Source organism: Pongo pygmaeus, chromosome Y (genome assembly GCF_028885625.2).
Source record: "Pongo pygmaeus isolate AG05252 chromosome Y, NHGRI_mPonPyg2-v2.0_pri, whole genome shotgun sequence".
Taxonomy (NCBI): Eukaryota; Metazoa; Chordata; class Mammalia; order Primates; family Hominidae; genus Pongo; species Pongo pygmaeus.
The window spans coordinates 33,564,015-33,708,193 of record NC_072397.2 but is presented as its reverse complement, the minus strand read 5'-3'; the positions used below and the strand labels follow the sequence as shown (position 1 = coordinate 33,708,193).

At 40.6% G+C, this 144,179-nt stretch overlaps 1 pseudogene; it reads right to left on the bottom strand.

Annotated features, from left to right (window-relative positions):
- Nucleotides 1-32,457: 32,457 nt before the first annotated feature.
- On the bottom strand, nucleotides 32,458-115,494 carry LOC129025749 (testis-specific basic protein Y 2-like; annotated as a pseudogene).
- Nucleotides 115,495-144,179: the final 28,685 nt, after the last annotated feature.

Below are 144,179 nucleotides of genomic sequence, written 5' to 3'. Positions count from 1 at the left end.
TAAAATATACGAAATAAATAACATTCAATAATGCACATACTGTGAAATTACTCACATGTGAAAATTATTTTGTGAACACCATTATATTTCACCAAAGCCACTTTCATAATCTGTGAGGAAATTATACAAATAATGTTTTACAAAACTGGACAAAAACAAAATTGTGTATTATGTTTACAGTTAGCCACAAATGAACAGATATAAAAAGGAATTTGCATAAGATACTTCAAAGCCAGGAGCAATGACATATTAGATAAATACATTTAATACAAAGCAGAGATAATAAATTTGCTTTCAAATTCTTCAAAGATTCTGATTTGCTGGTGAATTATCAATGTTTGTATAATTACCTGTTTCATTCTAATATTTTTCTTTTCTTCTCAAAGTAGGCACATGACTGTAAACAAATATGATTATTCTCTATAAATCTGTTACACCTTAATTTTATTTTACAGAGATATGTCTGTACATTTAAAACCACGTAAACCAAAACTGAAAGTCTGTGTATGTTTAGCAGACCAGAGAAGTCATGTTTTCAAAAAAAGTAGGATAAAATTTTATAAATAGCTGTTCAGAATTCTGAAACATATAGTTCCATTATACTCAAAATCTTCATTGCAACCATCATAATAATCTGTAGTTACAAGAAAAACAAAAATGTAAGTGGTAGAAACCATATTCCCAAAATTGTTTTCAGTTAAAGACCACTAACAAAGTAACCACTAGAGATGTTATATCACTGTCACCTGATAGTATATTGTTACCATCTGTTACCTACAACCTTGAGTAAGATGGGAAAAGTTAACGTCAGTGGCAAAATACACATGGAATGTAAAATAGCCATAACACAAAAACAAAAATTTTGGTTTATTAAAACAAATTGTGTTCACACATTGTCATTAAAAAGGCATTTGTAAATTTACTGTATATTGATTATGTTAATTTACAAATGGTAAAGGAATTTTCTTTTAAAATTCATATGGTTTCTCTTGCTGTGCAGAATACTATCCTGATCACTTAAAACACTCCTATCATCCTGTCACATATAATGCGCCGTTAACATGGCCAGATGCAGTGGCTCATGCCTGTAATCCCAGCACTTTGGGAGGCTGAGGCAGGCAGATCACCTGAGGTTGGGTGTTCCAGATCAGCCTGACCAATGTGGAGAAACCCCATGTCTACCAAAAATACAAAATTAGCCAGGTGTGGTGGTGCATGCCTGTAATCCCAGATACTCAAGAGGCTGAGGCAGGAGAAGTGCTTGAATCTGGCAGTTGGAGGTTGCAATGAGTGGAGATTGGGCCATTGCACTCCAGCCTGGGCAACAAAAGTGAAACTCCAACTCCAAAAAAACAAAAACAAAAACAAAACAAAACAAAACAAAAATACTGCTGCAAACCAACCACTAAATGGCCTTTCTACTTAGATTTTCTTCATTTACATTAGATTTCAGTTTTCTTAACCTTCCATGAAAAAGAATGTAAATCTGTCTATCTAATATAGAAGAACCTCTCATAACTCTGGTACAGCAACAATTGACCATGTTCTTTCACATAAACACTAGAAATGAAGAAAGCATCAAATATAGGAGTTAAATTACATCAATACTTGCTTTTGAAAGTGATATTACATTTTATTTTTTGTTTTTGTTTGAGATGGAGTCTCACTCTCACCAGGCTAGAGTGCAGTGGTGCGATCTCGGCTAACTGCAACCTTCACCTCCCAGGTTCAAGTGATCTTCCTGCCTCACCCTCACATGTAGCTGGGACCACAGGTGCTCACCACTACAGCCAGCTAATTTTTTGTGTTTTTAGTAGAGATGGGGTTTTGCCGTGTTGGAGAAGATGGTCTTGATCTCTTGACCTCTTGATATGATCCCCTCAGTGTCCCAAAGCACTGGAATCATAGGTGTGAGCCACTGGTCTGGCTTAATTTCTTTCAAAATAAAAAAGTAGGTTTCTTTTAGAGGAAAGTAATCAAGATTGCCAGCTAGAATCTGCTGGACTGTGTAGTTCTCACAGAAAGAAATGCAAAATATGCATAAATACAGCAGCTTCAACTGAAACATCCAGGTACTAACATTGGGAACAATCAAAGAAATGACTTATCTATTAGAGAATGGAGTAAAGCAAGGTAGAATAATGGGCCATCTGGGAAAAATATGAAGCTAAGGGAAACTTTCCACCCAGTAAATCAGTAATTGAATGTGTGACCGTGACAACCCATGATTCTATCACTGATCTTTGCAACCCTCAGGTAAGGAGATACCCTCGTGAACCCACTTCATTATGGCCTTCTGTTTAACAAACAGTGCTACATGGAGTCCCAGCAGAGCAGCCACCCAGGCCAGTGCAGGGATTCAAGAGCCTTAGATAATCTGGCTTTCCAGTCTTCCAAGAAAAATTAGCTGTACCTCCAGCAAAGCAGGAGGTTACATCCTTGTACACTCCCATAGGAAACAGGCAGAATCCAGGGGGCTGAGCAGTGATGGTCTGTAGGACTCATTTCCACAATTCCTCACAGGGTAAGATCTCCTGGCTTATAATTCCAGCCAACCATTGAAAACAGTATTTCACCTCCACATGATGGAGCTACCAGAAAGAGGAGTGGGCCACCATCTTTGCTGCTTTGGCAAGTTAGCCATTCCAGCCTTCAGGCTTTGAAGAGCTCAAGCCGACGGGACAGAAAGAATCTCCTAGCACAGTACAGGTGCTGTAAAAAGACATGTCCAGATTGCCTATTAAAGCAGGTCTGCAATCTCATTCCTCCTCACTGTGAAGTGCTTTCCAACCACGGTGTCCATGTACCACCACTGGTGCTCATTGATCAATGGAATTTTGGAATGTCTTTGGGATATAGTTCCTGGAGGGAGGAGTGAGCTGCCCTTTTTGCTGTTTGTGTGACTTAGCTGTTCCAGCCTTCTGGCTTTTGAGGATCCAAATAAACTGAGGATGGAAGTGGTACCTCTGCCCAGCAGAGCTGTCCTACAGAAATGTGGCTAGATTGTTTTTCAAGTGGGTCCCCAATTATGTTATACTCACTGGGTAAGATCTTTCAACTGAGATTTTTGCTACCTCCTATACGTGCTTTTGTGCTGGAAAAAGGTCTAACCTCTCTGGGATAGGGCTCCCAGAGAAAAGGGCATGCTGCCATTGTTGCTGTTTTGCAGCATTTACTGGTGATAACTTCAGATACTGGAAAGTTGGAGATGACTAGAAACTGCAATGGACACTCAGAATAATGCAACAGCCCTTCAGAAAGTGGCCACATTGTTATGTAAGGGCCTGTTCTCCTATATTCTCACTAGGAAGGTTCTCCAGGACTGGCCCACTAGCCAATCATTCCCAGAGTTATTGAGCCAGTAGCAAGTTAGCAATTCCCTGGACAGAGACTCCAGCACCAACTGAATATATTTCTGCCACTGCTTCTGCAGTAGAACTGTCCTTGCTTGCCTCAGGCTAATGAAAAGTCCAAAAACTTAAGTGCATTATTCACACCTTAAACAAGCTGCAGTTTACCCAAGGAGAAGAGGCCAGTCCAACTTCCATGGGTTTCACACACTTCTCACTGCTCCTCCCCAGACAGTGAACCTCTACTTGGCCAGAAGCACAGCTCCTCCATCCTGGGCTGACTGCACTGAGGGATTACTGACCTACATCTCTCTGAGATGCAGGCCCCCAGAAGAAAAGCAAAGAGGTGGAGCAGCAAGCCAGCCTATGTGGTGCCCAGTGGGTTTGGCACAAGAGCATCTGTAGCAAAGTGTGGCCAGTGATGGCCATTTCTCTAGGCTAAACCTTCTCTCGTAAGATACTTTAGCCCTAGAGAACTTGTTGGACATAATTTCTGCAGGATAGTCTTGCAAATGAGAAGAAGCTGCTCCAACTGAGCACTCCTTGGTCTGCTGGTCTCTCCCAGGATCCCAGTCTGGCTGCAGCCACTTTCAGGGCAGTCTCAGCTCCTCTGGAAGAGTAGTTTACCATACCATAACATCTGCATTGGTGGATGATGCCTCAGCCCTAATTGCTCCAGCAAAGCAGCCCCTGTGGCTGCACCAGCCCATGTGTATGTTCCCCATACTGCAGCTTCTCCGGAGACCATAGCAACTCCTGATAATACTTTGGTGGCACATGTCTGCAAAGGTGGGTTGGACTTTGCTTGACCCACCAGCAAATAAGAATGCAGTATTCCCCTGCCACCCACAGCAGCTTCCGCTGTAGATGAAGCTTTGGCGGGCAGACAGCCAGAAAGCCACAACTCTGCCTTTGTGTTAACACTGTACAGAGAACTGTGTATTCTCCCATACTCTGAACAATCACTTCTTTATTGGTGGGGGCACAAAGAAGGCATCACAACATTCACTGCACCAAGCTAACACAACCAACCATTAGTGAAACAGCACACACAGTGTCCAGCAGGTACTTCCTCACCCACTTCCCAAATTCTTTGCTCCTGCCACTAAGGTAAATGCCCAAAAGCAGGCAGAAACCCATATTCACTATCACTTTGCTGCAGCTGTGGCATGCTAGTCCTACAGAGTGATGGACTTGAAATTTCAAGGAGCCAGAGAAGACGGTTGGAAATAAATACAACTGCCCCAGAGTGTGCAGCCTCTGAGTTGGGAGCTGAGCATTGTCTCCCTGCCACCAAAAACAAAACAAACAAACAAACAAACAAAAATTCCCAGGAGCAAAGCCTGTAGGCTGAACCCACCTTATACCACAATTAGATATTACAGACCATTGAATAGGATTAAAAAAAAAAAAACTCCATTCAAAGTTCAGCAACCTCAAAGACATGCCCAGAAAGGTTCAACAAAATCCGTGCAAAAATGTTGAAAACACAAAAAGCCACAGTGACTCCTTTCATCCAAATGACCAAATTCTGTAATTTGGTCATTACTGGGGTTATCCACATTTCCTTCATTTGAATGTTGACCTCTCTATCTAGGCTGGAAAAATTCTCATGGATGACATCTGGAAATATGTATTTCAAGTTGTTTTGATTCTTCCCATCGATTTCAGGCATTCTTTTTAATCATAGATTTGGCTTCATTACATAATCCTGTATTTCTTAGAGACTTTGATTCATTTCTCTTTATTCCTTTTTCACTATTCTTGTCTGTCTTATTTCAGAAAGCCAGTCTCAAAGCTCTGAGATTCCTTCCTGTGCTTGGCCTATTCTGTAATAGAATAATTTGGCCTATTCTTGGCCAAATTATGTAATTTGGTCATTTCAGCAAGGCCTAATATGACAGAAGTAGAGTTCGGAATATGGATAGAAATAAACTTCATTGAACTACAAATATAAGTTGCAACCCAATGCAATAAAGGGAAAAAATTGCAGGAATTAATGGAAAAAATAGCTAATCCGGAGGAAAATGTGGTCAACTTGATAGAGCTGAAAAACACAATACAAAATTTTATAATGTAATCAAAAGTATTAACAGCAGAATAGGCCAAGCAGAGGAAGGAATCTCAGAGCTTTGAGACTGGCTTTCTGAAATAAGACAGACAAGAATAGTGAAAAAAGAATAAAGAGAAATGAATCAAAGTCTCTAAGAAATACAGGATTATGTAATGAAACCAAATCTATGATTAAAAAGAATGCCTGAAATCGATGGGAAGAATGAAAGCAACTTGAAATACATATTTCCAGATATCATCCATGAGAATTTTTCCAGCCTAGATAGAGAGGTCAACATTCAAATGAAGGAAATGTGGATAACCCCAGTAAGATACCCTACAAGAAGGTCATTGTCAAGACACAAAATCATGAGATTCTCCAAGGTCAAAATGAAAAGGCATTTGGAGTGAAAGGCCAGGCCACCACTAAAAGATGACCATCAGACAAACAACAAACCTTTCAGCTGAAATCCTACAACTCAAAAGAGACTAGGGGCCAATATTCAACTTTCTTTAAAAAAAGAATTCCAAACAAGAATTATCAGGGGAAGCAGCCCCCAATATTTCAATATAGGTTCTTTTCTATTTTCCATAAGTGTCAGCTGGTCTGAGAAATAGAGGAAGAGTAAAAAAATAAAGGGATGTTTTACAGCTGGGCCTCTCAGAGTGACATCTCATGTCAGCAGGTTCTGTGATGACCACCTGAGCCACAAAACCAGCAAGATTTTATTAGGGATCTCAAAAAGGGAGGGGTGTATGAATAGGGAGTGGGTCACAGAGTTCACATGCTTCATAGGGCAATAAAAGATCACAAGGCAAGAGGGCAGAGCAAGATCACAAGGTGAAGGTGAAATTAGAATTACTGATGAAGGTCCATGTCCCACTGGGCATGCACTGTCATTGATAAACATCTTAACAGGAAACAGGGCTTGAGAACAGACAATGGATCTGACTAGAATTTGCCAGGCTGGAATTTCTGAATCCCAGCAAGCCTGAGGGCGCTGCAGGAGACCAGGCTGTATTTCATCCCTTATCTTCAACCGCATAAGACAGACACTCCTAGAGAGGCCACGTTAGAGACCTCTCCCTGGGAATGCCTTTTTTCCCAGGGCTATTCCTTGCTGAGAAAAGAATTCAGAGATATTTCTCCTATTGACTTCCTGCGAGAAGAGAAATATGACTCTGTTCTCCCTGGCCCCATAGGCAGTCAGACCTTATGGTTATCTCCCTTGTTCCCTGAACATCGCTGTTATCCTGTTCTTTTTCTGGGTGCCCAGATGTCATATTGTTGAAACATACATGCTTTACAAAAAATTTGTGCAGATAACGCAATCATCACAGGGTCCTGAGGTGACATACATCCTCAGCTTATGAAGATGAAAGGATTAAGAGGTTAAAGTAGAGACAGCCATAGGAAACAGAGTATTGATTGAGGAAGTGATAAATGTCCATGAAATCTTCCCAATTTATGTGCAGAAATTGCAATAAAGACAGGCATAGGAAATTATAAAAGTATTCATTTGGAGAACTGACAAATGTCCATGAAATCTTCACAATTTATGTTCTTCTGCCATGGCTTCAGCAGGTCCCTTCATTCAGAGTCCCTGACTTCTCACAACAAGAATTCTATATCTTACCAAAGTAAGCTATGGAAGTAAAAATAAGTATGATCCTATTCAGATAAGCCAACACTGAGGAACTTGATTACCACAAGACTGGCCTTACAAGAACTTCTGAAGAAAGCATTAAATAAGAGACTATTACAAGTCACTACAAAAACAACAGCAACAACAGCAACAAAACCACAAAAGTACATAAACAGCTGGCACTATAAAGCAAATACATAAATGTGCAAAAGAGCCAGATAAGATCACAGGGACAGAATCAAATCCACACATAAAAATGCTAACTTTAAATGTAAATGGGCTAAATATCCCAATTAAAAAACAGAGTGGCAAATTGAATGTAGAGTTAATATCTAATGGTATGCTGTAATTGAGACACCCATCTAAAATAAGATAAAAATAAATGGAAAAAGAAAAATCTACCAAGCAAATAGAAAACAGAAAAAAAGCAGCCGTTGCAATTATAGTTTCTATCAAAACAGACTTTAATTCAACATAGATTTTTTAAAAAGACAAAAAAGAACATTATGTAAGAATAAAGTGCTATATATGCACCCAAAACAGAAACATCGAGATTGTAAACCAAGTTCTTAGAGACCTTCCAAGATGTCAAATAAATAGTCTTCATCAGTCATTACCCTTATATTGCATTTGTTCAGCATTAAATGTCTGATGTTGAACACAATATGAGGACTTGTTAAAGGCTTTTCCACATTTTTAACACTTGTGGACTTTCTCTCTAGTATGAATTTTCTTATGTCTAATGAGGTGTGAGAATGAGCTCAATGCTTGGCCACATTTTTCACATTTGTAGGGTTTCTCTCCAGTTTGAATTCTCTTATGATTAGTAAGGTCTGAGAAGCACTTAAAGGCATTGCCACATTCCATGCATTTTTAGGATGTGTCTCCAGCATGATTTCTCTTGTGTTTAATAAAGGTTTAGGAGCAGGTGAAGGTTTGCCACATTCTTTATATTTGTAAGATTTCTCTCCAGTATAAACTTTCTTATGTTCAGTAAGGCTTGATAACTTTTTAAAGGCTTTGCCACATTCTTCACATTTGTGGCATCTCTCTACAATATGAATTCCCTTTTTTATAGTAAAATCTGAGAACAATGTACAGTCTTTGCCACATTCTTCACATTTGTAGCATTTCTCCCAGTAACTTTTTTTTTTATGTTCCCTGAAATTTGAGCACAACTCAAAAGCTTTGTCACATTTGTTTTACTATGTGTAGAGGACAAACATTGAGGAAAGCCATTAAAACTGTTTTTCTGCCCTTGCAATAACCTGCACTTTGGTAGCGTTTCTTTAAACTTTTACACTGTTGGTGGGACTGTAAACCAGTTCAACCCTTGTGTAAGTCAGTGTGGTGATTCCTCAGGGATCTAGAAATAGAAATTCCATTTGACCCAGCCATCCCATTACTGGGTATATACCCAAAGGACTATAAATCATGCTGCTATAAAGACACATGCACACATATGTTTATTGCAGCATTATTCACAATAGCAAAGACTTGGAACCAACCCAAATGTCCAACAATGATAGACTGGATTAAGAAAATGTGGCACATATACACCATGGAATACTATGCAGCCACAAAAAATGATGAGTTCATGTCCTTTGTAGGGACATGGATGAAACTGGAAATTATCATTCTCAGTAAACTATCGCAAGAACAAAAAACCAAACACCGCATATTCTCACTCATAGGTGGGAATTGAACAATGAGAACACATAGACACAGGAAGGGGAACATCACACTTTGGGGACTGTTGTGGGGTGGGGGGAGGTTGGAGGGATAGCATTGGGAGATATACCTAATGCTAGATGACGAGTTGGTGGGTGCAGCGCACCAGCATGGCACATGTATACATATGTAACTTACCTGCACGTTGCGCACATGTACCATAGAGCCCAAAGTATAATTATAATAATAAAAAGAAAAAATACTACTGTTAAGCAAACAAAGAGTATAAATATAAACACAATATGTCATACCTGAATATTAAATAAAGCAAAAACCATAAAAAAAAGTAAGTTATTAAAGTCACAGCTTTCATATTTTATCAGAGTCACTTTTTGGAATGAATCTTTTATGTTGTGCTCCATCAATATCTCTGTAGTAAAATGAAAACAACCAGCTGAAATAAATGAACAAAAAAAGACAAAATTTCTCCCTCATTAGACTCAGGTGAATACACTTTACAAATGTGTTATAGAAGGCACATTAACAAGGTGACAATAAAACACCACAAGGCCTAATTCTTTTATAAACATATAAATTTAACATAATATACTTACCAAAATGTCTTTGTGAGAAGTCCAAGAATCAGTTAAGCATTTGCAGCACCAAGCGAACAAAATGCCAAGAACCACATAGAAGTGTAATAGAATTATTTCATATTTACCCACTACACACATTTTTTATCCTATGAAAAGTGTAGAGACTGACAACTCCTGTCTTACCCCTTCAAAAATAAATAAAAGAGTGACATGTCCATGCTTCTGGCTTTTTGAATTTTTACCAAGGCAAATTCCTATATTTCAAGACAGTGTTGAAAGGAAAGATGGTATACGTTGACTGAGACTAAAGAGAAATAACTGTTACAAAAAAAGAAAGACTTCAGTATCATAGGCAGACTACGGGTATCCAGCTGACTGCAGGATCTCAATGAGAAATATGTGGAATGGCTGGGAGTATTGGATCACACCTGTAATTCTAGCTATTTGGGAGGCCAAGATGGGTGGATCACCGGAGGTAAGAAGTTCAATACCAGCCGGGTCAACCTGGTGAAACCCTGTCTCTACTGAAAATATAAAAGTTAGCCATGCTCTTAGGTAAGCAGAGGCAGGAGGATTGTTTGAACCCAGGAGTTGGAGGTTGCAGTCAGCCAAGATCATGCCATTGCACTCCAGCCTGGGCAATAAGAGTGAAACTCCAACTCAAATAAATAAATAAATACACAAATAAATAATAAAAAAGAAAAAGAAAAAAATGAGGAATCTTTTTTAACTAAAGAACACACAAGATCAGAAAAAACATCCAAAGAACAGGCTTGAGAGACTCCAAGATTCTCTAGCCTAAGAAATTGGTATCATGTTCCCCCAAAGCCACTGAATAGAGATTTTGAAATGTTGCTTTTTATTATGCAAATTGCAACCTAAGATTACAACATATACAAAACATCAAGATGATATGGCTTAATCAAGATAAAAATGAATATCCAGAAATCAGTTATAAAAGAATGGAGATATAAAAATTACCAGAGGCAATTTGGGTTAGTTTAGATGTATTTTAAAAAAATGCTAAAAAATTAAAATCACCACCTCAATGATGCTTAATCAGTAAAATAGAAATAAAGAAAAAAAGTAAATAAGTGAAACCAACAAAAAGATAAAAATCACAAAAGGGAATGAAAATTGTGCAGTAGAAGTCCAAAAAAAGACTAATATGTACTTCAACATTAGTAAAAAATTTTAAGAAAATCAAGACGCTCAGACAGTTTCAACTAAGGTTAACACAAAGAGATTTCTAACAAGACAAAATGTACGCAATGTTTTGAAAGTCACAGAAAAGAAGAAAATCTGGAATTCAGAAAGAAAAAATAGATGTGTTATTCATATGTATGCTTCTGCAAGATTACCAGTAAATTTATGAATGTCAATCTTTTGTGCATGAAGGGAATAAGATGACATAGTTAAAACACTGAAATAAAAAGCCTAAGAAAGAATGCTAGAGCCTGCAAAATTATCCTTCCAAATGAAAAAAAAAATGTGGCTATATTGTTGTCTATATCAGGATGTAACTATGTCATGTCTTTAAGAGACTCATTTCAGATCTAATAAAAATTAGACTGAAAATGGCAGTATAAAAATACATTCCATGCAAGTGTTAATCAAATGAGAGAAGAGGTAACAATGTATTAAGTTGAAAACTGTTATATTTATATAATTTATTTTATGTCAGAATTCACAAAGGACAATGTAGGACGTTAAAATATAGTAAGAGGGTTCATTCACTGAGAACCTACAAATGCAGGAGAGTTATTCCAAACATATAAATTAAACATTGACAGAATTGAATCAAAAATAGGCAGCAATCAGATAATGGAAGTATACATCAATACTCCACTTTCAGTAATAAATAAAACAAGACAGAATATCAATAAGGAAACAAAAACTTGAATGTACTGTACAATAATTACACCTAAGAAATATATAGAGACAACAGAATAGACATCCTTTTCAATAGCACATAAAATATTTTCCTAGATGGACCACATGTGACACCACGAAAAAAGTCTTAATTATTTTTTAGTTGAAATTTTATGGAAAATTGTTTATAGCCCAGGTGGACTGGAACTAGAATTTAGTAACAAAAGAAAAACAGAAAAACTCCAAAAATATAAAAATTAAACAACACAGATTTCTTTTTTTCTTTTGAGATGGACTATCACTCTGGAGCTAGGTTGGAGTCCAGTGATGCAATCTCAGCTCCACTGCAATCTCCACCTCCTTGGTTCAAGTGATTCCACTGACTTGGACTCCACAGTAGCTGTGACTACATTCATGCACCACCAAACCCAGCTATTTTTTTGTATTTTAGTAGAGATGGCCTTTCATTATGTTGGCCAGGAGTGTCTGTATCTCTTGACTTCTCTGTGCACCCTACTCAGCCTCCAAAAGTGCTGGGATTAGAGGTGTGAGTCACCTTGCCCAGACAAGAATGTACTTTTAAGCATGCTGTTTTTCAAGGGTTGGGAGATAAAATATTATGAAGATGTCCATAATGCTTAAAGTGACCCACACCTGCAACACAGTCCTTTTCAATTTTTAATTTTACTTTTCCAAAAACAGAAAAAACTCCACAAAATTACTTAAGATTCCAATAAACCATGAAAAGCCTGACAATCTTAAATATATATATGGTATATGTAATGCTTCCTATACATATAGGATTACACATAACAATTTCCAAACACAAAGCAAACCTACATTAATCAAAGGATTTGCTACCGGTATGATAGTAGAACACCAAAGTCATGAAACAAAATTCAGCATAGGTATAAACTCTTGAATAGACAGGAAAGACATCACCTAGGTTTTGCATTCAGCCATATGTCACAATTCCTTCAATAAGCAAGACCCAGGCAGGAGAGCAGAGTTACATTTCAATAAGCAAGACCCAGGCAGGAGAGCAGAGTGATATTTCAAAATGTCCTCTGGGTGGGGGACACAGGCTGGAGAGACACATCACCTAGCTGAAAAGACCAGAAATATGTAATAATATCCCCTATTGACAGGGCCCATACAGAAGAGTCACGTTTTTATGATTCTGTCCGATTGATATGTAACAATAAACCCATGGAAAGGAATATGAGCCAAAAAGTCTCAACACCTGGATACTATGCCCAGTCATATGACACAATCTCCTCATCTTTGAGAGTGACAGGTTTAACTTTTACCTGAATGTGTATATTAGCGTCACAATCTCACATGTGTGTTGCGCCAATACGTAACACTCTCTACAAGAGCTGAGAGTTTTTTAAACCTGCATAAGAATTGCAAAGCTCTCTGAGGCCTACTTGCTCCTATGGACTCACAAACTTACATACAGCCCTAAACTCAGGTTTGATAGTCATCACCTCCCCTATAGGCAGGGTTGAGGAGGAAGACCCATTATTATGCCCATGGGCTGGGTCCAGAAATGAGTCACCATCCCAACTTTTGTCAGATTAACATATAAAAGTCAAACCTCCATCTTTGAGCTGTATTCTATTGTTAGACTCAGGACCTCAAACTTAGTCATTGTAAATGTTGGATGATGACAACTTTTGATTTCACCTGGGTGTGTAACCATGAGTCTCTATCTGAACTTTTTGCTGGGCCCTGTTATGAAACATTCTACTACCAAAGAGTTTGAAAAAATATAACTCAGTGTTGTAAGTTTCTGTGACCTTGGTAGAAATATGTAACCCAGGAACTTACCTGTTGCCCTAAGCCTAATGATGAGAGGTAAAATGTCTCCTATTGGCTGAATCCCAAAATAAGTTTGATCATCATGCCTGTGAACTAAAGCAAGATATATGTCATAATCCCATATGTGGCCGAATAAGTATGCAGGCAGAAATGTCACCTATATGGTGTGCCAGGCAATATGTCAAAATTCCTTCTCTAGGCAGGGTATAGGATATTAGGTCTCAATAACTGGATGCTGGAGCTGGCAAGATGACAACATCTCACATGTGGAAAATACCCAGCCAAGTTAGGAGAGCCAAAACATCTACATTATGGGCTGAAGATATGTCAAAATACCTTCAGTGGCTCCAACATCATAAGGATATTGGGCTGGAGAGTCACATCATAAGGATGCTGGGCTTATCAATATGCAATATGCCATAATTTCTTCTTTCTGCAAAACCCAGGCAGATGAGTAACATCATTGGGATGCCGGGCCCTGCAATAGGTCCAAATTCTTTTTTTTGTGGGCATGGTTCAGGAAGAAGAGGAGAGTCACATATTCTGAGTGCTGGGATCAGCAATGTGCCAAAATCCTCTTAATGTGAAGCCCCAGGCAGAAAAATAGAGTCACATTTTTAGATCATGGGCTCAGAAATATGTCCAAATGTTTCCAGCAGGCAGGGCTCATTGAGATGAGGAAAGTCATATCACCTTGGGGCTTTCCTTCAAATATGCAGAATGTAACATGTAAGCAGAAACAAGGTAGAGGAGCCACATCTGTTTGGTGCTGGGTCCTGAGATATGTCACAAGGCTGTCTTAGGATATCATCCAGCAAAGGGAGTCACATAAACGAGGTGCAAATTCTCTGTTTGTTCCACAATGCTCCATGTGAGTAGATCCCAGAGAGGGAGTCAATTCAACCAGGTGATAGCTGAAGAGACATGTCACAATGTACTCTATGAAGCATAGCCCTGGCAAAAGAGTGCCCTCACCTGTGTGCCTGGCATAGAAATATGTCACTCTCCAGGTCGGCAGGGCCCAAACCAGAGAGCCACATAACTTAGGTGACAGGCCTAGAGGTATGTGACAATGCCCTACTTTCAGCATGGCTCTGGCAAAAGTATACCCTCACCTGTGTGATTGGCATTGCGATATGTCACTATCCTTCCTTTGGGCAGGTACCATTCCAAAGATGAGAGTTACATCACCTATGAGGTGGACACCGGATTCTTTCACAGTAATTTTTGTGGACATGGCACAAGCAAGAATGTAAGATCACCTGGCTGCTAGATCCAGTGATCTGTCACAACACTTACTGAGAGAAGAGCCTAGGCATGAGAGTTATATCCCCTCGGGGTTGACCCAGGCAGATGTCACAATTTCGTATGTAAACTGGGACCATTCTGGAAAGTCAAACCACACAGGTGCTTGGCAAATACATATATCACAATCACACTTTCAGAAAACGTCAAAGGTGAGATTTATGATACCACACATGTCCTGTTTTTATGTGTGACAGTTGGCCGCAACCATGTGAGATGATGACAGTTATTTCTGTCAGCTGGGTTTGCATACAAGACTCACAATTTCATCTGTGTGCTGAGTGCTACATTGGTTCTACTTGTATAACCCAAAGACATCATAAAGTATGTGTGAATGTTGTAATCTTTTGTGACCTTTGTACAAGAATGTGATCCATAGTATCACATGTGTCCCTACACCTAATTATAAGAGCCTAAATATTGTATATTTGCTGAGTTCACACCTAAGAGTCATCATCTTTCCTGTGCGTCTTGTCTAGGTATATGTTACAATTCCATGAGTGGTTATGAAGCAGGCAGAACAGCCTCATCACCTAAATTCTGGGCCTGAAATATTTCAATATTATCTTTGTAGACAGAGTCCTGTCAGAAATGCCACAGGACTTGTGTGCTGGGTCCAGCTCTGTGGCACAATGTCCCTTGTGGGCAGTGTCCAGGAAGAAGTGGAGAGTAATATCACCTAAATAACAGGTCCCAAAATATGTCAAAATGCCTCCTGTTGACAGGACCCAGGAAAGAGAGTCGTATCATTTAGATGCAGTGTTTAGAAATGCTACAATTACCAAATTAAGCAGGGTACAGGCAGGAGAGGAGAATCATGTAACCTAGATGATGTGTTCAGAAATATGATACAATCCCTCCTGAGGCCACTGTTAAAATAGCACAGTAAAATCATCAAGTTACTTGGCCAGGTATTTGTCAAAATTTCATTTGTGGGCTATACCTAGGGAGAATTATTAAATCTCTCTGGAGCTGGGCAAAGGTATGTTTCACAATTTCACTTGTGGAAAGATTTAAGAATTAGAGTCACCATCCTGCACATGTCCTGGCTCCAAACATACGGGTTGCTGTTAGGCTTTTGTTTTGGTCTCGGGTATATGACACAATATCACCTGTGGCCAGAAAGAAGGCAAGAAACTCACATCACCTACATGGGTGCAGGTCCAGTGAGATGTTGCAATCCACCTGGTGGACAAAACCCTTGCAGAAGTGTCAGATCACTTGGATGCTGGTTTCAGTGATATATTAAAAAAACCCTCTGTGGGAAGGACTTTGGCATGAGAGAAGACTCATTTCATCTAGGAAATTGGCCTGGATTATGTCACAATGACCATTAACTGCAGTAACAAGGCTAAAGAGTGAGCTCACCTTGGTGCTGTGCCCAGGAACATGTCCCAAGCTCCCTGTGGTCAGGACACAATGAAAAGTGAAGAAACATCACCTCAGTGCTGAGCCAAGTGATATGTTACTATGTTGGCAGAAACCCCCCAAAAAATCTCATCTCCTGGGTGCAGTAGCCTGTGATGTGTCACAATGCTCTGTAACTGCAGGGCCAAGACAGTAGAAGGGAGTCACATCACTTACGTGATGGACCTAAATATAAGACACAATTCTCTTTTTAGGCAGTTTTCAGGCAGGTAAATCACATCACCTGGGTGATGGTCCCGGTGATATATAAAAGTGCCCTTTGTGAGCAGAGACAAGGATGGTGTTATATATTGATTAGGGGCTTGTTGCGCATATGGCAAAATTTCATCTGTGGTCTGGGCCTAGAAATGTGCATCAAATTACCCACGTGCTGGGCAGAGTTACATGACCTAATCACACTTTCAAGAAGGTTCAGAAATAATTTTCAGTCCACTCAGGTCCTAGCTTTGGGTATGAGAATCAACACATTCTATGAGTTGGGTCACAGTACAGGAGTCACAATCTCAGCAATGGGAAGATCCATGTGTAAGAGCCCCAATCCCGCTTGAAGACTGTGTTCTAATAAGAGAGACACAGCACCACAGTTCTGCTTAATCTTGGTTCAAACATCATGAAACACCTGTGGATCAGATTCATGTACAAGTGTAATCGTTTCAAGAGTCAATGGGTTATGTGTGTGAGATTTAGCACTGCATTGGTAGGCTCTGTTCATGGGTGAGAATAACAATTGTGTCAGCTTGGTGTGCATCCAAGAGTCACAATACCACCTGCTTTCGGGTGCCTGTTATGACACCCTTTGTACCACTCAGGCTTTATATGATACGCCTGAGTGGGATACTTTTCTGTGTATTCTTACAGGTGAGTGATAGAGAACTTTACCCATGACCATAGAGTTATTATTGTGCATATGAGCTGAATCCAAGTATATGTTCCAATTTCCCCTTTGGACAGAGACAAGACAGAAGAAGAGTCTCATCATCTGGATTCTGATCCAGGGATACATATTAATCTGCACTGTAGGCAGGACCCAGTCAGAAGAGTCATATCACCTGGGTACGGTCTCAAGTAATTTGTCATCATGCCTACTGAATACAGGGTTTAAAAAAAGTGGATAGTCAATGTCTCTTGGGACTGGGCTCAGCACATCTTCTGGGACTCTCTTGGCAGAGTCCAGGACAAAGAGGAGAGTCACATCACCTAGGTTTTTCACTCAGTGGTATGTCACAATTTCTTCAGTGGGCAGGATTCTGCAGGAGAGTAGATTTGTATTACCTAGATGCTTTATCTAGTGATACGTCACAGTGTCCTTTGTGGGCAGGGCACTGGCAGGAGAGACACACCACTTAGCTGATAGGCCTAAAGACATGTGATAATATCCACTGTTGTCAGGGTCCAAGCAGAGGGTTAAAGTATTATGATTCTAACCCAGGGATGTTTTACAATGCAACCATGGAAAAGAATTTAAGCCTAAAATTCTCAACACCTAGAGGTACTAGGCCTAGTGATATGGCACAATCTCTTCATCTATTAGGGTGACAACTTTGACTGTTTGTTTGGTGAGTATATAAGAGTCACAATCTCATGTGTATTCTGGGTGATCCCATGACACACTCTACAACATACAAAGGCTTTAAGCAACATGCATGAGAGTTGCAATCCATTCTGAGGCCTACATGCTCCTATTGACTCACAGTCTTACATACTGCTTTAAACTCAGTTATGATAGGCAACATCCCTCTTTATAGGCTAGGTTCAGACAGAAGACACATTATTATGCCCCTGATGTGGGTCCAGAAGTGAGTTACGATTTCACCTGTAGCAAGATCCATATATGAAAGTCACAATTCCATCTTTGTACTTTATTTACTTGTTAGACTCAGGACTTCAACAGTGGGCTTTGTAAATGTGGGATGTTGACAAATTTTTCTCTTACCTGCATGTGTAATCAAGAGTCAAAACCTTAACTTTTGCTGAGCCATGTTATAAAACTCTGTGTACCAACCAAGGAGCTTATAGATTATGTGTTACTGTTGTAAGCTTCTGTGAACTTTGTACAAATTTGCAACTCATAACCTTACCTATTTTTCTAAGTGTAGCCATGAAAGGCAAAACATCTAATATTGGTGAAATTTCAATTTCAGTTCGATCATAATGCATCTGAAATGAAGCAATGGAAATTTCATACCATTTGTAGAAAAAAAAATTTTTACCGAAAGGTAGCATACTTAGGTGCTGTGCCAAGCAATATGTCACAATGCCCTCTCAATGCAGGGTCTAGAAATTGGGGTTATGATAACTGGGTGCTGGACTCAGCAATAAGACACAAACCCAAATGTAGAAAATATAGGAAAAAGAAATGCATACTAATGATGAGAACAAGATTACCTACAGAATAGGCCCATGGTATGTAAAAAATCCTTTGTTATTCTGGAACAGGCAAAAGAGTTACATCATCAGGGTGGGGGTTCCAGCAGTATGCCACAATTTTCTCTTTATGCTGGACCTAGTAAGAAAAGAAACGTCATCTTCATGCTGGGACCAGCGATACATCAAAGCTCCTTTTCATCGGCATAGTTCAGGAAGAAACGAGTCATCTTACCTAAGTATTGGGCTGAGCAATATGTCACATCACCCCATTCTAAAGGCTCTTGCAGAAAAAAAGATTCACATCACTTAAGACACAGGCTCAGATATATGGCCCAATGTCCCAAGTAGGCAGGACTCATGCAGAAGAGAAGAGTCATATCACCTAGGTGCTTACTAGGTATGTGACACAATCTAACATGTGAGGTGAAGCCAGGGAGAAGAGTCACATCGCCTTGATGCTGGGTCCTAAGATATGTCACAAGACTTCCTTAAGACAGGACACAGGCAACAGAGTTACAAAAAATAAGTACAAAAAATATCACAATGCTCAATGTGGGCAGGGCACAAGCAGGGAGTCACATCACCTAGGGGATTGGCCCAGAGATACGTCACACTGTCCTCCTTGAGTCATGGCCCTGGTGAAAGAGTACCATCACCCATGTGCGCAGCCTAGCAATATGTCCACTATACAGGTAAGCAGGACCCAAGCAGGAGAGCAACATCATCTAGCTGATAGGCCCACAGATTTGTTACAATGCCTTCTTTAGGACATGGCCTTAGCAAGAAAGTACCATCACCTCTGTGCATTATGTTGTTATCCAGGTAAGCAGTACCCAAGCAGGAGCACAACATCACCTAGGTGATAGGCCAAGAGATTTGTCACAATGCCCTCTTTAGGACATGGTACTAGCAAAAAAGTCCTGTCACCTCTGTGCCTGGCTAAGCCCTATGTCACTATCACCCACTCAGACAAAAATGTAACATGATCTGGGTGCGGGATCTAGTGATATGTCATGATTCTTAATGACAGCAGGGTCGAGGCCGGAGCTTCACATCACCTAAAGGTTGGCCCAGGTTGATATCACAATAACATATGTGGACTGGAACAAATCTGGAGAATAAAATCACACAGGTGCTTGGTGAAGATTTATATCACTCACACTGGCAGAAAATTCTGAGAATGAGATTTATAATACCACACATGTCTTGTTTTCATGATTGGCAGTTGGCGTCATATATGTGAGATGGTGACAGTACTTGCTGTCAGCTGAGTGCACACATAAGACTCACAGTTTAACCTTTCTCTTGGGTTCCGTTATAAAACTCTCTGTATGGGCCAAGGCCTTTATGAAACATCTGAGGCTGTTATAATCTTCCTTGTCTTCTTTTTTGGAGAAAGTGATTTAATCACTCCTGTTTCTGAAGCAAGTTATGAGACTCAGAAGTAACCCTATTTATCAGGTCCACATATGAGATTCATTATCATGCCTGTAAGTTGTGCCTACGTATATGTAACAATTTACTTTGTGGATTATGAAATAGGCATGACAGCCAAGTACACTAAATGCTGAGCCAGAAATGTTCCAATATTCTCCTTGTAGGCATATTCCTGGCAGTAGAGTTGCATAAACTGGGGGTTACAACCAGATATATGGCACAATGCCCCTTGTGGGCAGCGTCCAGACAGAAGAAGAGATTCATATCACCTAAATGCTAGGCCCAGAGATATGTCACAATGTCTCATGTTGAAGGGACCAGGAAATAGATTCGTACAATTTGGATGGCATGATTAGAAATGCTATAATCCTCAGTGGAAGGAGGGTTCAGACAGCAGAGGAGAGTAAGAAAACTAGATGATGGGTCCAAAACCATGCGACAATCCTTCCTGAGGATATTCTTTTTTTTTTTTTTTTTTTTTTTTTTTTTTTTCTTTTATTGTAATTATTATTATTATTATTATTATTATTATACTTTAGGTTTTATGGTACATGTGCCCAATGTGCAGTAAGTTACATATGTATACATGTGCCATGCTGGTGCACTGCACCCACCAACTCGTCATCTAGCATTAGGTATATCTCCCAATGTTATCCCTCCCCCCTCCCCCCAACCCACAACAGTCCCTGAAGTGTGATGTTCCCCTTCCTGTGTCCATGTGTTCTCATTGTTCAATTCCCACCTATGAGTGAGAATATGCGGTGTTTGGTTTTTTGTTCTTGCGATAGTTTACTGAGAATGATGATTTCCAATTTCATCCATGTCCCTACAAAGGACATGAACTCATCATTTCTTATGGCTGCATAGTATTCCATGGTGTAGATGTGCCACATTTTCTTAATCCAGTCTATCATTGTTGGACATTTGGGTTGGTTCCAAGTCTTTGCTATTGTGAATAATGCGGCAATAAACATACGTGTGCATGTGTCTTTATAGCAGCATGATTTATAGTCCTTTGGGTATATACCCAGTAATGGGATGGCTGGGTCGAATGGAATTTCTAGTTCTAGATCCCTGAGGAATCACCACACTGACTTCCACAAGGGTTGGCATGGGCAAGGACTTCATGTCTAAAACACCAAAAGCAATGGCAACAAAAGCCAAAATTGACAAATGGGATCTAATTAAACTAAAGAGCTTCTGCACAGCAAAGGAAACTACCATCAGAGTGAACAGGCAACCTACAAAATGGGAGAAAATTTTCGCAACCTACTCATCTGACAAAGGGCTAATATCCAGAATCTACAATGAACTCCAACAAATTTACAAGAAAAAAACAAACAACCCCATCAAAAAGTGGGTGAAGGACATGAACAGACACTTCTCAAAAGAAGACATTTATGCAGCCAAAAGACACATGAAAAAATGCTCACCATCACTGGCCATCAGAGAAATGCAAATCAAAACCACAATGAGATACCATCTCACACCAGTTAGAATGGCAATCATTAAAAAGTCAGGAAACAACAGGTGCTGGAGAGGATGTGGAGAAATAGGAACACTTTTACACTGTTGGTGGGACTGTTAACTAGTTCAACCTGAGGATATTCTTAAGACAGGAGAGTCAAATTGCCAAGGTGCTCAGCTGAGCAATGTGTCCAAATCTCATTTGTGGGCAACATTTAGGCAAGATGATTAAGTCACTCAAGAGATGGGAAATAGAATATGTCACGATAACACTGGTGGAAAGTTTCAGGAATGGGAGTCACCATCTTGGATGTGACCTGGCTTCAGGTTTAAGAGTCATGATTAGTCCTCTCATTTGCTCTCAAGTATATGGCATGATATCATCTATAGACAGAGGGCAAGCCGAAATGTCGCATCGCTTGTGAGGGTGCTGGTCCAGTGAGATGTCACAATCTTTCTTGTGGCCAGGACCCTGGAAGAAGAGGCACATCCCCTGGAATCTGGTTTTAGTGATATATCAAAATTTCTTCTGTCGGGCCGGGCTTAAGAAGGTGAGGAGAATCACTTTACCTGTATCTAGGCAGTTGGCCTAGATATATGTCACAATGGCCACTAGGTGCAAAACCAAAGTATGAAAATGACCTCACCTTGGAGGAGGTGGGTTTATCAATATGTCACAATCTCCCCTGTGGTCAGGGTGAGGTAGGAGAGTAGAAACATCACCTAGGTGCTAAGCCAAGTGATACATTACAAAGCTTTTTGTTTTTAGAACCCAGAATGGAGTGTCATGATTTCTGGGTATAGTATCCAGTTATGTGTCACAATGCACCATAATTACAGGGGAAAGGCAGTAGAAGTGAGTCATATCACTTACGTGATGGACCTAGATAAAAGCCACAATGCTTTATATAGGCCAGAATCAAGCAAATAATACACATCTCCTGGGTGCTCGTCCCAGTGATATATAAAAGTGCCATTTGTAGGCAGGCCCAGTCACCTTTGCTTAGGTTTCTGGTCCACGTATGTCACAATTTCATCTTGGGTTATGGCCTGAAAAGGAGAGTCAAATTACTCAGGAGCTGGGCTAACTTTTAAGTCCTAATCACACACCAGAAGTAAGTTTCACAGTCCCACACAAGTCCTGGCTTTATTTACATAAGTAAACACCTCCTGTGAGTTGGGTCGAAGCAGAGGAGACACAATCTAAACAATGGGCATAATCCATGTAGAAGATGGCCATCCCACTTGATGTCTGTGTTCCAGGAGGAGAGTCCCAGCCTCACAGGTGTGCTGAACCATGCATCCCCAAACCACCTGTGAGTCAGACCCACATATGAGACGAACAATTTCAATCTTTTACTGCTCTTTTGGCGAGATTTAGTACTTTATTTGCAAGTTCTGTTCTTGTGAGAGAATGACAGTTGTGTCAGTTGGGTGTGGATCCAATAATCACAATAGCATTGGGTTGCTGTTCCCTGTTGTAACACTCATCATACTACTCACATTTTATACGATATGCTGGAGTGTCATAATACTGTGTGAACTTTATACCACTATGAGAAAAATTACTTTGCTTATGGCCATAAGAATGGCTCTGAGAATCAAAATATCTCTCCTTTTTGGGTCCGGGTATGATAGTTATATTATTGCATGGAATCTGAAGCTGGGTATATGATAAAATTTTACCTGTGGGCAGAAAGACGGCAGGAGAGTCTCATCACCTGGATGGTGAGCTCAGGATACATTATAATCTTAGAGAAACAGAGAAGACTCACATCATCTAGGTGCTGGGCTCAGCAATATGTAATAATCCCCTGTTTTGGCAGACTCCAGAATAAAGAGGAGAGTTGCATTACCCAGTTTTTGCAGTCAGCGTTATGTCACAATTCTTTTAGTGGGCAGGACCTAGGAAGGAGAGAAGAGTCACATTTCCTAGATGATATCCCCAATGATGTCACAATGTTCTTTGGTGAAAGAGCACAAGCAAAATAGACAAGTCACCCAAGAAATAGGCTCAGATATATGTGATAATATCCCTACTTGGCAGGATCAAATAGTAAAGAGTCACATTATTATGATTCTGACCCAACGATACATCACAACGCACACATGAGAAACAATTAAAGCAGTTTTTACTGCTGGGTACTAGGCCCAGTGATATGACAATATCTCCTCATCTTTTAGGGTGACACCTTTAACTGCTAACTCCTATGTATGTAAGTCACATTGTCACATGTGTGCTGGGCCATTGTGTGACATCCTCTAGAACAGCTGGGAATTTTATACAACATGCATGAGACTCACAAACTACTCTGAGGTGCACATGCTCATTTTGACTCTGAATATTATATGTTGCCTTAAACTCAGATATGACAGTCAACATCTCCCATTTACGTTTAGTTCAGGAATGAGACTTATTTTTATGCCTGTGAGCTGGGTCTAAAAATGAGTGACGGTTGCACCTGTGGCAAAATCCACAAAAGAGAGTCACAATTCCATCTTTGTACTGTTTTACTTGTTAGACTCAGTATCTCAGCAATGGGCTTTCTAAATGAGGGGTGGTGACAAGTTTTACTTTCAATTGTGTGTGTAATTGAGAATCACAATCTTAACTTTTTGCTGGGCCTTTTTAGGAAACTCTCCGTACCACCCAAGGAGTTTATACAATATTAATTATTGTTCTGTGAGCTTTGTACAAATAGGCAACCCAGGATTTTACCTATTGCCCTAAGCCTTGGAATGAGAGGCAAAATACCTTCTATTTGCTGAATCACAATGTAAGTTTCACCATCATACCTGTAAACTGAAACAAGGTATATTTTATAATCCCATTAGTGAGCAAAAAATTACAAAAAAGAGTAACATCACTTAGGTGCTGTAGCACACAGCATGTCACAGTGCCATCTCTAGGCAGAATACAGAAAGTGGGGTCACATTATCTGGATGTTGGACCTAGCAACATGACACAATTTTACTTGTAAAAAAAATAATAAACTCAACCAACGGATGAAAGCCAAAACACTTACACATTTGGCTGAAGATATGTCAAAATACTGTCTGTGGCTCTGGCGCCGGCAGGACTGAAGCGTCATTAGAGTGCTGGACCTACCATTATGCAATCACTCCCTCACTATTCAGGACTGTAGCAGAAGAGTAACATCCTTTCTGAGTGCAGTAGGTGAAACTTTCCCTTGGTGGGCATGATTCAGAAAAAAGGCAATAGTCACATAACCTAAATCCTGGTCTCAGAAATACATCACAATTTCAGCATTTTAAAGGCTGAGGAGGGGAGGAGCCAAGATGGCCGAATAGGAACAGCTCCGGTCTACAGCTCCCAGCGCGAGCGACGCAGAAGACGGGTGATTTCTGCATTTCCATCTGAGGTACCGTGTTCATCTCACTAGGGAGTGCCAGACAGTGGGCGCAGGTCAGTCGGTGAGCGCACCGTGCGCCAGCCGAAGCAGGGGCGAGGCATTGCCTCACTCGGGAAGCGCAAGGGGTCAGGGAGTTCCCCTTCCAGGGGTGACAGACGGCATCTGGAAAATCGGGCCACTCCCACCCGAATACTGTGCTTTTCCGACGGGCTTAGGAAACGGTGCCCCAGGAGAGTATAGCCCACACCTGGCTCAGAGGGTCCTACGCCCACGGAGTCTCGCTGATTGCTAGCACAGCAGTCTGAGATCAAACAGCAAGTCAGCAGCGAGGCTGGGGGAGGGGCGCCCGCCATTGCCCAGGCTCGCTTAGGTAAACAAAGCAGCCTGGAAGCTTGAACTGGGTGGAGCCCACCACAGCTCAAGGAGGCCTGCCTGCCTCTGTAGGCTCCACCTCTGGGGGCAGGACACAGACAAACAAAAAGACAGCAGTAACCTCTGCAGACTTAAATGTCCCTGTCTGACAGCTGTGAGGAGAGCAGTGGTTCTCCCAGCACGCAGCTGGAGATCTGAGAATGGGCTGACTGCCTCCTCAAGTGGGTCCCTGACCCCTGACCCCCGAGCAGCCTAACTGGGAGGCACCCCCCAGCAGGGGCAGACTGACACCTCACACGGCCGGCCAGGTACTCCAACAGACCTGCAGCTGAGGGTTCTGTCTGTTAGAAGGAAAACTAACAGAAAGGACATCCACACCAAAAACCCATCTGTACATCACCATCATCAAAGACCAAAAGTAGATAAAACCACAAAGATGGGGAAAAAACAGAGCAGAAAAACTGGAAACTCTAAAAACCAGAGTACCTCTCCTCCTCCAAAGGAACGCAGTTCCTCACCAGCAACGGAACAAAGCTGGATGGAGAATGACTTTGACGAGCTGAGAGAAGAAGGCTTCAGACGATCAAATTACTCCAAGCTACGGGAGGATATTCAAACCAAAGGCAAAGAAGTTGAAAACTTTGAAAAAAATTTAGAAGAATGTATAACTAGAATAACCAATACAGAGAAGTGCTTAAAGGAGCTGATGGAGCTGAAAACCAAGGCTCGAGAACTACGTGAAGAATGCAGAAGCCTCAGGAGCCGATGCGATCAAATGGAAGAAAGGGTATCAGCCCTGGAAGATGAAATGAATGAAATGAAGCGAGAAGGGAAGTTTAGAGAAAAAAGAATAAAAAGAAACGAGCAAAGCCTCCAAGAAATGTGGGACTATGTGAAAAGACCAAATCTACGTCTGATTGGTGTACCTGAAAGTGACGGGGAGAATGGAAACAAGTTGGAAAACACTCTGCAGGATATTATCCAGGAGAACTTCCCCAATCTAGCAAGGCAGGCCAACATTCAGATTCAGGAAATACAGAGAACGCCACAAAGATACTCCTCGAGAAGAGCAACTCCAAGACACATAATTGTCAGATTCACCAAAGTTGAAATGAAGGAAAAAATGTTAAGGGCAGCCAGAGAGAAAGGTCGGGTTACCATCAAAGGGAAGCCCATCAGACTAACAGCGGATCTCTCGGCAGAAACCCTACAAGCCAGAAGAGAGTGGGGGCCAATATTCAACATTCTTAAAGAAAAGAATTTTCAACCCAGAATTTCATATCCTGCCAAACTAAGCTTCATAAGTGAAGGAGAAATAAAATACTTTACAGACAAGCAAATGCTGAGAGATTTTGTCACCACCAGGCCTGCCCTAAAAGAGCTCCTGAAGGAAGCGCTAAACATGGAAAGGCACAACCGGTACCAGCCACTGCAAAATCATACCGAAATGTAAAGAACATCGAGACTAGGAAGAGACTGCATCAACTAACGAGCAAAATATCCAGCTAACATCATAATGACAAGATCAAATTCACACATAACAATATTAACTTTAAATGTAAATGGACTAAATGCTCCAATTAAAAGACACAGACTGGCAAATTGGATAAAGACTCAAGACCCATCAGTGTGCTGTATTCAGGAAACCCATCTCACGTGCAGAGACACACATAGGCTCAAAATAAAAGGATGGAGGAAGATTTACCAAGCAAATGGAAAACAAAAAAAGGCAGGGGTTGCAATCCTAGTCTCTGATAAAACAGACTTTAAACCAACAAAGATCAAAAGAGACAAAGAAGGCCATTACATAATGGTAAAGGGATTAATTCAACAAGAAGAGCTAACTATCCTAAATATATATGCACCCAATACAGGAGCACCCAGATTCATAAAGCAAGTCCTGAGTGACCTACAAAGAGACTTAGACTCCCACACATTAATAATGGGAGACTTTAACACCCCACTATCAACATTAGACAGATCAACGAGACAGAAAGTCAACAAGGATACCCAGGAATTGAACTCAGCTCTGCACCAAGCGGACCTAATAGACATCTACAGAACTCTCCACCCCAAATCAACAGAATATACATTTTTTTCAGCACCACACCACACCTATTCCAAAATTGACCATATACTTGGAAGTAAAGCTCTCCTCAATAAATGTAAAAGAACAGAAATTGTAACAAACTGTCTCTCAGATCACAGTGCAATCAAGCTAGAACTCAGGATTAAGAATCTCACTCAAAACCGCTCAACTACGTGGAAACTGAACAACCTGCTCCTGAATGACTACTGGGTACATAACGAAATGAAGGCAGAAATAAAGATGTTCTTTGAAACCAATGAGAACCAAGACACAACATACCAGAATCTCTGGGATGCATTCAAAGCAGTGTGTAGAGGGAAATTTATAGCACTAAATGCCCACAAGAGAAAGCAGGAAAGATCCAAAATTGACACCCTAACTTCACAATTAAAAGAATTAGAAAAGCAAGAGCAAACACATTCAAAAGCTAGCAGAAGGCAAGAAATAACTAAAATCAGAGCAGAACTGAAGGAAATAGAGACACAAAAAACCCTTCAAAAAATTAATGAATCCAGGAGATGGTTTTTTGAAAGGATCAACAAAATTGATAGACCGCTAGCAAGATTAATAAAGAAAAAAAGAGAGAAGAATCAAATAGATGCAATAAAAAATGATAAAGGGGATATCACCACCGATCCCACAGAAATACAAACTACCATCAGAGAATATTACAAACACCTCTATGCAAATAAACTAGAAAATCTAGAAGAAATGGATAAATTCCTCAACACATACACCCTCCCAAGACTAAACCAGGAAGAAGTTGAATCTCTGAATAGACCAATAACAGGAGCTGAAATTGTGGCAATAATCAATAGCTTACCAACCAAAAAAAGTCCAGGTCCAGATGGATTCACAGCCGAATTCTACCAGAGGTACAAGGAGGAGCTGGTACCATTCCTTCTGAAACTATTCCAATCAATAGAAAAAGAGGGAATCCTCCCTAACTCATTTTATGAGGCCAGCATCATCCTGATACCAAAGCCTGGCAGAGACACAACAAAAAAAGAGAATTTTAGACCAATATCCTTGATGAACATTGATGCAAAAATCCTCAATAAAATACTGGCAAACAGAATCCAGCAGCACATCAAAAAGCTTATCCACCATGATCAAGTGGGCTTCATCCCTGGGATGCAAGGCTGGTTCAATATACGCAAATCAATAAATGTAATCCAGCATATAAACAGAACCAAAGACAAAAACCACATGATTATCTCAATAGATGCAGAAAAGGCCTTTGACAAAATTCAACAACCCTTCATGCTAAAAACTCTCAATAAATTAGGAATTGATGGGACGTATCTCAAAATAATAAGAGCTATTTATGACAAACCCACAGCCAATATCATACTGAATGGGCAAAAACTGGAAGCATTCCCTTTGAAAACTGGCACAAGACAGGGATGCCCTCTCTCACCACTTCTATTCAACATAGTGTTGGAAGTTCTGGCCAGGGCAATTAGGCAGGAGAAGGAAATCAAGGGTATTCAATTAGGAAAAGAGGAAGTCAAATTGTCCCTGTTTGCAGATGACATGATAGTATATCTAGAAAACCCCATTGTCTCAGCCCAAAATCTCCTTAAGCTGATAAGCAACTTCAGCAAAGTCTCAGGATACAAAATCAATGTGCAAAAATCACAAGCATTCTTATACATCAATAACAGACAAACAGAGAGCCAAATCATGAGTGAACTCCCATTCACAATTGCTTCAAAGAGAATAAAATACCTAGGAATCCAACTTACAAGGGATGTGAAAGACCTCTTCAAGGAGAACTATAAACCACTGCTCAAGGAAATAAAAGAGGATACAAACAAATGGAAGAACATTCCATGCTCATGGGTAGGAAGAATCAATATCATGAAAATGGCCATCCTTCCCAAGGTAATTTACAGATTCAATGCCATCCCCATCAAGCTACCAATGACTTTCTTCACAGAATTGGAAAAAACTACTTTAAAGTTCATATGGAACCAAAAAAGAGCCCGCATCGCCAAGTCAATCCTAAGCCAAAAGAACAAAGCTGGAGGCATCACACTACCTGACTTCAAACTATACTACAAGGCTACAGTAACCAAAACAGCATGGTACTGGTACCAAAACAGAGATATAGATCAATGGAACAGAACAGAGCCGTCAGAACTAATGCCACATTTCTACAAGTATCTGATCTTTGACAAACCTGACAAAAACAAGAAATGGGGAAAGGATTCCCTATTTAATAAATGGTGCTGGGAAAACTGGCTAGCCATATGTAGAAAGCTGAAACTGGATCCCTTCCTTACACCTTATACAAAAATCAATTCAAGATGGATTAAAGACTTAAATGTTAGACCTAAAACCATAAAAACCCTAGAGGAAAACCTAGGCATTACCATTCAGGACATAGGCATGGGCAAGGACTTCATGTCTAAAACACCAAAAGCAATGGCAACAAAAGCCAAAATTGACAAATGGGATCTAATTAAACTCAAGAGCTTCTGCACAGCAAAAGAAACTACCATCAGAGTGAACAGGCAACCTACAAAATGGGAGAAAATTTTCGCAACCTACTCATCTGACAAAGGGCTAATATCCAGAATCTACAATGAACTCCAACAAATTTACAAGAAAAAAACAAACAACCCCATCAAAAAGTGGGCAAAGGACATGAACAGACACTTCTCAAAAGAAGACATTTATGCAGCCAAAAAACACATGAAAAAATGCTCACCATCACTGGCCATCAGAGAAATGCAAATCAAAACCACAATGAGATACCATCTCACACCAGTTAGAATGGCAATCATTAAAAAGTCAGGAAACAACAGGTGCTGGAGAGGATGTGGAGAAATAGGAACACTTTTACACTGTTGGTGGGACTGTAAACTAGTTCAACCCTTGTGGAAGTCAGTGTGGCGATTCCTCAGGGATCTAGAACTAGAAATTCCATTCGACCCAGCCATCCCATTGCTGGGTATATACCCAAAGGACTATAAATCATGCTGCTATAAAGACACATGCACACGTATGTTTATTGCGGCATTATTCACAATAGCAAAGACTTGGAACCAACCCAAATGTCCAACAATGATAGACTGGATTAAGAAAATGTGGCACATATACACCATGGAATACTATGCAGCCATAAAAAATGATGAGTTCACATCCTTTGTGGGGACATGGATGAAATTGGAAATCATCATTCTCAGTAAACTATCGCAAGAACAAAAAACCAAACACCGCATATTCTCACTCATAGGTGGGAATTGAACAATGAGAACACATGGACACAGGAAGGGGAACATCACACTCTGGGGACTGTTGTGGGGTGGGGGGAGAGGGGAGGGATAGCATTGGGAGATATACCTAATGCTAGATGACGAGTTGGTGGGTGCAGCTCACCAGCATGGCACATGTATACATATGTAACTTACCTGCACATTGCGCACATGTACCATAAAACCTAAAGTATAATAATAATAATAATAAAAGAAAGAAAAAAAAAAAAGTTAGAAATTAATAATATAAAGCTCATGAAAAGTTATCCAACATTCAGTTACTTATGTGTATATATCAACGTTGAAATAGCATGTGATGCATCCTGCTATGATCATCACCAGGATTTTAATCAAATATTTTAAAAATATGTCATCTTATTGGTCTAATACAAAATTATAATATAAATTATGATATTAATAAAAATACGTTTAACTCAAAAAAAAAAAAAAAAAAAAAAAAAAAAAAATAAAGGCTGAGGCAGGGGAAGAGAGTCATGTCACTTAGGTCATGGGCTTAGAAACATGTCCCAATGTCCCCAGTAGGCAGAACTCAGGCAGAAGAGGAGAGCAGTGTCTCATTGGTGCTTCTTTAGGTATATGTCTCAATCTAACACATGGGCAGAAACCAGGCAGAAGAGCCATATAACCTGGGTGCTGGGTCCTAAGGTATGCTGCAAGTCCCCATTTGTTCAGAACCAAGGTGAAAGGGTTACATCACCTTGGGGCAGGTTTCACTTTCATGTCACAATGCTCTATGTGTGTGAGGCCAAAGCATTCAGTCCCATCAACTAGTTTATTAGCCCAAGAGATAGGTCACAAAGTCCTCTGTGAAGCATAGTCTTGGCAAAGGAGTATCATCACCTGTGTGTCTGGCCTAGAAATATGTCATTTTCCAGGTTGTCAGGGCCCAAGCAGGAGAGCCGCTTAACCTAGGTGACAGGTGCAGAGATATGTCACAATGCCCTACTTTGGGCATGGCACTGGCAGAAAGTACCCACAGCTGTATGCCTGGCTTCACAATATGTCACCATCCTTCCTTTATGCAGGGCCCATTCCAGAGATTAGAGTTTCATCACCTATGAGGTGCACGCAAAAATATGTTCACAATAATTTCGGTTGGCACGGCAGAGACAAGAAGGTGAACATCAACTGGATGCTAGATCTAGTGATATGTGCAATACTTACTGAGAGAAGGGCCCAGGCAGGAGAGTCACATATCCTCGAGGTTGGCCTAGGTAGATAGCACAATCCCGTATATGGGCTGGAACAGGCCTGGAGGGTCAAATTACACTGGTGCTTGGCAAAGATTTATATCACAATCACACTGTCAGAAAATTCAAAAGATGTGATTTACAAAACCATGCATGTCCTGCTTCCATGTGTGACAGTTGCCTTCATCCATGAGAGATGATGACAGTCCTTACTGACAGGTGGATGTGCATACAAGATGCACAATGTCATATGAGTTGAACCCTGCTTTGACTCTTTCTGTATAAACCAAAGGCTCTGTAAAATATGTGTGAGTGTTGTAATCTTTTGTGATGTTTGTACAAGAAAGTGATTCAGGACATCATGCATGTCCCTAAACTGAATTTTAAGAGTAAAAATATCCTCTATTGGATGAGTTCACATATAAGAGTCATTATTATTCCTGCTAGCCCTCCCTAGGTATTTGTTACAATTTGCTCTGTGGTTATGAATCAGGCCTAACAGCCACATCACCTAAATGCTGGCCCAGAAATATTCCAGTATTCTTTTTGCAGGAAGAGTCCTGTCCAAAATATCACATAACTTGTGTGCTAAATCCAACTCTGTTACACAATGTTCATTTTGGGCTGTGTCTAGGCAGGAGAGGAAAGTCATCTGACCTAAAAGCTGGGCTCAAGCATGTGTCAAAATGCCTCTCAACAGGAGAGTTTCTCCAAAAAAGAGAGTCATGTCATTTGAATGCAGTGTTTAGAAAAGCTACAATTACTATAGGAAGCAGGGTACAGGTCAAAGAGGAGAGTCATATACCCTATATAATGGGTCCAGAAATATGTGGCTATTTTGCCTGAGGACACTTTTTAGATAGCACAGTCAAATCACCAAGGTGCTTGGTGCAGATATTTGTCAAACTTTCTTTTGTAGGCTATATCTAGGCAGAATTATTAAATCACTCAGGAACTGAACTACAATATATGTCACAATTACACTTGTGGAAAGGCTTAGGTATAAGACTCAACTGTGGGCTTTGTAAATGTGGGATGGTGGCAACTTTTAATTCCACCTGGGTGTCTAATCGAGAGTCCCAATTTGAACTTTTTGCTGGCCCCTGCTATGAAAATTTCTACCACAAAAGAGTTTATAAAATGTAAGTTAGTTGTGTAAGTTTCTGTGATCTTGGTACAGATATGCAACACAGGACCCTATCTATTGCCCGAAGCCTAACAATGAAAGGCAAATGTTTTCTATTGGCTGAATCCAAATATAAGTTTGATCATCATTGCTGTGAACTTAAACTGGGTATATGTTATAATCACGTATGTGGGCAAAACACTGTGCAGAAGTGTAACATCACTCAGATGCTGTGCCCGGCAATATGTCACAATGTCTTCTGTATGCAGGGTGTAGGAAATTGGGTCACATTAACTGGGTGCTGGACCCAGAAATATGACACAATTTCATATGTGTAAAAAACCCAGCCCAGTTATGAGAGCCAAAACACCTACATAATGGGCCAAATATATGCCAAAATACATTCGGTATCAGCAGCACAGGCAGGAGTATCACATCTTAAGGGTGCTGGGCCCAGCAATATGCAATATGCCATAATTATCTCTTTATGCAGATCCCATGCAGAAGAGTAACATGATCTGCAGGCTGGGCAGTAATATGTGTCAAATTTCTTTTTTTCTAGGCAGGGTTAAGGAGAAATAGGAGAGTCACATATCCTGAATCCTGGGCTCAGCGACTTGACAAAATCCTCCTATTATGAAGGGCCAGGAAGAAAAAGAGAGTCACATCACTTAGGTCATGGTCTCAGAGATATGTCCTAATATTCCAACCAGGCAGAGCTCAGGCAGATGAGGACAGCCATATCACCTATGTGCTTCCATCAAAATATGTCACAATTTAACATGTGGACAGAAACTATGCAGAAGAGCCACATCACTTGGGTGCTGGGTCCTGTGATATGTCAAAAATTGCTCTTAACACAGCACCTAGCCAAGAGAGATACATCATACTAGGTGAAGGTTCTCTGCTTATGATGCAATGCTTCATCTGGTTAGGACCCAGGGAGAGAGTCACTTCATTTAGGTGACAGGCCCAGAGATATATCATAAGGTGCTGTGTGAAGCATAGCCCTGGAAAAGGGTACCATCGCCTGTGTGCCTGGCCTAGAAGAGTGTCACTTTCAAGGTTGGAAGGACCCTAGCAGGAGAGCCACATAATGTAGGCGATAGACCCAGAGATATGTCACATTGCCCACCTCCAGGCATCCACAGGATAAGGAGGACCCTTGCCTGTGCACCGGTCCTTGCATTATGTCACTATCATTCTGTTGTGCAGTGCCCATTCCAGAGAGGAGACTCACATCAACTATGAGGTAAACACAGAAATATGTCACAAAAATTTTTGTGGGTAGTGTGCAAGTAAGGATGTAACATTACCTGGGAGCTAGATCCAGTGATATGTCACAATCTTTACTGAGAGATAGAACAAGGCAGGAAAGTCATGTCAACTTGAGGTTGGCTTAGGTAGATTTCATGACCCCACCTATGAGCTGGAACAAGTCCAGAGCATCAAATTACACAAGTGCTTGGTGAAAATTTATATCATACTCACACTGTCAGAAAATTCGAAAGATGAGATTTACCATCTTACCATACATGCCAGGTTTCATGTGTGACAGTTACCTTTATGCATGTGAGATAATGAGTTCTTACTTTCAGCTTTAACTGGGTGTGCAAACAAGACTCACGATTTCATCTGTGTGCTGAGCCCTGCTTTGACTTTGTGTGTATAACCCAAAGACTTTGTAAAATATGTATGACTGCTGTAATATTTTGTGACCTTTGTACAAGAAGGAGATCCAGGACATCACGCATGTCCCTAAAGTGAGTTACAAGATGCAAAATATCCTCTATTGTCTGAGTCTACATATGAGAGTCATTATCATGGCTGTGAGCCATGCATAGGTATATGTTACAATTCACTCTGTGGTTAAGAAGGAGGCCTAACAGCCCTATCACATAAATGCTGGGTCAGAAATATTCTAATATTCTTTTTGTAGTCAGGGCCCTCTAAGAAATATCACATAACTTATGTGCTATGTCCAGCTCTGTGGCTCCATATCCCTTGTGGACAGTGTCTAGGCAGGAGAGGAGAGAAATATCACATAAATGATGGGCCCAAAATTTTGTCAAAATGCTTCCTGTTGACAGGTCCCATGCAAGAGTGTCATATCATTTGGATGCAGGGATTATAAATACTACAATCACTAAAAGAAGAAGGGTACAGGCAGGAGAGAAGAGTCATGTAACCTAGATGAAGGATACAGAAGTATGTTACAATATCCCCTGAGGACATTTTAAGATACGTCAGTCAGATCACCAAGGTGCTTGACCGATGTATCTGTCAAAATCTCATTTGCTATACCTAGGCAGAATTATTAAATCACTCAGGAGTTGAGCAAAGGTACTTGTCACAATTACACTTGTGAAAAGGCTTAAGTCTAAGAGTCACCATCCTGCACAACTCGTAGGCTCCAGTCATATGAGTTGTTACTAGGCTTTTGTTCTGGTCTCTGGTATATGGCAGAATATCACCTGTGGCCAGAGAGAACACAAGAAAGCCCCATCACCTATGTGGGTCTGGGCCACTGAGACATCACAATTCACCTTGTGGGCAGGAACATGGTGGAAGAGTCACATCACCTGGATTTCAGTGACATATCAAAACCCCCTCTCTGGGCAGCACTTTGGCAAGACAGGAGGCTCACTTCACCAAGGCAATTGGCCTAGATGTATGTCACAATGTCTATCCTGTGCAGTAACCAAATCGTAGAGTGGCCTCACATAGGTGTTGGTCCCAGGAAATATGTCACAATCTCCCTGAGGTCTGAGCCAAGGCAAAAGTGAAGAAACATCACCTAGGTACTGAGCCAAGTGATGTGGTCAATGCTTCCTGTTGGCAGAACCCAAAAAGAAAAATCACATCACCTGAATGCAGTACCCAGTTCTTAGTCACAATGCCCTGTAAGTGCATGGCCAAGGAAGTAGAAGGGAGTCACATCACTTATATGATGGACCTAGATATATAACAAAATTCCTTTTGTAGAAAGGTTTCAGGCAGATAACTCACATCATCTGGTTGATGGTCCCAGTGACATATGTAAAATTTCCGTTTGAAGGCAGAGCCGCGATGGATGTTATCTATTGCTTAGGTGCTTGCTCCACATATGGCACAATTACTTCCATGATCTGGGCCCAGAAAATGACTCAAATTATTCATTTGCTGGACAAAGTGATTTGTCCCAATGACACTCTCATATATGTTTGGAAATAAGTTTCACATCCCACACAAGTCCTGGTTTTGTGTATGTGAGTCAATTCTTTCTATAAGTTGGGTCAAAATGGAGGAGTCAAAATCTCAACAACGGACAAGATTCATGTATAAGAGCCACAATCCCCCTTGTACATTGTGGTCCAGGAGGGGAGTCATGGCACCACAGGTGTGCTGAATCCTGGTTCAAATGTTAACCACCTGTGGATCAGGTCCCTGTATGTGCGTAATTATTTCAAACATACACTGCTTTTAATGTGTGAGATTTAGTACCTCATTCCTAGACCCTGCTTATATGTGAGAATTACAATCATTTCAGCTAAAAGAGTCACATTCTTACCTGGTTGCTGGTCTCTGTTATGACACTCTTTGCACCATTAATGCTTTATATGATATACCTGATTATTATAATCCTTCATGACTTTTATACAAGTGAAAAACACAGGGCTTTACCCATGGCCATGAGACTGGCTATGAGAGTCAAAATATTCCTACTGGCTCGGTCCAGGTATGAGAGTTATTTTTGTCCATGCGTGCTTAATCCAGGTATAGGTCAAAATTTCACCTGTAAGCAGGGACAAGGAAAGGGAGTCAACTCAGCTCGACACTGAACCATTGATACAGCATAATCTCATTTGTATGCTGGACCTAGTCAGAAGAGTCACTTCACCTGGTTACAGTTTCAAATAATATGCCACGAAGCCCACCATAGAAAGGGAAGAAAAGAGAGGAGAGTCACTCCACCTATGCATGTGCTGGACTCTGCAACATGTAATAACCCTCTCTCTTGGTAGAGTCTAGAATGTGAAGGAGAGTCACATCATGTAGGTTTTTCAATCAGCGGTATGTCACAATTTGTTTGCTGAGCAAGGTTCAGGCAGGAGATGAGAGTCACACTACCTAGATGTGAAGCCAAACAATATTTCACAATGTCTTCTGGGTGCAGGACACTGTCAGAAGAGACCAATCATCTAGCTTATAGACCCATAGATATGTGATAGTATCCCCTTTTGGCAGGGTCCAGACAGAAGAGTCCCATTATTATGATTCTAACACAGTGATATGTCACAATCCACCCAAGGAAAGGAATTTAAGCCAAATAGTCTCAACACCTAAGCACTAGGCCTATTAATAGGCCAAATCTTCTTGTCTTTGAGAGTGACACTATAAACTCTGAGCTGGGTGTGTATATGAGAGTAACAATTTCACTAATATCCTGGGCTGTTGCATGACTCTCATCAATATTCAAAAGCTTTATACATCATGCATGAGAATTTCAAACCACTCTAAGGCCTTCATGTTTATATGGACTCATGACCTTACATATTCCCCTAAACCCTGGTGTAATAGTGGGCATCTCTTCTATAGGCTGGGTTAGAAATGAGACTCATTTTTATGCCTGTGAGCTGGATCTAGAAATAAGTCACAATCCCACCTGTGGCCAGACCTACATACCAAGGTCACAATTCCAACTTTGTACGGCATTCAATTGTAAAACTCATGTTCTTAACAGTGACCTTTGGACATGTAGAATGATGACAACACTTGCTTTTACCTGGGTGTGTAATCAAGAATCTCAAACTGAACTCTTCACTGGTCCCTATCAGCAAACTCTCTATACCACCAAAGAAGTTCATACATGATGAGTTAGCGTTGTAAAGCTCTGTGAGCTTGGTACAAATATGCAACTCAGATTTTACGTATTGTCTGAAGCCTAGCAATGAAAGGTAAAGTATCTCCTATTGGCTGAATCTCAATATAAATTTGACCATCATGCCTGTGAACTGAAGTCATAGTCCCATTTGTGGGCAGAAAAAGAAGGCCAGAGGGTAACATCACTTAAGTGCTGTGCCAAGCAACATGCCACAATGCCCTCTCTAGGTAGTGTATAGGAATTAGAGTCATGTTAACTGAGTTCTGGACTCAGCAATATGAAGCAATCCATTATGTGGAAAAAAACCAAAAAACAAAACAAATAAAAAAAAAGAACCAGCAAAAAGATGAGGGCCAAAACACCTACATAATGGGCCCAGGATCTGTGAAAATACCTTCTCTGGCTCCAGCAAAGTCATGAGTTTTATATTTTCAGGGTACTGGGCCCAGCAGTATGTTATAACATTCTCTACATACAGGACCCATGTAAAAGCGTAACATTATCTGGGTGCTGGGCCCTGCAATAGGCCAAAATTTCTGTTTGTGGGCATGATTTGAGAAAAAAAAAAGAGGTGAATCAAATAACCTGATTGCTAGGCTGAACAATATTTCACAATCTCTCCATTGTAAAGACCCAGCAGAAAAAGAGAGTCACTCCCCTCAGTTCATGGGCTCAGAGATATAGCCCAGTGTCCCCAGTAAACAGGGCCCAGGCAGAAAGGGAGAGTCATATCACCTAAATGCTGCCCTAGTTATATGCCAAAATCTTACGTATGGGCAGAAACCAGACTGAAAATCCACATCACCTGGGTACAACTGCAAGTAATATGTCACCATCCACAGTGTAGACAGGTTTCTTATAAAAACAGATAATGACACCACGTGGGTGCTCTGCTCACCAATATGTAATAATTCCCTCTCCTGACAGAGTCCAGGAAAAAAAGGGGACTTCCATCACCTAGGCTTTGCACTTGATGGTATATAACAGTTTTTCAGTGAGGAGGATCCAGGCAGGAGGGATGAGTCAAATTACCTAGACTCTAAATCTAGCAATGTGTCACAGTGTCTCCCCTGGGCAAGGTACTGGCAGGAGGGACATATTACATAGCCAATAGGCCTGGAGATATGGGAAAATATCCTCTGTTTGCAGGGCCCTGGAAGAAGAGTCACATTATTTTGATTCTGACCCAGTGATATGTAACAACGCCCTAATGGAATGAAATTTAAACTAAAGGTTCTCAACACCAGGTACTAGTGCAAGAAATATGACAAAATCTCCTCATCTTTAAGGGTGACACCATTAAATGTTAGCTATCTGTGTATAAGAGAGTCACAATCTCATGTGTGTGCTTGCCATTGTATGACACTCTCTATAATACCTGAGAACATTATACAATATACATGAGAGTTGCAATCTTCTCTGAGGCCTACAGGCATTTACAGAATTATGATTATACATATTGCCCTAAACCCAGGTATGACAGTCAGCATCTCTCCTATAGGCTGGTGTTAAGGAAGAGATCATTATCATGACTGAGAGCTGGCTCCAAAAATGAGTCGCCATCCCACCTGTGACCATATTCATTTATGAAAGTCACAATTCCATCTTTGTGGTGTATTCACTTGTTAGACTCAGGATCTGAACAATGGGCTTTGTAAATGTAGGATGGTAAAAAACTTACTTTCACCTGAGTGTGTAGTCAAGAATCATAATCTTAACTGTTTGCCGAGCACTGTTAAGAAACACTTTGTATCACCCAGGAAGTTTTTATTACATGAGTTAGTGTTGTAAACTACTGTGAGCTTTGTAGAAACATGCAATGAATAACCTGACTCTTTGACCTAAACCCAGTGGTGAAAGGAAAAATATCTCCTGTTGGCTGAATCCCAACATAAGCTTGATCATCATACCTTTGGACTGAAGCAAGGTATTTGTCATAATCCCATTTGTTAGCAACCTATGCAGAATGTTAACATGACTTAGGTTCTTTGTCAAGCAATATGTCATGATGCCCTCTGTAAGCAGCGCCTAGGAAAGAGGGCCACATTAACTTCAGGCTGGAGTCAGCAATATAATACAACCACACATGGAAGAAACTCAGCAAAGTGGTAAGAGCTAAAACACCTAGAAAATGGGCCAAAGATATGTCAAAATACCTTCTGTGGTCCCGGCACAAGCAGGAGAGTCACATCATTAGGGTTCTAGGCCAAGAAATATGCCACAATTTCCTCTTTATGCACAACCTAGGCAGAAGAGCAACTTCATCCGGGTACTAGGCCCTGAAATACGGCAAAAGATCTGTTCATGGGCATTGTTCAGTTACAAGACGAGAGTCACATTACCTAAGTTCTGAGCTCATCAATATGTCATAATCTTACCATTGTAAAGCCCTAGACAAAAATAGAGTCACATCACTTAGGTCACAGGCTTAGAAATATGGCCCAATATTACCAGTAGGCTGGGTTCAGACAGAAGAAGAGCCATATTACCTAGATGCTTCTTTAGCTATATGTCACAATTTAATATGTGGGCAAAAACCAGGTTGAAGGGCCACATCGCGTGGTCCTCTGTACTGAGATATTCACAAGTCCCCCTAAAAAAGGACCCAGGCAAGAGGGTTACATCAACTAAGTGCAGATTCCATGCTTATATCTCAATACTTCATGTGGGCAGGACCAAGCAGGAAGTCACATCACCTTTGTGATAGGCCCAGAGATAGATGACAAAGCATTTTTGAAAGCATGGCCCTGGCAGAAGAGTTCCATCACCTTTGTGCCTGGCCTAGCAGTATGTCACTATTCAACTGGGCAAGTTTCAAGCAGAAGAGCCATATCACCTACATGATAGGTCCTGTGATATGTCAAATGCCATTTTTTGGGCATAGCCCTGACAAAAGAGCATTATCACTTGTGTGCCTGGCCTAGAAATGTGTCACTAATTTTCCCTGTGTTCAGGGCCCTTTCCAGAGAGGAGAGTGACATCTTCTAACTGATGGACACTGTAATATGTCACAATGATGTCTGCGAGCATGGCACAAGCAAGAATGTAATGTCACCTGTGTGCTGGATCCAATGATGTTATAATTCTGAGTGGAGGGCCCAGGCAAAAGAGTCACATCACTTCAAGGCTGGCTTAGGTAGATATCAAAATCCCATAGGTAGGCTGGAACCAGTCTGAAGGGTGAACTCACACAGGTGCTTGGCAAAGATTTATATCACAGTCATGATGGAATAAAATTCTAGGGCTTAGATTTACAATATCACACATGTTCTACTTTTATGTAGGACAGTTGCCTTCATCATCTGTAATGGTGAAAACCGTTACTGTCAGCTGAATGTGCATATGAGAATCCCAGTTTTCTCCATGTGCTAGGCCCTGTTATGATTCTCTCTATACAACACAAAGATGCTATAAAATACACGTGAATGTTGTAATCTTCTGTGACCTTTTTACCAGAAGGAGATCCTGGATATCACTTATCTCCCTAAGCCTAGTTATAAGAGTCAAAATATTTCCTATTGACTGGGTTCACATATGAGAGTCCTTATCATGCATTTTAGATGTGTCTACATATATGGCACCATCTCATCTGTGGCAGTTAAACAGGCAGAAAACCACATCACCTATATCCTAAGCCAGAAATACTCCAATTTTTTTGTAGAGAGGGCCCTAACAGAAATGTCACAAAACTTGGGTGCTAGGCTCAGCTCTATGGCATAATGCCCTTTGTGGAGTGTGTCCAGGAAGTAGAGGAGAGTCATATCACCTAAATGATGGGCCCAGAGAGATATCACAAAGCCTCCCCTTTAAAAAGCCCAGACAAGAGACTCATGTCATTTGGGTGCAGTGCTTAGAAATGCTACTCTTCACTGGAAGCAGGGTTCATGCAGAAGAGGAGAGTCATGTAACCTAGACAGCGGCTGCAGAGATATGTTATGATCACTTCTGAGAACTTGTTAGGACACGAGAGTAAAATCACAAAGGTTCTTGGCAAGGGTATAGGTCCAAATGTCATCTCTGGGCTATAACAATGCAGGATTATTAAATCACTCAGGAGCTGGGCAAAGGCGTATGTCACAAGAGTACCTGTGAAAAGGGGCAGGGATGAGAGTAATGATCCTGCACATGTCCTGGCCATGGGGAAAAGCATCATCATTAGGCTCTTTATCTGGTCTCAGGTAAATGGAACAATATACCTGTGGGCAGAGAGAAAAAGGAAAGTTCCATCACCTTAGTGGATGCTGGTCCAGTGAAACTTCTCAATTGTCCTTGTGGCTAGGACTCTGATAGAAGAGTCACATCATCTGGATGCTGTTTTCAGTGACATATAAAATGCCCCCTGTGAGCAGAACTTAGGCAGGAGAGAAGACAAACTCCACTTAGGCAATTGGCCTGAATATACATCACAACGGCCCCTATGTGTAGGATCAAGGCAGGGGAGTAACCTTGCTTTGGTGCTAGGTTCAGCAATATGTTACAGTCTCTCTGGCAGTCAGGGCACAGGCAAGAGGAAAGAAACATCACCTAGTTGCTGAGCCAAGTAATATGTTACAAAGCTTCCTATTGGGAGAAATTTCATCCCCCAAAAAAGTCACATCACCTGGGTGCAGTACCTAGTTATGTGTCACAATCCACTAGAAGTGCAGGGCCAAGACAGTAGAAGGAAGTCATATCACTTAAGTAATCAACTTAAATAAAAACCACAGTGCTCTCTGTAGGCAGGCTTCAGGCCAAGATTTCACATCAGCCAAGTGCTGGTCTCAGTGATATGTAAAAGTACCCTATGTTTCATTGCCAAAAAAGATGTTACTTATTGCTTAGGTGCTTGGTGCACGTAAGTCACAATTTCAACTGTGCTCTGGGCCTGGAAAGGAGAGTCAAAACACTCAGATTCTGTGCAAAGTTATACTTCTCAATTACACACTCAAAAATGTTCAGAAATAAGTTTCACAGTCCCACACAAGTCCTGGCTTTGGGTATGAGAGTCAACACCTCCTATAAGTTGGGTTGAAGTACAGGTGTCACAATCTCAAAAATAGGAAAGATCCATATGTAAGAGCCTCAATCCCACTTGAAGATTGTGTTCCAGTAGGAAAGTCAAAGTACCACAGGTTGGCTAAATCATAGTTCAAACATCACCAAACCACCTATGGATCAGATTCATGTATGAGAGTAACAATTTCAAGCTTCAACTGCTTATGTGTGTGAGATTTACTATCTCATTTGTAGGCTCTGTACATGTGTGAAAATGAAAATCGTGTCAGTTGTGTATGCATCCAAGAGTCACAATAGAACCTGGTTGCCGGTACCTGTTATGAAACTCTTGCCTGAATAGTATAATTTCCTGTGAATTATTACAGGTGTGAGATCTAGGACATTACTCATGGCCTTAAGACTGCCTGTGAAAGTCAAATATCTCCCACTGGCTAGGTCTAGGTATGAAAGTTATTATTGTGCATATGAGCTGAATCCAGGTATACATCGCAATTTCACCTTTGGACAGAGACAAGACAGAAGAGTTACATTATTTGGGTGCTGAGCAAGGGATATATTATAACTTCCTTTTCAGTCAGGACCCAGTCAGAACAGTCATATCACCTGGGTACAGTCTCAGATAATATTATCATGACAACTAAACACTGGGTTGAAAAATAGAGGATTGCCACACCCCTAGGTGCTGGGCTCAGCAACATATTATTATTTCCTCATTAGCAGAGTACAAGCCAAACTCATTGGCAGAGTCCAAGACAAAGAAGAGAGTCACATCACCTAGGTTTTGCACTCAGTGGTATGTCACAATTTCTTCAGTGGCCAGAATCCAGGCAGGAGTGGAGAGCCACATTACCTAGATACTATAGAGATATGTCCCAGAGTCCTCTGTGGCAGGGCACTGGCATGAGAGACACATCACCTAGCTGGTAGGTCCAGAGATATGTGATAATATCTCCTGTTGGCTGGGTTCAAGAAGAAGTCTCACGTTATTAGGATTCTGACCCAGGGATAATTCACAATGCACCTATCGGCAAGAATTTAAGCCAAAATTCTCAACACTTGGTTACCAGACCTAGTGATAAGACACACTCTCCTCATCTTTTAGGGTGACACCTTTAACTTTCAGCTAAGCTTGAATATTAGAGTCACAATCTCACATGTATGCTGGGCCGATGTATGACACTCTTTACATCCAAGGGCTTTATAAAACCTGCGTGAGGGTTGCAAACCTCTCAGCGACCTTCATGCTCATATGGATTCAAAATTTTACATATTGCCCTCAATTCAGATTTGATAGTCAGCATCTCTTTTATAGGTAGGGTTAAAGGAGAAGAGCCATTATTATCCCACCTCCAGACAGATCCACATATAAATTCACAGTTCCAAATTTGTGTCATATTCCACAGTCAGCATTGTGTATGTAGGAGGGTGATAACATTTAATTTTACTTGGGTGTGTAACCAATAGTCCAAATCTGAACTTTTCACTGGGCCCTGTTATGAAAGTTTTTACCACCAATGAATTTATACAATGTAAGTCAGTGTTGTAATCTTCTTTGGGCTTCGTAAAGATATGCAACCCAGGACTTACCTGTTGCCCTAAATCCAAGGATGAGAGGCATAATATATTCTATTTTCTGAATTCCAGTATAAACATGATCATCATGTATACGAACTGAATCGAGATACATGTCACAATCTCATTTGTATATTATAATAATAATAATAATAATAATAAACAGAAAGGTAACACCAGTTAGATGCTGTGCCAAGCAATATGACTCCGTGCCTTCTCTAAGCAGGGTATAGAAAATTGGGTCAAATTAACTGGGTGCTAGACCCAGCAATATGACATCATTTAATGTGACAAAAAGCCAGAAAAGTTATGAGAGCCAAAATACATACATAACGGACCCAAGATATGTCAATATACCTTCAGTGTCTCCAGCACAGACAGGAGAGTCACATCATAATGGTGCTGGGCACAGCAATAGGAAATATGCCATAATTTCCTCTTTTTACAGAAACCAGGCAGAAAAGTAACAATATCTGGGTCTTGGGCCCTGTAATAGGTCAAAATTCCTTTTAAGGGGGACATGGTTTGGGAAATAGAAAAGAGTCATATATCCTGAGAGCTCAGCTCAGCAATGTGTCAAAATCATCCTATTGTGAGGCCCAGGCAGAAATAGAGAGTCACATCACTTAGGCCATAAGCTCAGAGATATGTCCCAATGTCCCCAGTAGGCAGAGCTCAGGCAGGTGAGGAGAATTATATCAACTAGGTGCTTTTGTAGGAATATGTCACAGAGTAATGTGTGCACAGAAACCAGACAGAAGAGCCACATCACTGGGGGCTGGGTCCTGACATATGTCACAAGGCTAACTAAGGACAGCACCCAGGTAAAAGTGTTACATCACCTAGGTGCATGTTCTCTGCTCATGCCACAATGCTCCATGTCTGTAGGGCCCAATTTGGGAGTCACCTCACTGAGGTGATAGGCACAGGGATATGTCATAATAACCTCTAGGAAGCATAGCTCTGTCAAAGAGTAACGTCACCTATGAGTCTGTCCTAGAAATATATCATTCTCTAGGTTGGCAGTGCCCAAGCAGAAAAGCCATATAACATAGGTGATAGGCCCAGAGATATGTCACAATGCCTTTTTTGGGGACATATTTCTGGAAAAACAGTACCCTCACCTGTGTGCCTGGCCTTGCAATAAGTAACTATCCTTCCTTTGTCCAGGGCCCATTCCATAGAGGAGATTTACATAACCTATAGTTGGACACAGAAATATGTCATAATAATTATGATGGGCATGGCACACACAAAAATGTAACATCCCCTGCGTGTTAGATCAAGTGATATTTCACAATCCTTACTGAGAGAAGGGCCCAGGCACGAGAGTCACATCACCTCGAGATTGGCCTAGATAGATATCACAATCCCATAGATAGTCTGGAACAAGTCTGTAGAGTCAAATTACACAGGTGCTCAGCAAAGATCTATATCACAATCACATTGTCAGAAAATCCCACAGATGAGATTTATAATATGACACATGTCTTATCTTCATATGTGACAGCTGGTTTCATCCATGTGAGAAGATGACAGCTTTACTGTCAGCTAGGTGTTCCTCCAAGACTCAAAATTTCTCCTGTGTGCTGAGCCCTGCTTTCACTCTGTCTGTATAAACCAGACTTTGTAAAATATGTGTGACTGTTGTAATCATTTGTGACATATGCAGAAGGTGATCCAAGACATCACAAACATCTGTAAACTTATTTATAAGAGTCAAAATATCCTCTGTGGGCTGAGTCCACATATGAGAGTCAGTATTATTTCTGTGAGCTGTGCCTAGGTATACATATATATATATATATATACACATAAATATATCTGTTATATATATATACATATATATCTGTTTTATGTATATATACATATATATCTGTTTTATATATATATACACACATATATCTGTTATATATATATATCTGATATACATATATATCTGATATATATATCTGATATATATACCTGATATATATATATATCTGATATAAATATATATATATATATTCTCTGTTTATACCACAATACTCCATGTCTGTAGGGCCTAATTTAGGAGTCACTTCACTGAGGTGATAGGCACAGGGTTATGTCATAATAACCTCTATGAAGCATAGCTCTGTCAAAGAGTAACATCATCTGTGAGTCTGTCTCAGACTTTATGTATATATATAAAACACTCTCTGTGGGTATAAAGCAGGCAGAACAGCCACATCACCTAAATTCTTGGCCAGAAATATTCCAATATTCTCCTTGTAGGCAGGATCCTGTAGAAATGCCACATAACTTGTGTGCTAGATCCAGCTTGGTGCACAATGTCCTTTATTGGCAGCGTCCAAGCAGGAGAGGAGAGCTGCCATATCAGGTAAATGATGGAACACAAAATATATCATTATGCCTCCTCTTGACAGGGCCCAGGCAAGAGAGTCATATCATTTGGATGCAGTGTTTAGAAGTGATACAGTTACCAAAGAAAATCATGTACAGGCAGGAGAGAACAGTCATGTAACTTACGTGATGGAGCAGAAATATGTTACAATCACTCCTGTGGATAGTATTAAGATAACACAGTCAAATCATGAAGATGTTTATACCAAGGATTTGTCAAAATCTCATTTTGATGCTATCCCTATGCAGAATTATTAAATCATTAAATAGCTGGGCAAAGGTATATGTCACAGTTACACTTGTATATAGCTTTAAGAATAAGAGTCACTGTTCTGCACATGTCCTGGCTCCAGATGCATGTGTTGTTATTAGGCTTTTATTATGGTCTCTTGTATAAGGCACAACATTGGCAGTGGCCAGAGAGAAGACAAGGAAATCTCATCAGCTACATGGGTGTGGATTCAGTGAGAAGTCACAGTCTACTTTATGGACAAGACCCTGGCAGGAGAGTCAGATCACCTGGATGCTGGTATCAGTGAAATATCAAAACCTCTTCTCTGGGCAGGATTTTTGCAAGAGAGGAGACTCACTTCACCTGGGCAATTGGCCTAGCTATTTTTCACAATGCTTCTTATGTGCATTACCAAGGCTGGAGAGTGACCTCACAAGGGTCCTGGGACCCAGAAATATGTCACAATCTCCCTGTGGTCAGGGCCTAGGAAAATGCAAAGAAACATCACCTACATTCTGAGCTAAGTGATATGTTACAATGTTCCTGTTGGCAGAACCCAAAAAGGACAATGATCACCTGGATACAGTTTCTGCTTATGTGTCAAAAGGCACTGTAAGTGCTGGGCCAAGGCAGTAGAAGGAAGTCACATCAATTCATGGTGGATGTAGATATAAAACACGATTCTTCTTGTAGGCAGGTTTTAGGCAGATAATTCACATCACCTGGGTGATGGTCCCAGTGATATATGAAATTGCCCTTTGCAGGCAAGGCCAAAGAAGGTATTATACATTTCTTTGGTGCTTGTTCAACATATGGCACTATTTAATCTGTGTGCTGGGCCTAGAAAAGAGAGTCAGATTATTCATGTGCTGGACATGTTTACCTGTCCCAATCACACTCTCAGATATGTTTGGAAATAAGATTCACATGCCACACAACACCTGGTTTCCTGTACGAGTCAACTCTTTCTATAAGGTAGATGTTAGTAGAGGAGTCACAGTCTCAACAATGGTCAAGACTCATGTGTAGGAGCCCCAATCCCACCTGAAGATTGTGTTCCAGTAGGGAAGACATAACACCACAGGTGTGCTGAATCATGGTTCAAACTTTACCAAACCACCTGTGAATCAGATCTATGTATAAGAGTAATTATTTAAAATTTGACTGTTTTTTATGTGTGAGATTAATATCTCATTCCTAGGCCCTGTTCACTTGTGAGAATGATAATCATGTCAGCTAGGTGTGCATTTAAAAGTCCCATTCTCAGTTCATTTCTGGCCTCTCTTATGACAATCATTGTACAATTAAGGCTGTATATGATATACCTGAGTGTTATAATCCTTTGTGAACTTTATACAATTGAAAAACCCAGGACATAACCCATTGTCATGAGACTGGCTATGAGAGTCAATTATCTCTACTGGCTGGGTCCAGGTATGAGAGTTATTATTCTGCATGTGTGCTTAACCCAGATATATGTCAAAACTTGATCTGAGACCAGGGACAAGAAAGGAAAGTCACATTACCTGGGTGTTGAGCCATTTATACAGTATAGTATTATTTGAAGGCTGGGCATAGTCAGAAGTGTCAGCTTTATGCTGGTCCAGTGATACAATATAATCTTGGTGATGTGACAGCCTCAAAGATTATGTCACCAAGCACACTATTGACAGGAAAAAAAGAAAAACAGGAGTGTCACTCTACTCTACCTAAGTGCTGGGCTTTGCAAACTGTAATAATCTGCTGGCTTGGCAGAGTCTAGAGTATGAAGGAAAGCCACATCACATAGATTTTGCAATCAGCGGTATGTCACAACTTCCTTGGTGAGCTGGACCCAGGTAGGAGAGTAGAGTCACATGAACTAGATGTTCAGTTAATACTTTCCAATGTCCTCTGGGGGCAGGGAACATGCAGGAGAGAAAATTCCCCTACTTATAGCTCCAGAGATATGTGATAATATCCCCGGTTGGCAGGGTCCAGACAGAAGAGTCACATTATAATGATATGAACCCAGTGATACGTCACAATGCACTCATGGGAAAGAATTTATGCCAAAACGTCTCAATGGCTGGGTACATGGCCTAGTGATGTACCAAATTTTGTTGCCTTTGAGGGTGACACCATTAACTGTGAACTGGCTGTGTATACGAACATAACAATTTCATGTGTTTCCTGGGCTTTGATTGACACTCTATGACATTTGAAGGCTTTATACAGCATGCATGGGAGTTGCAAACCACTCTGAGGCCTACATGCTTGTATGGATTCTTGATCTTACATATTACCCTAAACTCAGGTATAATAGTCAACATCTCTTCTGTAGTCTGGGTTCAAGGATGAGACACTTTATTATGCCTGTAAGCTGGATCCAGAAATGAGTCACCATCCCACCTATGGCCAGATCCACATAGGAAGGTCACAATTCAGATTTTGTACTGTATTCACTTGTTAGACTCAAGACCTTAACAGTGAGGTTTGGACTTATGGAATAGTGACAATGTTTGCTTTTACTTGGTTGTGTAATCGAGAGTCCCAATCTGAATTTTTGCTAGTCCATGTCATGAAACTCTCTGTACTGCACACGTTTATACATTATGAGGTAGTGTTGTAAAGGTCTTTGAGTTTGGTACAAATATGCAACCCACAACCTCACCTATTGCCTAGTTCTAGTGATAAAAGGCAAAATATCTCCTTTGGCTGATTCCCAGTGTAATTTAGACCATCATGCCTGTGAACTGAAGTAAGGTATATGTCATAGTCCCATTTGTGGGCCAAAACTAGGCAGGGGTGTAACATCACTGTGCTGTGCCAAGCATCATGTCACAATGCCATCTCTAGGCAGTGTATAGGAATTAAAGTCTTATTAACTGGGTACTGGACCCAGCACCATGACACAATCCCATATGTAGAAAAAGAATGGGCAAAACATCAGAGCCAAGACACCTACAGAATTAGCTCAGTATATGCCAAAATGCCTTCTGCAGCTGCAGGAAAGCATGATAGTCACATTTTTAGTGTGCTATTATTATATATTATTATATGCCATAATTCTCAGTGTATGCAAAATCCGGGCAAAAGAGTAACCTTATATGTGTGCTGAGCCCTGCAATAAGTCAAAATTTCTGTTTGTTTGTATGGTTCAAGAGAAACGGGAGTCAATAAATCTGAGTGCTGGGCTCAGCAATATGTCACAATGCCCTCATTGCAAAGATCAGGCTGAAGAAGAGAGTCGCTTCACTTAGGTCTTGGGCTCACAGATAGATCCCACTCTCCCAGTAGGGCAGGGCATGGGCTGCTTTCCTAGTTGTATGTCACAATCTAACATGTGAGCAGAAATCAGGCTGAAGAGCCACATCACCTGGGTAGAGCATCAAGTAACATGTCACCATGCCCAACATAGACATATTTGATGAAAAATACAAATAAAAAAAGAATCACAACACCTGGGTGCTGGGCTCAGCAATATGTAGTAATTCCCTGTCTTGGAAGAGTCCAGGACAAATAGGAGAGTCATGTCACCTAGATTTTGCACTCAGTTGTATGTCACAATTTATTTGGTGGGTAGGTTCCAGGCAGGAGCATTACCTAGATGCTATATCTAGTGATATATCACAATGTCCCCTGTGGGCAATGCACTGGGAGGAGAGACATATCACCTAGCCAATAGGCTTGGAGGTGTGTGAAAATATCCCCTGTTTTAAAGGCCCTGGCAGAAGAGTCCCATTATCATTATTCTGACCCAGTGATATGTGACAATGCCCTTTTGGAAAGGAATTTAAACAAAAATGCCTCAACACTGGGGTATGATGCCAAGTGATATGACACAATCTCTTCACCTTTAAGGGTGAAACAATTAATGGTTAGCTAATTGTTTATACGACAGTCACAATCTCATGTGTGTGCTGACCCTTGTATGACATTCTCTGCAATATCTGGGAACATTATACAACACGCATGAGAACTGAAAATCTCTCTGAGGCCCACAAGCTTATATGAATTCACGATCTTACATATTGCCCTAAATCAAGGTATGACACTCAGCATCTCTCCTGTAGGCTGGCTTCAGAGATGAGACCATTTTTAAGTCTGTGACCTGGGACCAGATATGAGTCAGCATCCCACCTGTGACAAGATTAGCTTTTGAAAATCACAACTCCAACTTGGTCCTGTATTCACTTGTTAGACTCAGGACCTTAACAACGAGATTTGTAAATGTGAGAAGATAACAACTTTTACTTTCATTTGAATGTGTAGTGGAGACTCACTATCTCAACTTTTTGCTGGGATCTGTTATAAATATCTCTGTACCACACTGGAAGGTTTTATGATATGAATCAGTGTTGTAAATTTCTCTGAGCTTTATATAAATATGCAATGAAGGGACTAACTTATTGATCTAAACCTAGTGATGTGAGGCAAAATATCTCCTGTTGGCTGAATCCCAATATAAGCTTGATCATCATGCTTTTGAATGGAATCAAGGTATCTGTCATAATTCCGTTTGTGGGCAAAATCTAGGCAGAAGGTTAACATCACTTAGGTGCTGTGCCAGGCAATGTGTCACAATACTCTATCTAGGCAGGGCCTAGGAAAGAGGGTCACATTAACTGGGGGCTGGAACCAGCAATATGATACAACAACATGTGGAAGAATACCAGCAAAGTTATGGGAGCCAAAACACATACAGAAAGGGAAAAAGGTATATCAAAATACCTTCTGTGGCTCTGGCACAAGCAGGAGAGTCATGTCATTAGGGGACTGGGCCAAGCAACGTGCCCTAATTCCCTCTTTATGCGTGACCTAGGCAGAAGAGTAACATCATCCAGGTGTTGGGCCCTGAATTACAGCAAAAGTCTTGTTTGTGGGGGTTGTTCAGCAACCAGACAAGAGTTACCTTACCCAAGTGCTGGACTCATCAACATTTCACAATCTTCTTATTGTCAAAGCACAGAGAGAATAAGAGAGTCACATCACACAGGTTGTGTGCTCAGAGATACGGCCAAATGTCACCAGTAGGCAGGGATCAGGCAGAAAAAGAGAATCATATCATCTAGGTGCTTCTTTAGGTATATGTCACACTTTAATATGTGGGAAAAAACAAGGCTGAATACCATATCACGTGGTCCTGGGTCCTGAGATATTCATAAGCCCCCGTTAGAAAAGGACCCAGTCAAGAGAGTTACATCACATAAGTTCAGGTTCCACATACATATCACAATGCTCCATGTGGACAGGGCCAAGCAGGAAGTCACATCACCTAGGTGATAGGCATAGAGATATGTCACAAAGCTTTTCTTTTTTTTCTTTCTTTCTTTCCTTTTTTTTTTTTTCTGAGACAGAGTCTCACTCTGTTGCCCAGAGTGGAGTGCAGTGGCACCATCTGGGCTCACTGCAAGCTCTGGCTCCTGGGTTCACGCCATTCTCCCACCTCAGCCTCCCAAGTAGCTGGGACTTCAGGCACCTGCCGTGGCACCCAGCTAATTTTTTGTACTTTTAGTAGAGACGGGATTTCACTGTATTAGCCAGGATGGTCTTGATCTCCTGACCTCAAGATCCACCTGCCTCAGCCTCCCAAAGTGCTGAGATTATAGGCAAGAGCCAACACACACAGCCACAAAGCTTTTCTTAAAGCATGTCCCTGGCAAAACAGTACCATCACCTTTGTGTCTGGCCTAGCAATATGTCACTCTTCAAGTGGGCAGATCCCAAGCAGAAGAGCCATATTACCTGCATGATAGGCCCTTTGATATGTCAAAATGCCCTCTTTTCATGGCCCTGGCAAAAAAAAAAAAAAGTATCATCACCTGTGTGCCTGGCCTATGAATATGTGACTATCCTATCCTATGTGCAGTGCCCATTCCAGAGAGGACAGTTACATCTTTTAAATGATGGACACAGTAATATGTCACAATGATGTCTGTGTCATGGTGCAGTCCAGAATATAACATTACCTGGTTACTGCATCAAGTGACGTCAAAATTCTTACTGAGAGCAGGGCCCAGGGAGAAGAGTCAAACCACTTCAAGGTTGGCCCTGGGAGATCTCAAAATTTTATATGTAGGCTTGAATCAGAATGAAATCACAATGGTGCATGACAAAGATTTATATCACAGTCATGATGGAATAAAATTCTAGAAATTAGGTTTACAATACCACACATGTCCTATTTTCATGTAGAAGAGTTGCCTTCATCCATCTACGAAAGTGAAAGTTCTTGCTGTCAGCTGGGTTTGCGTATGAGACTGACAATTTTCTCTGTGTGCTAGGCCTTGTTATGGCATTCTTTATACAACAGAAGGGTGTAACAAAACATGTGTGAGTGTTGTAAACTTCTGTGACATTTTTACCAAGAAGAGATCATTGACATCTCTTATGTTCCTAAACCTAGTTATAAAAGTCAAAATGTCTCCTATTGGCTGGGTTCACATATGAGAGTCACTATCATGGCTGTTAGTTGTGCCTAGGTATATGCTACCATGCCCTCTGTGGTTATTAAATGGGCAGTAAAACCACATCACCTAAAACATGAGCCAAAAATGTTCCAATATTTTATTTGCAGGAAGGGCCATAACAGAAAAGCCACAAAATTTGGCCATAGGCACAGGTCGTTGGCATAATGTCCTTGCTGAAAAGTGTCCACACAGGAGAGGAGAGCCATATAACCTAAATGGTGGGCCCAGAGAAAGGTAACAATACCTCCTGCTGAAAGGGCCCAGGCAAGAAGGTCATGTCATTTAAATGCAGTGCTTAGAAATGCCACACTCTTCACTGGAAGCAGGGTTCAGGCAGGAGAGAAAAGTCAAATAACCTAGATGATGGGTCCAGAGATTTGTTAGGATCCCTCTGAGGACACTGTTAAGACAGGCAAGTCAAATCACCAAGGTTTTTGACCAATGTGTATATCAAACTGTTATCTCTAGGCTGTAAATAGGCAGGATTATTAAATCACTCAGCAACATGGCAAAGGTATATGCTACAACACCACCTCTGGAGAGGTTCAGGGATGAGAGTCACCATCCTGCAAATGTTCTGGCTCCAGGTACCAGAGTTGTTATTAGAATTTTTATCTTCTCTCAAGTATATGGCACAATGTCACCTGTGGGCAGGGAGAAGAAAGGAAAGTCACATCATCAGAGTCGGTGCTGGTCCAGTGAAATGTCACAATCCTTCTTGTGGGCAGGACTCTGGAAGAAGTTTCACATCACCTGGATGATGATTTCAGTGGTATATCTAAATTCCCCCTGTGGACAAAGCATAGGAAGGAGAGGAGAAAAACTGCTTCCTAGGCAACTAGCCTGGATATATGTCACAACTGTCCCTATGGGCAGGAAAATGCAAGAGAATGACTTCACCTTTGTGCTGAATTCAGCAATATGTTACAATCTCTCTGGTGGTCAGGGCTCAGGCAAGAGAGAAAAAAAAATCACCTAGGTGCTGAGTTAAGTGATATGTTACAAATCTTTCTATTGTCAGAACTCCACCCAAAAATGAGTCACATCACCTGGGTGCAGTATCCTGTTATGGGTCACTAGGCACCATAAGTGGAGGACCAAGGCAGTAGAAGGAAGTGACATCACTTACATGATAGAACTAGATAAAAGCCATAATGCTCTTTGTAGGTGTGTTTCACGTCAAGATTTTACATCAGCTGGGCGCTGGTCCCAGAGATGTGTAAAAGTGCCCTCCGTCGCATTGCCAGAAAGGTTTTATGCATTGCTTAGGTGTTTGGTGAACATATGTCACAATTTCAACTGTCCTCTGGGCCTAGATAAGAGATGCAAAACCCTCATAGGCTGGGCAAAGCCATATTTCTCAATCATACACTCAAAAATGTTCAAAAGTAAATTTCACAGTCCCACACTAGTTCTGCCTTCAGGTATGAGAGTTAATACCTCCTATCAGTTTGGTCAAAGTACAGGAGTCACCGTCTCAACAATGGGCAAGATCCACATATAACAGCCCCAAATCTGGCCAGGCACTATGGTTCATGCCTGTAATCCCAGCACTTGGGGAGGCTAAGGTGGGTGGATCACCTGAGGTCAGGGGTGGCCAACACGGTGAAACCCCACCCCTACTAAACATACAAAAAATTAGCCGGGCATGTTGGCAGGTGCCTGTAGTCTCAGGCACTCAGGAAGCTGAGGCAGAGGAATCACTTGAACCCAGGAAGCAGAGGTTGCAGTGAGCCGAGATGGCACCACTGCACACCAGTCTGGGCAATAAGAGCAAAACTCTGTCTCAAAACAACAACAACAACAACAACAACAAAATGTCCCAATCCCACTTGAAGATTGTGTTCCAGTAGGAGAGTCAAAGCACCATAGGTCTGCTGAGTCATGCTTCAAATGTCACCAAGCCACCTGTGGATCAGATTCATGTTTGAGAGTAACAAAAATTTCTACTGCTTATGTGTGTGAAATTTAATATCTGATTTGTAGGCTTTGTTCATGTGTGAGAGTGACAACTGCATCAGCTGGGTGTGTGTCCAAGATTCCCAACAGCCCCTGGTCGCTGGTGCCTCTTATGACATCTTTTGTACCACTCAGACTTTACGTGATATGACAGAGTAGCATACTTTTCTATGAATTCTTACAGACGTGAGATTGAGGAATTTAACCATGGCAGAAAGACTAAGGGAATCAAAATAAATTCCCTGGCTGGGTCTAGGCATGAGAGTTATTATTGTGCATATGAGCTGAATCCAGGTCTATGTCACAATTTCACCTTTGGGCAGAGACAAGAAAAGAGTCACATCATCTGCGTCCTGAATCAGGGAAACAGTATAATCTCCTTTTAGGCAGGACCCAATCATAAGAATCATATCACCTGGGTACAGTCTCAAATAATATGTCAATATGCCCACTGTATACAGGATTGAATAAATAGTGATAGTCACATCTCCTAGGTGCTGGGCTCAATAACATGTTATAATTCCCTCTTTTGGCAGAGTCCATAACTAAGGGGAGAGTCATATCACCTAGGTTTTGCACTCAGTGTTCTGCAACAATTTCTTCAATGGGAAGGATCCAGTCAGGAGGATAGAGACACATTACATAGATGCTATATCTAGCAATACGTCCAAATGTTCTCTGTGGGCAAGACATTGGCAGGAGAGACACATTCCTGAGCTGAAAGACACAGAGATGTTCAATAACATCCACTGTTTGCAGGGCTCAAGAGAAGAATTACATTATTATGATTCTGACTAAGTGATATGTAACAATGCATTCAAGAAAAGGAATTTGAGGCAAAAAGTATCAAAACCTGGGCACTAGGTCTAGTGATATGACACAATATCTTCATCTTTGAGGGTAAAAACTTTAAATTTTGGCTGACCATGTACATTAGTGTCACAATCTCATGTGTATGCTGGACCAATATATTACACTCTCTAAAATACCCGTGGGGTTTATGAAACCTGCGTGAGAATTGCAAATGTCTCTGAGGCCTACTTGCTCATAGGGACTCACAGTCATACATATCATCCTAAACCTAGGTTTGGCAGTCAACATCTCCCCTATAGGCAGGGTTAAGGAGGAAGACCAATTATTAAGCCTGTGAGCTGGGTCCAGAAATGAATCATCATTTTCCCTGTGGCCACATCCACATATAAAAGTCACAATTCATACTTTGTGCTGTATTCCCTTGTTAGACTCAAGATCTCAACAGTGGGCACTGTAAATGCGGAATGGTGACAACTTTTATTTTCAACTAGTTGTGTAAGTGAGAGTCATAATCAGAACTTTTTGCTGGGCCCTGTTATGAAACTCTCTACCAACAAAGAGTTTATACAATGTGAGTTACTCTTGAAAGATTCTATGAGCTTGGTACAAATATGCATTCCACGATTAAACCTATTGCACTAAGCCTGGTGATGAAAGGCAGAATATCTTTTATTGGGTGAATCCCAATATAAAGTTCATCATCATGTCTGTGAAGTGGACTTAAGTATATGTCATAATCCCTTTTGTGAGCAAAAGCTAGGCAAGAGGGTAATATTACTTAGGTGCCATGCCAGGCAATATGTGACAATGCCTTCTCTAGGCAGGGTATAGGAAATTTGGTCACATTGACTGAGTGCCGGACCCAGCAATAAGACACCATCCCACATGTGGAAAAAAAACCTAGCCAAGTGATGAGAGCCAAAGCACCTATCTAATGGGCACAAGATATATCAACATATTTGACTCCAGCACAGGCAGGGAGTCAAATTATAAAAATGCTGGGCCCAGCAATGTGCAATGTGCCATAATTTTCTTTTTGTTCAGTACCCAAGTAGAAGGGTAATATCACCTGGGTGCTGGACCCTGTAATAGGTCAAAATTCCTTTTTGTGGGCATCATTCGGGAAAAAGAGGAGAGTCACATATCGTGAGTGCTCTGTTCAACAATGAGTCAGTATCCTTATTTTGAAGGCCCAGGCAGAAAAAAATAGTCCCATCACTTCAGTCTTGGTCTCAGTCATGTGTTTCAATAGCCCCTTTAGGCATGGCACAGGCAGATTAGGAGAGTCATATCACCTAGGTGCTTCCCTAGGAATATGTCACAGGGTAACATGAGGACAGAAACTAGGCAGAAGAACCACATAACTTGGGTGCTGGGTCCTGAGATATGTCATGAGGCTCTCTTAGGACAGCACCTAGGCAAGAGGCTTACATCACCTCGGAGTAGGTTCTCTGCTTATGCCACACTGCTTCATAGGGGTAGGGCCCAAGGAGCAAGTCACTTCACCTAGGTAATGGGCCTAGAGATATGTGACAATGTCCTCTATAAAGTATGGCCCAGGCAAAAGAGTACCATCACCTGTGTGCTTGACCTAGAAATGTATCAGTCTCCAGTTTGGCAGGGCCCAAGCAGGAGAGCAGCATAACCTAGATGATAGGCTTGGAGCTATATCACAATGCCCTTTTTGGGCATGACTCTGGCAAAAAGCACCTATGCCTTTGTGCCTGGCCTTTCAATATGTCACTATTCTTTCTCTGTGCAGAGAACATTCCAGAGAAGAGAGTTCCATCATCTATCAGGTGGACACAGGCATCTGTCACAAGAATTGTCGTGGGCATCGTGCAGGCAACAATGTAACATCACCTGGATGCAAGATCCAGTGATATATTACAATCCTTACTTAGAGAACGGCCCAGGCAGAAGAGTCACATCACCTTGAGCTTGGCTTGGCCTAGGTAAATATCAAAATCCCATATATGTGCTGGAACAAGCCTGGGGAGGCAAACTACACAGGTGCATGGCAAAGATTGATGTCACAATCACACTGTCCAACTATTCCAAATATGAGATTTACAATAACCCACACATCCTTTTTCGAGTGTGACAGTTGGCTTTATCCATGCGAGATGATAACAGTCCTACTGTCAGCTGTATGTGCACACAAGACTCACAATTTTACCTGCATTCTGAGACCTGCTTTGACTCCTTCCGTATAACCCAAGGACTTTGTAAAATATGGGTGAATGTTGTAATCTTTTGTGACCTTTGTGCAAGAAGGTGATTCAGGACATCATGCATTTCCCTCAACCTAGTCATAAGAGTCAAAATATCCTCTATTGGCTGAATCCACATATAAGAGTCATTGTCATTCCTGATAGTCATGCCTAGGCATATCTTAAAATTCCCTCTGTGTTTATGAAGCAGGCAGAAGAGCAATGTCACTAAATGGTGGGCAAAAAATATTCCAGTATTCTCTTTGTAGGCAAGGTCTTTTCAGAAATGTCTCATAACTTGTGTGCTAGGTTTATCCCTGTGGCACAATGTCTTTGTGGGCAGTGACCAGGCAGTAGAAGAGAGACATACTACCTAAAAGCTGTGCCCAGAAATATGTCACAGTGCCTCCTGTTGACAGGATCCAGAAAAGACAGTCATCTCATTTCGATGCAGTGTTTACAAATGCTACAATTACTAAAGGAAGCTGAGTACAGGCCAAAGAAGAGAGTCATGTAACCTAGATGAGGTGTCCAGAAATATGTGACATTCCCCCAAGGAGATTTTTTAAGATAGCACAGTCAAAACACCAAGGTGGTTGACACAGATATTTGTCAAAATCTCATTTTGGGGCTATATCTAGGCAAAATTATTAAATCACTCAGGAGGTGGGCAAAAGCCTATGTCACAATTAAACTTGTGGAAAGGTTTAAGAATAAGACTTATGAAACTGCACATGTCCTGGCTCCAGATATATGAGTTGATGTTAGGCTTTTGTTATGAGCTCAGGTTTAGAGCACAATATCACCTGTAGCCAGAGAGAAGGTAAGAAAGTTACATCACCTTTGTGGGTGAGGGTCCAGTGAGATGTCACAATCCCCCTTGTGGGCAGGATCCTGGCAGAAGTGTTACATCACCTGGATGCTTACATCACAGTGACATTTGAAAATGCCCTATGTGGGCAGGACTTTGGCAAAAGAGGATGCTCATTTCACCTAGGCAATTGTCCTGGATGTATGTCACAATGGCCCTCATGTGCAGTACCCAAGCTGGAGAGTGACCTCACATTGGTGCTGGGCCCAGCAATATGTCACAATCTCCCTTTGGTCAGGGCCCAGGCAAAAGGAAAGTAACATTACCTAGTTGGTAAAACAAGTAATATGTCACATAAATCCTGTTGGCAGAACCATAAGAGAAGAATCACTTCCCCTGCATGTAGTACCCAGTTATGTGTCACAATGCACTGTAAATGCAGGGCAGAGGAGTAGAAGGGAGTCATGTCAATTACATGATGGACCTAGATATAAGACACAATTCTCTTTCCAGGCAGTTTTCAGGCAGATAATCCGCATTACCTAGGTGACGGTCCCAGTGATATATAAGAGTGCCCTTCATAGAAAGAGCCAAGGAATGTGTTATATATTGCTTAGATGCTTGTTCCACATATGGCACAATTTCTTCTGTGGCATGAGTGTATAAAAGAGATCCAAATTATTCATGTGCTGTGCAAAGTTACCTGTCCCAATCACACTCTCAAAAAGGTTGAAAAATAAGTTTCACTTCTCACACAAGTCCTGGTTTCCTGTATGTGAGTAAACACTTTCTATGTGTCAGGTCGAACCAGAGGAGTCACAATCTCAACAATCAGCCAGATTCATGTATGACAGCCCATTCTCACTTGAAGCTTGTGTTTCAGTCGGTGAGTCGCAGCACCACAGTGTGCTGAATCATGGTTCATATGTTACCAAACCACCTGTGAATCAGATTCCTTTATGAGAGTAATTATTTCAACCTTCGACTGCTTTTTTATGTGTGAGATTCAGGGCCTACATTAGTAGGCCCTGTAGATGTGTCAGAATGACAGTTGTGTCATTTGCATCCATGAGTCACATTCTCACCTGGTTGCTGGTCTCTGTTATGACATTCTTTGTACCATTAAGGCTTTACATGCTATGCCTGAGTGTTATAATTCTTCGTGAACTTTATACAAGTGAAAAACCCAGGACTTTACCCATGGCTTCAAACTGGTTGTGTGAGTCAAAATATCTCTTCTGGTGAGGCTGCACTCCTTTTGTGGGGGCACTAGCTGTGGAGAGTCTGTCCCTTGCAGACCCCTGACCTGGTGACAAAAAAATAAAATATGCTGACACACAGATATTTTGCTTTGCCAGTCCAGCTGAGGGTCCCAGGCCACTCAGACTCTGAGGAGAGTCCTGTAAAGAATGAGAAACTTGGCACTAAGCAGCTTGTAATCCAGTCATTTCTTTAATATGGAATTAACAACAGAAGCTTTGAGTAAACACAGCTGCACATAATTAACATGGTTAAGAAAGTAGTTCTACAAATGATTAAGGTCAGCTAACATGGTCTAAAGTAAATACTTTTAGTAGGCAACTTTCCTGGTTGAGCTCCCCACTGAGAGAGCTCTCTGGTTCAAAGACTGGTTAATGGAGGTAAAATAAACAGACTTAGCTGGGGAAGCCTATATTGTCCGTAACTTTACCCTATGACCTAATATTCTCAAGTAAGAACTGGCCACCTGAAGCCTGTTCAATTATTACAAGCTATGTAATCTTTCAGCCTTCCAAAAACTTTGTGACTATTCCTTATAATGTTCCCCAATATTTCCTTTTAATATTTCTGCCACAAACCTGAGTGAATCACAACATACTGGCTGTGTCCAGGTATGAGAGTTATTACTGTGCAGGAGTGCTTAACCCAGGCATTTGTCACAATTCCACCTGTGAGCAGGAAGAAGCCAGGAGAGTCACATCACCTGGATGCTTAGCCAGTTATACAGTATAATCACATTTGTAGGCTGGGCATAGTCTGAAGAGTCACATCAGCTGGATACAGACTGAAATAGTATGACATTAATCCTGTTATTGACAGAAAAAGAGAAGAGTCACTCAACCTAGGTGCTGTGCTCTGCAATATGTATTAATCCCCTCTCTTCACAAAGAATATGAAGGAGAGTCATATTCCCTAGGTTTTGTAATCAGCAGTAAATTACAATTTACTTGGTGAGCAGAACCCAGACAGGAGAGGTGGGTAGCATGACCTAGATGTTAAGCCAAATGATATTTTACAATGTCCTCTGGGGGCAGGGCACAGGCTGAAGAGACAAATCACCAAGCTTATAGGTCCAGAGATACGTGAAACTATCCTTTTTTGGCAGGGTCCAAGCAGAAGAGTCACATTTTTATGATTCTAACCCAGCGATATGTCACAATGCACCCATGGGAAGAAATTTAAACCAAAATGTTTCAACACCTTGGTACTCTGCCTAGTAATATGCCAAATCTCTTTGTCTTTGAGGGTGACATCATTAACTGTGAGCTGGTTGTGTATATGAGGGTCACAATCTCACATGTTTCCTGGGCCCCTGCATGACCCTCTACAACCTTTGAAGGCTTTAAACAGCATGCATGAGCATTGCAAACCACTCTGAGGCCTACATGCTTCTATGGACTCACAATATTACATATTTTCCTAAACCAAGGTATGACAGTCCACATCTCTCCTATATGCTGGCTTCAGGGATGAGACCATTATTATGCCTGTGACCTGGCTCCAGAAATGAGTCACCATCCCACCTATGGCCAGATTCACTTATGAAAGTTACAATTCCAATTTTGTACTGTATTCACTTGTTAGACTGAGGACCACAACAATGAGCTTTGTAAATGTAGTATGGTCACAACTTTTACTTTCACCTCAATGTGTAGTTGAGAGTCACAATCTTAATATTTTGATGAGCCCTGTTATGAAACCTCTGTACCACAGAAGAAGTATTTATGATATGAATTAGTACTGTAAACTGTGAGCTTTGTACAAATATCCAATGAAAGACCTACCTATTGACCTAAACCTAGTGATGAGAGGAAAAATATGTCCTATTGGCTGAATATAACTTGATCATCATGCCTTTGAACTGAAGCAAGGTATATGTCATAATCCAATTTTTTGGGGGGCAAAACCTAGGCAGAAGTTTAACATCACCTAGGTTGTGTGCAATGTAATATATCACAATGCCTTCATTAGGCAGGGTCTAGTAAAGAGAGTCATATTAACTGGGGGATGGAGCTTTGTAATATGATACAACCACACGTGGAAGAAAGCATCCAAAGTGTTGAGGGCCACAACACCTACAGACTGGGCCAAAGATATGTAAACATACTTTCTGTGGCCCTGGCACAGGGAGGAGAGTCACATCATTAGGGTGCTGGGCTAAACAGTATGCCATAATTCCATCTTTATGCATGGCCTAGGCAGAATAGTAACATCATCTGGGTGCTGAGCCCTAAAATATGGCAAAAGGCCTGTTCGCGGGTGTTGTTCGGCAACAAGTCGAGATTCACATTACCTAAGTGGTGGGCTCAATATGTCACAACATGTCAATTGTTTAGATATGTTTCATATACCTAGGCAATTTATTAAGTGGGCAGAATCCAGGCTGAAGTGCCACATCACCTGGTCCTGGGTCCTGAGATATTCACAAGCCCTCCTTAGAAAAGGACCCAGTCAAGAGAGTTACATCACCTAGGTGCAGGTCCCACACTTATGTCACAATGCTCCATATGGGCGGGGCCAAGCAGGAAGTCACATCACCTAGGTGATAGGCATAGAACTGGGTATATACGCAAAGGACTGTAAATCATGCTGCTATAAAGACGCATGCACACGTATGTTTATGGCGGCATTATTCACAATAGCAAAGACTTGGAACCAACCCACATGTCCAACAACGATAGATTGGATTAAGAAAATGTGGCACATATACACCATGGAATACTATGCAGCCATAAAAAATCATGAGTTCATGTCCTTTGTAGGGACATGGATGAAATTGGAAATCATCATTCTCAGTAAACTATCTCAAGAACAGAAAACCAAACACAACATATTCTCACTCATAGGTGGGAATTGAACAATGAGAACACATGGACACAGGAAGGGGAACATCACACTCTGGGGACTGTTGTGGGGTGGGGGGAGGAGGGAGGGATAGCATTGGGAGATATACCTAAAGTATGATAATAGTAAATAAAAGAAAAAAATAAATAAAAAAAAGAAAAAAAAAGATTTTTCAACTTTATAAAAAAAAAATGGGTGTTCAATAAAGGATAAATACATAAGTGAATGCCATTTCATAATTTTGATTTTACTAGTTTAGCACCCTTTAAAAAAAAAGAAATATATCACAAAGCTTTCCCTAAAGCATGTCCCTGGCAAAAGAGTACCATCACCTTTGTGTGTGTCAATCTTCAAGTCTGCAGGTCCGAAGCAGAAGAGACATATCATCTCTATGATAGGCCCTGCAATATTTCAAAATGCCCTCTTTTGGGCATAGCCCTGTCAAAATAGTATCATCACCTCTGTGCCAGTCCTAAGAATATGTCACTATCCTGCCCTGTGTGCAGGGCCCATTCTAGAGAGGAGAATTACTCCTTTTAAGTGATGGACACAGTAGTATGTCACAATAATACGTGTGTCATGGTGCAGGCAAGAATGTAACATTACTTGGGTGCTGGATCCAGTGATGTTACAATTCTTACTGAGAGGAGGGCCCAGACAGAAGAGTAATATCATGTCAAGGTTGGCCCAGGTAAATATCAAAATCCCATATGTAGGCTTGAACCAGTCTGAAGAGTGAAATCACACTGGTAATTGGCAAAGATTTATATCACAGTCTTGAAGGAATAAAATTCTGGGAATTAGATTTAGAATACCACACATGTCCTGTTTTCATGTGGGACAGTTGCCTTCATCCACCTGTGATGGTGATATTCCTTACTATCAGCTGTGTTTGCATACAATACTCACAACTTATTCTGTGTGCTAGGTGCTTTGTGACACTCTCTATTCAACACAAGGGTGTTAAAAAATATGGGTGAGTGTTGCAATCTTCTGTGACCTTTTTACCAGAAGGAGATTCTACATCACTCTTGTCCCTAAACCTAGTTATAAGAGACAAAATTTCTTCTATTGGCTGGGCCTACGTAAGAGAGTCATTATCATGCCTATTAGCTTTGCATAGCTATATGTCACCATCCCATCTTTGGTTATAAAAGAGACAGAAAAAACACATCACCTACGTTCTAAGCCAGAAGTATTACAACATTCTCTTTGTCAGCAGGGCACTAACCGAGAAATAAGAAAACTTTGGTGCTAGTCCCAGCTCTATCGCATAATACCTCTTGTGGACAGTGTCCAGGCAGGTGAGGAGAGTCATATCACCAAAATGATGGGCCCAGAGATATGTCATGAAACCTCCTGTTGAAATGGCTCAGACAAGACAGTCATGTCATTTGGATGCAGTGTTTAGAAATGCTGCACTCTTCACTGAAAGGAGGTTCAGACAAATGAAGAACATCACATTACCTAGAGGATGGGCCCATAGATATGTTATAATTTTTTCTAAGGACCTTCTATGACAGGAGAGTCAAATCACCAAGGTTCTAGGTCCAGGTATATGTCAAAATGTCATATGCAGGCTATAATTAGGCAGGATTATTAAATCACTAAGGAGCTGGACAAAGGTGTATGTCACAGTAACACTGGTGGAAATGTTCAGGAATGAGAATCACCATTCTGCACATCCTGGCTCCAGGTATAATGTTATTATTCCTTTGATCTGTCTCAGGTATATGGCACAATTTCACCTGTGGGCAAGGAGAAGAAAGGAAAGTCACATCACCTGAGCGGGTGCTGGTCCAGTAAAATATCACAATCCTCCTTGTGGACATGACTCCTGGAAAAGAGTCACATCACCTGGATGCTGGTTTAAGTGATTTATCAAAATCCACCCTAAAGTCAGGGCTTAGGCAGGAAAGGAGACAAACTTCACCTAAGCAACTGGCCTGGAGATATGTCACAATAGCCCCTATGTGCAGGGCCAAAGCAGGAGAGTGTCCTCTCTTTGGTGCTGGGTTCAGCAACATTTCACAATCTCTCTAGTGGCCAGAGCTCAGGCAAGAGAGAAGAAACATCACTTAGGTATTGAACCAAGTGTTTTGTTACAAAGCCTCCTATTGGCAGAGCGCCACAAAAAAATGAGTCACATTACCTGAGTGCAGTACCCAGTTATGTGTCACAATGCACCATACATGCAATGCCAAGGCAGTAGAAAGAAGTCATGTCACTTATGTGATGGACCTAGAAAAAAGCCACAGTGCTGTCTGTAGGCAGGGCTGAGGCCAAGATTTTACATCAGCTGCATTCTGGTGTCAATGTCATGTAAAAGTGCCCCTTGTCACATTGCTAAAGGTGTTGTCTATTGCCTGTTGCATGTATGTCACAATTTCAACGCTGCTCTGGGCCTAGAAAACAGAGTCAAAACACTCAGATGCTGGGCAAAGTCACACTTCTCATTCACACACTAAAAAATGTTCAGAAATCAGATTCACAGTCCCACACAAGTCTGAGCTTCATGCTTAGGACTCAACATCTCCTATGATTGGGTCAAAGTACAGGAGTCACAATATCAACAATGGGCAAGATGCATGTATAAGGGCCCCAATCCCACTTGAAGATTGTGTTCCAGGATGAGAGTCACATCACTAAAGGTCTGCTGAATCATGGTTCAAACATCACCAAACCACCTATGGATCTGATTCATATATGAGGTAACAATTTCTAGCTTCAGCTGCTTATGTTAGGGAAATTTAGTACATCATTCGTAGGCCCTGTTTATAACAACCATGCCAGCTGGGTGTGCGTCCAAGAGTCACAATAGCACGTGGTTGCTGATGCCTGTTATGACATTTTTGTACCACTCAGGATTAATATGATATGCCTGACTAGGCTACCTTTCTGTGAATTCTTATAGGTGGCAGATTTGGAATTTACCCATGGCTGTAAGACAGGCTATGAGAGTTAAAATATTCCCCCTGGCTGGGTTGCTGTATGAGAGTTATTATTGTGCAAGTGTGCTGATTTCTGGTATGTATCACAATTTTCTGTTTGGACAGGAACAAGGCAGAAGAGTCACATCATTTGCATACCGAGCCATGGATACACTGTAATCTCCTCTGTGGTAAGGAGCCAGTCACATGGGTCATATCACTGGTTACAATCTCAAATAATATATCATCTTGACAACTGCATACAGGGTTGAAAAAATAGTGGATAGTTACATCCTCTACCTGCTGGGCTCAGCAATATGACATAATTGCTGCTCTTAGCAGAGTCCAGGATGGGGTATGTCACAGTTTCATCAGTGGGCAGGATCCAGGCAGGAGAGGTGAGTCACATTACCTTGATGCTATATCTAGTGGCATGTCATAGTGTTCCCTGTGGGCAGGACATTGGCAGGAGAGACACATCCACTAGCAAATAGGCCTAGAGATATGTGATAATATTTCCTGTTTGCTGGGTCCAAGAACAAGAGTCACATTATTATGATTCTAACCCAGCGATATTTCACAATCCACCTATGGTAAAGAATTTAAGCCATTAATCTCAACACCTAGGGTTACTAGGCATAGTGATATGACACAGTTTCCTTATCTTTTTGGGTGACACCTTACTGGTATGCATGTAAGTGTCACAATGTAACGTGTGTTCTGGGTCATTATATGACATATTCTACAATATTCAATGGCTTTATGCAACATGCAAGAGATTTGCAATCCATTCTGAGGCCTACACGCTCCTGTTGACTCACAAGCTTATGTATTGCTTTAAACTCAGTTATAGTAGACAACATCTCTCTTATAGGCTGGGTTCAGACAGGATACCCATTATTATGACTGTCATCTGAGTCCAGAACTGAATCACCATCTCAACTGTAGGAATGCATACATGTGAAAGTCACAATTCCATCTTTGTACTTAATTTACTTGGTAGACTGAGGACTTCAACAGTGGTCTTTGTAAATGTGGGATGATGAAATCTTCATCTCTCACCTGCATGACATGTGTAATCTACAGTCACGGTCTTCACCTCTTGCTAGGCCCTGTTATAAAACTCTCTGTACCAGCCAAAATATTTACAGAATTTGAGTTATTGTTGTAATATGTGAGCTTTATGAAAATATGCAGCTCATAACCTTACCTATTGCCCTAAGTGTAGCAATGAGAGGCAAAGTATCTACTATTGGTGGAATCCCAATATAAGTTTGATTATGATGCCTTTGAAATGAGGCAAGGTAAATTTCAAAATCCCATTTGTAGAAAAAAAACTTGGCAGGAGGGTAGCACAATTTAGGTGCTGTGTCAAGCAATACATCACAATGTCCTCTCTAGGCATGGTATAGAAGTGAGGATTACATTAAATGGGGGCTGGACCCAGCAATATGACACAATCCCAAGTGTGGGAAAAAAAAACCCAGATAAATGATGAGACCAAAAACACTTACTGAATGGGTCTATAATATGTAAAAATACTTTATGTTGCTCTGGCACAGGTAGGAGAGTTACGTCGTCAGGGTGAGGGGCCCAGCAATATGCCATAATTATCTCTTTATGAAGAACCCAGGTAGAAGTGAAAGATTATCTGGGTGCTGGGACCTGCAATACCTCAAAAATCTTTTTCTTGGGCATGGTTGGGGGAAAAAAGAAGAGTCATAGTGCCTAAGTATTAGGCTTAGCAGTATGTCAAATCACCCCATTACAAAGACTCAGGCAGAAGAAAAGATTCACATCACTTAAGACACATGCTCAGATATATGACCCAATGTCTCAAGTAGGCAGGGCTTAGGCAGAAGGGTAGAGTCATATCACATAGGTGCTTCTCTAGGTATATAACACAATCTAACATGTGAGGTGAAAGCTGGCAAAAGAGCCACATCACCTTGATGCTGGCTCTTGAGATATATCACGCAAGCCACCCTTAAGACAACACCCACACAAGAGCATTATAACAAATAGGTGCAGGTTGTATTGTTATGTCACAATGCTCCACGTGGGCAGGGCTCAAAATGTTAGTCCCATCACCTAGGTAATAGGCCAGAGATATGTTACAATATCCTTCTTAAGGCATGGCCTGGGCAAAAGAGTACCATCACCTGTTTGCCTAGCTTAGTAATATGTCACTATCCAGGTAAGCAGGGCCCAGGCAGGAGAGCAAAATCACCTAAGTGATAGTACCAGAGATTTGTTACAATGCCCTCATTAGGACATGACTCCAATAAAAGATTACTGCCATCTATGGGCCTGAACCAGCCATATGATACTATCCCTCACTGTGTGCAGGGCCCATTGTCATGAGGAGAGTTATATCACCTAAGTGGTTGTATGACATATGACACAGTGACATGTCACAATGATTTCTGTGGGAATGGCACAGGCAAAAATGTAACATGACTTGGGTGGTGGACCTAGTGATATGTCGTGACCCTTACTGAGAGCAGGGCCCAGACAGGAGAGTTGCATCACCTAGATGTTGCCCCAGGTAGAAATCACAATAACATCCTCAGGCTGAAACCAGTCTGGAGAGTCAAGTCACACAGATGGTCAGCAAGGATTTTTTTCAAAATGACATTGGGAGAAAATTCCTGAAATGAGATTTACACTACCACACTTATCTTGTTTTCATGAGTGACAGTTGGCTTCATATATTTCAGACAGTGACAGTCTTTACTGTCAGCTGGCTAGGTATATGAGACTCACAATTTCACCTTTCTGCTGAATTCTGTTTTTACACTCTCTGTACAAGCCAAGGGCATTATAAAATATCTGAGGGTATTATAATCCTCTTTGACCTCCCCCCCTTTTTTTTTTACCAGAAAGAGATTTATGAGATTTATTCACTCTTTTTTTTTTTTTTGGTTGTTGTTGTTGCTGTTGTTTTTTTGGTTTTTGTTGTTGTTGAGACAGAGTCTTGCTCTGTCACCCAGGCTGGAGTGCAGTGGTGCAGTCTCTGCTCATTGCAACCTCTGCCTTCCAGGTTTGAGTGATTCTTCTGCCTCAGCCTCCTGACTAATTTGGACTCCAGTCGCACACCACCACACCCTGCTACTGTTTGTAGTTTTAGCAGAGATGGTGTTTCACCATGTTGGTCAGCATGATCTTGATCTTTTGACCTTGTGATCCACCCGACTCACCCTCCCAAAGTGCTGGGATTAGAGGCCTGAGCCACCATGACCAGATAATTTACTCATGTTTCTAAAGTAAGTTAGAAATTCAGTTACTTATATTTGTAGGGTCTACATACAAGAGTCATTATACCTGTAAGTTGTGCCCATGTATAGGTCCCAATTTACTCTGTGGTAATGAAATAGGCATGAGAGCTAAGTCACCTAAATTCTGAACCAGGAATTTTCCATTATTTTTCCTGTAGACAAGTTCGTGGCTGAAAAGTTTTGTAACTTGGGTGTTACACCCAGATGTATGGCATAATGCCCCTTGTGGGCAGAGTCTAGACAGAAGAGGAGTCTCATATCACCTAAATAATAGGCACAGAGATATGTCACAATGTGTCCCATTGAAAGGGCCAGGCAAGACAGTCACATCATTTAGATGCGGTGCTTAGAAAAGCTATAATCCTCAGTGGAAGCAGGGTCCAGGCAGGATAGGAGAGTCAGGTAATTAGATGGTGGGTCCAGAGACATGTTACAATCTTTCTTTAGGATATTGTTAAGACAGGAGAGTCAAATCACCAAGTTGCTCACCTGAGTAGTATATTTCCAAATCTCATTTGTGGGCTACACCTAGGCAGGATTATTAAATCGCTCAGGAGCTAGGTAAAGGTATATATAACAATAACACTGGTTGACAGTTCCAGGAATGGGAGTCACCATCTTGCATATGACCTGGGTCCAGATTTAAGAGTCCTGATTAGTCCTTTTGTCTGGTCTCAGGTATATGGCACAATATCACCTGTAAACAGAGAGCAAGGAGGAAGGTCACATCACCTGGGTGGGTGGTGGTCCAGTGAGATATAGCCATCTTTCTTGTAAGCGGGGCCTTGGAAAAAGTGTCACGTCACTTGGATGCTGGTTTTAGTGACATATCAAAATCCCCCATGTGGGCAGGGCTTAGGTAATTGAGGAGACCCTCTTCACCTAGGCAATTGGCTTAGACATATGTCACACTGGCCGCTATGTGCAAAACCAAAGTATAAAAGTGATCTCACCTGGTGCTGGGTTTAGCAAAGTCACAATCTCCCCTTTGGTCAGAGCCATGCAAGAAAGGAGAAACATCACCTAGGTGCTGAATTAAATGATATGTTACAAAGCTTTCTGTTGGCAGAACTCAAAATGGAGAGTCACATCACCTGGGTGCAGTACCCAGTTACGTGTCACAATGCACCATAAGTGCAGGGCCAAGGCAGTAGAATGGAGTCACATCACTTACATGATGAACTTAGATATAAGCCATAAAGCATTTTATAGGCAGGGATAAGGCAAGTATTTCACATCACAAGGGTGCTGATCCCAGTAATATGTAAAATTGCCCTTTGTATGCACACCCAGGCATCTATACTTAGGTGTATGGTCGTTAAATTATTCAGGGGCTCAGCTAACTTTTATGTCGTCACCACATGCTAGTAAATATTTAGAAATAAGTTTTACAGTGCTGCACAAGTTCTGGATTTGTGTGTGTAAGTCAACACTTCCTGTCAAAGCAGAGGAGTCACAGTCTGAACAGTGGGCAAGATTCATGTATAAGATGCCCAATTCCACTTGAATAATGTGTTCCAGCAGAGGAGTCACAGCCTCACAGATGTGCTCAATCGTGCATCACCAAACTACCCATATAGAAGAGGAGCAATTTTAACTTTTGACTGCTCTCTTTGTGAGGTTTAATGCCTTATTTCTAGGCCCTGGTCTTGTGAGAATGACTACTGGGTCAGCTGGCTGTGCACTCAAGAGTCACAATGATACCTCGTTCCTGTTCCCTGTTATAACACTGTTTTTACCACTCAGGCTTTATACAATATGCCAGAGTGTCATAATCCTCTGTGAACTTTATACCATTAGGAGACCCAGTACTTTACTTGTGGCCATAAGACTGGCTATAGGAGTCAAAATATCTCTCTTTTCTGGTTCTAGGTATGACAGTTTTATTTGTGCATGTGAGCTGAACCCAGTTATATGTCATAATTTAATCTGCGAGCAGAAGCAAGGTGGGGGAGTCTCATCACCTGGATTCTGAGCTCAGGATACATTATAAACTCCTTCAAAGGCAGGGCCAAGTCAGAAGAGTCATGTCACCTGGGTAATGCACCAAGTAATATGGCATCATGTCCACTGTATACAGGTTTGAAGAAAAAACGGAGAGTCACACCACCTAGGTGTTGAGCTCAGCAGTATGTAATAATTACCTCTTTTGCCTGACTCCAGAATAAGGAAGAGAGTTGCATTACCTAGGTTTTGTACTTAGTTGTATGTCACAATTCATTCAGTGGTCAGGACCTAGGCAGGAAGAAGTGTCACATTTCCAGATGCTACTTCAAGAGATGTCATAATGTTCCTTGAGGGTAAAGCACGTGTAAAATAGACAAATTACCTAGCTGATAGGCTCAGAGATCTGTGATAATATACGTTGTTGGCAGGGCCCAGGTAGAGTAGTCACATTATTATGATTCTGAACCCACGATATATCAAAATGCAAACACGGGAAACAATTTATGCAGAGGTTTTAACACCTGGGTACTAGGACCAGCGATAAGACAAAATCTCCTCATCTTTGAGAGTGATACCTTTAACTGTTAGCTTGGTGTGTATATGAGTCATAATGTCATGTGTGGGCTGGGCCATGATATGACACACTCTGTAATGTATGAGGGCTTAATACGGCATGCATGAAAGTTGCAAACTACACTGAGGCCCGCATGCTTATATGAAATCACAATCTTATATATTGCCTTAAACACAGGTATGATAGCCAACATCTCATATTTAGGCTGATGTCAGGAATGTCTGTGAGCTTGGTCAAAAATGAGTCACAATCACACATGTGGCCAGATCCATATATGAGAGCCACAATTTTATCTTTATATTCTTTTCACTTGTTAGACTCAGTACATCAACAGTGGGCTTTGTAAATGTGGGATAGTGACAACTTTTACTTTCACCTGGGTGTGTAATTGACAGTCACAATCTTAACTCTTTGCTGGGCCTTGTTATGAAACTCTGCATCACCGAAGTAGTTTATACAAGACAAATTTGTGTTGTAAACTTCTGTGAACTTTGTACAAATTTCCAACCCAGAATTTTATCTGTTGCCCTAAGCCTAGTGATGAGAGGCAAAATATCTTCTATTGCCTGAATCCTAATATAAGAGACCATCATACCTCTAAGCTGAAGCAAGGTATATGTCAGAATCCCATTTGTGGGCAAAAAATTAGAAAAATAAGTAACATCACGTAGGTGATATGGCAATCAACATGTCACAATGCCCACTCTAGGAAGAACCTAGGAAGGTTTGTTACATTAACTGGGTGCTGGACCCAGCAATATTACAGAATTCCACATGTGAAAAATACTAGCCAACGGATAAGAGCCAAAACTCCTACATAGTAAGCTGAAGACATGTCAAAAATACTCTCTGTGGGTCTGGCATAGGTAGGACAGTACCATCATCAGGGTGGTCAGCCCACCACCTGCAATAATTTTATCTTTATTCAGGACTCTGGCAGAAAAATAACATCATCTGTGTGCAATAGGTCAAAATTTCTTTGTGGTCATGGTTCAGAAAAAAGAATAGAGTCACCTGTTGTAAATGCTGGGCTCAGAAATATGTCACAATCCCACCATTTTAAAGGCCCTGGTACAAGAGAGTCATATTACTTTGGTCATGGGCTCAGAGATGTATCCCAATGACCCCAGTAGGCAGGGCTCAGGCATTCAAGGACATTCATATCACCTAGGTGCTTCCTGAGGAATATATCACAATGTAACATGTGGGCAGAAAACAGACAGGAGAGCCACATAGCTTGGGTTCTGCATCCTGAGATATTGCATAAGGCTGTCTTAGAACAGCTGCCAGACAATGGAGTTACATCACCTACATGCAGGTTCTCTGCTTATGCCACAATGCTCCATGTGGGTAGTGCCCAAGGAGGAATTGACTACACCTAGGTGATAAGGTGAGAGATATGTCACAAAGTCCTCTATGAAGCATAGCCCTGGCAAAAGAGTACCATCACCTGTGTGCCTGGTGTAGAAACACGTCATGCTCCAGGTTGGCAATACCCAGGAAGGAGAGCCACATAACCAGAGGTACATCAGAATCCTCTCCTTTGGGCATGGCTTTGGCAAAAGAGTAGTCTTACCAGTGTTCTTGGTCTTGAATCATGTCACTACTTTTTCTTTGTGCAGGGCCCATCCAGAGAGGAAAGTTACATCACCCATGAGGTGGACACAGAAATATGTCACGATAATTTTGGTGGGCAAGCTGCAGGCAAGAATGTAACCTGTGGCCAGAGAGTAGGCAAGAAAGTCACATCAGCCATGTGTGTGTGGGTCCAGTAAAATGTCACAATACACTTTGTGGGCAGGACCCTGGCCCAAAAGCCACATCATCTGGATGCTGCTTGCAGTGACATATCAAAACCCACTATGTGGGCAGAATTTTGGCAAGAGAGGAGAACCACTTAGCCTAGGCAACTGGTGCAGATATATGTCACAATGACGTATGGACCTAGATTTAAGACACAATTCTTATAGGTAGTTTTCAGGCAGATAATTTACATCACCCAGGTGATTGTCTCAGTGATATATAAAAGTGACCTTTGCAGTGGGAGCTCTGGAAACTTTTATATGTTTCTTAGGTGCTTGTTTCACATATGGCACAATCTAGTCTGGGATTACTAAAGAGAGTCAGATTATTCATGTGCTAGGCAAAGTTACCTCTCCCTTTTATATTCTCAGAAAGATTTGGAAATAAGTTTCACATCCCCCACAAGTATTTCTTTTGTGTAAATGATTCAATTTTTCTGTGAGTTGGGTTGAAGTAGAGGAGTCACAATCTCAACAATGAGCAAGATCCATGTATAAGAGCCCCAATCTCAGTTGAAGATGGTTTTCCAGTAGGGGAGTCAGCACCACAGGTGTGTTGAATCATGGTTCATATGTTACCAAACCACCTGTGACTCAGATCCATGTATGAGAGTAATTATTTCAATCTTTGACTGCTTTTTATGTGTGTGATTTATTACCTCATTCCTAGGCCCTGTTCATGTGTGAGAATGTCAATCGTGTCAGCTAGGTGTGCATACAAGGGTTCTCACCTCATTGCTGGTTTCTGTTATTACACTCTTTGTATCATTAACGCTTTGTGTGATATACCTGAGTGTTATAATCCTTCATGAAATTTATACAAGTTAAAAGCCCAGGACTTTACCAGTGGCCATGAGACTGGCTGTGAGAGTCAGTTATCTCTACTGGATGGGTCCAGGTATGAGAATTATTATTGTGCATGTGTGCTTAAACCAGGTACATGTCACAACTGGATCTGTGAGCAGAAAAAAGCCAGGAGAGTCACATCACTTGGGTGCTGAGCCAGTTATATTGTATAATCTTATTTGTAGTCTGGGGCTAATCAGAAGAGTCACACCACATCACCTGAGTGCTGAGCCAGTGATACAGTATATACTCATTTTTTGGCTGGGTCCAGTCAGAAGAGTCACATCAATTGGTACAGCCTCAAATAGTATGTCACCAAACCCACTATAGACAGGAAAGAAGAAAAAGAGGAGTGTTCCACCACCTAGGTGCTGAGCTCTGCAATATGTAATAATCTTTCCTTTGGAGGAGTCTAGAATATGAAGGAGAGCTACATCACCTAGGTTTTGCAATCAGTGGTATGTCACAACTTCTATGGTGAGCAGGGCCCAGGCAGGAGAGGATAGTCACATTTTCTAAATATTATGTAAACTGATATTTCACAATGTCCTCTGGGGACAGGGCACAAAAAGAAGAGACAAATCACCTAGCTTATAGGCCCAGAGATATGTGACAATATTCCCTGTTGGCAGTGTCATGGCAGAAGAGTCACATTATTATGATTCTAACCCAGTGATATGTCACAGTGAATCCATGGGAAGGAATTTAAGCCAAAAAGTCTCAACATCTTGGTAATAGGCTTTGTTATGTGCCAGAACTCCTTGTCTTTCAGAGTGACACGATTCACTGTGAGCTGGGTGTGAATATGAGAAACACAATCTCACATGTTTCCTGGATCATTGCATGACCCTCTACAACTTTCAAAGGCTTTGTACAGCATTCATGAGAGTTGTAAACCACTCTGAGACCAACATGCTTGTGTGGATTCGTTATCTTATATATTGCCCTAAGCCCAGATATGATAGTCAACATATCTTTTGTAGGCTGGGTTCAGGGATGAGACCCATTACTTTGCCTGTAAGCTGGATCCAAAAATGAGTCACTATCCCACTTGAGGCCAGATCAACATATGAAGATCACAATTCCAATTTTCTTCTCGATTCACTTTTAGACTTAGGAACTTAATAGTGGGCTTTGTACATGTGGGATGGTGACGACATTTGCTTTCACCTGGGTGCCTAATGGAGAGTCCCAATCTAAACTTTTGCTGATCTCTTTCATAAAACTCTCTTTACAACCCAAGAAGTGTATACATTATGAGTTAGTGTAAAGTTTTTGAGTTTGATACAAATATGAAACCCAGGACCTCATCTATTTCCCTAAGCCTAGTAACGAATGGAAAAATATATCCTACCGGCTGAATCCCAGAATAAGTTTGACCATCATGCCTGTTAAGTGAAGTAAGGTATAGGAGGACATAGTCACATTTGTGGGCAAAAAGTGAGTCAGGAAGGTAACATCACTTAGGTGCTGTGACAAGCATCATGTCACAATGTCCTCTCTAAGAAGGGTATAGGGATTAGAGTAACATCAACTGGGTGTTGGAACTGCAGTATGACAAAATCCCATATGTGGAAGAAAACAACCTAGAAGTGAGAGCCAAAATGCCGACAGAATGAGCCCAGGATATATCAAAACACCTTTTGTGGCTTTGGGTCAGCCATGAGAGTCACATTATTAGGGGGCTGGGCCCAGAAATATGCCATAATTCTTCATATATGCAGGACCCAGGCAAAAGAGTAACATTTTCTGTGTGCTGGGCCCTGCAATAGGTCAACATTTTTCTTTCTCTAATAACCTGAGTGCTGGGTTCAGCAATGTCACAATCCTCTCATTGTAAAGACCAGGCAGGAGAAGAGAGTCACTTCACTTAGGTCATGGGCTCAGAGATACATCCCAGTGCTCCTGTATGCAGGGCTCAGGTAGAAAAGAAGAGCTATATCACTTATATCCTTCTCTAGTTATATGTCACAATGTGACATGTGGGCAGAAACCAGGAAGAAGAGCCACATCACCTGGGTATAGCCTCAAGTAATATGCCACCATTCCCAATGTAGACATATTCAAAGAAAAAAAAAATAATTACACCACAAGCATGCTGGGCTCAATAATATGTAATAATTCCCTCTTTTGGCAGAGTACACGACAAGGAAGAGAGCCATGTCACTTAGGCTTTTCCCTCAGTGGTATGTCACAATTTCTTCAGTCAACAGGATCCATGCAGGAGAGGAGGGTCACATTACCTAGATGCTATATCTAGCAATATGTCACAGTGTCCCCTGTGGGAAGGGCACTGGCAGGCTGGCAGGTGAGAAATGTCACTTAACCAATAGGTGCAGAGATATGTGAAAATATCTGCTCTTTGCAGGACCAAGACAGAAGAGTCATGTTTTCATGGTTCTGATCCAGTGATATGTAACAATGACCTCATGGAAAATAATTTAAACCAAAAAGTCTCAATACTGCTATACTAAGCCAAGGGAGATGGCATAATCTCCTCATCTTTAAGCATGACACCATTAACTGTTATCTAGTTGTGTATATGTCAGTCACAAACTCCCAAGTGTGCTTGCCATTGTATGATACTCTCTACAACTTCTGAAAACTTTATGCAACATGCATGAGTCTTGCAAAACTTTCTGTGGGCTACATGCTTATATGGACTCATAATCTTACATATTGCCCTAAACCGAGGTATGTCAGGCAACATGTCTTCTATAGGCTGGCATCAGGGTTGAGACCGTTATTAGGCCTGTGAGCTGGGTGTAGAAATGATTCACCATTTCACCTGTAGTCAGATTCCCTTACGAGTGTCACAATTCGAACTTTTGGTTCTATTGATGTGTTCAATTCAGGACTTCAACAATAAGATTTGTAAATGTAGGATATGAGTTAATGTTGTGAAATTCTGTGATCTTTGAACAAATATGAAATGAAGGAACTTAACCATTGACCTAAACCTAGGGGTAAAAGGTAAAATGTCTCCTATCGGTTTAATCCCACAATAAGCTTGATCATCATGCCTTTGAGCTGAAGGAAAGTATATGCCATAATCCCATTTGTGGGCAAAAAACTAGGAAGAAGGTTAACATCATTTAGGTGTTGTGCCAAGGAACATATCATAGTGCCCTCCACAGGCAGGGCCTAAGAAATGGGGTCACATTAACTGGGGGCTGGAACCCACAATATGACACAAAAACATGTGGAAGAAACACAGCAAACTGATTAGTGCCAAAATACCTACAGAATGAGCAAAAATATGTCAAAATACCTTCTGTGGCACTGACACAGACAGAAGAGTCACATTCTTAGGGTGCTGGGCCAAGCAATATGCCACAATTCCCTCTTTATCCATGGCCTAGGCAGAAGAGTAATATAATATTACCTGGGTGTTGGGTCATGGTATACAGCCAAAGCCCTGTTCGTAGGCACTCTTTAGCAAGAAGAGGAGAGTCACACAACCTAAGTACGGGGCTTCTCAATATGTCACAATTCTCCCACTGTACAATTCCAGACAGAAGAAGTGAGTCAAATTTCTTAGGTCATGGGCTCAATGATATGACCCAAAGTCATTAATACGCAGGGCTCCGGCAAAAAAAGTGAGTCATATTACCTAGGTGCTTCTTTAGGTATAGGTCACAATTTAATATGTGGGAAGAAACCAGGCTGAAGAACCACATCACCTGGTCCTGGGTCCTGAGATATTCACAAATCCCCCTTAGTAAAGGACCTAGGCAAGAGAGTTATATCACCTAGGAACAGGTTCCAACCTTATGTTACAATGCTCCATGTGGGCAGCCTAAGAAGGAGTTCACATCACCTAGGTGATAGGCCCAGATATATGTCACATAACCTTCCTGAAACCATGGTCTTGGAAAAAGAGTACAATCACCTTTGTCACCTGGTCTAGCAATATGTCACTATTCCAGTGGGCAGTTTTTAAGCAGCAGAGTCATATCACCTGTATAATAGGCCCTGTAAAATGTCATAATCTTATCTTTTGTGAATGGCCCTGGCAAAAAAATGTATCATTACCCATGTGCCTGGCTTTTGAGTATGTTACTCTCCTGCACTGTGTGCAGGGCCCATTTCAGAGGGAAAGTTATATCACCTCAGTGATGGACAACATACTATGTCACAAGGATGTGTGTGGGCATGGGGCAGGCAAGCATGTAATGTCACCTAAGTACTGGATCCAATGATGTCACAATTATTACTGAGAGCAGGCCAGGCAGAAGGATCACAAGACTTTAATGTTGGCCCAGGTAGATATCAAAATTCCATGTGTAGGCTGGAACCAGTCCAAATAGTGAAATCAAAAAAGCACATGGAAAAGTTTTATATCACAGTCATGATAAAATAAATTTCTAGAGATTAGACTTGTAATGCCATGTGTGTCTTTTTTTCATGTAGAATGGTAGCTTTTATACATCTGTGATTGTGAAAATCCTTACAGTCAGCTGGGTATCCAAACGAGACTCACAATTTGCTCTTTCTCCTAGGACCTGCTATGACACTCTCTATACAACTTACAGGTGTTATAAAGAAGGCGTGAGTGTTGTAATCTTCTGTGACATTGCTAACAGTAGGAGATGCTTCATGTCACTCATGTCTCTAAACCTAGTTGTAAGAGTCAAAATTTCTCCTATTGGCTGTGTCCACATATGAGAGTCACTATCATGCCTGTTAGCTGTGTCTAGGTATATGTCACCGTACCGTCTGTGGTTACTAAATAGGCAGGACACTACATCACCTAAATCCTGAGCCAGAAATATTCCAATATTCTCTTTGTATGCAAGGCCCCAACGGAGAAGTAACAGAACTTTGATGTTATGCCCAGCACTATGGTGTAACATTACTTGTGAAGAGTTTCCAGGCAGGAGAGGAGAGTCGTATCACCTAAATGATGGGTGCAGAGATATATCACAAAGCCCTCTGTTGTAATGACCCAGGAAAAAGGGTCATATCATCTGGATGTAGTGCTTAGAAATGCCACAGTCTTCACTTTAATCAGCGTGCAGTCAGGAGAGGAAAGTCATATAACCTAGATCATAGGTCCAGAGATGTGTTATGATCCCTTCGGAGGACACTGTTAAGACAAAAGTCAAATCACCAAGGTTTTGGCCCAATTATATGTAAAAATGTTACATCCGGAGTATAAATAGGCAGGGTTATTAAAGGACTCAAGAGCTGGGCAAAAATAAATGTCAGAATAACACCTGTGAAAACGTTCAGTGTTGAGAGTCACAGTCCTGCACATGACCTGGTTCCTGGTACAAGAGTCATTATTAGGCCTTTTATTTGTTCTCAAGTATATGGCACATTACCACTTGTGGGGAGGGAGAAGAAAGTAAGGAAAGTCACATCATTTAAGTGGGTGCATGTCCAGTGAAATTTCAAAATTCTCCTTGCTGGTGGGACTCTTGGAGAAGAGTCAATCACCTGGATGTTGGCTTCAGTGACATGTCTAAATCCTCCCTGTTGGCAAGGCTTAGTCAGGAACCAGCATAAAGGTGAAGTGACTCTTTTGCCTGACTTCTCCTCACATGTTAGATTGTGTTATATACTTAGGGAAGCACCTAGGTGATATGACTCTTCTCTTCTGCCTCAGCTCTGCCTACTTGGGACATGGGTCATATATCTGAGCCCATGTTCTAAGTGATGTGTCTGTTTTCTTCTGCCTTAGTCCTTACAATGGGATGTTGTGACATATTGCTAAGCCCAATACTGGGATAAAATGAGGGCTGTTTTTCCATGCCAATAATATAAATTTTGATGTATTGCAGGGTGCAGCACCCAGATGATGTCACTTTTCTGCCTGTGTCCTGCAGAAAGAGATAATTATGACATATTGCTGGGCCCATCACCCTGAAGATGTAACTCTTCCATCAAAGCCAATGTAAAAGACCTACCTAGAAATAATTATTCTTGCTGCATTTTATGCAAATAATCAGGCCAAGTAGCAGAATAAAGCTTACTTTACAAACAACTCAGTCCTATCATGATTTGTATTTTAATATAAGATGACTGGATAAAGTTTATGTTTCACAACTTATTATATGTTTGTCATTAAATTCTAAACTCATTAGTTTTGCATTGCTGCCTATATTTTAGACCAACTTTGCTTATTTCTGTGACCCAGCTAATGATCTTCAACTGCAGCCCACAATAAACAAAAGGAATTGGTAACATAAAAATCTGGATTAACATTCTAGTTCTGGACAATTATCCTGCAAATTCTGCAGAGTGATGGGAATATATAGGGTGCCCACCTAAATTTAATGAAGCACAACTGTAGCCACTAGTTTCCTCAGTATGTCACAGTCATTCTTTTCTCACCCTTGTAGAAGAACTCAATTCCACAGCTTCATCTTAGCATTCAGCTCATGATAAAGGGTCCATTGAATGCCCTTTTGTCCCAGCCTCAATTCTAAGCTTCTGGTTGTCACCATAGAAAAAAGTAGAAAATTTGAGAAACATAGAGGCAGGTGATAATGGAGGTAAAAAAGCACAATGCCGGTGAGCATAACTAATTCCCAGTGATTAAGCCAAGCCCCCGATTTCATGGATAAAGATTATCCTACTATCCATGCCATAAATGAGGTCTAATGAACTCCAGAGCTACTGACAGCAGGGAAGATAGGGCACATATGGGTAAGAGTGGATATATCCACCCGCTTAGGCATCCCTGTTAACATTGGTGAAAGCTGCCTCGACACCCATGGGAGGCACACTGTTACAATCACTGGGACTTGGGGATACAAGGTTTGAAGTGGGAAAAAGAATATTCTTTCTCCTATAGCTCAACATACCCTGGGTAATTGCTAGGAAGAGAAAGGAGCCAGGGACTCATGCTCCTCTCTCTCTTTCAAGATAAGTAGCCATTCATTTTTAGCCTATACCCCTTTTGAATGCATCCTGAACCCTTGGAACTCCTTTGAAAAAATGCTTACTTTTCATTTTTTTCTCCTCTGTTTGTTGTTTACAGATAGGTAATCATATCTCCATGTTTTGGGACATTCCCCTTCAATGCATCCTCCAAGTTTGGAAGAGTTAATTTCCCAAATATTAAACTAGGTGGCTTAGGATTGGACCCAGGAGGAAAGAACCCAGAAGACTGATATCCTGTCAACAGGATAAAAGTTGTTTTTTCTCTTTCTTTCTTTCTTTTTCTTTCTCTCTCTCTCTTTCTTTATCTTTTCTTTCTTTCTCTCTCTTTTCTTTCTTTGTTTCTTTCTTCGTTTCTTTTCTTTCTTTCTTTCTGTCTTTCTCTTTCTTTCTTTCTTTCTTTCCTTCTTTCTTTCTTTCTGTCTGTCTTTCTCTCTCTCTCTTTCCTTCTTTCTGTTTCCTGTTGGACTCTTGACCTCCCTCTCCCTATGCAAACTTGTGAAAGACCTTGGATATTTTTAGCTGTCTTTTCCACCTTTCCCTTGGTTCATTTTAATACGTGTTTTTTAATAACACAATTTGATTCTCCTCACCTTCAGGCTATCAAACTTCAAACAGCCACACTACCAGAGCCTGAGAAAATGGCCCCTTTCACTGGGGACACTTAGGCCTCTAAGGAAGGTCTGACTGCTGTTTTTTTTCACAACAGTGTTCCCTGTCATCAGGAAGCACTTAAAAGTGGTTTTTGTTCTCACCTTTATCCTTATTCTAACAGCAGTTAGATGTACTTATTTAGAGGGGAAAATAAGAGTTAGAAAACATCCAAGGGTCGTGGACAAAATCCCATCTTCAAGCCTAAAACAGCCCGAAGGCTGAAAAATCAGAGTGCTTGTCCCAGATGAAGCCTGCCTTTTTCCAACAGATTCTCTTGGACTAATTTCCATCTGAACACTGGGGGAAGGGAGTGGATCCTTGGAAGGCCATGGAAATTTTACCCCTTGTGCAGGGAGGAGGACCCTGGCTTCATCAGTTCCTGTGCGATGGTCAGGTGTTCTGCAATCTGTGAGGTGGGGGCCTGGTAAACATGACTCCCACTCACTTAGTTGAGAGTTTTTCTTTTTTCCTTTTTTTTTAACCCAATCAGCTCTACTCCTTATCCTTCAGGAGTGTCCCAGAGCCGAATCTTTCCTATCATGTGACAAGAACCCAATTTAGCTGAAGGAGAATGTTCTGTAACACGAGAAATTAGAACCTTTGTTTAAGATAAGCTGAATTTATGCATGTGGGTTTCATTCTGGCTTCTGTTATTTGTTTCAACATTTATTTAACTGTCTTTATGCCAGCACCACAATATTTTGATTACTGTAACTTGGCAATATGTTTTGAGGTACAAAATATTTATCTAAGGGTATTCTTTTTTTCCCAAGTTGATTTGCTACTTTATTTTTTTGATTTGCTTGTTTGTTTTTGAGTGTTTATGTAAATTATAGTGCAATATTTGAGGGCTTACTCCTGTGATGCTAATACTTTGGGAAGCCAAGGAATGTGGATTGCAGGACACCAGGAGTTTGACACCAGCCTGGGCAATATGGTGAAACCCTGTATCTACAAAAAATACAAGAACTTGCTGAGCATGGTGGCATGCACCTGCTGTCTCAGCTACTTCTGGCGCTGAGGTGAGAGGATCAATTGAGCTTGATATGTCAAGGCTATGGTGAGTCATGATTATAGCACTACACTCCAGCCTGGGTGACACAGCTAAATATTGACTCAAACATTTTAGACTATTTTACTACTTCTGCAAAAAGAACTATTGGCTTTTTGAAAGAGTACTTATTGACCTGTAGATCATTTCTAATACCGTTAACTGAGACACCACTCTTTTCATGAGGGCATTAGCTGCAGAGAGTATGTCCTTTGCAGACCCCTGAGCCAGCAACAGATGAATGAAGTACCCTGTCACAGAGATATTCTGCTTCACAAGTCCAGCTGAGGATCTGAGGACACTAACAGTCTCCAAAGGGAGTCCTGTAAAGAGTGGCAGCTGCACCCTGAGCAGATTGCACTCCAGGCATTTATTTAGTATAGAATTAATAACAGAAGCTTTGAGTAAACACACTTGTGGATAATTAACCTGGTTAAGAGAATAGTTCTCTGAATAATTAAGCCTCAGTTATCACAGTCTAAAGTAAATACCAGTGGGGGCAATTTCCCTGATCGACATTCCCCAGAAAGGACCATCTGGCTTAAAGGTTAGTTAATGGAGGTGGGGTAAACTAGCTTAATTGGGGAAGCCTCTATTGGCCCTAGTATTTACCCTATGACCAAATGCTTTAAGGTTAAAACTGGCTACCTTCAGCTCATTGAATTATTACAAGCTATGCAACCTTTCAGCATTCCAAAAGTTTGTGACTATTCTATAACTTTCCCTAATTATTTTCTTTTAATATTTCTGCCATCACCCTGAGTGAATTACAAAATCCTCCCCTTCATTCTTTTCTGCATCGGGTTTTTGATTGCAGAGCACAGATACGTGCAGTCATAGGTTTGTCAGGCGAGGTGGTCACTGATCTTATTCCAGCTTTGCATCATAGAAATAGCAAATAACAAAAAACAATCATGAGTATAATTAGCAACACTTCTTCCGGTCAGAGTGACTTGTAGAGTTACTTGTCATCTGAGTTCACTGTAAGGTATTAATGTGGAACCTCACTGGGAGAATGTTAATTTCCTTTTAATTAAGCAGTTGTGTTGTTAGAAGCTGGAAAGGGGGTGTTAGTCTAAGTACTTGGGTAGAGTAAAGCAGGTTAGAAGATGGGCTTAATAGATTTTGGCAGATACAGGTAGTAGACAAAGTGAGAGAGTAAAAATGGGGCAGCATTTGTTTAGCCTTCTGAGTCGTCTTCTTCTGATAAAGCTGCATCATCTTGCAGGATCTCTCCTAGGCTGGCTCAAGTTTTTTCTTCTTTTAATCCTTTGATGAGGATGCAGTGTCTTGGCTGGTGCTGGTGTATTGGAAATTGTAGAGATTGTACCTGTGCTAAGAGATCTCTTATAATCTTTGTTAAACAGCTTGTGCTTTTAATGTCCAGCTTACAGAAAAACTGGATGACACATCTTTAACTTTAGCCAATATGTTGACTCAGAGAATTTGGTTAACAATTAACATTTTAAAACTTGCTTAGACTTTCAAAACAGAATTATACAACATGTCCTGTATAGTTTTCTTTTTATAATCTTTTTGTGACTTTCACAGACAATTTTTGACATGCTTTAACTTTATTTCTTTTATAACCTTCCTTAATAAAGGTGCGTTCTAATGGTTATAACTTTCTTTTTTTTTCTTTTTTAAATTATTATTATTATACTTTAGGTTTTATGGTACATGTGCGCAATATGCAGGGAAGTTACATAAGTATACGTGAGCCATGCTGGTGCACTGCACCCACTAACTCGTCATCTAGCATTAGGTATATCTCCCAGTGCTATCCCTCCCCCCTTCCCCCACCCCACAACAGTCCCTTAAGTGTGATGTTCTCCTTCCTGTGTCCATGTGTTCTCATTGTTCAATTCCCACCTATGAGTGAGAATATGCGGTGTTTGGTTTTTGTTCTTGTGATAGTTTACTGAGAATGATGATTTCCAATTTCATCCATGTCCCTACAAAGGACATGAACTCATCATTTTTTATGGCTGCATAGTATTCCATGGTGTATATGTGTCACATTTTCTTAATCCAGTCTATCCTTGTTAGACATTTGGGTTGGTTCCAAGTCTTTGCTATTGTGAATAATGCTGCAATAAACATACGTGTGCATGTGTCTTTATAGCAGCATGATTTATAGTCCTTTGGGTATATACCCAGTAATGGGATGACTGGGTTGAATGGAATTTCTAGTTCTAGATCCCTGAGGAATCGCCACACTGACTTCCACAAGGGTTGAACTAGTTTACAGTCCCACCAACAGTGGAAAAGTGTTCCTATTTCTCCACATCCTCTCCAGCACCTGTTGTTTCCTGACTTTTTAATGATTGCCATTCTAACTGGTGTGAGATGATATTTCATTGTGGTTTTGATTTGCATTTCTCTGATGGCCAGTGATGGTGAGCATTTTTTCATGTGTTTTTTGGCTGCGTAAATGTCTTCTTTTGAGAAGTGTCTGTTAATGTCCTTTGCCCACTTATTGATGGGGTTGTTTGTTTTTTTCTTGTAAATTTGATGGAGTTCATTGTAGATTCTGGATATTAGCCCTTTGTCAGATGAGTAGGTTGTGAAAATTTTCTCCCATTTTGTAGGTTGGCTGTTCAGTCTGATGGTAGTTTCCTTTGCTGTGCAGAAACTCTTTAGTTTGATTAGGTCCTATTTGTCAATTTTGGCTTTTGTTGCCATTGCTTTTGGTGTTTTAGACATGAAGTCCTTGCCCATGCCTATGTCCTGAATGGTAATGCCTAAGTTTTCTAACATTTCTTTCTCTTTATCTCTTTTCTTTGTCTTACTTTTTGTAACCTTGACCTCTGATTTTTCTAGTCTTTCTTTCTTTTTCCCTCTATTTCTCTCTTTAAACTTTCTGTATCTCTCTGATCTTGGACAGCAATTAAATGAGTGTTGGTATCAATAGATACTTGTACATATCTAAGTTTTCCAAATTCAAGTATGGGTGTAACATCTGTTTGCTATATAGCAGGTTAAGTTCTGTTCCCCAAGTGTTAACACCTGTTGAAGGAAGGGACTTACCTATGAGCTGGCAATCCAGGCATTGTAGGATAATTTGTTTAGCCAGTCTCTGAGTAATTTGGTAAATTTCTTCAATTTTGGTGGAAAAATTCATGCAATTAGGTGGCTTGGTCTAGCAATGCTGTCATAACCTGTAGGTCTGCTTGATCACTGCTCATAAGCCAATGGGCCAGGAAGTAAGCTGTGGGCTCAAATGTGTGTAATAAAAATGTGACTTGTATGTTGATCTAGTCAATTGCTGAAGTTGGAGAAGGAGTAAACAGTCCTCGCTCCAGAGTAGAGTTAAGGTTGTAAACCTCTTTTAACAAATAAACAGAGTAACCTTAGCTTTCTGTGTGCTAGTAAACTCAGATTGCATGATTGAATTATATGGTCTCTACCAGACTGCTGCTTTTCCATGTTTGCCAGACACATCAGTAAATGGTGTTAAAGCATTAGTTATAGGAGAGTAAACTATTTTTGTAGACATTATTACCGGAGTATGAGATAAGAAATGAAGGAGTTTATCAGTAGGGAGGATGTGCTCTATTTGCCCCATGTAATCAGATAAAATGATTTGTGGGTGTATTGACAAAGATAATGCAGCTTTGAATTGCTCTTTACTTAGACGAATCATGATGATATCCGTTATGTGGCAACTGATTTTAATGTTTGTGACCTGAATAGACGACTTTAGTAATTAACTGAATATAAGGAGACAGTGTTTTAGTCCCGGTATGGGAGCAAAAAAACCATTCTAGGAAACATAGCCTGGGAGTCATTTGTCCTAGTAACCCTGTAGGGGAGTGTTAGGTGGAAAAAATAAATAGCTGATTGGAATACCATGGATCAATGCGATCTAGCTGCCTTTGAAAGATGGCTTGCTCAATTTCCTTGATTTCCATTTTTGCTGCAAGGGTTAAATATCTGGAGGAATTGAGGGCTGGGTTGCCCTTTAAGATAGAGAACAGGTTTTGTAGTTTATTGGTAGGAATTCCCACAAAGGGACAAATCCAGTTAATTTGTCCAATAATTTCTGATAATCATTTAAGGTGTGTAAGTTGTTAGTACTTAGTTTAAACTTTTGAGGTCTTACTGACCAGGAGATTAACAGATATCCAAGATATTTTCAAGGAGGGGACATGGGTACTTTTTCAGGTGCAATGACTAACTTTTCAGCTGTATATTCTTTATGACAGAATTAAACAAATTTAAAGGTGTTGGCTCCGTTGGGGCTGCTAGTAGAATATCATCCATAAAATGAATACTTTCGTAATCAGGAAATTTTTTTCTACTAGATAGCAAAGTTTGCTTTTAACTGTTTCTAAGCTAACTCATGGGTTGTTTGTAATGTCTCAACCTTTAAACGTTACTGTTTTACTTAAATTGAATTTGGTGAGCCTCATCAGGATGGAAGAGAGATAACAACAGTGGACATTATTAGAAAGAGGTTTTATAATTCTTACATTTTACTTAAATTTTAGCTGAGAACTATAATCTGAGATGTTGCTTGTAAACAAGGAGCACATGAGATTTTGTCTTGGATAGCCTGTGGATCTAGAAAAAGGAGCAGGCAGGTCTCGGTGCTGTGGCTGCTTTACATTTGTAAAGTCGCCATTTTTTGCCTGTGCCATTTTTTCGCTTGTGCTGGCTCGCTTCCCCAGCTGCAGGACACATGTGGCCTGGGTGGGCTTTGTCACATGTGCTTCTGACCCCTTCACAGCAGGCTAGTTCTGGCTGCAGCTTGGCTCTTTGTTGTTTCTGTCACAGTGTGGGTGGAGTTTTTCTTTCTACTTACTGCTTCCTTGTCCTGACCCTGTGGCTCTGGCTTTTAATGATTATTCTTAACAGTTTATGTACCTGATTACTTTGCTGAATTTTGCATTACCGGGCAGGCTAATAACTCTCCTTTTATTGCTGCCAGCTTAAGACAGGGTCTAATAGCTGGAGCGTATTCCTGGTCTTTTTTCTTACATATTGAAGAAGAGGACTCAAGTAAAACCTCTGTTTCTTCTTTGTTATTTTGGCCCAGTGATATTAGGGCTGACGGAAGAGGAGGTGATAAGGCAGGTGACATTTCCTCCTCCTTCCCTTTTATAGGCTGTTCTGTGTATAACGGAGACAGGACTGCTCTAATTAAAGCCCATAACTGCTGGGACCTCTTGCCTTTGTGTCTGATGTTGAAGATTTATCGCCACTTATTCCCAGAGTTCTACATCCAGTGTTCCTTTTTCGGGGAACCATGGTCTTGGGATTGTGTCCAGAATTGGTTCCTTCCAGTGGGTTATTGGTCTTGCTGACTTCAAGAAGAAGATGCAGATCTTCCCAGTGAGTGTTACAGCTCATAAAAGTAGTGCAGACCCAAAGAGTGAGCAGCAGCAGATTTATTGCAAAGACTGAAAGAGCAGAGCTTCCACAACATGGAAGGTGACTGAAGCAGGTTGCTGCTGCTGGCTCGGGTGGCCTGCTTTTTTCTGTATTTGGCGCCACCCACATCCTTCTGATTGGTCCATTTTACAGAGTGCTGATTGGTCTGTTTTACAGGGTGCTGATTGATCCATTTTTACTGAGTTCTGACTGGTGTGTTTACAAACCTTTAGCTAGACACAGAATGCTGATTGGTACATTTACAATCCTTTAGCTAGACAGAAAAGTTCTCCAAGTCTCCTACCCAATTAGCTAGACACAGAGCATTAATTGGTGGATTTACAAACCTGTAGTTGGACACAGAGTGCTGATTGGTGCATTTACAATCCTTCATCTAGACAAAAAGTTCTCCAAGCCCCCATCCAACCCAGAAGCCCAGCCAGCTTCACCTCTCAATCCCCTCTCTAAACAGGACACCCCAACTGCTGTTGGGAATTGGACAATGACCACTCTAGCTACTTCCTTCTAGATATAGGGGCAAAGAACTACACTGCAGTTGTAGTGTCCTCCAGAGGGGAACCCTTTAGGCCAGTGAAAGGGCTAGGAGGTTGGTCCAGGGGTCCTTGGTGGAAGTTGTTAGTTGAGCTCATATGGGGTTCCATTTGTAAGACCATCTCTAGCTTGATGACCTCAATTCTAGAGGAAAGAAATTTGAGAAGAAGGTTAACAATACAGGGCTTGAAGGCAAGTAGTGGCAAGATGGCTGCCATGGGACCTAGAAAGGGGAGAAGCCATGTTGCCCAACTTCAGAGGTTGGTATAAGGGTTTGAAAGATGTTGTCTTATTTCACAAGCCTTTTACTGTACACACCAGGCAGCATCTTGTACTATCCCTCACTGGTTAGTGTAAAAACAATGCTCTTCCCTTAAGAAGGTGCGGAGTCCTCCTTTCTCAGCAGTGAGGAGGTCTAGGCCTCTGTGGTTTTGGAGAGTCACTGCTGGTAAAGAATCTAGCAGGGATTGTAGAGTAAGGATAGATTTTGTTATTTCTCACACACTATCTGAGAAATCCTTTGAGAGTGTGTGGTGGTAAGAAAATGAAGTAGGTAAACCTGCTATTCTGCTTCTGGTAGCAGTGGCCATTTCTAACCCTATGAGTAGGGGTATTAGTTGTATGGCCCTGCAATGATGGACTTGAGCTTTGAGGAGCACTGATAGGGCCTGATTTCCTGGGGCAATGTTAATCTTGAGACTTAGAAAAACTAAGGTGCAGGTGCCTGTCCAGTTAGTGGGGAGACAGATATAGTTGGACGTTCCACATAAGAAGAATAAGCCTTGGCTGGGTAGATATTTAGAAATTTACCCTGGCTTTTAAAGGAATAGGGTATACTGTTTTTTCTTTACTATTTCCATATCTCTTTCTTTCTCTTCGACTTCTCCTTCATCTCTCTCTTTCTGACGCCCTCTTTGTCCATCTGTCTCTTCCTCTCTCTCTCTCACTCTGACTTTCTGTCTCTTTCCCTTTTTCCTTTCTGCTGGTCTTTCCCTGCATCTGCCAGCTGCTTATGCTGCTGTTCTCCCCTCTCCTTCCCCTTTTGATGGCTTTGGCAGTGTAAGATTACCACCTCCTTGGGTTTTTGCATTGTGCGCAATAACTCCATGATTTCCTTGTGGCATTTAATAGGGGTTCCCCCAGAGGTTAGGAACTCCCTTTCTTTCCACATTGCAGCATGGGCATGTAGGATTAGATAAGCATACTTGTTATCTGTACACATTTATTCTTTTTCCCTTTCCCAGTTCTAAGGCTCGGGTAAGTGCCAGTAGTTCTGCTTACTGGGCACTGGTCCCTGGGAGAAAACACTTACTTTTAAGCATGGTTACATCACTAACTATGGCATAACCTGCCCTTCATATCCCATTCTTCACAAGTGAACATCCATCAGTATATAGGTTAAGGTCAGGATTACCTAAGGGGACTTCTAAGAGATTATCTTGGGCGGCATAAGTCTGGACTGTAATTTGTTGGCAGCCATGCTTGATTGGTTCCCTATCCTCTGGGAGAAAAGTGACAGGGTTGAGGGCAATGCATGTATGTATTTGAAGCACCAGTGTCTCAAGGAGTAGAACTGGTATCTAAGCAGGTTGTTGTCTGATAGCCACAGACTCCCTTTGGCACCTAGTATGCCATTTACATCATGAGTAGTCCAGACAGTGAGATCCTTTCCTTGTATTATTTTGATAGCTTCTGACACTAAGCCAGCCACTGCCACAACTACCCATAAAGAGTGAAGCCAGCCTTTTGCTACTACATCAATTTCCTTACTTAGGTATGCCACTGGTTGGGGGATTGTTCCATGAATCTGAGTAAGGTCTCTAAGAGTTATCCATGTTCTCTTGGTGACATATAAAGAGAAGTTTTGTCCTGTGGGAAGGCTTAAACCTGGAGCTTGTACTAGGACCTGTTTTAAGGTTTTAAAGGGTATTTTAAAATACCTCTGGCTCCCATTCTACTGGATGAGTATTTACCCTTTGGATCTCCTTGATTACCGTATAGAGTGGTCTGGCCATCTTGCTGTATCTGGAGATCCATAGTTGGCAAAAGTGGGTGATTCTAAGAACCCCCACAACTGTTTTAATGTCTTAGAGTGAGGGCAAGCCAGTATAGGCTGTATCCATTCCTTACTGAGGGCCCTGGCCCCTCTGGCTAAAATTAGGCCTAAATATTTGACCTGCTGTAGGCAAAGTTGGGCCTTTGACCTAGACACTTTGTACCCTTGATTAGCTAGAAAGTTCAGGAGATCTAGAGTAGCCTGCTGGTATGAGACTTCCAAACTGGTGGCCAAAAGTAAATCATCCACATACTGAAGGACCAGAGTCCCTGGACATGAGAAGTGGCCTAGATCTTGGGCCAGTGCCTGACCAAACAGATGAGGACTATCCCTAAACCCTTGGGGCAAGACGGTCCTTGTAAGTTGGGAACTGTGATCTGTGGAATCCTCAAAGGCAAAGAGAAAATGGGAGCCAGAGTGCAGAGGAATACAGAAGAAGGCATCCTTGAGGTCCAGAACTGTGAATCATGCTGCTTCCTCTGGTATTTGAGAGAGCAGGGTATAGGGGTTGGGTAAAACTAGATATAGAGGAATTACTGCCTCACTGATGAGTCTAAGATCTTGCACTAATCTCCACTGACTGTTCGGGTTTTGGTCTTCTAGAATTGGGGTGCTGCAGGGACTGTTGCATTTCCTTACTGAGCCTTGAGCTTTTAAATGTTTAACAATATCCTATAATCCTTTATGAGCTTCAGGCCTTAAAGGAAATTGCCTTTGATAAGGAAAAGTGGTGGGATCTTTTAGCCTGATTTGGACTGGGCAGACATTTTTTGCCCTTCCAAATTGTCCTTCTAAGGCCCAAACTTCCGGGTTAATTCCCTCCTCAAGCCACGGACAACGAATGGGTAACTTGTTCCCCATATTCATGTAGATAACAGCTCCAGCTTTGACTAATATATCCCTCCCTAATAAGGGTGTGGGACTTTCAGGCATAACAAGAAAGGCATGTGAAAAGACTGAAGTCTCCCAATTCCAAATCAGGAGATGGGAGAAATACCTGGTTATGGCTTGTCCCAGGATTCTTCGGATGGTAATAGATCTTGAGGATGGTTGTCCAGGACAGGAGATTAACACTGAGAAAACCACATCAGTGTCAAGGAAGAAGTCAATTTCCTGGCCATCAGTGGATAAGCATATCCAGGGGTCAGTGAGGGTGATGAAATGAGCTGGCACTTGTCCCAGGCACCCTCAGTCCTGTTGTTGGATCATCTGGTTGTGTTCTTCTGGCCCAGAGAACCATTGCACTGTGGGGCAGTGCACCTTCCAGTGATTTCCTTGGCATAGTGGACTTGGACAAGGGGACAGCTTGTTTTTCATTGGACAATCTTTTTTTAAGTGTCATTGTAAACCACACTGATAACAAATCCTATGGGGTGATTGGTCTGCTCCATTTTCTGTCCTCTCTGAAACACCAAGGTTTGTTTGTCTGAGGGCCATGACTAAGGCAGCAGCCTTTCTCTGATGTCACTTTTCCTTTTGGGCCTGTTCCTCTTGTTCCCTATTATAGAACACCAAGGTTGCCAGGTTTAGTAATGCTTCCAGATTTTGTTCATGGCCCAGGGCTTGCTTTTGGAGCTTTCTCCTGATATCTGTGGCTGATTGGGTAGTAAACTTATCTTTTAGAATCAATTGACCATCGAGTGATTTGGGTGATAGGGGAGTATATTTTCTTAAGACCTCCCTTAGCCACTCAAGGATGGCAGAAGGAGTTTCTTCCTTTCCCTAGGGAGGTTAGGATATGGGGATAAGCTGAGAGGTCCTCCCGTGGGATGTAAATTGCAAGCTTTGCATAGTTTTGTATTCTCCTTCAGTGAAAAGAAAGCTTGGACACAGGGTACTGCACTCCTTTTCCTTGCCTCTTACAGAAAAGGTCATGCTACAGGATAGTATTATAATTTATATTTCCCTCAGGTGGCCATTTTTCTGCATCAGAGAGAGAATATTGGGTCCAGGTCATAGTGCAGAAAAAAAAGCCGATTCTTTTTCATGGCTTATGGGTCAAATTGCTCCCAATGGCTTAGGATGCATTTCAAGTGTTGTTCTGTTAATGCCTGAGTGTTTCCCATCTGAAAGACAAAAAGACCCACTCTTTTTGTTTGTTTGTTTCTCCACCTGCCTAAGAACTCACAATGGATTCTTAACCCTGCTGATCAGAATAGTTGTACTCACCAATGCAGCAGCAGAAACACTAGTTTTCCTCCTGGACCACAACAAAACCTGCAGCCTTTCCTGTCCACCTAGACCACAAAGAGGACTGAGAAAAGTCAGATTTGGTGGCCTTTACTGACACATTCTCAAAAACCTGTTAGAGTCCTAAGCATTATCCTGTTAGTACTGGGACTATATCCTTGTCCTATAAAGATGTTATGCACCAAAAATGAAGTGGAGAGCCATACCCTGAGGGAGGGAATTGATCTCTAGAGTTGGAAGAGTGATGTCTTTTGTCCTCACTTATATGAATAAGAAAGATAAAATTTCTGAGGCATCCCATATCGTAGCTTCAGGAATAGGTTTTTTTAGGCCTGTTTTTCTGTGGAGGGATCTTAAAATTCCAGATAGTCCCCACTATAATGGGACTTTGGGCAAAAATTATGTCTTTCTGATTGCTGAGCCTGAGTGCCAGAAGAAGGGAATAGAGTCCTGGGGATTACACTAGAAAGCATTCTTACAGGAGAAACTAGAAAAACACCAGAGACAGGGAGTGGTTTTTAGAAGCAGGACTAGTCTCAGAGAAGAGAAGCAAGAGGAAGATTGTCTGACAGGCATTAGGACCCAGGAGGCAAGGGTCAGGATAGACAGGATACATGAGAGAGTCTCTCTTGGGTGACATGACTCTAAAAGTTCCATTCATGGCTGTGGGGTCAACCAATTTGTTGTCGGGACCCTGGAGCTGAATGGTTTTCCTATGGACCCTCAGCTCAGCCCAGAAGCACAGGAAAAGTGGAAGCTAGTTCCAAGTAAAGCAACACTCCCAACTCTGAAGATTTGGTGGTTGTTAGAGATCCCTTTCCCAGAAAGCCTGGCACCCAAGTCTTTAGTCCAGTGACCAAGTTAGTCACTTTTAACTGGCCGACAGGTGCCTGGCATTTAGCCCCAGAATTCTAAGGAAAAACAGGACAGAATAGCAAGCACAAGGGGTTGATGGTACTCACTGCTTGACAATAGGCAATAGTCCCTTTGTGGTCACCAAAAAGTGTCCAGAATTGATTCCTTCCAGTGGGTTCTTGGTGTCACTGACATCAAGAATGAAGCCAGAGACCCTCACAGTGACTGCTACAGTTCTTGAAGACAGTGTGTCCAGAGTTTGTCCCTTCAGGTGTTCATGGCCTTGCTGACTTCAGGAGTGAAGCTGCAGACCTTCCCAATGAGTTTTACAGCTCTTAAAGGTGGCACATCTGGAACTGTTTTTTCCTCTCAGTGGGTTCATGGTCTCGCTGGCCAGGAGTGAAGCTGCAGAGCTTTGCAGTGATTGTTATGGCTCTTAAAGTTGGTGCATCCAGAATTGTTTGTTCCTCCCGGCAGGTTCCTGGTCTTTCTGGCTTCAGGAGTGAAGCCACAGGCCTTCATGGTGAGTGTTACAGCTTATAAAGCTAGTGTAGACCCAAAGACTGAGTAGCAGCAAGATTTATTGCAAAGAGCAAAAGAACAGAGCTTCCGCAGCGTGGGAGGAGACCCGAGCAGGCTGCCGCTACTGGCTGAGGTGGCCTGCTTTTATTCCCTTATTTTGCCCCACCCTCATCCTGCTGATTGTTCCGTTTTACAGAGTGCTGATTGATCTGTTTTTACCGAGTGCAGATTGGTGCATTTACAAACTTTTAGCTAGACACAGAGCACCGATTTCTGCATTTACAATCCTTTAGCTAAATAGAAAAGTTCTCCAAGTCCCTTACCCAGTTAACTCTACACAGAGTGCTGAGTGGTGCATTTACAATCATTTAGCTACATAGAAAAGTTCTCCAAGTCCCCACCCAACCCAAAGCCCAGCCAGCTTCACCTCTCAGGATTACAACAGTTTGCATTATATCCCTCAGTTGAGCCTGCAAAACTGATGCCCCATTAGCCTTAAGCAACTGTTTCAACACTTTTATATACTGTTTCTGTTAAGCTGATAAGTGTTGTCCCATGAGAATATCTCAGTTTGACTCAACTTCCCCCAGAACTTGGTAACCTCAAGTGGGTACCAATGACTTACTGATTAGTCACTGACTTCACCACGTGGATTCTTTTTCCACCTTTGCTTTCAGGGAGTCCATCACATTCCTCATTCTTCTTCCACAGCTTTCCTCATGAGAGTGGTTCTCACACTTCCCTCACAGATTGCCTCACACAATGGGCTCCAGTTACAGGGAGCTCTTTCTGCACAGCCCTGGCTGCCCTTACATGGGGGCACCAGTTGAGGTAGTGCTCCCTTTGTGGGGGCAGTAGCTTCAGGGGTCTGTCCCTTGCAGACCCTTGACCTGGTGATGGGTGAATAAACTGTCCTGACACACAGACATTCTGCTTTGCCAGTCCAGCAGAGGGTCTGAGGCCACTCTGACTCCAAAGAGAGTCCTGTAAAGAATGGCAGCCCCCCGAGCAACTCACACTCCAGGCTTTTATTTAGTATAGAATTAATCACAGAAGTTTTGAGTAAACACCCTTGTGGATAATTAACATAGTTAAGAGAATCATTCTATTAATGATTAAACCTCAGGTACCATAGTCTAAAGTAAATACCACTGGGAGCAATTTCTCTGATCTACCTCCCCAGAGAGAGCCATCTTAGTTAATGGAGGAGCATAAACAGACTTAACTGGAGAAGCATCAATTGTCCCTAGTATTTACCCTATGGCCTAATGCTTTAAGGTAAGAACAGGTTGCCTTCAGCCTGTTCAATTATTACAAGCTATATAATAATTTTAGCCTTTTAGCCTTCCAAAAAGGTTTGTTACTATTCCTTATAACTTTTCCTAACACTTCCCTGTAATATTTCTGCCAGCAGCCTGAGTGAATCGAAACAATTAACATGTAAAACATTGCGAACATGTACCATAAAACCTAAAGTATATTAATAATAATAATTAAAAAAATAAAAAGAATAAAAAAAAGAAATTTGCCTATTCTAACTCTTGAAAAACAGTATGCCCAAGAATTTGTCTAGTTTTCATATATATACAGACATACTAGTTTTCTTTGGTTTTTACTTCCGGTTATATTTTATTGTAGTCAGAAATAATTTTTTTGTGATTACCATCTGTTTAAATATGCTAAAACTTGCATTCTAGCTTAAAAGTTTGTCAATCTAAGAAAACGTGCCAAATGTATATAGAAATATGTACTATGCTATTGTTGGATGAAATATTTTGTAGGTTATCCCCAGGTCTTTTTTTGCTTTTTAACTTTTTTTTTCTGTATATTTTTCTTTTTCTTTATTTTGTTTTTTTTTAAATTTACTTTCATTTTTTCTATGCATTTAAGTTTGTCTCTATGTTTTATGTTTTATATTATCGTCTCTTCCTTTCAAATGTTCTCCAATTTGTGTCTTGTTTGAAACATTTTATTTAATTTCTTTTTTATCTTATTTACTTCCATTCTTATCCCTTTATATTATTTTATGTTATTTCTCCATCTTTATCTTTATTTTTAATTTTTATTTTTTTCTCCTGATTCATAAAATTTTATTTTATTGCAAATTATTTCATTTCTGTTTATTTCTCTTAAGTTTATTGTATTTATTTTCTTCTTCATTTCATTTATTTTCCCTGATCCTAATTACATTTCTCTTTATTTTGGTCTATTTTATTTCAGTTTATTTGTCCTTACTATTTTTTAATTACTTTAAATTTATTTTTAAATTTTTTTCTCTTGATTTTATTTGTTTCACTTTATTTTTCTATATTTTGTGTTGTAAATCAGAAGAGATGAGCTATTTTAGATTGACCCAGCCATAGTGGTCAAAACTTGTGTTTGCTGAGGCTCTCTGGCAGCCACTCTAACCCAGGCATCTCCAATCCAGGGTATAGTCAGGGCCTCCTAGCAGGATTGCTAAGATCCCTGGGCAGATGTTTCATTGTTACAGAACCATCTAGCATTAAGTCCACGGGCCATTTATCCTGCTTCCTGAAACCACCTGTAAGCTTCAGTGTTGCTAGGCCAAGGGCCTGGCCGCCCCTTTATTGTGTGCCAATTCATCCTTCACACACAATCCCAGGTACTGGCCCCTCTGCCTTCTTTACCAGGACAGGCCCCACACCCACTCCACTCCACCAGGGCATGTCTAGACCACATGTGTGTCTTTTTGTTGCAAGAAAGAAAAAATATTTTTGTGTTGGTCTGTTTTTGAGACAGAATCTTGCTATATCACCCCACCAGGAGTGTGGTGACACGATCTCAGCTCACTGCAGCCTCCATATCTCAGATTCAAGAAATTGTCCTGCTTCAGCCTCCCAAGTAGCACTGCAGGCTTGTACCACCATCCTAGGAATTTTTTTTTTGTTTGTTTGATGTTTAGAGGAGTCGTAGTTTCACCAGGCTGGTTTGAAACTCCTGACCTCGAGTGATCCATCCACCTTGGTATCCAGAAGTACTAGGGTTACAGGTGTGAGCCACCATGACTGACTGAAAAATATATTTTTAAATTTAAACTTGACATATAACAGATTTATTATGAAAATTTCAGCTTTATGGGTAGATATACATGCAACTATGTGTGTGTGAAAATGGTAATAATATGAGAAGATAAACATTTCTACACTTTGTTTAATAAATTTATGGAGTTGTTATTTTACCTTTTCCTGTCTATCTCTATATGTACAATGGAAAAATCCTCAGTGAAGGCTCCTCGGTACGATAAACAAAATGTTGTGGAATCAGACATTAATAGATGAATGGTGAAGTAACTTCTGGTTTTCATCTGGAGCTCTCACAGTTAGGATTGAAAACTCTTGGTTGTAAACTCATGTGATGAGGAATTATACTATGCTGTCCTCTTCTGCACATTTGTCTACCATCAAAGTTCTTTGAACTTGCCAAAGAAAAAAGTGGGAAGTTGTTTCCCTAACACCTACTCATCTCTCTTTCATAGTTTTTATTTTTGGTTGTGCATTGTCCAGATTGCATAGAAGCTCATGATTACAGAGGACATATTTGTCAAAAGAAAGCCTTGTTGCACCAGGATTAAGTGAAGGTATTTACTACCTAGGACCTATGGTTCCTCCAAAGCCAGGATGAAACAATTACCGAAGTCAGAAAATGATGACAGAAGTTTAGAGCTGCTCATGGGGAAAGAAAAATGCTCCCTTTTGCTTTGAAAGTGGTCACTGCCTCTTCATCAATCTTATGTCTGACCATGATGTGTTTCGTGTTCATCTTTCTTGGTATTCCAGTGAAAGTTCATCTGAAAAAAAGAGGCTTGAATGAGAGTGGTAAGGAGAACAATTGCATCCTTCTCTAGCTGACGGCTTGGTGAGTTTTGAATTCCATTGAGCAGAGACTGAAATCCTTCTTTACTATGGAGTAAGTTGTGTCAAATTTGACTCCCATGTATATGGCACCAGTTTCAAGATGTCAAAGAATAGAGTCAGAACCAGTGAATGAGATATGGAGTTTTACTTTGGACTTACATAAAGTGGAGAAAGTCCAGTGTCAGTGGGCTAAGTAAAATAACAACACCCACTTGCAAAAAGCTTTTAGTTAGTGTAGTATTTTTATTTAGCACATTTGTCTGAATAACCTTTCAGCTGTTGGCCTTTATTTAACAAGAAATGAAAGGGCTTCAATCCCCTGTGTGGCCTCTGTTCCATGCCACAGGATAGGACAGACCAGGGGCTCATATGTTCCTCATAGATAAAGAATAATTTATAGGTTGGCCACTGCAAGATGTTTTTTTCTTTGAGACAAAATCTCACTCTGTTGGCCACGCTGGAGTGCAATGGCATGATCTTCTCCTGTCTCAACCTCCCAAGTAGCTGGCATTACAGGCAAGTTCCACAATCTCCAGCTAATGTATATTTAGTAGAGATGAGGTTTCTCCATGTTGGTCAGGCTTGTCTTGAACTCTTGTCATTTTTAATAGAGACGAGGTTTCTCCATGTTGGTCAGGCTGATCTCGAACTCCTGACCTCTGGTGATCCACCGGGCTTGGACTAACTAATTTCTGGGATTACAGGCATTAGCCACTGCTCCCAGGCATGCCACAGCTCGATTCTTGTCACTTGGAAGTTTTAACACTCAGAAGCCCTTTTAATATAAGGTTAGTGTCCAGATATTCCCAAGTGAAGTTAACACTGTCAGTTGCAACCATAATCTGGTTCAGACAACAGAGGTTCTTCTTCCTGAGACTCTAGAGAAAGAGATTTTTGCTTTTTCTTGAATCACTGCATTGACAGGATTTTATCTAAGAGGCCTGATGTGTGTGCACATTGCTGATATGGATATCTAAGTTAATGAGATGGCTTCTTAGCTGGTAGGGTCTGTTCCTATTATAGGTTTGTTCAGGCTGCTGAGGTGCTCCTTCTCCAGAATTTCACTTGACTATATCATTCTGGGGCTCTAGTACTATTTTACAAGGTGGGACATGCTGAAATAAACCCTAAAATTGTGGTTCAGAATGACCAGAATGAGGCTGCCCTTTAAAAGAGAGAACTGCCAGGGTTGTGTATTATTATTCTTGCCATTCTAACATATCTTTTGTTATGGAGACCAGAAAAGGATCTTAGTATGTGACAGTCCTTCTCCTAGAGTTGCTACTATTTATACATGACTCAAGTGTCAAGGTAGGTTGTGAGATCTCCCTTCCTGGCACAGCCTGAGTAGGCTAGAGCTCTGTAAACCTTGATACTTGGCTCAGGCAGTCTTCAGAGGAATTTCAAAAATTATAGGGTGTGGAGGGTAGAGAAAGAGCTGGTAATGATGGCAAGTTATGGGAGGCTGGAAGAGAATGGGACCTGCTTGAAACAGTACAAACCCTGCCTGGGTGTAGCTGAGGAGGCAGGAAGAGAATGGGATCTGCTTGAAACAGTACAAACCTTGCCTGGGTGGAGCTGAACAGTCAAGCCAGTTCTCTGATTTTGGATTTGTGCCATGGAATTAACAGGCCCACTTATGCTCTGGCCTGGGTGCTTAACTCTTGTTCAAGAACAAAATGTGAATTCTGGACTCTGGAATTTCAGTTTTGCAGTCCAGTGGAGTGTAGAGGCCCAGGTTGGCCCAAAAAAGAAGCTGTGGGTGGGCTTACCACAACTGACTGGTTGCTTCTCTGCATACATTGAGAAGGAAGAAGAATCTTTTTTCTGAAGACAAGCCCAGAGAGGAGTCAGGCAAGCCCAGGGAAGTCTGAAACTTAAGGGAGTCAGAAAAGAAAAAGGTTGATGTCTCAGATATGTGCTTTTGCCCCTCTTGGCTTTTGGCTTTGGGGGCTCAATTTGCCCATCAGAAAAATGGGCAATGAAATCCCTTCAGTGAGAGGCTGCTCACCCCACTTTTACCAAGCCACTGCACATTGCCCACCCTGCAGCTCCAGAAGGTGCATTGCCACCTCTCTTTCCCAGTTTCAAGTGATTCTTCTGCCTCAGCCTCTGGTGTAGCTGGGATTACAGGCACCCACCCAGATTATTTTTGTATTTTTAGTAGAGATGCAGTTTCAGTATGTTGGCCTGACTGGTCTTGAACCCCTGGTCTCTGGTGTTCCACCTGTCTCAGCCTCACAAAGTACTGAGATTTCAGATGTCAGCCACTGCACCCACACCAAAGAATGTTATGTGAAATTTTCTGAAAAGATAACTATATATTATGTGTACAGTTAGCAACAGGCAAAGGGACAAACAAAAAAAGCAGAATTTGGTCAAGATTATTCTAAGCCAGGAGCAATAATATTTCAAATAAATGAGTTTAATACAAAGCTGTGAAAAAAATTTGCTTTCAAAATCATTGAAGTTTTTCATTTGGTGATAAGTTATCAGCACTTGTAAAATTATCTGTTTCATTCTAATATTTTGCTTTTCTTCTCAAAGTAGGTACACAGCCATAAATAACTATAATTACTTGCTATACATCTGTTACACACCTAAAGTTTATTTACAGTAATATATCTCTTACATTTAAATTCATGTAAATTAAAACTAAAGGTCTTTATGTGTTTAGCAGATCAGAGAAGTCATATGTTTAATAGAAAAATGTAGGATAAAATTTTGTAAATATTTGTTCAGAATTCATGAGAAGGTAGCTCCATTATGGTCACATAATCTCCATTAGAACCATCATAATAACCTTTAGTTACAAGAAAAACATAAATGTAAGTTGTAAAAATCATATTTTCCAAATTATTCTAAGTTAAAGACCACTGACAAAAGGATCACTACAGATGTTATTTCACTGTCACCCTATAGTATATTGTCACCATCTGTTACCTACAGCTTTGTGTAAGATAAGATAACGTCAGTGGCAAGACATACATTCAATATTAAATAGCCTTAATGCAATAACGACAATTTTGGTTATTTCAAAAAAAATTAAGTCCACACATTGTCATTAAAAAGGTATTTTTAAATTCACTGTATTTTAATTACCTTAATTTGCAAATGGTAAAGCAATTTTTCTTTAAAATTCAAATTGTTCCTATTACTATGCATAATATTATCCTGATCACTTACCACACTGCTATCATCCTGTTACTATGATACAGTTATAAACCAACCAATACTTGGCCTTTTCACTTAGAAATTCTTCATGTATCTTAGATTTCACTTTTCTTAAACTTCCATTGCAGAATATATAAATCTGTCCATCTAATATGGAAGAACCTCTCATAACTCTGGTGGAGCAACCATTGTCCATGTTCTTTCACATACATTCTAGACATGAAGACATAGCAACAAATGTAAGAGTTAAATTATGTCAATATTTGCTTTTGAAAAATACTAAATTATTTTAATATTAAAAACTAGGTCCCTGTTATAGGAAAGTGATCAAGATTCCTGACTAGAAGCAGCTAGTGTGTGTAGTTCTCGTAGAGAGGAATGCAAGTTGTGCATAAATACATCACCTTCAACTGAAACATCCACGTACTTGCATTGGGAACAATCAAACAACTTAAGTTATGGAGAATGGAATAAAGCAAGGCAGGACAATGGGTCACCTAGGAACAACATGGAGCCAAGAAAACCTCCCCACTCAATAAAGCAGTGGGTATATGTGTGACCCTGGGAACCCACGGTTCTCCCACAGATCTTTGCAACCCTCAGGTGAGGAGATCTATTCATGAACCTGCTTCATCAAGGCCTTCAGTTGAACACACAGAGCTACGTGGAGTCTCAGAGATCAGCTGCTGAGGCCTGTGCAGAGATTCAAGAACCCTAAGTACTCAGTTTTTCCAGGCTTCCCAGAAAAAGTGGTTGCAACTCCAGTAAAGCAGGAGGCTACACTTCTGTAAATATTCATAGAAAAGAGGCAGAATCCATGAGGCTGACCAGTGATAGTTTTAGGATCCATGCCCACAGTGCCCCACAGGGTAAGATCTATTGGCTTAGCATTCTGGTCAACCATTGGTAGCAGCACTGCACCTCCCTGGCATGAAGCTATCAGAAAGTCGAGTGGGACACCACCTTAGATGCTTGGGCAACTTCGCCATTCCAGCCTTCAGGCTTTAAAAAGCCCAAGTTATGTGGGGCATAAAGAATCTCCTAGCACAGTACAGGCACTCCAAAAATATGTGGTCAGAATGCCTGTTAAATCAGGTGCCCAATCTCATTTCTTGCAACTGCAAAAGACTTCCTAATCAGAGTGAGCAGCTACCACCACTGGTGCTATTTGGTTGGTGGAATTTTGAAACCTCTTTGTGATATAATTGCTAGAGGGGAGAGTGAGCAGCAATTTTTCCTATGTGTGTGACTTAGCTGCTCCAGCCTTCTGGCTTTAGAGAATCTAAATAAACTGTGGATGGAAGTGGTACCTCTGCAGAGCAGAGATGTACTAGGAAAATGTTGCTAAACTGCTTTCTTAAGTGGCTCCCCAATTACGTTCTCTTTACTGAGTAAGAAATTTCAACAAGGGATTCCAGATACCTCTTACAGGTGCTGTTGTGTTGGAAAGAGGTCTACACCTCCCTGGGATTGAGCTGTCAGAAAAAGGGCACACTGCAATTGCTTAGCAACATTCGCTGGTGGTAACTTCAAGTACTGGAAAATCTTAGGTGACTAGGAACGGCAATGGACACCTAGCATACTGAGGCAGCCCTTCAGAAAAGTGGCCATACTGTTATGTGAGTGCCTGTTCTCACATATTCTCACTGGACAAGTTCTCCAGGCCTGGGCTACTAGCGAATCACTGCTGGAGCTATTGAGATAGCAGCAACTTAGCAACTCCCTGGACAGAGACTCCAGCAGCAACTGAAAGTATTTCTTCCACTGCCTCTAGAGTAGAACTTTCCTTGCTACTCTTAGCTACTGAAAAATCCAAAACCCCAAGTGCCTTATTCAAACATCAAAGAAGCTGCAGTTTACCCAAGGAGAGGAGGCCAGTTCATTCACCATGGGTCCCCCAAACTACCCACTGCTCCTCACCAGGCAGTTGACCCCTAACTTGACCGAAATCACAGATCCTTCATCATGGGCTGACTGCACTGAGGGATTGCTGACCTGCATCTCTCTTAGATGAAGCCTCCAGAAAACCAGCAAAGAGGTAGGGCAGCAAGCCGGCTCATGTGGTGACCAGACCATTTGGTGCAAGAGCACCTGTAGTAAAATGAGGTCAGTAATGGCCATTTCTCTAAGAGCAACTTTTTCCCATAAGAGAGTTTTGCCCTAGGGAAGTGTTAGATGTAATTACTGCACTATAGCCTTGCAAATCAGAAGCTTGTCTAACTGAGCACTCCGTGGTTTGCTGCCTCTCCCAGGCACCCAGTCTGGCACCCAGATCCTTACAGGGCAGTCTCAGGCACACTGGGAGCCCATGCAATAGCATCTGCATTGGTAGGCCACATATAACTCCGGAAAAGCACCAGCTAGGCAGCCCCTATGACTGCACCAGCTCATAGGTTTCTTTCCCACACTGCACTTTCCCTCAAAAACATGGCAACTTCTCATATTAGTTTGCTGGCACATGTCTTCAAAGGCAGATTTGGCTTTGCTTGGCCCACGAGCAAATGGGAATGCAGTATGCTCCTACCACCCCAGCAGCTACCATTGTAGATAAAGCTTTGGTGGGCAGAGAACCAAAAAGCCTCACCGCTACTTTTATGCTAACACTGTGCAGAGAACAGTGTATCCTCCCACATTCTGAACAATCACTTCTTCTTTAGGGGGCAAAAAGAAGGCTTCAAAACTTCATTGGCAGGCACCCTGCCACATATTAACGCCACCTTTAGTGCAACAGCACACAGTCTCCAGCAGGTACACCTACTTCCATCCCAGCTACTATGCTCCTGCTACTGAGATGAATAAGCGAAGACAGGCAGAAACTCCATATCCGCTAGCAGTCTGCTGAAGCTGTGGCAACATATTTCAACACAGTGGCAGATTCCAAATATCAAGGAGACAGGGAAGAGAGTTTGGGCTCAATACAATTCCCCCTGAGTATGAAGCCTCTGAGTTGTGAGCTGAGCATTGCCCTCAGCCCCACTACAAAACATATAAAAATAAAAATAAAAATAAAGAAATAAAAACTTCTCCCAATAACAAGGCCTCTTGGATGAAAACACCTTATGCCACAATCAAATACTCAAGGACATCCAAATAGGATTAAAAAAAAAAAAACTTCATTCAAAGTTCAGCAACCTCAAATATATGCCTACAAAGATGAGACAAAATCAATGCAAAACTGTTGGGGGAAAAAAAAAAGCTAGAGTGACTTATTTCATCGAAATAACCAAACTACGTTTCCAGCAAGGCGTAAGATGACAGAAATAGAATTCACAATGTGAATAGAAATAAGCTTCATTGAGCTACAAAAGTAAGTTGCAAGCCAATACAAGGAAAGGAAAAATGCAGAAACTGACAGATAAACAGTCTGGAGGAAAATGTGGCCATTGTGATAGAGCTGAAAAACAGAATATGAAACTTTATAATTTATTCACACATATTAACTGCAGAATAGGCTAAGCAGAGGAAAGAATTTCAGAGCTTCGAGACTGGCTTTCCAAAATAATAGAGACAAGAATAATTAAAAAAGAATAAATAGAAATGAACAAAACCTCTGAGAAATATTTAATTATGTAAAGTATCCAAATATATGATTAAAGAGAGTGCCTGAAAGTGATGGAGAGAATGAAAATAACTTGAAATACGTATTTTGGAATATCATCCATGATAACATCCCCACCTAGACAGTGAGGCAAACATTCACATACATCAAGATAATATGGATAAATCAAACATAAAAATGAATATAGAGAAAACTATTTTGTAAAAAATGGAGATTTAAAAATTACTTCTAATAATTTGAATTAAAGTCTAGATCTATATTTAAAAGAAAAATAATTACCCTAAAAATCAATAGTACCATCTGAAAGAGTAAAGTGGAAATAAAGGAAACAAAATGAAATAACAAAAAGGAATTCACAAAAGATAAAGATCACAAAAAGAAATAAAAATTGTAGAGTAGAAGTACCAGAAAAAACTAATATGGACTTCAACATTCATAAAAAATATAAGAAAATCAAGAAGCTCAGCAAATTACAACTAAGGTTGACCAAAGATATTTCTAACAGGACACAACATAAACAATGTTTTGAAATGCACAGACAAGAAGAGAATTGGGAATGCAAGAAGATAAAAGAGATGTGTTATTTATGTGCATGCTTCTGCAAGATTACAAGCAAATTTATGATCATAAATTTTTTGGGCAAGATGGGAGCAGGATGACTTAGTTAAAACACTGAAAAAAAAAAAAAGAGTCTAAGCAAGAATGATACATCCAGCCAAAGTATCCTTCAAAATGAAAAAAAAAAAAAAAAATTCTAACTACATCATGATGTATCTCAAGATCAAACTATGTCATGTCTTCAAGAGGATCACTTCAGATCTAATAAAAAAAGACAGAAAATGGCAGGATGGGAAATGTATTCCATGTAAGTGTTAACCCAATAAGTGGAAAAGAGGCAACAAGTTATTAAGTTGAAAACTCTCATATTTCATACAATTTACTTTTTTTTATACCTTAAGTTCCAGGGTACATGTACACAACCTGCAGGTTTGGTAAATATGTATACATGTGCCGTGTTGGTGTGCTGCACCCATTAACTCGTCATTTATGTTAGGAATATCACCCAGTTCTATCCCTCCCCCAACCCCCAATCCCATGACAGGCCCCAGTGTGTGATGTTCCCCTTCCTGTGTCCAAGTGTTCTCATTGTTCAATTCCTACCTATGAGTGAGAACATATGGTGTTTGATTTTTTGTCCTTGTGATAGTTTGCAGAGAATGATGGTTTCCAGCTTCATCCATGTCCCTACAAAGGACATGAACGCATCCTTTTTTATGGCTGCATAGTATTCCATGGAGTATATGTGCCACATTTTCTTAATCCAATCTATCATTGTTGGACGTGTGGGTTGGTTCCAAGTCTTTGCTATTATGAATAATTCTGCAATAAACATACGTGTGCATGTGTCTTTATAGCAGCATGATTTATAATCCTTTGGGTATATACCCGGTAATGGGATGGTTGCATCAAATGGTATTTCTAGTTCTAGATCCCTGAGGAATTGCCACACTGACTTCCACAATGGTTGAACTAGTTTACAGTCCCATCAAGAGTGTAAAACTGTTCCTATTTCTCCACATGCTCTCCAGCACATGCTGTTTCCTGACTTTTTAATGATCTCCATTGTAACTGGTGTGAGATGGTATCTCATTGTGGTTTTGATTTGCATTTCTCTGATGGCCAGTGATGATGAGCATTTTTTCATGTGTCTGTTGGCTGCATAAATGTCTTCTTTGAGAAGTGTCTGCTCATACACTTCACGCACTTTTTGATGGGGTTGTTTTTTCCTTGTACGTTTGTTGAGTTCTGTGTAGATTCTGGATATTAGCCCTTTGTCACGTGAGTAGATTGCAAAAAATGTCTCCGATTCTGTAGGTTGCTTGTTCACTCTGATGGTAGTTTCTTTTGCTGTGCAGAGACACTTTAGTTTAATTAGATCCCATTTGTCAATTTTGGCTTTTGTTGCCATTGCTTTTGGTGTTTTAGACATGAAGTCCTTGCCCATGCCTATGTCCTGAATGGTAATGCCTGGGTTTTCTTCTAGGGTTTTTGTGGTTTTAGGTCTAACATGTAAGTCTTTAATCCATCTTGAATTAATTTTTGTGTAAGCTGTAAGGAAGGGACTCAGTTTCAGCTTTCTACATATGGCTAGCCAGTTTTCCCAGCACCATTTATTAAATAGGGAATGCTTTCCCCATTTCTTGTTTTGGTCAGGATTGTCAAATATCAATTGGCTGTAGTTGTGTGGCATTATTTCTGAAGGCTCTGTTCTGTTCCATTGGTCTATATCTCTGTTTAGGTACCAGTACCATGTTGCTTTGGTTACTGTAGCCTTGTAGTATAGTTTGAAGTCAGGTAGCATGATGCCTCCTGCTTTTCTCTTTTGGCTTAGGGTTATTTGGCAATATGGTCTCTTTTGTGGTTCCACATTATCTTTAAAGTATTTTTTTTTCCCCAATTCTGTGAAGAAAGCCATTGGTAGCTTGATGGGGATGGCAATGAATCTATAAATTACTTTTGGCAGTATGGTCATTTTCATGATATTGGTTCTTCCTATCCATGAGCATGGAATTTTCTTCCATTTGTTTGTGTCCTCTTCTATTTTATTGAGCAGTGATTTGAGCTCCTTGAAGAGGTCCTTCACATCCGTTGTAAGTTGGATTTCTAGGTATTTTCTTCTCTTTGAAGCAATTGTGAATTGGAGTTCACTCATGATTTGGCTCTCTGTTTGTCTGTTATTGGTGTGTAAGAATGCCTGTGATTTTTGCATGTTGATTTTGTGTCCTGAGATTTTGCTGAAGTTGCTTATCAGCTTAAGGAGATTTTGGGCAGAGACAGTAGGGTTTTCTGAATATACAATCATGTTATCTGCAAACAGGGAAAATTTGACTTCCTCTTTTGCTAATTGAATATCATTAGTTTCTTTGTCTTGCCTGATGGCCCTGGCCAGAACTTCCAACACTACGTTGAATAGGAGTGGTGAGAGAGACCATCGCTGACTTGTGCCAGTTTCCAAAGGGAATGCTTCCAGTTTTTGCTCATTCAGTATGATATTGGCTGTGGGTTTGTCATAAATAGCTCTTATTGTTTTTAGATACGTCTCATCAATACCTAATTTATTAAGAGTTTTTAGCAAGAAGGGCTGCTGAATTTTGTCAAAGGCTTTTTCTGCACCTATTGAGATAATCATGTGGTTTTTGTCATTGGTTCTGTTTATATGCTGTATTACATTTATTGATTTGCCTATGTTGAACAAGACTTGCATCCTCTGGATGAAGCCCACTTGATCGTGGTGGATAAGCTTTCTGATGTGCTGCTAAATTCGGTTCACCAGTATTTTATTGAGGATTTTTGCATTGATGCTCATCAGGGGTATTCGTCTAAAATTCCCTCTTTTGTTCTGTCTCTGCCTGGCTTTGGTATCAGGATGTTGTTGGTTTCATAAAATGAATTAGGGAGGATTCCCTCTTTTTCTATTGATTGTAATAGTTTCAGAAGGAATGGCACCAGCTCCTCCTTGTACCTCTGGCAGAATTCGGCTGTGGGTCTGTCTGGTCCTGGACTTTTTTTGGTTGGTAGGCCATTAATTATTGCCTCAATTTTAGAGTCTGTTATTGGTCTATTCAGGGTTTCAACCTCTACTTGGTTTAGTGTTAAGAGGGTGTAGGTGTCAAGGAATTTATCCATTTCTTCTAGATTTTCTAGTTATGTGTGTAGAGGTGTTTTTAGTATTCTCTGAGGGTATTTTGTATTTCTGTGGGATCGGTCGTGATATCCCCTTTATCATTTTGTATTGTGTCTATTTGATTCTTCTCTTTTCTTCTTTGTTAGTCGTTAGCTGCCTATCAATTTTTGTGATCTTTTCAGAGAACCACCTCCTGTATTCATTGATTTTTTGAAAGATTTTTTGTGTCTCTATCTCCTTCAGTTCTGCTCTGATCTTAGTTATTTCTTGTCTTCTGCTAGCTTTTGAATGTGTTTTCTCTTGTTTCTCTAGTTCTTTTAATTGTGATGTGAGGGTGTCAATTTTAGATCTTTCCTGATTTCTCTTATGGGCATTTAGTGCTATAAATATCCCTCTACATACTTCTTTAAACGTATCCCAGAGATTCTGGTATGTTTTGTCTTTGTTCTCATTGGTTTCAAAGAACATCTCTATTTCTGCCTTCATTTTGTTATGTACCCATTAGTCATTCAGGAGCATGTTGTTCAATTTCCATGTAGTTGAGCGGTTTTGAGTGAGTTTCTTAATCCTAAGTTTTAGTTTGATTGCACTATGGTCTGAAAGACAATTTGTTATAATTTCTGTTTTTCTACATTTGCCGAGGTGTGCTTTACTTCCACCTATGTGGTCAGTTTTAGAATAAGTGTGATGTGGTGCTGAGGAGAATGTATATTCTGTTGATTTGGGATGGAGAGTTCTGTAGATATTTATTAGGTCCACTTGGTGCAGAACTGAGTTCTATTACTGGATATCCTTTTTAACTTTCTTTCTCGTTGATCTGTCTAATATTGACAGTGGGTTGTTGAAGTCTCCCATTATTACTGTGTGGGAGCTTAAGTCTCTGTTTAGGACTCTAAGGACTTGCTTTATGAATCTGGGTGCTCCTGTATTGTGTGCATATATATTTAAGATAATTGACTCTTCTTTGTGTCTTTTGATCTTTGTTGGTTTAAAGTCTGTTTTATCAGAAACCATGATTGCAACTACTGCCTTTTTTTTTTTCCATTTGCTTGGTAGATCTTCTTCCATCCTTCTATGTTGAGACTATGTGTGTCTCTGCACGTGAGATGGGGCTCCTAAATACAGCACACTGATGGGTTCTCACTCTTCATCCAATTTGCCAGTCTGTGTCTTTTAATTGGAACACTTACCCCTTTTATACTTAAAGTTAATATTGTTATGTTTGAATTTGGTCCTTCATTGTGATGTTAGCTGGTTATTTTGCCCATTAGTTGATGTAGTTTCTTCCTAGCATCGATGGTCTTTACAATTTGGCATGTTTCTGCAGTGGGTGGTACCAGTTGTTCCTTTCCATGTTTAATGCTTCCTTCAAGAGCTCTTGTAGGGCAGGCCTGGTGGTGACAGAATCTCTCAGCATTTGCTTGTCTGGGAAGTATTTTATTTCTCTTTCACTTATGAAGCTTAGTTTGGCTGGATATGAAATTCTGGGTTGAAAATTCTTTCCTTTAAGAATGTTGAATATTGGCCCCCACTCTCTTCTGGCTTGTAGAGTTTCTGCTGAGAGATCAGCTGTTAGTCTGATGGGCTTCCCTTTGTGGGTAACCCGACCTTTGTCTCTGGCTGCCCTTAACATTTTTTCCTTCATTTCAACTTTGGTGAATCTGACAATTATGTGTCTTAGAATTGCTCTTCTCAAGGTGTATCTTTGTAGCATTCTCTATATTTCCTGAATTTCCTTGCCTTGCCAGGTTGGGGAAGTTCTCCTGGATAATATCCTGCAGAGTGTTTTCCAACTTGGTTCCATTCTCCTCATCACTTTCTTGTACCCCAATCAGATACAGATTTGGTCTTTTCACATAGTCCCATATTTCTTGGAGGCTTTGTTCGTTTCTTTTTACTCTTTTTTCTCTAACCTTTTCTTTTCACTTCATTTCATTCATTTGATCTTCAATCACTGATACCCTTTCTTCCAGTTGATTGAATTGGCTACCGAAGCTTGTGCATTCATCGTATAGTTCTCGTGCCATGGTTTTCAGCTCCGTCAGGTCATTTAAGGAATTCTCTACACTGGTTATTCTAGATAGCCATTTGTCTAATTTTTTTTCAAAGGTTTTAGCTTCTTTGTGGAGGGTTCAAATGTCCTCCTTTAGCTTGGAGAAGTCTGAAGGTTTCTTCTCTCAACTCGTCAAAGTCATTCTCCATCCAGGTTTTTTCCATTGTTGGTGAGGAGCTGTGTTCCTTTGTAGGGGGAGAGGTGCTCTGATTTTTAGAATTTTCAGCTTTTCTGCTCTGTTTTTTCCCAATCTTTGTGGTTTTGTCTATATTTGGTCTTTGATGAGGTGATGTACAGATGGGATTTTGGTGCGGATGTCCTTTCTGTTTGTTAGTTTTCCTTCTAACAGTCAGGACCCTCAGCTTCAGGTCTGTTGGTATTTGCCTGAGGTCCATTCCAGACACATTTTCCTGGGTATCAGCAGTGGAGGCTGCAGAGCAGTGAATATTGCTGAACAGCAAATACTGTTGCGTGATTGCCTGATCATTCCTCTGGAAGCTTCATCTCAAAGGGATACCCGGTCGTGTGAGGTGCCACTTTGCCCCTGCTGGGGGAGTGCCTCCCAGTTAGTCTAGTTGGGGGTCAGGACCTCACTAGAGGAGGCAGTCTGTCCTTTCTCAGATCTCAAACATTTTGCTTGGAGAGCCACTACTCTCTTCAAAGCTGTCAGACAAGGATATTTAAGTCTGCAGAGGTTTCTGCTGCCTTTTGTTTGGTTATGCTCTGCCCCCAGAGGTGGAGTCTATAGAGGCAGGCAGGCCTCCTTGAGCTGTGGTGGGCTTCACACAGTTTGAGCTTCTGGGCCACTTCGTTTACCTACTCAAGCCTCAGCAATTGTGGGTCCCCCTCCCCCAGGCTTGCTGCCACATTGCAGCTTGATCTCAGACTTCTGTGCTAGCAATGAGTAAGGCTTCATGGGTGTGGAATCCTCTGAACCAGGCATGGGATATAATCTCCTGGTGTGCCATTTGCTAAAACCATTAGAAAAGTGCAGTATTAGGGTTGGAGTGACCCGATTTTCCATGTGCTGTCTGTCACAGCTTCCCTTGGCTAGGAAGGGGAATTCCCTGATCCCTTGCACTTCCTGGGTGAGGCGATGCCTCACCATGCTTTGGCTCATTCTTGGTGAGCTGCACCAGCTGTCCTGCACCCAGTGTCTGAGAAGTCCCAGTGAGATGAACCTGGTACCTCAGTTGGAAATGCAGAAATCAGCCATCTTCAGCATTATTCAGGCAAGAGCTGTAGACTGGAGCTCTTCCTATTTGGCCATCTTGGAACTGTCCCAAATTTACTTGAAGACAAAATTTACAGGAGACCAAGTAGGACATTGAATTATAGTAAGAGAGGTCATTCACTGAGAATCTATAAATACATGAAAGTTTTCTCAAACACATTAAGTAAAAATTGACAGCATTGAAGCCAACATATACAGTAATATAATAATGGAAGTATACACCAATATCCCACTTTTAGGAATAAATAAAGCAACACAGAATATTAATAAGGGAAGGAACAACTTGAATGCACTATGCGATAATTACACCTAAGAAATATATATAGAAAACTGAATACACATTCTTTTCAATAGCTAATGAAACGTTTTCTGAGGTGGACAACGTGTGACACTACAAAAGACTTCATAATTTCTTAAATTAAAATTTTTCAATTATTTATAGTGCAAATGAAATAAAACTAGAAATTGGTAACAGAAAAAAAGTATTTGTTTTGTTTTTTTTTTTTTTGAGATGGAGTATCACTCTGTTCCTTGGCTGTAGTGCATGGACACAGTCTCAGCTAACAGCAACCTCTAACTTCTGGGTTCAAGCAGTTCTCCAGCCTCACCTTTTCAAGTAGATGGGAATAAAGACATGCAAACCACCATGTTTCCTGTGTAGATGAGAATACAGTCACACAACCATAAAGTACAAATATTTTTTATAGTTTAGTAGAGACAGGGTTTCACCACGTTGGCCAGGATGGTCTCGATATCCTGAAGTCTCCATACACTCCCCTTAACATCCTAAAGTGCTGAGATTACAGGCATGAGTCACCACACATGGCCAACAACACATTTTGAGCATGCTCATTTTAAGAGTGGAAGGCATAATATTGTGATGTGTCCATGCTTCTTAGTGGCTTAATGTAACCCACATATACAACATGACCCTTTTCAATTTTAAATTTGAGTTTTCCAAAAATAGAAAATAAACCACATAAGATCTTAAGGGACCATGGAAAGCCTGACAAACTTTAAAAAGAAGAAAAATATTAGAAGCATTACACATAACAATTTCCAAACACACACGTACAAAAACCTACAGTAGTCAAAGCACTTGGGCACTGGTAGAATAAAGGCGGAATACCAAAGTAATGAAATAGAATGCAGCACAAACATGTACTCTTGAATAGAGAGGAGAGATATTCCACCTAGCTTTTACATTCCACCGTATGTCACAATTCTTTTGGGGTTAGGATGCAGGCAAGAGAGGAGAGTTACGTTACTTAGATGTTAGTTTCAGTGATATTTCAAAATGTTCTCTGGGGGCAGAGCACAAGCAGGAGAGACAAACCACAAAGCTGATAGACCCAGATATTTGTGATTATATCCCCTGTTAACAGGGCCCAGGTAGAAGAGGCACATTATTATGATTCTGACCTAGTGATATGTAACAATGCACCCATGGAAAGGAATTTGAGGCAAAAAGTCTGAACACCGTGATACAAGGCCAGTGATATGACACAATCCTGTCATCTTTGAGGATGAGAACCTTTAGGTGAGCATGTATATTAGAGTAGCAATCTCACATGTGTGCTGGACTAATGTATTACACTCTGAAAAACATCCAAGGGCTTTATAAAACGTGTATGAGAGTTTCAAACCTCTCTGAGGCCTATTTGCTCCCATGGACACACAGTCTTACATATCACCCTAAATTGAGTTATGACACAGAACTTCTTTCCTATAGGCAGGGTTAAAAGGGAAGACCCATTTTATTTTACTTATTTTTATGTATTGTTTCTTATTTATTTTTTTTTCTGAGGTGGATTCTCACTCTGTCACCCAGGCTGAAGTGCGGTGGTGCCATCTCAGTTCACTGTAACCTCCGCCTCCTGGAATCAAGCAATTCTCCTGCCTCAGCCTCCCTTGTAGCTGGGACTAGGGGTGTGTGCAACCATGCCCAGTTAATTTTTGTATTTTTAGTAGAAACTGGGTTTCACTGTATTAACCAGGATGGTTTTGATCTCCTTACCTTATGATCCACCCACCTCAGCCTCTGAAAGTGCTGGGGTAACAGGCATAAGCCACCATGCCAGGCCAGGAATGCCCATTATTATGTCTGTGGGCTTGGTTCAGAAATAAGTCACCATCCCATCTGTGTCCAGATCCATATAAAAAAAGTCCCAGTTTCAAATTTGTGATGTATTCCCTCATTAGACTCACAACTTCTACAGTGGGCATTGCAAATGTGGGATGGTGACAACTTTTAATTTTATCTGGGTGTGTAAATGAGAGTCCCATTCTTAACCTTTTGCCAGGCCCTGTTATAAAACTCTCTGCCACCAGAGTTTATACAATATAAATTAATGTTGTAAACTTCTGTGAGCTTGGAAGAACATGCAACCCAGGAACTTACTTATTGCCCTAAGCCTAACACTGAGAGGCAGAGGATTTTTTAATTGGCTGAATCCCGATGTACGTTTAATCATTATGCCTGTGAACTGAAGAAAGCTGTGTGTCATAATCCCATATATGAGCAAAAACTAGACAGAAGGATAATATCACTTAGATGCTGTGCCAAGCAATATGCAACAATGCCATTTCCAGGCATGGTATAAGAAATTGTGTCAAATTAACTGGGTGCTGGACCCATCATTATGACACCATCCCATATGTGGAAAAAACCCAGTCAATTTATGAGAGCCAAAGTACCCAGATAATGGGCTTAAGATATGCCAAAATATCTTCATTGGCTCAAGAATGGGCAGGAGAGTCATATCATAAGGGTGCTTGGCCCAGGAATATGCCGCATGTCATAATTTTCTCTTTATGTTGAACCAAGGTTGTAGAGTGACATCATCTGGGTTATGGGCCCTGCGATAGGTCAAAATTCCATTTATTGTGGCATAATTCGGGAAAAAAGGGAGAGTCACATATTGTGAGTGGTGGGCTTAGTAGTGTGCTCCAAATCCTCCTATTGTGAAGGCCCAGGCAGAAAAAGAGAGTCACATCACTTAGGTCATGGGCTCAGAGATATGTCAAAATGTTCCCAGTATGCAGGACTCAGGCAGATGAGGAGAGCCATATCACTTATGTTCTTCCCATGGAATATTTCACAGGTAACATTTGGTCAGAAACCAAGCAGAATAGCCACATCACTTGGGTGCTGGGTCTTGAGATATAGCACAAGGCTCTCTTAAATCAGGCCCCAGCAGAGAGAGTTACATCACCTAGGTGCAGTTTCTCTGCTTATGCCACAATGTCCCAGGTGGGTAGGGCCCAAAAAATGAGTCACTTCACCTAGGATATAGGTCCAGAGTTATGTCACAATGTCCTCTATGAAGCATAGCCCTGGCAAATGGCTACTACTACTTGTGTGCATGGCCAAGAAATATTTCACTCTCAAGGTTGGCAGGGCCCAAGTGGGAGAGCCACATCTCCTAGGTGATAGATACAGAGATATGTCAAAATGCCCTCCTTTGTGCATGGTTCTGCCAAAAGAGTATCCTTACCTGTGGACCTGGACTTGCAATATGTCACTATCCTTGCTTTGTCCATGGCCCATTCCAGAGAAAAGAGTTATGTCACCTATGAGGTGGAGACAGAAATATGTCACAATAATTTGGGTGGGCATGGCACAGGCAAGAATGTAACATTACTTGCGTGCTAGATCTAGTGATAGATCACAATCCTTACTGAGAGAAGGGCCTGTGAAAGACAGTCATGTCACTTACGGTTTGGCCTAAGTAGATATCACAATCCCATATATGGACTAAAACCACTCTGGAGACTCAAATTATACAGGAGCTTGGCAAAATTTATATCAAAATCACATTTTCAGAAAACTCCAAAGGTGAGATTTAGAATACCACACATCTTGCTTTTATGTGTGACAGTTGGCTTAATCCATGTGAAATAATAACAGTCCTTAACCACAGCTCGGTGTGCATACAGGTCTCACAATTTCACCTGTGTGCTGAGCCCTGCTTTGACACTGTCTGTATAATCTAGAGACTTTGTAAAATATGTGTAGTGTTGTAATGTTTTGTGATCTTTGCAGAAGAAGGAGCTCCAAGACATCACGCATGTCCCTAAAGTTAGCTATGAGTCAAAATATTTTCTATTGACTGAGCCTTCATATAGGAGTCATAATTCCTGTGAGCCCTGCCTAGTATATGTTACAATTACCTCTGTGGTTATGAAGCAGACAGAACAGACACATCACCTAAATACTGGGCTAGAAATATTCCAACATCCCCTTAGTAGGCAGGTTACTGTCAGAAATTTTACATAGCTTGTGTGCTAGGTCCAGCTATGAGGTGCAATGTCATTTGTAGCAGTATCCAGGCAGGAGGGGAAAGTTATATAACCTAAATCATGGGCCCAAACATATGTCACAGTGCCTCATTTTGGCAGGGCCCAAGAAAGAAATTCATATCCTTTGGATACAGTGTTTAGAAAAGCTACAATTACCAAAGGAGGCAGGGTCCAGGCAGGAAAGGACAGACATGTAACCTATAACATGTGTCCAGAAATATGTTAACAATTCCCCCTGAGGACACTGTTAAGATAGCACAAGCAGTCATTAATATGTGTGGCACAGTTATTTGTCAAAATCTCATTTATGGGCTATACAAAGGCAGAAAAATTAAGTCAGTAGCTGGGCAAAAGTCCATGTCACAATTACCAGGCATATGGGTTGTTTGAGACTTTTGTAATTATCTCTAGTATTTTGCATCATATCAACTGTGGCCATAGAGAAGGCAAGAAAGTCACATCACCTATGTGGAGGTGGTGCCAGTGAGATGTCACAATCCATCTTCTGTGCAGGACCCTGGCAGAAATGTCACATCACCTTTATGCTGACTGCAGTGACATATCCATACCCCCTCTGTTGGCAGGACTCTAGCAAGAGAGGACACTCATTTAACCTAAGGAATTTATATAGATATATCTCACAATGTCTTTGATGTGCAGTACCAATGTTGGAGAGTGCCCTCACATTGTTTCTGGACCCAGCAGCAAGCCACAATCTGCCTGTGGTCCGGGCCCAAGCAAAAGTGCTGAGCCAAGTGATGTGTTGCATCACTTCCTGTTGGCAGAACCCCAAAAGGAGAGTCACGTCACCTGTGTGCAGTACCCACTTATGTGTCACACTGCACTGTAAGTGAAGGGCCAAGGCAGTAGAAGTGATTCACATCACTTACATGATGGGCTCAGAGATATGACCCAATGTCGCAAGTAGCCAAGGCTCAGGCAGAGAGGGTCATATTACATAAGTGCTTCTTTTTCCATATATCACAAATTAATATGTGGGCAGAAACCAGGCTAAAGAGCCACATCATCTGGTCCTGGGCCCTGACATGTTCACAAGTCCCCCTTTGAACAGGACCCAGGCAAGAGAGTTATGTCACCTAGGATGCAGTTTCCACCTTTATATCATAAAGATCCATGTGGACAAGGCAAAGCAGGAAGTCACATCATCTAGGTGACAGGCTCAGAGATATGTCACAAAGCCTTCTTTAAAGCATGGCCCTGGCAAAAGAGTACAATCACTTTTGTGCCTGCCCTGGCAATCTGTCACTATTCAAGTGGGCAAGTCCCAAGCAGAAGAGCCATATCACCTACATGAGAGGCCTATGATATGTCAAAATGCCCTATTTTTACACGAGCCTGGCAGCCTCTTCTAAGTGACGGACACAGTGATATGTCACAATGATGTTGTGGGAAATCAGGGACCCCGAACAGAGGGACAGGCTGAAGCCATGGCAGAAGAACATAAATTGTGAAGATTTCAGTGACATTTATTACTTCCCCAATCAATACTCTTATAATTTCCTATGCCTGTCTTTACTTTAATCTCTTAGTCCCATCATCTGCATAAGCTGAGGATGTTTGTCGCTTTAGGACCCTGTGATGATTGTGTTAACTGCACAAATTGTTTGTAAAGCATGTGTGTTTGAACAATATGAAATCTGGGCACCTTAAGAACAGGGTAACAGTGACTTCCAGGGACCAAGGGAGACAACCTTAAAGTCTGGCTGTCTATGTAGTGGGCTGGACAGAGCCATATTTCTTTTATTACTGAAAATGGGCAAGATAAATATCACTGAATTCTTTCCCCAGTAAGGAATATTAATAATTAACAGTCCTGGGAAAAGAATGCATTCCCGGGGGGGAAGCTCTAAAATGGCCACCTATGTTTATGACCAAGGCAGGAGAGTGAACTCACCTTGTGCTCGTTTCACCTATATGTCACCATCTCTCTGGTGTTCAGGGTTCAGTCAAGAGAAAAGAAACATCACCTGGGTGCTGAGCCAAGTGATATGTTATACAGTTTTTATATTGTTAGAATCTACTCCCTCCAAACAAAGGGTCCCATCACATGTGTGCAGTACCCAGTTATGTGTAACAATGTACCAGAAGTGCAAGGCCAAGGCAGTAGAAGGAAGTCACATCACTTATATGATGGACCTTGATAAAAGCCACAGTGCTCTTTGTAGGCAAGCTTTCAGCCAAGATTTTGCATCAGCCAGGTGTTTCTTTCAGGGATATGTAAAAGTGCCCTTGGTCCCATTGCCCAAGAAGGTGTTATATATTGCTTAGGTGCTTAGCACACATATGTCACAATCTGAACTGTGCTCTGGGCCTAGAAAGGAGATTCAAAACAACCAGATACGGGGCAAAGTCATACTTCTCAATCACACACTCGAAAATATTCAGAAATACATTTCACAGTCTCACACAAGTCCTGGCTTCAGGTGTAAGAGTCAACATCTATATGTTGGGCTAAAGTACAGACATCACAATCTCAACAATGGGCAAGATGCATGTATAAGATCCCCAGCCCCACTTGAAGATTGTGTTCCATTAGTAGATTCAAAGCACTACAGGTTTCCTGAATCATGGTTCAAATGTCACCAAACCACCTGTGGATCAGATTCATGTATGAGAGTTACAATTTTAAGATTTCAACTGCTTATGTGTGTGAAATTTAGTACCTCATTGTAGGCTCTGTTTATGTATGAGAATGAAAATCGTGTCAGTTGGATATGCATCCAATACTCAAAATAGCACATGGTTGTTGGTGCCTGTTATGAAACTCTTTGTACCACTGATAATTTATGTGATATACGTGAGTAGCACAGTATTCTGTGAATTCTTACAGGTGGAGGTCTTTGACTTTACCCATGGCTGTAAGACTGGCAATGAGAGTCAAAATATCTCCCCTGGCTGGGTCAAAGTTTGAAAGTTATTGCACACATATGAACTGATTTCACGAGGAAGTCCCAATTTTACTTTTGGGCAGAGACAAGACAGTAGAGTCGCATCATCTGGGTCCTTAGCCAAGCATAACCAAGCATCCTCTGTAGGCACAATGCAGTCAGGAGGCTTATATCACCTGGGTAAATCTCCAAAAATATGCCATCATGCCCACTGTATACATGGTTGAAAAAATAGTGGATAGTCACACCCCCTAGGTGCCATGATCAACAATATATTAAAATTCCCTCTCTTGACAGAGTACATAACAAAGCGTAGTGTCACAGCATCTAGGTTTTATACTCAGTGGTATGTCACAATTTCTTCAGTGGACAGGATCCAGGCAGGAGAGGAGATTCACATTATCTAGATGCTGTATCTAGCAATATGTCACAGTGTCCCCTATGGGAAGGGCACTGGGAGGAGAGACACATCACTTACCTGATAGGCCCTGATATATGTGATAATATCCCCTGGTGCCAGGGCCCAAGCAGAAGAGTCACCTTTTCATCACTTTAACCCAGTGATGGATCACAATGCACCCATGGTAAAGAATTTAAGCCAAAAATTCTCAAACCTAGGAGTACTAGGCCTAGAGATATGACATAATCGCTTCATCTTTTGGGTGACACCTTTAACTGCTAGCTTGGTGTGTATGTGAGAGTCACAATCTCATGTGTTTTCTAGATCATTGTATGACACATTCTACAGCATCCGAAGGCTTTATGCAACATGCATGAGAGTAGCAATCTACTCTGAGTCATACATGCTCATATTGACTCGTAATCTTATATATTGCTTTAAACCCTATTATGATAGTCAACATCTCTCTTATAGGCTGGGTTCAGATGGGAGACCGATTATCTTGCCTGTGATCTGGTTCCAGAAATGAGCCACCATCTCATCTGTAGCAAGATCCATATAGGAAAGTCAAAATTCTATCTTTGTACTTTATTTACCTGTTAGATTCAGTTCTTTGACAGTGACCTCTGTAAATGTGGGATGGTGATAATTTTTCTCTCACCTGCATGTGAAATCAAGAATCATGATCTTAATTTTTGCCGGGCCCTGTCATAAAATTCTGTGTACCACCTAATAAGTTTATAGAATATGAGTTAGTGTTGTAACATTCTGTGAGTTTTGTACAAATATGCAATTCATAATCTTACCTATTGCCATAAACATAGTGATGAGAAGCAACATATCTACTATTGGTGTAATCACAATTTAAATTTGACTATCATCCCTCTGAATAGAAGCAATGTAAATTTAATAATCCAATTTGTAGGAAAATACTTGACAAGAGGGTAGCACAATTTAGGTATTGTACCAAGCAATATGTCACAATGCCCTCTCTAGGAAGGGTGCAGAAATGAGGGTTACATTAACTGGGTGCTAGACCCAGCAATATAACACAATCCCAAATGTGGAAGAAAAGCAAATAAATGATGAGAGCAAACACGCCTACAACATGGGACGAAGATATACTAAAATACCTTCCGTTGCTGTGGCACAGGCAGAAACTTACATCATCAGGGTTGGGGGCCCAGCCATATGGCGTAATTCTCTATGAAGGACCAAGGCAGCAGAGGAACATCATCTGGGTACTGGGCCCAGTGATATGTCAGAATTCCTTTTCATGGGCACAGTTCAGGAAAAAATGAAGAGTCATATTACCTAAGTATTAGGCTAAGAAATATCTCACATTACCTCATTGTAAAGTCTCTGGCAGAAAAACAGGGTCACTCACCTAGGACATGAGCTCAGATATATGGCCAAATATCCCAAGTAGGCAGGGCTCAAGCAGAAGAGAAGAGTCATATTACACATCACCTAGGTGCTTCCGCAGGTGTATGACACAATCTTACATGTGAGGTGAAAGCAGGCAAAAGAGCTACATCACGCTGATGCTGGATTCTGAGCTATCTCAAAAGTCTACCTTAGGACAGGACCCAGTCAAGTGAGTTAGAGCAAATAGGTGCAGTTTTTGCCCTTATGTTTCAGTGCTGTATGTGGGCAGGACCCAGGCAGGGAGTCACATCACCTAAGTGATAGGGCCAGAGATATATCACAATGTCCCCCTGAGACTTGGCCCAGGTGAAAGAGTACTAATACATTTTTTCCTAGCCTAGAAACATGTCACTATACAGGTAAGCATGACCCAAGCAGTAGAGCAAAATCACCTAGGTGAAGACCCAGAAATTTGTCATAATGCCCTTTTTAGGACATGACCCTAGCAAAAGAGTACCATCAGCTTTGTGCTTGGCCCAGCCATATGTCACTGTCTCTCACAGTGCACAGGGACCATTCTAATGAGGAGTTTAATGTTACCTAAGTTGTTGACACAGTGACATATCAATGTGATATGTCAATGAATTCTGTAGGCAGGACTCAGGCAAAAATGTAACATGACCAGGGTGCTGGATCTAGGCTTAGGCAGGAGAGTCACGTCACCTGTAGGTTAGTCAAGGTACATATCACAATAACATACATGGGATGAAACCAGTTTGGAGAATCCAATCATAAGGTACTCGGCAAATATTTATCTCACACTTGCTGAAAATTCCTGGGATGAGATTTACAATGTCACACATATCCCGTTTTCAGGAGTGACATCTGGCTTCATATATATGAGATGGTGACAGTCTTTTCTGCCAGCTGAGTGTGTGTATGAGACCCACAATTTCACCTTTCTGTTGTATTCTGTTATTACACTCTCTGTACAAGTCAAAGGCTTTATAAAATTTCTGAGGCTATTATAATCTTCCATGACCTTTTTTTAACTGAGAAAGATTCAATCACTCATGTTTCTAAAGCAAGTAGTGAGAGTCAAAATTACTCCTATTTGTGGGGTATGAGAGTCATTATTATGCCTGTGAGTTGTGCCTAGTCATATATCACAATTTACTCTGTGATAATGAAACAGGTATGACTGCTAAGTCACCTAATTTTTGAACCAGAAATTTTCAAATATTGTACCTGTAGACAAGTTCCCGGAGGAAAAGTTGCATAAATTGTGGATTACACCCAGACGTATGACACAATGCCCCTTTTAAGCAGTGTCTAGGCAGAAGAGGAGGGTCATATAACCTAAATTATTGGCCAAGAGAAGTGCAACAATGCCTTCTGTTGAAGGGACCAGACTAAAGAGTCATGTCATTTGCATGCAGTGCTTAGAAATGCTACAATCCCTAAGGCAGAGGTTACAGTGAGCTAAGATCGCACCACTGCACTCCAGCCTAGATGAAAAAAAAAAAAAAAAGAGGAAAAGAAAAGAAAAGAAAAAAAAGAAAAGAAAAGAAAAGAAAAAACTGCTACAATCCCTGTGGAAGAAGAGTCCAGGCAGAGGAGGCAAGACAGGGAGACAGGTAACCTAGAAGATGGATTCAGAGATATGTTACAATCTTTCCTGAGGATATTGTTAAGACAGGAGAGTCAAATCACCAAGGTGAGGAGCTGAAGTATATTGGTGAATCTCACTTGTGGGCTACACCTCGGCAGGATTATTAAATCACTCAGGAGGTAGACAATTGTGTATGTCACAATAACACTAGAGAAATGCATCAGGAATGGGAGTCACCATACAGCATATGACCTGGCTCCATATTTAAGAGTCATGATTAGTCCTCTTATTTCATCTCAGGTGTATTGCATAATATCAGCTGTGGGTGGAGAGCAAGTGGGAAGGTCACATCACCTGGGTGGGTGCTGATCCTTTGAGATATCACAATCCATCTTGTGGGCAGGACGCTGGAAGAAGAATCACATCAACTGGATACTGTTTTTGGTGATATATCAAAATTCCACCTATGGGCAGGACTTAAGAAAGAAAGGAGGCTCACTTAACCAAGGCAATTGGCATAGATATATGTCACAATGGCTGCTATGTGCAAAACCAATGTAAGAAAGTGACTACACGTTGGCGCTGAGTTTATCAATATGTCAAAATCTTCCCGGTGATCTGGTCAAGAGAAGAGAGGAGAGACATGAGCTAGGTGATGAGCAAACTGATATGTTACAAAGCTTCTCATTAGCAGAACCCAAAAGGGAGAGTCACACCACTTGGGTGCAGAACCCAGTTATGTGTTTCAATGCACCATAAGTGCAGGCCCAAGGCAGTAGAAGGGAGTCACATCACTTACCTGATGGACCTAGATATCAGCCACAATGCTTTTCTTGAGCAGCACTCAGGCAAATAATTCAAATCACCTTGGTGCTTGTCCCAGTGACATGTAAAAGTGCAATTCGTAGGCAGGCCCAGGCACCTATGCTTAGGTGTATGATCCAGGCATGTCACAATTTTATCTGTGGTTATGGCCTAAAAATGAGAGTCAAGTTGTTCAGAAGCTGGGCTAACTTTTATGTCCTAATCACACACTAGGAAATATTCAGATATAAGTTTCACAATCCCACACAAGTCCCAGGTTTGTGTATTTGAGTCAACACCCCCCATGACTTGGGCCAAAGTGGAGGAGTCACAATCTCAACAGCGAGCAAGATCCATGTATAAGATGCCCAATTCCACTTTAAGATTGTGTTCCAGGAGGGGAGTCACAGCTTCACAGGTGTGCTGAATCATGCATCAGCAAAAGACCTGTGGACCAGACACATGAATGAGAGGAAGAGATTCAACCATTGACAGCTATTTTGTGTGAGATTTAGTACCTTATTTGTAGGGTCTATTCTTGTGAGACAAAGACAGTAGGATCAGCTGAGTGTATATACAAGAGTCACAACAGCACTGGGTTGCTGTCCCTGTTACGACATCGTTTGTACCATTTAGGCTTTATGTCATATGCCTGAGTGTCATAGTCCTCTGTGAACTTTATACAATTAGTAGACACATTGCTTTACTTATGGCCATAAGACTGGCTAAGAATGTCAAAATATCTCCACTTTCTGGGTCTAGATATAACAGCTGTATTTGTGCATGTGAGCTGAACCCAGGTATATGTCACTATTTCTCCTGTGGGAAGAACCAAGGTAGGAGAGTCTCATCACCAGGATTCTGAGCTGAGAATACATTATAATCTCTTTTGCAGGCCGTGATAAGTCAGAGGAGTCATATCATGTGGGTGCAACTTCAAGGTGTGAGACTCAACAATATTTAATAATGTCCTCTTTTGGCGGACTCCAGAATAAAGAGCAGAGTTGCATTATTTAAGTTTTTCATTCAGCACCATGTACCTGCTTCTTTAGAGCACAGGACCTAGCAGGAGAGAGAAGGCATATTTCCTAAATGCTACATTAAAAGTTGTCACAGTGTTCCTTGGGAGCAAAACACAGGTAAAATAGACAAATCACCTAGTGGATAGGCTCATAGATATGTGACAATATTTCTTTTTGGCAGTGCCCTGACAGAAGAGTCTCACAATGCACTCATGGGAAACAATTTAAGCAAAAGTTTTAACACCTGGCTACTAGGTCCAGTGATATGACATGATCTCATTGACATAATTTGCTATCAGAGCTCTTTTATTATTTTATTATTATTATACTTTAAGTTTTAAGATACATGTGCGCAATGTGCAGGTTAGTTACATATGTATACATGTGCCATGTTGGTATGCTGCACCAATTAACTCGTCATTTGCGATAGGTATGTCTCCTAAAGCTATCCCTCTCCCCTCCCCCCACCCCACAACAGCCCCAGATTGTGATGTTCCCCTTCCTGTGTCCATGTATTCTCATTGTTCAATTCCCACCTATGAATGAGAATATGCGGTATTTTGTTTTTTGTTGTTGCGATAGTTTACTGAGAATGATGATTTCCAATTTCATCCATGTCCCTACAAAGGACATTAACTCATCATTTTTTATGGCTGCATAGTATTCCATGGTGTATATGGGACACATTTTCTTAATCCAGTCTATCCTTGTTGGACATTTAGTTTGGTTCCAAGTCTTTGCTATTGTGAATAATGCCGCAATAAACATACGTGTTCATGTGTCTTTATAGCAGCATGATTTATAGTCCTTTGGGTGTATACCCAGTAATGGGATGGCTGGGTCAAATGGTATTTCTAGTTCTAGATCCCTGAGGAATCACCACACTGACATCCACAATGGTTGAACTAGTTTACAGTCCCACCAACAGTGTAAAATTTTTCCTATTTCTCCACATCCTCTCCAGCACCTGTTGTTTCTTGACTTTTTAATGATTGCCATTCTAACTGGTGTGAGATGGTATCTCATTGTGGTTTTGATTTGCATTTGTCTGATGGCCAGTGATGGTCAGCATTTTTTCATGTGTGTTTTGGCTGCATAAATGTCTTCTATTGAGAAGTGTCTGTTCATGTCCTTTGCCCACTTTTTGATGGGGTTGTTTGTTTTTTTCTTGTAAATTTGTTTGGGTTCATTGCAGATTCTGAATATTAGCCCTTTGTCAGATGAGTAAGTTGTGAAAATTTTCTCCCATTTTGTAGGTTTTCTGTTCACTCTGACGGTAGTTTCTTTTGCTGTGCAGAAGCTCTTTAGTTTAATTAGATCCCATTTGTCAATTTTGGCTTTTGTTGCCATTGCTTTTGGTGTTTTAGACATGAAGTCTCTGGCCATGTCTATGTCCTGAATGGTAATGCTTAGGTTTTTTATGGTTTCAAGTCTAACGTTTAAGTCTTTAATCCATCTTGAATTAATTTTTGTATAAGGTGTAAGGAAGGGATCTAATTTCAGCTTTCTACACATGGCTAGCCAGTTTTCTCAGCACCATTTATTAAATAGGGAATCCTTTCCCCATTGTTTGTTTTTCTGAGGTTTGTCAAAGATCAGATAGTTGTAGATATGCAGCATTATTCCTGAGGTCTCTCTTTTGTTCTATTGATCTATATCTCTGTTTTGGTACTAGTACCATACTCTTTTGGTTACTGTAGACTTGCAGTATAGTTTGAAGTCAGGTAGTGTGATGCCTCCAGTTTTGTTCTTTTGGCTTAGGATTGACTTGGTGAGGCAGGCTCTTTTTTGGTTCCATATGAACTGTAAAGTAGATTTTTCCAATTCTGTGAAGAAAGTCATTGGTAGCTTGATGGGGATGGCTTTGAATCTATAAAATACCTTGGGCATTGTGGCCATTATCACGATATTGACTCTTCCTACCCATGAGCATGGAATGTTCTTCCATTTGCTTGTATCCTCTTTTATTTCATTGAGAAGTGGTTTGTAGTTCTCCTTGAAGAGGTCCTTCATGTCCCTTGTATGTTGGATTCCTGGGTATGTTATTCTCATTGAAGCAACTGTGAATGAGAGTTCACTCATGATTTGGCTCTCTGTTTGTCTGTTATTGGTGTATAAGAATGTTTGTGATTTTTGTACATTGAGTTTGTATCCTGAGACTTTGCTGAACTTGCTTATCAGCTTAAGGAGATTTTGGGCTGAGACAATGGGGTTTTCTAGATATACAATCATGTCATCTGCAAACAGGGACAATTTGACTTCTTCTTTTCCTAATTGAACACTTTTTATTTCCTTCTCCTGCCTAAATTCCCTGGCCAGAACTTCCAACACTATGTTCAATAGGAGTGATGAGAGAGGGCGTCCCTGTCTTGTGCCAGCTTTCGAAGGGAATGCTTCCAGTTTTTGCCCATTCAGTATGATATTGGCTGTGGGTTTGTCATAGATAGCTCTTATTATTTTGAGATACATCCCATCAATATCTAATTTATTGAGAGTTTTTAGCATGAAGTTTTGTTGAATTTTGTCAAAGTTCTTTTCTGCATCTATTGAGATAACCATGTGGTTTTTGTCTTTGGTTCTGTTTATATGCTGGATTATATTTATTGATTTGCATATATTGAACCAGCCTTGCATCCCAGGGATGAAAGCCACTTGATCATGGTGGATAATCTTTTTGATGTGCTGTTGGGTTTAGTTTGCCAGTATTTTATTGAGGATTTTTGCATCAATGTTTATCAAGGATATTGGTCTAAAAGTCTCTTTTTTTGTTGTGTCTCTGCCTGGCTTTGGTATCAGAATGGTGCTGGCCTCATAAAATGAGGTAGGGAGGATTCCTCTTTATCTATTTATTGGAATAGTTTCAGAAGGAATGGTAGCAGTTCCTCATGTATCTGTGGTAGAATTTGGCTGTGAATCTGTCTGTTCCTGCACTCTTTTTGATTGGTAAACTATTGATTATTGCCACAATTTCAGAGCCTGTTATTGGTGTATTCAGAGATTCAACTTCTTCCTGGTTTAGTCTTGGGAGGGTGTATGTGTCGAGGAATTTATACATTTCTTCTAGATTTTCTAGCTTATTTGCATAGAGGTGTCTGTAGTATTATCTGTTGGTAGTTTGTATTTCTGTGGGATTGGTGTTGATATCCCTTTTATTATTTTTTATTGCATCTGTTTGATTCTTCTCTCTTTTCTTCTTTATTCGTCTTGCTAACAGTCTATCAATTTTGTTGATCCTTTCAAAAAACCTGCTCCTTGGTTCATTAGTTTTTTGAAAGGTTTTATGTGTCTGTATTTCCCTCAGTTCTACTCTGATTTTAGTTATTTCTTGCCTTCTGCTAGCTTTTGAATATGTTTGCTCTTGCTTTTCTAGTTCTTTTAATTGTGATGTTAGGGTGTCAATTTTGGATCTTTCCTTCTTTCTCTTGTGGGCAATTTAGTGTTATACATGTCCCTCTACACACTGCTTTGAATGTGTCACAGAGATTCTGGTATGTTGTGTCTTTATTCTCATTGGTTACAAGAACATCTCTATTTTTGCCTTCATTTTGTTATTTACCCAGTAGTCATTCAGGAGCAGGTTGTTTAGTTTCCATGGGCTTGAGCAGTTTTGAGGGAGTTTCTTAATCCTGAGTTCTAGCTTGATTGCACTGTGGTGTGAGAGACAGTTAGTTATAATTTCTGTTCTTTTACATTTGCTGAGGAGAGCTTTATTTCCAAGAATGTGGTCAATTTTGGAATAGGTGAGGTGCAGTGCTGAAAAAATGTATATTCTGTTGATTTGGGGTGGAGAGTTCTGCAGATGTCTATTAGGTCTGTTTGGTCCAGAGCTGAGTTCAATTCCTGGATATCCTTGTTAACTTTCTGTCTCGTTGATCTGTCTATTGTTGACAGTGGATTCTTAAATTCTCCCATTATTATTGTGTGGGAGTCTAAATCTCTTTCTAGGTCACTCAGGAATTGCTTTATGAATGTGGGTGCTCCTGTATTGGGTGCATATATATTTAGGATAGTTAGCTCTTCTTGTTGAATTGATCCCTTTACTATTATGTAACAGCCTTCTTTGTCTCTTTTGACCTTTGTTGGTTTTATGTCTGTTTTATCAGAGACTAGGATTGCCACCCCTGCCTTTTTTTGTTTTCCTTTTGCTTGGTAGATCTTCCTCCATCCTTTTATTTTGAGCTTATGTGTGTCTCTGCACATGAGATGGGTTTCGTGAATACAGCACACTGCTGGGTCTTGACTCTTTATCCAATTTGCCCATCTGTGTCTTTTAATTGGAGCATTTAGTCCATTTATGTTGAAAAGTCATATTGTTATGTGTGAATTTGATCCTGTCATTTTGATGTTAGCTGGTTATTTTGCTCATTAGTTGATGCAGTTTCTTCCTAGCCTCAATGGTCTTTGAATTTGGCATGATTTTATAGTGGCTCCTACCGTTTGTTCCTTGCCATGTTTAGTGTTTCCTTCAGGAGCTCTTTTAAGGCAGGACTGGTGGTGACAAAATCTCTCAGCATTTGCTTGTCTGTAAAGTATTTTATTTCTCCTTCACTTATGAAGTTTAGTTTGGCTGGATATGAAATTCTGGGTTGAAAATTCTTTTCTTTAAGAATGTTGACTATTGGCCCCCACTCTCTTCTGGCTTGTAGAGTTTCTGCTGAAAAATCTGCTGTTAGTCTGGTGGGCTTCCCCTTGTGGGTAACCCGACTTTTTTCTCTGGCTGCCCTGAAGTTATTAATTGTTAAAGATGTTATTATAATGTGTAATTGAGAATACTGTGTATGTGTAATTGAGAATACTGTGTATACATTTAATCTCCAGGTGTTGTATTGGAGTAAAATTTGTTTGTAGTGAAAATAAATTCTAGAAAGGCATGGAAATGTACATTTTTCCTAGAAGTAAAGATTTTCTTTAATTAAGTAAAATAAAGCTAACTGTTTACAAAAATTTTGAAAATAACTTAAAAAAATTAATCTTGCAAAACAAAACTCTGCCAACCCAGGTGCTAGATTGAAAAGGGTTTTATGTTTATTTCTGCCATGAAGCATTGAAGTGAAAACACAACAAAAATTTCTTGAAACATTAATCTTCTCTTTAGCAAATTTGTAGAAGTTTGTTAAAATTTTGTAATAGTTTGTGAAAATCTCACCTGTTTGTCAAACTTTCTAAGGTTAAATATAATTTTACATAAGGTTTCATTCAGTTTGGGTTTAATATTAGTGGAGAACTACAAAAGGAAAATTTGTCTTTTGGAAAGGGTTCATTATGTAATATTGAAGGCTGATAAAAATATTTCTGCCCTTCAAACATTTCTACCAACTGTATTTTGGCAACACCAATGACTTATGGAAATCTGGAGTTGGATATCACAACATTAAGTGTCTTAATCCTCAAAAATATTTGGCAGCCTTCCTAGAATAAAATTTTAACTTCAAGGATGTATTTTCTGAACCCTGAGTTTTGGATGCCTCAGAGAGCCCCTGAGGCATAAAAGAAAAAGTTAAAGAGGATTATAAAACATATTTAAACACATGTGATTTTGATGGTGTCATTTTATTTTTTCAGAATATATTTTAGTGAGTAATATTAACACAAGTCTCAAAAGCACATGGGGTTTTTCATGTTCTTAATATCTGAATATGTGCTATCAATTTTAATTACGGTGATTATGTTAAGCTTTTGTAAACCACGGAAGTAACCAAATGTCTTTGCCTATTCTGTTTCTAACCACTCTAGACATTTTGTCATTTACAGAGATTTAATCTTCATCAAGAATAATGGCTTAAAATTAGCTGTAGAGCTTTACCAGCTGTTCTTAACTGTAGGTTTTCTTATTACAGGAAAATTTACAGAACTTAGGAATAGCTAAAATGCTTACAAATATCAAGTAGGAGAAATGTTAAAATACACTAAACTAACAGAAGAATGAAGAAATCTCTTTACCTTTATTTTAGAACATTTCTAATTCTTGTTTTGTTTTTTAAAGTCAAGTGCACTTTCTTTTAAACTAGTTAAAGATTTTAACACTGTCAATTGGTATACTCCTATTAACAAAACTTGGAACATGCTTTTTTGCTCTATGCCTAGTTCCTTTAAAATTCGGAAAGTGTGTGTAACTATTCTTAACTTACAACAATATAATTGTTTTATTCAGTGCAATAAAAATATATTTTCATTTGCAACATAACCCAATAGGATAAGCTCGTTGCTTTTCTAAGGCTTTGACTGGTAGAGTGTGCCTTGTTTAATGAATTACATATGACTTTTAGAATCAATAAAAGCTGTCTAAGAAACCCAGCCTTATACTTTGTTTACACAGTCCCAATACAGGTTTTCTAATCTGTGGTAACTTTCTATCAGGCCTAGGAACCACATGCACTTGGAATCTCAAAAAATAGAGGACTTTATCCAAATAATATGTATCTAAGGGTCAAACTTGTGGTTGGATGCAGCTTTATAATGTCCTATTTAAGATTCCTTGTAGAGCAGAGATTCATAAAAGCCCATGAGGAACGCCCATGTAAATGTATTTCTCACAGCACTGTACAAAAATTGTCTGGCTAAGTGTAAGGCAAGTCTGTTTTGCCAATGACTAAATTTTATCATGATTCATTCTTAAAAAAAATTAGGAGTAGAACAAAGATATGTATCTCAAAGCCTGTCACACCCCATCATCAATTTCTCACTTCATAAGTTGTTTTTAAGGTTTTCCGACAATTTTAATTAACCTTTTATTTTTTATATTTTTTCTGTTAGCCAACTATTGAGGTCCAGCTTCAGTTCTTGGAAAACAGAAAGATATGATTAATAGAGAAATCTAGAACAATATTCTAATTCTGGAAATGCCTTCCACATATATTTTCTGATAATAAGAGAAAATCTGGTTCCTGTAACAGAATTTTTGCTTTAAAGGATCAAATCAAGAAAGCTAAATAAACCTGTCTCATGTAACAAAATCTTAATAGGTATAATTATAGCCACAATTATTTGGTCACGTTAGCAGCCTTGAAGAATTTCAGCTGTTCTTACTCTTCTTGTCTAGTTGTGATACGCTTTTTCTAATAATCGAAGCTGGTTTTCTTTTTTTGCCTTAAGTCTATCACACCTTAAAATGTAATGCAAATTAAACCATGCATTAACCTGTCTTTCTTCTACAAACACTTAACCAACTCTCAGTAGAATCCTACCTATTGTTTTCTACACAACACTCTTCTCGAGCAGAAAGCATCCAGAAAGACCAATGTCCAATCTCCTAAGAGAAGTTAGAGTTTTCATTTCTGAGGGAAGACAAAGACAACTTAGCTAGCTTTCCATATGAAAACAGCAAGGAAATGGTTTCTGGAAGACCCCCAATCAACAGGTAAGGGCCTGATTCCAACATAATAATAAGACCAAAAAAAGCGTAGGCACCAGTAAGGGATCTAACACAGAAGCTTGTGCCTGATAGCATGGCTGCAGCAACAGAAATAACAGAACTTTCAGTCCATTCAGATAAAATCTTGTACAAACCTCCCACTCATTCAGACTGGGAACCAGTGCCTGGTATAGGCATGCTGTTTTCTGTATACTCAGAGGGCTTTCCGAAAATAAAGGTTTTTTTTTTTTTTTTTTTTTTTTTGGTTTTATGGGCATAAACCCAGTGGGATCTAGTGGGTACTGGCTGAAATATTTCTTTTTGTATTTGACTGGTTGCTCAACCCATATGAATCATCATTTCAATCTCTGATTGTTCCTGAGCCAGCATCTCAAGACAAGCTTTTACTTTAGGTCCTGTGCCAAGCTAAGCAGTCTTTGCAAATTACCACTTCAGTCTGCTCCCAGGCAAAGTGCCTGAGTTAAGCTGTCTAATAGGTCCTGGGCCTGGGCAAAGCTAAGTCACGCATTCTCTGTGACAGCTTGCAAATTAAGTATATATCTTTATTTTTTAGGCCATAAAGTCTTTAAACCCCAGTGGACAACTTATTCAAGCTTCTATCTCTACTGGCAGAGAGCTTCTCTTGCCACTTATTTAAACTTTAGCTCCAAACAGTTTCCTTTGTATACAGTTTTTAATCTTCTTAAATGTAAAAGAAAAGACTCTTAGTGTTATCTGAAATGAAAGAAAGGCTGTGACATTGTGGTGCATTGTTAAAAGGACAATATTATCTGAACCTAGGACATATTTTTACAGCTTTCTTTTGATGTCAGGGTCTGCTTGAGTAATAAACTTTTCTCTTAAGATTAACTTTATCTCAACTCAATAGGGAGTTAGGAACATGGGTTTCACTAAAGCCACTCTCAGGATTTTAAAATAGCCTCTATAATTTTTATGTGGTTTTAACCTATTATGAATAGTTTAGAGTAATAATGAAGTTTTGTTCTGTTCACTAATAAGCCTTCCAGTAGGCTCACTAACTTTTTTTTTTATCCGCTATAGGATCAATAAGATTCCAATAGAGTTTTCAGCACTCCATCCTTTCCTATTATGAATAAGAATTCTGTTATCAGTTCAACTTTTTTTTCCTTTTCACCCTCCCTTTTTCAAGATTTTGTAAAAGACATGTGGTTCATCCATGGATAACTCTGCTCTCTGTAAAGCTGCATGCTTCAGGGTAACAGTTAGGGTTTGGTTTAGTAGTAATGTATCGTCTATTCAGGTATGATTAAGCACTTGAGTTAGATTTTGAAATATCTCTGTATGTCCACTGGGGTCGTCAGGGGACATTTAATTATGTTTTTCACTTTTTTGTCTAAGTCTCTACAATGAGAAGAAAACTTCTACTATACAAGTATCACATCTATGGAGTATTTCCTGCAGGGGCAACAGTGAGGTTGGGGTTTCTTTAGTGGCACAATAAGACAAGCTGATGAAATGGCTATTGTAAGTTCTAAATGATGGTGGTACATGTGGCATTTAGAAGATATAATTTAGTGTACCTCGGGGGCTTGTCTCTGACTTTAATGAATTATTTCTTTGAAACTTGCCTGTTATGACTGCCAAGAGGGCAGAGTCAGTTTTACCATGCTTAGAAACATCTGGGTTTTCTCCCAAGTCAAAGTAAGGTTGAAGAAAAAAAGAAAAAATCAAACTCTTTTCTTTGCTATCTGAACAAAAGAGGTACCTGTTGAATAGTACTAAAATGAACACTTTCCTCAGAAAGCTAGGAGTGTCTGTCCTGGAGCTGTTATGGCTGTCATGCCCTTGAGCAATAAATACATAAATAAGCCACTTTCTTTTTTCAGAGTCTCACAGTCAATGAAATTTCTGTGTTTCCGACAGTAATCTAGAGAGGTGCACACTGCAGATAGTTTGTAAAGTTTCTGAAGAAATATGGAAAAAAAATCTTCCTATTATCTTTTTCCCCCTTTTGAAATGACCCTGACTGAATAGAAAGATAGGATATTCCTTGTTTTTGCATTCTTCTTGTCTTTTCTGAGTCTGATGACTGACATAGTTGTCCCCCATGGATGCAAGCTAAACCTTCACCCACAGTTCCGGAGGATCTAGACAGCAGGACAAGTAATGTTTACCTGCACAGGATTTACCTCTCCACTGGTGACTCTTTGTTGATTTCTTAAGCCTACTCAACCCAGAAGATAACCAAAGTAACTTGGGAACCTAAAAAAAAGATGGTATAGTCATTGGATTCTAGCAAGACACTTGTACAGAGTAAGAATTTTAATGCTATTTGTGGCTTCCCTTGCTATGGCCTAGAAAAAATATTGAAATTGTAGGAAATAAGATCTATTGACTTTGAAACATAAAATTTTCTGTTAGTTTAAATGTCAGTGCTGCTGGAGGAAGAAGGTGTGCCTTAAAACAAGTAAAGCTCATATGGCTGGCTTTCATAAGACAGTACTTAGCTAAAATATGTCTCTCAAAGGCACCTTCTTTCTGATTATTGAAAGTGGAAATTTTCTGTTTACTGATAGGTCACAGAGTCTTATTACTGTTAGAGAGATATAGGAGAGAGAGGAGTTAGAAAACCAAGGGTTTTGTGCAAAGTACTGGCAAGGCTTCCCCACAGAGAAAAAACTAATTTCACTAGGTTGCATTTTAAGATCTAAAATGTTCCATGAAAATGCTGAATCCCAGGTTTATATACTCAAAAGTTAGAAAAAGAAGGTTAACGCTCTATCACCTGTCCCCACAGTGTGTGTCTCTGCAGAAAATAGATGCGTCTCACAAAGAAACTGTTTAGATATATATGATTTTGTGGAGCTTTTTAAAGAGAAATAACCAGCCAGAAAGAGAAATTTTATTTGAATGTATGCCATTCCTTACAGCGAAGTGAACATCTATCATTGGCAGAAAAAAGATCCTTATCAAATAAAAATTTTTAGATGACAATTTTGAATTCTTCCTATTTGAAAGAAAAAAATCACAAAATAGCAACTCTTTGAATTATGTTTCTAATGACTGACTTTTATCAGTGAGCTTACATCTACAGATCGCAACATTGCATACAAAGAAGAAACAGGAGGGACATTAGCCACACAATGACAAAAAAGAAATAAACAAATTCCACAGAAAAGCCTGAAATTTTTGGTGGCAACACTCTGATAGGCTGTCAGAAACTGGAGTTAGTTTTGAGGCCTTCACAAAATGCCGTTGTATAGTCTTAACCAGAAATCTTCAATTAACTTAGATATCCTTTCAGTCCTACATGACAGCTGGATCCTCTGTGAAAGAAAATAGTTGGAACAGAGGCAACATTTTCAACAGTGGAGGGTGAAAGGAGACTGCCAATGTGTCTCCCAACATCCCTTTCTCCTAAGCTTTGTAAGAATGGCAGGCAATCTATCGGATTTTACCTGGCACTTGCCCAGAGTTTTCTTTGCTCTTCAGAAATTTAAAAAAGAAAAACAAATAAGAAAAACAAACAAAAACTAAGAACAAGCTGCAGAAATGAATGCAAATAGAGGACAAGCTGCAGATATGAATGTCAATAGTTTGGAATTGCACTCCTACTCACTTTTTTTATTTAATGGATTCTCACTCTGTTGCTTAAGCTGGAGCCCACTTGAGTGATCTTGGGTATCTGCAAGCTACATCTCCGGGGTTTATGCCATTCTCTTGCCTTAGCCTACCAAGTAGCTGTCACTACAGGTGCCCACCACCACACACAACTTTTTTTTGTATTTTTAATAGGCTTCATGCGGGCTTCACCGTGTTAGCCAGGGTCATCTCGATCTCGATCTCCTCATGATCTGCCTGCATTGGCCACCCAAAGTGCTGTGATAGCAGTCATGAGCCACTGTGCCCAGCTACTAGTGACCTTTTTAATTAAAGCTTTTCTCAGTCCATGAATCATAGACAAAAGTGGCTGTGCCCCAGAGAACCAAAATCTATCAGTCTCTCATTTTTAGGTGACACATAGATTTTTTTAATCTCAAGAAAATTAAAAATTATGAATTCAAAAGGTGAGATGATAGCAAATGTTTAATATGTTAACTTCTGGTGGAGTAGAGTCAGTTGCCCACTCTGAGAAACAGTCTGATATTTTTATGGACTCAGAAGAAAGAAAATGTACTAACTAGTTTTGAAGAAAGCACTACTCATCTTTCCTGGGTCCTTGTGCCTGGAAATATTAATACCTGATGCAATGACTCAGCTTGGCTCAAGAACTTGGCCCTGAGCCACACAAGAGCTAAAGTGAAAGGATGGCTGAGGACCTTGGCATGGGTCCAGAGGCTAAAATGATAATTTACTGAAATTTGTCTCAGAGCCTGAAGCATGTTTAGTAAAATAAGGTGCCCTTTGTAACACACTGGAGTCCAATATGTACATGTTCTAAAAAAGAGAGACTATTTCCTGGAAGCAATCTGGTTACACAAAAGACACAACATTTTAATATGGGGTCTTTTTTTTATCTGAGTCGCTGTGGGCATGTCTTAAGCACACACACACACAAAGTTGGGCTTTTTAAAAGATTATTTGCTTGGGCCACAGGATTGTGCAGGATTCTTAAATTTCTGTCTGCAGCCTGATAGTCCAGGCTGTTTCTCTGCCTGTGGAAATTTTACTATTAATACAGCACAACTACATAGCTTTTTTTTCTCAATAATACTGAAGAGCTAGGTAGTTTCTGAGGGTTGAAGGCACATTGTTTGAAATTTCCTATGTGCAAGGCTTTTTGCTCCGTGAAACAACCCACATCTTTGTAAATATTGTAAAATTGTTCATGCCTTCTTAGCAGTCATATCAGAAGAGCCCACAAGAAACAACTCCCAAATGTTAGAGAAACATTCTCCCTGGAAACAATCAAAATCAAATTTTGTTACTCCAGGTTTTCTCATCTTCTTAATGTAGAGAATTTTTAGTCACACCATCATCAGCTTTTCCAGTTTTTACATCCGACCCTCCATGTTCCTTACTACCCCTATAGGAAATGCCCAATGAATGAGGTGCCAGTAAATTGCAAGTTTCCTTTTCATTATAGTACCTTAAACAAATAAAGTAAGACCTGGGGAAGTTTTCTGATACATCAATAAATATATAGAGCCTTTATAATATCTAGCCTTTTTTTTTGCTCTCAAATAGGAAGACGTTATGTTATTGCTAAGCCAAAATCTTACTGCTTCTGACACACAGCCCTACAGTCAATAGAAAGATGCTGGGCTGAAACACATTTCTTCCATAGCATGTCATAATAAATAAAAAGCAGTGAAAGACAGAAAGAGTGAAGAAAACACAAGATCCTAATTTCAAGTAGAAAGAGAGACAGAGCCCTTTGAAAAACCTAATTTAAGCCATAGTGATCCCATAGATGAGAAAAAGAAAAAAAGAAAAGAAAAAGAAAAAAAGAAAGCAGGACATTTGCGCTTTAGATATCCCAGATCTAAACCATTCCCAAGCCAGGGCTGAGACGACGTCTTTAGGTCTTTGCATTTTCTGGCATTTCTTCATTTCTGGATGCCACTGCATTCTTCAGTGCCTGCAGAAGAGAAAGCTTGTGCTATGCCTGATTCACCTAAAGATTTTCAGGGAACTGTCACCTTTACCAGCACCTTACCTGCTTACCTCATCAGAGAAAACATGTAAAGCTGTGTGCAGTGATGGAACTCAACCAACACTCACTCATGCATCTGCCTCCATTCTGTGCCTGGTGCATCCATAGAAAACTGAAAGCTAAGCCCATAGTTTGATCTGAGTGCCGCCTGTAAGATGGGTGTTTAAAATTAGACAAGCAGGCTCAAGAGAAACTTGCACAAAGGTGCCATCATCCACAGAGATTGCTGGCTGGTGAAGTGACACCCTAGAGATCTTGTGAAAAAGATGACATTCATCACCAGTGGCCAGTGGATTATTCAATTATGCCTATGTAATGGAGCCTCGATAAAAACCATCAAGACAGTATTCATAGAGCTTTTGGGTAACTGAACACATACAGTGTTCTAGAAAATTGCGTGCTGATAAAAAGAGACACTGATAATTGTAAAGGTCATACAGAGTGTAGGGGTCTTTGTTTTGAAAGAAGTTTCTGCCTTTAATAATGTGTCCAGAATTTTAACTTATTAACTAGAGCATACTCTAAGGTAACCTAAATCTGCACATTACAAACATTAAAACCTGAATATTTCCACCAAAGTGATTCCATAATTCACTAATATGGTGCAACAAGTTTTACCTTAGAGAGATAAAGTTTTCTTTTGTTAACTGGGTAAGAACTAGACATATATAAAAGAAAAGAAAATCAAGTGATATCTCACCACTAATTCTAGTCATATGTTCAGTTTAGGAGAATGATCATCAGTGAATTTTGTGCCAGAAATATTTATTCTAAAAGAGAAGTCTTTTAATTTATAATTATGTGTCTCTGAGGTGTTTGTGCCAGTGTAAAGTTAAAGGCACCATCTCTGACATTTCTGTGTCTTTTTTGGGAGGGAAGCTAAGGCTGACTTGTAACCCAGTAACAGTATTCTAGGATATAAAAATAAGAAAAATCAACATTGTTACAGGATTCTCTGTCATAAACATCCAATAAAACACAACTCTGGTCTTATATATAGTAGTAGCCATAGATACATATTGGAGCTTACAAGAAGAATCTAGTACCCAACAGTCTGCTTTTATATATGGGCTTATGTGAGCACAAAATAAACACATTTGGACAAACAAGCTGTTTTATTACTTCTTTTAAAGCTACAGTGCTTAAAAATTATGTGACCATTTAAATACCTAGTTTGGACATTTCCAGTTCTGTTTCCAAGCCTCAGCTATGGGTGAAACTATTTTGGGTTATGAAGATGGATTAGGGCATCTTGCAACTCATGATGCATTTGGTTCAGCTTAGTTCTTGTGTCCTGAGCAGACAGACTGACAATTAAAACTCATCACTTTTATTTTCAACATACTTTAACATGGATTCTATCCCTTGGGCTGAACTCCAGATCTTCCTCAGCACCTCACACTCTCTCTCATTGGCCTGTTCCATCTCCAACTTAATATTGCTGTGAACAAGGGCCTTACATTCTGCCAGTACAATTTGATTATATGAGGCAAGCTCCTTAATTTGAATCATAACCTCTTGGGTGAAAGTTCCACTCAAAAATACCTGAGAAACCATACCTTTGGCACATGCCTCCCGTGCTGTCAGCTTTCACCCAGCAAATAATGTTTCATTGGCAGATGCTTTACCCATCATTTTTTGAAATGTAATGGTTGAACAGCCATCTGGACTCTGTCCAAAGGTCGTATAAGGGGTTTGGAACCAAGCCTTTTCATTTGCCCACATGAGATCACAAAGAGGCAGGATGGATGCACCTAGTCCAATGGCAGGGCCATTGACTGATACAACAATAGGCTTTTAAAATTGAATAGAAGTATTCACAAAGTTCTTGATGGTGTCCACCATTTCAAGGCTTGCTCTGTTTCTGTCATTCCTTAAGTGCATCAGAAAGTACCCAAAATCAAGACTGCAGCAAAAGACACTTCCAGCTGCACTGAACAGCACGAGCTTGCTGTCATCCACAGCAGCACTATTCAGAGCATTAACCATTTCTTTAATTACTTCTGTATTCAGTGCATTTTTTTCTGTCGATCTAGTTGATAGCACTATCTGGGTGAATCCATCCTCTTTCTTCACTACAATGTCTCTGTAAGTCCTGGCACTTTCTGTTAACCTTATGGTAAAGTACATCTTCTTGATAAAAAGCTGGTCTTCTGTCATCAGTAATATTTCTTTGCCCACCTTTCACCTTTGAAACTGAGGTATGCATGTCTGTTTTTCCATTGGCTGCTAATGAGTCTATTAATACCACTATACCTTTTTGGGTAACTGAACCTGTGTCCATGGAAGCAGTAACTGAGCCATACATCTGCGACATTGGTGGGTGGATCTGAGTCTTGTTCTCTAGTCCAGTTTGTTCTGCACCAGGACGTGACAAATGGTCCTGGAGGAGTTTCCCTTCTGTCACTTTGAAGACCACCGTGTCCTGCTGATCTGCTGCAATAGGGTCCAGTTTCTCATGTTTCTGAAAGCCACTCACACTTTTCTTGTCATTAAAGGGGCTGTCAGGTGCAAGGGTCTTGATAGTTGAACTTGTTATCCCCATATTCTGTGTGTTGGAGAGAATTGAAGCTGCCTTTCTCCTAACGATCTTGCTGGCAGCAAATAACTTGCTGTTTTTGGATCTGTGATGTTTATCAGTCACTAGCGTTTTAGGAGATTTCGTAGAGTAGCTCGCTTTTGTAGATCTGGAATTTCTTCTTCTGGCATTGTTTGACAAAATTCTACTGGTTCTAGTCCATGTCAGTTTTTTCTGTTTTTCAGTCTGTTGTCTCTTAAAATCATGTATATATTTTTCGCAGTCCGTGAGGTGTTGCTTTGGTTCCCAAGTGTCATCCTGTTTGTCATAACCTTTCCACCGAATCAAATACTCTGTATTCCCATTGTAATCTTGTCTTTTGTCAAAAATACTTTCAACCTCAAACTCCTGGGAAGCCATGAGGAAAGACACAGGATTGGAGCAGTTGCTGTGCCAACTTTTTTTCATTTGTGTCTCCACATAGCCACTCCTTTCTGCCTCCAGTTCTTCAATAGCTTCTGCGTATGGATGAACCTCTTCTATTTCGTCACCACTGGTGTAGTGAAAATTGTGTGAAATAGCAGCTATGCTATGGTGCATGAGAGCTTGCTCAGTAGCCTCAGGTGAGAGTAGCTAAATCCACAGCCACAACCTTCTGGTGTAGAACAGAAAGCTTTCTTCCTGCCTATTAGTCCTTTGTGTTTGTTTGTTTAATTGTGGTTCCTATGATGATTGTATGGAATATTCTAATGTTATAACATTTTTAAAGTTACACTAGCTTACCTTCAGTAACATAGAAAACCTTTACTCTTGTATAATTTACCCCACTATTTCACTTACTGAGTCCTCAAAATTATACCTTTATTCATTTTATGTCAAAAACACAAAGTAGAAGTTTTTTTTTAATTAAATATGTATGTGTCTTAAGGTACATGGAGAACAACTTGTGGAGGTGCATATTGTTAATTTTTTTTTTCTTTTTGATATGGAGTCTCGCCCTGTCACCCAGGCTGGAGTGCAGTGGTGTGATGTAGGCTCACTGAAAGCTCCGACTCCCAGATTCATGCCATTCTCCTATGTCAGCGTCTCGAGTAGCTGAGACTACAGTTGCCTGCCACATTGCCTGTCAATTTTTTTGTATTTTTAGTAGAGAAGGGGTTTCACCATGTTAGCCAGGATTGTCTTGATCTCCTGACCGCGTGAACCATTCAACTCGGCCTCCGAAAGTGCTGGGATTACAGGTGTGAGCCACCGTGCCCAGCTAAATGTTGTATCTTATATATTTGTACATATATTTATCTTTACCTTAACCTTTGTTTGTTCATACTGCCTTTGAGTGTCTGTCCATTCTACCCTGAAGTACTCCATAAGACATTTCTTAAAGGGTAGTCTACTTGTAAAGGGTGCCAGCTTTTATGTGGGAATGTCATAATGTGTCCCTCAACTTTGATGGACAATTTGGTGGATCATAAGGTTTAGGTTTGACAGTTTTTTCTGACATCACTTGGAACATATTAGTCTACTGCTTTCTATCTTCTTAGTTTTCAGATAAGTAATCTACTGCTTTTCAGTGGTTATTAAGTTAAGCAATCCACTGGCTATTTTTAGGGTCCCTTTTACATGACTTGCTATTTCCTTTCCTTCCTTTGAAAATCCTCAAGATTCTCTTTGTGTTTGTTTTAGACAGTTTAATTATCAGGTAACTTTGAGTTTGTTTCTTTGAGTTTTTGTTACTTGGAGTCTGTTGAGCTTCTTGGATGTTTACTTATTGTCTTAAATTGTTGCATTCTTTATGACTATTTTGTTAAATAGTCTTCATGATCTTTTGTCTCTTCCTTCGAACTTCGAAAATGCATATGTATGGCTGCTTGATGGTGTCCCTCAGGTTTCTAAGCCGTATCAATTTGCCTTGCCCCTTTTCAGACTCTGTTCATGACCACTATATGGTTGAATGCCCTCAATGGTATGTATCACAGTGTGGGGACAGTTTGTCAGTTGGTCACGCAAGGCTGATGCATCCCATAGCTCAATTCCCAGACTTCAATCATTGTGGTCTCATTAGTGCACTACAATCTAGAAATCTCTAAATGTGAGGTATCACACAGAGTTCTTTGTCTCCTGGCCAAGAAAATTAAGGAGGATGGATGCAAAAATGTTGTATCAAAACTTTTATAAGTGAAAGTAAGAAACTCTTCACAGTGGGGGTGGAATGTGAGTGGTTTACCTATTATGAGACTGTGCTTTACAGTTTCTAAAGGCAGAGAAGTAAAGGAATGTGCTTAGTGTTTTTGGAGTAAGCGTTATTCATCTTGGCCCTGAAACTTGGTCTTGGATTCACCTGGAGCTGAAGTGATGATTTGTAGAAGCTACAAGTCTCCGCCTTGGAACTTGGCCCTGGACCATGAAAGGAGCTGAAGTGACAGCTTGGCCTGAGACCTTAGGCTGGGTCCAATCAAAGGATGAAGCAATGTCTCATAGTCACAATAATTAAGGAGGCTGGATGATGCAAAGTTCAAGTAGGAGCTAAAGTAACACAACAGCCATCTGGACTCTGTCCAGATGTCATATAAGGGATTTGAAACCAAGCCTTTTCATTAGCTCAAAAGAAATCACAAAGAGGCAGTGTGGATGCACCTATTCCAAAGGATGGGCCACTGACTGATTCAAAAATAGGCTTTTAAAATTGATTGAAATTATTCACAATGTTCTTGATTGTGTTCATCATTTCAAGGCTTGTTCTGTTTCTGACCTTCCTTAAATACTTCAGAAAGTACCCCAAATCGAGACCACAGCAAAGGACACTTCCACCTGCGCTGAACAGCACAAGCTTGCTCCCACCCACAGCAGCCCTATTCAGAGCATTAACCATTTCTTTAATTACTTCTATATTCAGTGCATTTTTTTATGTTGATCTAGTTTATAGCAACATCTGGGTGAATCCATCCTCTTTCTTCACTACAATATATCTGTATGTGCTGGCATTTTCTGATAGCCCTCTGGTGAAGTACATCTTCTTGATAAAAGGCTGATCTCTGCCATTGTCAGTAACATTTCTTTGTCCACCTTTCTCTCTTGCAAGTAATATATGCATGTCTGTTTCTCCATTGGCTGCTAATAGCCCCATTAATAACACTATAGCTTTTTTGGTAGCTGAGTCTGCAGCCATGGAAGCAGTAACTGAGCCAGACTTCTGAGAAAATAGTGGGTGAATCTTGGTCTTGTTCTCTATTCCACACTGTCCTGCCCTGGGATCTGATAAAGCCCTGATAAGCTTCCCTTCCTCCTCCTTGAAGACCACTGTATCCTGCTGATCTGCTGCAATAGGGTCCAGATTCTTGAGTTCCTGAAGGCCAGTCACTGTGTTCTTTTGTGAATAGGGCTGTAAGGGGCAATTGTCTTTCTTGATAGTTGAATATAGTAGCTCCATATTCTTTGCATCAGACAGACGTGACCCTGGATTACTGCTAACATTCTGGCTGGCAGCACATAACCGGCTGCTTTTGAATTTGTGGTGTTGGACAGACACTAGAGTTTTAGGAGCATTCTTCGAAAAGTTGAGCTTGGTAGATGTAGATATTCATCTTCTGGTATTGTTTGAAAAATTTCTAGTTGTTCTGGTACATGCCACTTTTTAATTTTTTCTGTTTTTCAGTCTGTCATCTGTTAAAGTCATATATACATTTTTCACCAGTGCTGCTCTGGTATGACACTGTTTCTTCGTAACCTTTCCAACACCAAATTTTATATATTTTTCTTTTGTTTTAGACAAAGTCTTGAGCTATCACTCAGGCGGGAGTACAGTGGCACTGTTGCACAATCTCAGCTCACTGCAACCTCTGCGTCATGGGTTCATGTGATTCTCCTGCCTCAGCCTCCTGAGTAGATGAGATTACAGGGGCCTGCCACCACACCTGGCTAACTTTATGATTTTTAGTAGAAACAGGTTTTCGCTGTATTAGCCAGGATGGCCTCCATCTCCTGAACTCGTGATCTGCCCGCCCCAGCCTTGCAATGTGTTGAGATTACAGATGTGAGCCACTGTGCCTGGCCTCTGTCTTTCCATTTTTGCCTTGTCTTTTGTCAACAATAGTTTCAACTTCAAAGTCCTGGAAAGCCGTGAAGAAAGATACAGGATTGGAGCAGTTCCTGTGCCAAATTTGTTTCATTTGTATCTCCACATAGTCACTTCTTTCTGCCTCCAGTTCTTCACCAGGTTCTGCATATGGATGAGCCTATTCTATTTCTTCACCACTGGTATAGTGAAAATTGTTTGAAATAGCAGCTATGCCGTGTGCTTTAGGGTC